At 45.7% G+C, this 144179-nt stretch overlaps 1 protein-coding gene across 2 annotated transcripts; it reads right to left on the bottom strand.

Annotated features, from left to right (window-relative positions):
• Positions 1-33773: 33773 nt before the first annotated feature.
• On the bottom strand, positions 33774-109397 carry LOC135900993 (uncharacterized oxidoreductase TM_0325-like). 2 transcript variants are annotated; one of them, XM_065430619.1, is made up of 7 exons: positions 109148-109397; positions 76342-76481; positions 67962-68100; positions 67546-67586; positions 62923-62992; positions 44503-44539; positions 33774-34645 (listed from the first exon to the last, which is right to left on the bottom strand). In XM_065430619.1, exons 1-7 carry the CDS (start codon positions 109182-109184, stop codon positions 34561-34563), a joined length of 549 nt encoding a protein of 182 aa, XP_065286691.1. In that variant the 5' UTR covers positions 109185-109397; the 3' UTR covers positions 33774-34560. The 2 variants fall into 2 exon arrangements, with proteins under 2 accessions (XP_065286691.1, XP_065286690.1); XM_065430618.1 differs by having other exon boundaries at positions 44523-44539.
• Between the last annotated feature and the right edge of the window lie 34782 nt (positions 109398-144179).

Here is a 144179-nt window from a genome sequence, read left to right as displayed (position 1 = left end):
GGCATGATCAGCAAGGCTCTCGGTACATCGCAACGGCCAGCTATATTACAGGTCCTTGCCAGGCATGAGGCTGCATTCGACTTCACGCATGGAGATGCACCCCTTCACTTACCGTCGTCCCGCGCTCGTTGCAGAATATATACCGGCTCAGCACACCCCATCCTCCAGAAGCGCTATCGAGTGTCATCCTCCGAGCGCAAGGTTATTCCAGAGGAAGTGAAGGAGATGATGAACAAAGGTGTCGTTCAAGAGTCGTCTAGTCGATGGGCAGCCCCAGTTTTCCTGGTCCGAAAAAAAGGTGGCTTCTGGATATTATGCGTGGATTACCGACATCTAAACGCAGTGACGAAAAAGGATGTCTATCCACTACAGCGAATCGATGACGTCATTGATTGCTTACACGTTGCTTCTTACTTCTCAACAGTTTATTTCCGATCGGGGTATTGGCAAATACCTATGGACTCTGCCGGCAAGGAAAAGACCGCTTTCGTGACTTCAGATGGCCTATTCGAATTTAATCTTATGCCTTTTGGCCTTTGCAATGCTCCTTCCGCCTTCGAAACCTCGATGATGTTGTAATCTTTGGCCGCACGTTTCAAGCACATAACGAACGCCTCAGCCTTGTTCTCGACTGCATCGAGAAATCTGGACGGGTTCAAAAATAAAGAAATGTCGCTTTGGCGAACGTCAAACACTGGCCCTGGGACACTTAGTCGACAAGGATGGCGTCAGACCCGATCCTCGTAAGATTGAAGCGGTGAGCTCCTTCAAGTCACCGCAGTAAGCACGAGCACTTCGCTCATTCATGGGCCTATTTTCGTATTTTCGTCGTTTTGTTCCCCGGTTTGCCGAAATCGTTTACACGTTGACAAGTATTTTGCGACAAAATGCACCCTTCAATTGCACACCAGAGTGTGACGAATCATTCTCTCAACTGAAGTCCATACTAACGTCAGCACCCCTCTTGCGTCTCTTCGATCCATCTTGCCCGACTAAAGTTCACACTGATGCTAGTCGAATGGGAATAAGAGCGGTGCTTCTACAACGTCGCATTGGCGCAGGACATGTCGCTTATGCCAGTCGTTGCCTGAGTAAATCTGAAACCAATTATACGGTTACGGAACAGGAATGCCTGGCAGCTGCTTTCGCCATACAGAAGTTTCGGTGTTATCTTCACGGCAGACCATTCAACATTATCACCGAATATCATTCCTTATGCTGGCTGGTCGGTTTGCGGGATCCCTCTGTTCGCCTCGCACGTTGGGCGCTGCTCCTCCAGGAATACGACTTTGTGGTATCGTACAAGAGTCGCCGTCGTCACGCTGACGCAGACTGCCTTTCTCGGATTCCTCTTGCGACTACCGACTGCGATCATGAGAATTTTAACGACTGTCTCACTGCTGTTACTTCTACGTTCCCTGACGCGGCAGACTCGGCGAGAACAACGGAACGATGTTACCCTTGATTTGCTTTTTGTTGCCGCCTGTACTTTTCAAGGCAGCGGTCGCTTTACTGTCCGTTATAAATTGCTCTAGAAAAATAATTACTCCAGGCATGGAGCGCGTTTTCTGCTTGTTGTCCCCGAGAGTCTCCGCTCTGACGTTCTACGCGCCATGCATGACGATTTGACATCCGGCCATTTCGGCTTCGTACGAACGCTGCACCACACGCAGGAGCGCTTTTACTGGCCCAAGATGTACGAAACAACTAAGCGCTGTGTCTCTAGTTGGATAACGTGCCAACGTCACAAGCGACCGACCACCGCAGTCCTGGGTCCCCTTCAGGCATTGACACCGGCCAGTGCGCCGTTTGAGCAAGTAGGCATTGACCTTTTGGGTCCATTCCCGTTACCTAATAACAACCATTGGATAATTGTCTGCGTAGACCATCTTACATGGTATGCAGAAACTGCTGCCATACCATCTTCCAGCGCTGCTTGCGTGGCGGTCTTCCTGCTGCGTTCCGTGGTCCTTCGTTATGGCCCACCACGTGTCATCATCAGCAAACGTGCTCGCCAGTTCACTGCTGATGCCATTGAAGAGTTACTTCGTTTGTGCACTTCACAGTTCCATCATTCCACGCCGTATCATCAACAGACCAATGGCCTCGTTGAAAGGACAAACAATGCCGAACAACATGCTTGCCATGTACGTCTCCTCCAATAATAAGAACTGGGACGACGTGCTGCCCTTCATCACTTACGCATTGAACACAGCGAAACACGAAGCCACGAACTATAGCCCATTTTATCGCCTGTATGCAAGGTTACCGCGAAGCCCTCTCGACACTTTCTTACCCTTCGTTCTGCACAGTGACCACTCTGTATCGAAGACTTTGTGTCTCGCCGAACAAGCCCGTCGAATTGCTCGTCTTCGTACTCTGGCCTCGCAAAGTCGTTCGAAAGAGCGACACAACGACCATCACATACAAGTATCGTTGGAAAAAGGTGACTTGGTCCTTATTTGGACACTGCAACGCAAGCGTGGATTGTGTCAAAAGTTGTCACAATATTCAGGCCCATTTCTATTTGTGGACCGCCTGAGCGAACTCACGTCGTAGCTGGCTTCCTGTGCAATGGTCGGCGATCAAGCAGAACTCAGCTCACTCGTATTGCTCGCCTGAAGCCTTTCTACCCTGCTTGTCCATCCTGACTCGCCCCACGGGCTTCGTCTGCTTGCGGGGAAATGTAACGGATATGACAGGGACGGACAAGAAGAAAGAAGAGAAGACGCAGAAAACGAAGAGTTTGAGAGGCCGGGCTGCGGTACGATCACTCTACGATCATGGTCCGCATCCTGTAAGTAAACCCTTCCTGTTCCAACTCCTTCCAAATCCTGTTCGCAACTCTTCGTAACAATATATATATATATATATATATATATATATATATATATATATGTATATATATATATATATATATATATATATGTATATATATATATATATATATATATATATATATATATATATATATATATATATATATATATTTCTTTAATGTAGCGGCACGTTGTCCGTGATGTGTATAAAAATGTCAGATGTTGTGGTCTCTAATTACGGACCTTTCAGTAAATACCCCATGCAATCAATTGAAGCCGTTGTGGTTGTTTCCTGCGGAAAACGCCGAATTTACTCCTTTGCCCTGAGGAAATTGCGAACGAAGTCGTGATAAATTGTCACGAAAATTGAAGGGGGAGAGAGGCCGACGTTATAGTTAATTTTCTGCTGATGTAATATGTGTGTGGATAAATTCCCTAATAGGTGTTCGAAAGCGTTATATGCAGCCAAAGTGTGGCATAACGGCACGCTATCCTACTATAATTTTATCGCCATCTCCTGATGTGAAATTTACGTAACCGCCGATGCAAGCATTGGGTAGTGGTACACAATGATTGGGCGCTGACACGCCCAATCAAACGTCCTCCTAGTTTTGGAAAAAGGGCAGTTTTGTCTTCTTTCAAAGCGAATAGGATTGTCTAACTTGACAGGATTTCTTGCTGCTTATAGACATGTTCAATTTGGGACCCTCATCATACTAATATTTCTAACACTCTTGAATCTGTCCAAAACCGCGCAGCCCGATTTATCGTCCATGACTATTCTTAATATACTAGTGTCACAGCGCTAAAATCTAATGCGAATCCTCCTAGACTAGAAGCGAGACGTCAAGTGTCCAGGCTCATTCTATATCACAAGTTTTATCATGCGCCGATTGGTAACAGCGTCATATCGCCAGCTCACCGCCATTCATCCCGGACCAATCATTCAAAGTCAGTGTGCCCCCCGCATGCGCGCACATCATCCCATCTTCATTCGTTTTTTCCACGTACAGCGAGAAACCGGAATGATGTGCCTGAAGAAGCGGCGGATCACTCCAGTGCGACTGCGTTCAGGATTGCCATCGAACACATTTTTCTTTGAAGCAGCCCACCCTCATGTAAAACCCCTCTCCAGGGGCATTTTAGGAATAAATAAGTAAATAAATAAATAAGTAAGTAAATAAACAAATAAATAAATAAAATATAGAGGGCCAAAGTACCGCACTGAAAGCAGATAAGCGGGTGAGTAGGCTGGGAGCGGAGTGTAAAATTGGTGAACTTCCCCTTGTTGAGCTTGCACGTGGTGGATGGTCGTAAGTCGCGACGGCGTGCAAATGAGAATTAAAAAGGCTCATACAACAGATCTCAAGCTATGAAAAGGTGCCATAGCGATGCCATATGGGGGTGAAAATGGCTCAACAAATATATATACAGTGAAAGCTCGTTAATTCGAACTTCAATAATTCGAATTTATGGATAATTCGAACTGTACGATTTGGTCCGGCCAAGCTCCACAGAAGTCTAAGTATAAAAAAGTCCGTTAATTCGAACGCGAGAAGGTTCCCTCACGGATAATTCGAACTACGCTCGCCTGGCACACGGCCAGAGAAACGCGCCTACTGCCTACACACAAGGCTGTATTGCCTCCGAAACGGAGAGAACGGCGAGAGAAGGCAAAATCGGAAAAAAATCTAACCGACGCGGGGTCAGCCAGAAGGCAGCGGCGGCTGCCGCTTCTCCGTTCTACGTAACCTCCGAGACTTCTTGCCCGTTGCGAATCTCGGAGTCTTTGTAAATCTTGTACAGCTGCTAATGTGCGGAGATGGCACGGCAAGCTCCAAAACACAGCGAATCAAGTACGTCGCAGCTGCGCTTGCAATCAAGAGCCAACGAATCAGGGCCTTCGCCACCTTCACATGTTCAGCGTCTTTGTCTCGGCAGTCTTCATCGGTTGTGCACCTCTGTTTTCAGCTTAGGAGGTATCGGCCGTCGCGATTCATTGTGATGGTGTTAAGCCTCGGCTAACGTTCGTTTCGGTGGACATCGGTGGTGTGGCACAGTCGGACCCAGAGCTTCAACTTGAAGATGGCGTGTGCCACTTTCTGACACGCCAAATTTCTGACATGCCCTACTGCTTCCGAATCGCAGTGTACTGTTGCCCTCCTTCACTTTCGTTAGTTCGAACTTTCGTTAATTCGAACTGAAACGGCTTCCCCTTGAAGTTCGAATTAACGAGCTTTTACTGTATTGCCACGCAAAATTTCCTATAAACGAAAAAAAAATATTGTCACTCGAAACTCCGAATAGCCAATTCAAGAGTGACCAGCGGAGAGCAAATTTCCATTCCCTTTGGAATTGGAATAAAATGTTTCCTATAGCTTTACGCTATAGCGCCCTTTGTGACGTCGTGTATCAGACAGGCGAAACTGGCGTTGTCCGAAATGTTTGGCCAATTGTAGAAGAGTAATGGCAGAAATGAATAGAAGTTGCTTAGGACAGCTTTACGTTTACAGCACCTAAGGTTTCAAAAGAACCAGTCATATACCGGCAATGCTTTAAAAGATGCAATTTAATTACCGTGAACTGATGTTTTCCGCTCTGTTCACAAGATTCAGCTGCGCTCTAAATTGAACTGCACTTCTGCAAAGTCGCACAAGTATGGTGCATTTCTGAAATATGATACTACCGTTGCGCTCGCCATTATAGTTTGCGCTCTCTTCCGCTACCTTCTATCTTCGCCTTTCTGCCCTTCCCAGTGCGGTATATAGTGAACAGGATATTTAAACATGTTTAAAAAAAGCAGTTATGCATGATTTCTTCACAAGTTACGACTAGGTGTGGTGTTCACTCCACCACACCTGCACCTTGTTGGCCGTAAGGGCAGTCCGGACTGCCAGCAGTACAAGGTACTGAAAACAGCAGAACACATCTTGTGCTTTTGTCCGTGACTTGCTGTGCAAACACAGTAAGTGGTAAAGCATTTGGTCAAGTTTACCGATCAATCGTTGTTTGAAAAAGATTCCATTAGAACCTGGACCGAATTCTTGTCAGAGGGATGTTGTGAAAGCTCTAATGACGTTTTTCACGAGATCTGTCGATATATGAGGACTTGAAGCGACTTTGGTGTTCAGGTTGCCTCACCAACATTATCACCCTTATCATCAACATCGCTCTCTCCACTTATCCCTTTTTACTCCCGTCTTATTTCCCCCATGCTGTGTAGCAGGTCAGAACTTTGATTGAGGCGAACCTTCCAGCTTTTTTACCGAAATAAATGCCTATCTCTCCCAGCCTTTCCCTATATGCCCCGTTTCTCTTTCTTCAGCACAGTTTCATGTAAACAAATTTCAGGTAATGCAATTTTATCAGCAGATCATTTTGCGAGAACCAGTTGGCAACTCAGCTTGTTTGACAGGACATGTTCCACTTGAATACTATATGGACCCTGAAGATCCCTGCCAGAGCTCCGTTTTCTCCTGGATCACAGGGAATGAGAACTTTAGCTCCGGCATTGTGTGCTGAAGTGCACGTCAGCTCTTTCAGGGGCGCTAGACGCGCGGACGAAGCGGCGTCTACGACTGGACCTCATTACGTCGATTCAAGCATTTGCGAGGAGTCCCGCTCAAATGGAGCATCCTGCTCCTCCCCTACCGTTTTTCCCAGTGGGGCGACCGAGGGCAACGTATCCGTGCGACAATTTCGGCTCCACGCACGCGTGCTGTTTAGAAAGTTCCGCTTCTAAGAGGACAGCTGTGCGACACGTTTCTCTATGGTGGTCGCGTGTAGTGTGTTGCGAGAGGTAAGCGGCGCATGTATCGACGTACGCGCTGGAAAATTTGCTGAAATCACATGCAAATATGTGTACGGACTCCTGAAATTCTTATAACAAAGGCAGTGCGATTATAAATGCTGTAATTAAATATCACACTTTCGCGTGTATAACAGCGCTTGCCGCAGCGAAGTAGCCGCCGTGTTACTGTTGCTAGCAGCGCTGCGGGGCAGGTTTCATTTCAGCGGAATAATTGGTTATTATTCGTACGTACATGTGCTTAAAATAGCGAGGATGATTTCATGCAGCGACTCGCATTTCTTGTTAATGTCTCGTGTTCTCCTGCCCTCTTCTATGCGTTAGTGTCCCCGCTTGCTACTGTGTAGTACTTATTATTTTTGCACTTCAGTTTATTACTTCTTTCACGCAAGTTCTTATTTGCAATTTAAGGGAGCTATAGTAGTTGGAGGCGTATTACTTCCAAGCTCTACTGATGGGCCCTATTTAGCGCTTGCTACATACTTATTCGATATTCTAAACTATAACGTCTGAAGTATTTAGGGGAACAGAAAAAAAACTGCACAGAATGAAATGAGTGGCAAGAAAACTTATCATAGGACAAGACAAAATGCATGCAGTGAGAGATAAGTAGGATAGTGTAATCAACAATTTCGATGGTATAATAATAGCAGCAGAAAAATTCTGTGCTGATATGTATAGTGTCCAAAGAAGTGACGCAACATTGACTGGAAGTAGTGATGAACATTACACATCAAAGTGATTTGTTTTCGATTGATTTAGTACTTGCGGTTTTGGATCTTTATTATTTCACTAACATATCTATCGACTATTCTAGATTGAGAAATTTTAGCGAACTCCGTAGCACTCCCTCGTCCTCGAAAATTTCATTTTTTTTTATTTCATTCGTGTCAACACGAAAAAATACGTAATGATTCAGATAATTTCTTTTCTTATCTAAGCTGAAAATGCGTCCAAAGCGTGACACTTTCGCGCTCACTGAAATATAAATATCCAAGGATCTAATACATTCAATTTTACATGGTGGTGATGCAAAACACCTTTTATATCTACATAACTGCCGAGGTGGTAGTATTGCTGTGTTTGTTAAATATGTTTCACCTACTACACCTATTAGCGCCCAATGTTTCTGTGCTGAATCGTTGTCTTTATACATATCGGTTTATTTCTTTTCTGGTGCTCGGATTTGTTTTTCTGTACCTCTAAATCAGAGCGGATGCGAGTTTTTTGATGAACTTAATAATATTTCACTTCCTAGGGATTTGCAATAAATCACATTTTCCTTCGCACAGTGCAAACAGGAAGCGGCGGCATGGCGAAGTGCCCATGCCGCTGTTTCCGCGAAAGCTGCCGGCACGTCGCACTCGATCGCTGAATGACATGTGGCTGTCTAGACGGCTGTATTTTTTTTATTCAGAAGAACCTTACAGGCCATATGGCAGGGTATAAAGTAAGGGGGGCATATTAAACAGTAAATGTATAAAAAGTACAAATTTCGAACAGGAACAGTGCCATAAAAAGATCACCGTGTTACGCAATATTGTAGGCACAAGAAATACAAAGCAATATATGAAGGCACACAAACACTCGTTACTGTTAACAGAGCAAAGGAATACCGTTTGTGCGCAATGTTATGCTGACACACTTAGCTTTTCAGACACAGTTGTTGCTTTTTATTATACGCCAAACAGTCACGCCAAACAGTCAAAGTTACGGGCCTTCTTCATAATTCCCGGAATCGTGATCCGTACTTGTGGCTGTCTTGGCACCAGAAGGGTAACAGTAGTCTTGTAGCTGGGTAAAGCTCGACGGAAGGTAGCCTTGGTGTGTCACAAGTTTGGAAAATGTGGCTTGAGGTCTTTGTACTGGCAAAGTAGCGATATAGTGACTAGGTAATCTGTGCTTTAAGATTATCACTCGTTATATATGCTGGAAGCAAGTAGTCTCTATTAAGCATGAGTGTTGCATGAGTCGAGACCACATTGTGGTAGTCCAAGACATGTCCGTACAGCCTGCCTTGCAAAGTTTTGAGGGTACGAGTGTATGTTTTACATGTGTTCCCCAAAACCAGGCAAGTAGTACAGTAAAGAGACCAAAAACAGTGCTCTGTACAGCATGGACCGTACCGACGCGTCCAAAATTTTCCTAACAGGAACCTCACTATATGTACAATCGAGATTAGTCTCCGCTTCAGGTAGATGTAGCGGGGAGTTCCATGAAAGGTCCCGGTCAATAATCACACCTAAGAAGCGGTGATACTTCTTGTATTTGATACCCTGGCCATTGAGAGAAACAGCGCACGGTACGATGGGTTTGCGCGCAAACGCAATTATCGCGCATTTTTCGATGGACACACTAAGGCCTTGTTTGGGGTGATGCGAACAAGTTCTAGTGGCTACCCGCTGAATTCTTGCACGCACTTGAAGACGAGTCACCGTAGAAGGCCAACGACAAAAATCATCAACGTACATTGCTATTGGTACATTGGCATCAGCGTAGATTGGTGAATTCTCTTGGGTAATTTTTAAGCAAGGTCAACTACAGTTAGGCTAAAGAGAATAGGGTTCAATACCCCGTCCTCTGGGATGCCACCGTGGCAACAACAACACAATGACAAAGAGATGGATAGCTATGACTAGGACGCACTGTTCTTATTCAATACCGTGAAACTGATACAAAATTAATACAGAGGATACAAAACTGATAAATGGAACACTGTATACATATTGACATATACAAACCATGGTGGGACATGATCGCACCGCACGAGCACCCCGCACATGAACTCTTCTGCCACCACGTCAAGCAGTCCTATACGACAGACATATATGACACCCCTCCCTCCGTCTGGCATCCGGGGCCCATGGCTTCCCGGCCAGTGCCGTTACTGTACCACTGCAACTTGGTATTTTATTAAATGCATAACCTTTGTCAGTGCACCTAGACATTATATATTTGCCTAGTTTGTTGAAAGAAAGGTGATTTTCGATGAACAGTATAGTTTTTGCACTGCACTGCAAAATACACATAAGTAATCATTCCGACACTAGCTAAAGCACTTTGCTTGCAGCTCACGAGTGCACAAAGACTGAACTTTTGTCAATTATAGTCTATAGTCCCGACAGCCGTTATGCACCAGAGCGGACATACTGATGCCGTATGTTCGTACCGCCTCAGCAAGAGAACATAGCAAGAGACCAAGAGTTCCAACATTCATGACTTCTTCAACAAACTGTGTCATGAAGAGATGCATTGGTGGGTGAGTCCTTAAGAACCATAGCTCTGAGATGAGCACATTTTCCCAACGCATCAAAACTGCCGGCTCATTTATCATTACTTGAACTGATCAAACTGTGATCCTGCTGCAATGAAACACAGGTGCCCCATCACTGTTGAAGGTCAATGCGATGTCACTCCATGCCATGTTTACCTGCTTTCGTACACAACGGTACAGGCTTCCATCGGTGATGTCAGAAAAGGCGCCTGGCACTAGAGGGCCTGACGACAGCTTCCGTAAATTAGTGTGGAGAGCTCTGCCAACTTTTTAAGAGTTCAAGCAACTCCTGTTTCAAGTTAAACATCGAAAAGAAGTTCCCAGATCTCATTACCCTTGAAGCCTCTTTTCTGCACCACATGAATCACAGGTGACTCTGGACTTGTTTTTGGCATTGCAAGATAGTCCATGGTATTTACGGCAGGCTTGACTATATAAGTGAACGCTCAACGCTTCTTTATTGCTCTTCCACTGCTTTCGCAGGGAGTAGGTACTGCATGGCACAACTTTCTCCCCAAACAGGGCACTGATCAATTTTCGAATACCTCGAACTTGTGCCCATGACAGTCCTGCAGTGACAATGTATGTAAGCACAAGAAGGAAAGCTTGTGCTTTCGTTCTTTCCTGATAAGGTAGAGTTTCCTGTCTATGTTTTCCAAAATACTTAACAAAATAATCATCTCCTGGAGCTTCACTCCCACTACCTTCGGCATCATGCCCCTGTGCGCTTCCTTCGTCATTACTGTCCATTTCACCTGTTTCTTGAACAGGATCACTATACGAGCTCAACTCAAAAGCAAAATTGAGTTCACTGCCACTGAAGCTTGTTGCATCTTCATCACAAAGAACCTCTGTTTAACTTGTAGTTTGGTTAGTTTCCTCTTCTTACCCAGAAGTGGCAGTTGCACTCGTATTCGCACTAGCGCATATTCCTGCAAGGCTAGAGCTGTTTTGCCTTGAATCGTCACTGTGGTCTTAAGTACAAAATCCGCAACTGGCATCTATGGAAGGGCTGTGCAGGTTAGCTGGCGCGTTCTGAAACAAAATGGAGCAAATTAAAAGATTTAATAATGCCGCACAGACATCACTTGAAAGTTGAAACTCTAGTGTTCAATCTGGAAATGTTGCTTGCAATAAAGCTTTGAGGAATGTTGACGCCCAGTAGCCAAATTATGCAAGATAGAGCTTATGCACTGCGCCATCAATAATATGCGAAGTCGGCTGCCGCCGATCTTTTACATGCTTCTTTATATTCGATTCCGGAAACGGACGGCAATTAGGTGCGTATTCAAAAGAATGCCTTATGTCCTCAGGTCCAGGACGTCTCATGGTTAATGGTGAATACCTTCTACACCTTCAGCGTACAGGCTCAGCGCTTTCCGACAACGTTAAACAAAATAAATCCTAGGAGTATGCGTGCAAAATCTAAGATCTGATTATGAGGTACGCCACAATCAGGGAGTAACGTGCCGTTAAACTTAGGCTCACGAGCATTTCTGCATTCCGCCTACAAAGAATTGTGGCCGCCATGTCCGGGATCCAACCTGGACCTCAGCAGTACAACGCCATTGCTCAGACGTAAACTAGTTCTAACGTCTGCGCATCAGCAATGGAGAAAATTCTTGCACGGGCGAAATTCGACTCCAGAGGGAATACTAGGAACAATGGCGAACCTTCAAGGAGAGATTCACGCTGTACCTCAAACCAACTAACAGAGCGGTAGCACCATCTGATCGGTAAGTAGGACTTCTATTGACCCTCGGTGGTTCTTCACGGCTTGATATCGACAATACTTTGGACTTCGGGGCGCCGATTGAGGAGCGACTAAATCCAGAATGTCTGCATATCCTCCTCGACGCGTACTTCTTACTGAAGCACAAGAAGCTGTACTCGTGATACGTCTTCCGAACTCGCACGCAGCAGCTTCAGAACAGTCTTGGTGTTTAAAGTGCGCTACTATGGATTAAAAACGAAAGGTAAAAAAATATCCGTGATTAGATCTTTTGTGGCATCTGTAACGAAAAGGCCAGTGAAGAGATCGTCAAGTTAGGAGATCCGACCTCAGAGGATGTTGAAATCGTGGGTCGAGCACACGTGGCAACGAAAATTCAAATGAAAGCCTTTAAAGAGGGCACACCATCAAGCAGCGAGGCCATGCACGCAGTGAAGAAATTCGCCCATCGCACCAATACCAACTGAAAAAGCGCAAATGGAAAACCACAAAAATGTAACGTGGCAAAATGCAGGTATTTTGGTGGTAGCATCGAGCGCCAGAGAGAAGCATACCCAGCTCGTAAACAAACATGCAGCAAGTGCAAGGAACGAAATCGCTTCGCTGCAATTGGCAAAATCAGCAAGGTAATCAGCACTACCTACCGCCTGGCGGTAGGTAGTGAGGGTGAACACATACTGGCAGTTCAAAGTCGCAAACTAAGCTCAGTGCAAACGTTTCTGGTAGTGAACAGAAAACAAGTAAAATTTCAAGTGGACAGCGGTGCGGTTGTTGACGTCATCCCAGCTGGACGCGTTAGGCTACAGCAAATGGAACCGTGCACCACACTTCGAGCATGGAATGGAAGCAAGGTTCACTGTTCAGGCGAGGCGCCACTACAAGTTACAACCGCAAACGGACAGGGAAATTCTGCAGAATTTGTAGTGGTTAACGATAACCTCACTCCACTGATCGAAAGAACGACAGCTGAGAAAATCAGGCTTATAACCGTGGACTGCAATCTTTTTCCTGGAATGGATGAAATTCCAGAAGAAAATTTCACTCCTCACATAGTGGAAAAACAACCAGATGTTTGTGGAGACACTCAAAGAACACTCCAAGGAAGAGTACAGCTGGTGACTACGCCAGATACGCTTCCGAAAGCGATAACAAGCTGCAGAGTGTCTGTCAGCATTACACCGCAAATAGAACAAATATTGGTCTATCCTGGAAAAAAGAGGTGTCATTCAAATGTAGCAGAGCCAACGCAGTGGGTGAGTAGATTGGTTGCTGCAACAAAGAAAAATTGTGAAATGCGAGTATGCACTGACCCACAAGCACTGAACGACGCTCTCGAACGAGAACGTCACAATTCGCCCATCCTTGATGATGTGCTACCCGATCTTTTCAAAGCAAAAATCTCAAAACTAGACTTGCGAGAAGGCTACTGGAAATGTTCTCTCGATTATGAGTCAAGCTTTATGACCACATTTCAAGCACCAAAAGGTCGTTATTGATGGCTCCGCCTGCCATTTCGACTTGCGGTAAGCAGCAAAACTTTCCAGAAACGACTACAAGTGGCACCTGAAGGACTCAGCGGAATTCTCTGCGTTGCTGATGACATTCCTGTCTGTGGAGTGGGCGAAAATGAAGAAGGTGCTGTCGAAGATCATGACAAGGAATAGAGAGTATACCGCTGAGATACCGACAAATTGGAATTTGTTTCAACAAAGAAAAAACCTAGCTTAGAGCGCCAATAACTGTCTTCCTAGGACACGTTCTGACAAAAGATGGACTAAAAGTGCATCCAGATAAAGTCATGGCAATTGAACAAATGCCAAAGCCAGTTGATGTCCAAGGAATACAACGTTCTGAGGAATGATCATCTACCTCTCCATGTGGTCGCCGGAAAGTTGCGTTTATTAGAGCCATTGAGAAATCTCACTCTCAAAGATATACCATGGCACTGGCGAAAACCGCAAGAAGCAGCATTTCAAAAGGGAAAAGACGCTGTGAGAAGAGCTCCAATTTTGGGCTACTTCGACACACGAAAACAGTTAGAAACTCAGTGTAATGCAAGTGATCTTGGACTCAAAGCATCTCTTCTTCAAGAAGGGCAGCCAACCTCCTTCGCCAGCAGAGCAATTACACTGACAGCAATCCTCTATGCACAAATTGAAGAGGAAACGTTGGCTATCGTCATTGCATCAAACAAGTTTCACCCGTACACATGCCGAAGAGAAACAACGATCATCATCAGCGATCACAAGCCACTGAAGGTGAACTTAGAGAAACGATTGGATCTAGTTCCACGACGATTACACGGCGTGATTCGGCAGACGCATAGATACAACATTATCATCGAGCGCAGACCAGTCAAAGAATCACTTTAGGCTGACATGATGTCCCGTGCGTTCCTACCCAGTGAAAGCAATGAACAAGAACTTGAAAACATCGTGTTACACTACTTTCCTTTAAGAAAAGAAACCCTGGAAAAGGTTCGGTCCACGGCTGAGAGAGATCAATCACTGCAAAGGCTGAATCAATAATATCCTGAGGTTGGCCAGAAGATAAGCGTCGAGTACCCAAAGTACGCGCATGTACTTCACATACAGAAATGAGCTTAAAGGTGAAGACAACCTCATTTTCAAAGGAGTACGCCTAATTGTCCCAATCTCTGTGCTAGGTGAGATCAATGCAACGCGTCATACATCACATCTTGAAATTTAGAGCTGTCTACGACGCGCTCCCAATAAGGAAAGGCGTCAGGCAGGGAGATACGATCTCTCTAATGCTATTCACAGCGAGTTTACAGGAGGTATTGAGAGACCTGGATTGGGAAGAATTGGGGATAAAAGTTAATGGAGAATACCTTAGTAACGTTAAGGTGTAACGTTAAGGAATAAGAAAAGAGCAGATTGGGTGAGGGAACAAACGCGAGTTAATGACATCTTAGTTGAAATCAAGAAAAAGAAATGGGCATGGGCAGGACATGTAATGAGGGGGGAAGATAACCCATGGTCATTAAGGGTTACGGACTGGATTCCAAGGGCAGGGAAGCGTAGCAGGGGGCGGCAGAAAGTTAGGTGGGCGGATCAGATTAGGAAGTTTGCAGGGACGACATGGCCACAATTAGTACATGATCGGGGTTGTTGGAGAAGTATGGGAGATGCCTTTGCCCTGCAGTGGGCGTAACCAGGCTGATGATGATGATGATGATGATGATGATGACCTTAGTAATATGGGATTCGGTGATGATATTGCCTTGCTTAGGAACTCAGGGCACCAATTGCAATGTATGCCCACTGACCTGCAGAGGCAAAGCAGAAGGGTGGGTCTAAAAATTAATCTGCAGAAAACTAAAGTAATTTGTAACAGTCTCGCAAGAAAACAGCAGTTTACAATAGGTAGCGAGGCACTGGCAGTGGTATAGGAATACATCTACTTAGGGCAGTTAGTGACGGCGGATCCGGATCATGAGACGGAAATAATCAGAAGAATAGGAATGGGCTGGGTTGCGTTTGGCAGGCATTCTCAGATCATGAACCGCAGGTTGCCATTATCCCTCAAGAGAAAAGTGTATAATCGTTGTGTCTTACCAGTACTCACCTACGGGGCAGAAACTGGAGCCTTACGAAAAGGGTTCTGCTTAAATTGAGGGCGACGCAATGAGCTATGGAAAGAAGAATGATGGGTGTAACGTTAAGGGATATGAAAAGAACGGATTGGGTGAGGGAACAAATGCGAGTTAATGACATCTTAGTTGAAATAAGGAAACAGAAATGGGCATGGGCAGGACATGTAATGAGGAGGGAAGATAACCGATTGTCATTAAGGGTTACGGACTGGATTCTAAGGGAAGGGACGCGTAACAGGGGGCGGCAGAAAGTTAGGTGGGCGGATGAGATCAAGAAGTTTGCAGGGACGACATATCCACAATTAGTACATGACCGGGGTTGTTGGAGAAATATGGGGGAGGCCTTTGCCCTGCAGTGGGCCCATCGCGGGGTGCGAAGTATGTGAAAAGCAACGAGAAACTTTCTCTCCTGATCCAGAACCAAATTACCTAGGCGAGCGAATCGGATGCGAATTTCTCGAATTTAAAGTAAGTAATTTCTTTGTCCCAGTGAAATACTACAGCAACTTTTGGGAAGTGAATGAACTGAAATCAATGACTTCCAGTCAAGTAACACTCAAACCAAATTCTCACTTTGCAAGACACAGAATGTCAAGAATTCTAATAAGCGACAACGAATCACAATTCACCAGAAAAGAATTCCACAGCTTTTCAAAAAGCTAGAACTTCGAACATAAAACGTCAAGCCCAGGATATTGGCGTTTCAATGGAATGGCTGAATCAGCCGTAATGATTGCAAAAATGCAGCTCAAGAAAGCAGTAGACAGCCACTCATACCCACAAATGGCGTGTCTAGATTGCAAAAACGTTCCGCTGCAAGACCTGAACGCTATTCTAGCGCATTTAATCATGGGTCTCCAAACTAGAGCGACTTTTCCAACACCGTCGGAGCTACTTCAGCCCAAAGTAGTCGGTATGAGCGAGAAAAGAAGGCGAAAAGGCAGAAAGCAGCGTTTTACTGCAATAGACAAGCCAAGAATTTGCCGAGACTAAGCAAACGTTAAATCTTCATAGTTCAACCATTGAAAGGCGGGACATTAGTCAATGGGACAATAACAAGAATTGACGAAAGATCTCATGAAGTTCAAGTTGGTGACAGCGTGCTGTGAAGGAACCAAGCATTTATCAGACCAAGACCCTCTGGGACTGCCGGTAAAATCCAACACGACCAGCCCGACGCAACAAAGCAATCAGAAGAGGACACCAGCGCGACATATCAGACGAACCGCACTCCCGTCAGACCTCGAAGAACCGCAAACCTTCCTAGGAGGCTCGAGGATTTCGTGGTCGGTTGAAGGGTCATCTCCAAAGAGGAAGCATGTAACATGAAGGCTTAAGAGAGGACCCTACCATCCCGTACGTTATCTGTTGAACACTGACCATGCGTCCCTTGAGAAACCACCGCCCCCATCATCGCGGCAGCCCTCCTTCGCTATGAACTCTGAGCAGACGAAGTATCATGTTGCGCCTGTCTCACCTGCTCCTCTCCTGCTCATCGGCCGCGCCGTATTTAAACACTGTACTTTCTGTACCTCGTTGTAACGACACGAATTGCCGTGTACCTCTTGCCTAATAAACGCAGTTAAATCCTCATAACAAAAGTCTAGTGCTCTGTCGTCCACTATACGAGATATAACGAAACAGGCTGTGCATCGACGGCGAACGCAAGCGCACCGGTTTCTTCATCTTGCCTCCACCGACAGCTCTCATCACGCTAAGCTGTGAGAATTAGATCTTGAGTAATATTAGGGAAGTTTCTATGTTCTTGAGAAGGACAAACATTTGCAAAGATAAACGTAATTACAACGGACAGAGAAGGGGAACTCACCGAGACGTGTGCGAGCGGCGAAGCAGCTCAAGAAAAGCAAAAAGCAGACGTTCGTCTCCTTTTTTGTCCATATTGGAACGCAGCTTCTAGGTATGCGTTCCTGCTTTGAGCCGCGGTGTAAGCGACCGAACAAGCACACCGAAGGATAAAGGAGCGAAACTGGAGTGCAGTGGGGCGTGAAAAACGATGGCAGCCAAGGAGCGTGAGGAGAAAAGCGGGGGAAGACGGTGCAGCGGAACCATGAGGCAGAATGTGAAGGAGGAAGGGGTGACGAAAGCGTGAGAAGGGAAGCGTAGTACCGCTCAAGACGATCTCTGCGGTGACGACCGCTACGAGATGGCGCCATAGTAGCACGCCGCGGTCTGTTCACCGATGGTATGCGGAGAGCGCGTCCACCGATGCCATATAATGAAACAAAGCGCTGTGTGCACTGAGCCCTGTCCGCAGTGGCTGTTGTGAATCGCGCCCACGCGCAACCCATGCGTTGCCTTTCGCGATCTTCCGATTAGCGAGGCAGTCGTGCCGCACCTCACTCCATTTGAAATGTACCGCACGAGAAAGACTGTCTGCGCCAGTAAATATGTCGCGAAATGAAAACACGTACAGATTTCGCATTAGCGAGTATCATAATCGTCGGAGAATTTTTTTTTATTTCAGAAAGAAAAGGTACAACCTGAGCTCAACCCAAAGGCGGTATGTTGTCTTGCGGCGTCTTGCTAGCGTTATGCTACAGGGAACGGAATGGGGAAGGAGAACTTATCCCGAAGGTGAATGTGCAATTTCACACAGCCTACCAATGCGCTAGCTTCTACGGGGAGACAACGGGACAAACTGAGACACACTCCCGCTCGTGACAAAGTCATTAATTCTAGTGGCTGAATGGAAGCGAGAACGCACACAAGCTCGACAAGCTCGTTTTATATGGGACATGACGTACAAGTGCAACTCGTGTCAAAAAAGTGTAATACAGTCAAACGCCCTGATGAAGAAGCGTTTCAGGTCTCCGAAATCCTTCATTATAGAGGCCACTTCGTTGTTAAGGTCACACAGCGCAGAGCTCACAATAACAGGGACACAGTTATTCCTTCGGTATGAATGTCATTCCGTTCTAGAGGCGTTCGTTGTAGAGGTGCTCGACTGCAGTTGGTTTGAACGATTTGAACATAGCGCTGCTGTGCCTGCGACGCCAGGGATTCCAAATTACCATCTACACGCAAATCACCGAATGAAAACCTGTCGCACTTCTGCCATTGGAGCCGAATAGTACACGCACATGGCTACATGTTATCGCTGATAACCACTGCAGTCACTCTGGCAATCTTTGTACTCTTCTCGCAGATACTTCGTCATTATATAATTAATGAGAAAATCAGAACAGTATTCGTGAAGCGCTTCGGTAGTAGCGAAAGCCTCTTATCTCAATATTTCCCATTCAAAGCCCTTAAAGCGCAAAAATGCAATAACGACGCTCCTGTGACGGATCACTGGTAAAAAAAAAACTACGCACGGAATACCTCCATGCGGAAGTGACTTCAGACCCTGAGGTGCTGCCAACCATGCCGCCGCACGTGGGTTTGATTAAAATAACCGAAAGGTGCCTGCGATCGACGTCACTCTACAAGAAACGAAGGTCTACAAGTCACAGTAGGTCGAAGCGCCTCCCTGAATGTCTCATTTATTACCGCCCTCGTTGAAATCATTGAATGCAAGTTACTTCCCATGCTCCAGTGAACACTTTCTGATGTCGTTATGGTTTGAGTTGCTCTGTTGACAGACGGATTGCTTCTCACGCAGGTTCAACCTCATGTTCACGGTTTTTCTTTTGTTTGAGCGGGTGTAAAACAAGAGCTGGTGAAGCAAGAATGAAGCGTTCACTGCTGTCCGTGAGTTTTGGCTTTCTAATTGGCAAGTACTCCCTCATAGTGGAAAGCATATCACCTTTTGTGAAACACAAGCAGCCGCAAAACATTTGAGCATGGGGGGATCTTCCGTGCTTGCTGTGGGTTTGGACAACGGTATTAAAAAGTTGGGGCATAGGGCAATAAGTGCAGCTGCTAAACATGAGCCAGTTCATCCAAATTAGGTTTGGTTTACCATGTTAAGTTTAGACGAGCAGAAAATTGGGCGCATTGGTTCTGGTTTGGGACCAGAGGCAGCGCAAGGGCCCTAGGGCAGGTAAGACAAACACTTTGTTGTCATTGCCTTTTTTTGTTAATGCGGTAGCTTTAGTAGAGCTCCAAAGTGAGAAAAGTATATACATCGCCAGTGAGTTTTTTTTGTCTAATCCCTGGTGTTGCTCCCTACCATGAATCCATTTCCCAGTCTGGAAAGGAGCCATGCATGTTCTGGAAATTATTTAGGTGTATCCTGTCTTTCAGGCTTGCCCCAGGCACAGTCTTTTTCCAGAACAGAGTCTGCATTTGGACTTCATCACCTTTGGTAAATAATGCAGACCTGGTTGGGCGTAGTTTAGCTTTGTCGATGTGTTACACTTTGACCGACAACGGTAAATTGCGCTGGTCAACTTGATCGCAACACGAGCAATACCATCGGATAAGCAATGCAGCAACGGTGCAGCTCACTACAGCAGTGCGAGCACGTAGGCACCACCAATGGCTTACACGCTCGCTGAATGAACCGGAAATGACGCACATGCAAGTTATGTATATTTCTAAGCCTATTCTATAGCCCTATCATACAGCTAAAGCAGGATTCGCAGCGATAAAATATCATTTAGGCACGTTAACATCAACAATACAAGAAAAAATACAACTAAGGCAGTCTACGTATTCGAGAAGCACTCTTTCACCGCGACTAAAACATTTTTATTGGCAATGATTGATTAATAAAATAAAATCAATTCCGGCGTTGTATTGGGCATAGAAAAATGTACATGAGTGTGAACTGTTGGCTGTTGCGAAAGTGTGCTGTTGCGTTGTTTTGCGACTGGGACTTTTTATTCTGTGTGCTAACATATGCAGGTAGTGCAGCTATTTACAGCATCTTTCTTTCTTGCGTAATCTAACATTCTTTGTCTAGGAACTCAGCAAAGAAATTTCAAAGTGGCACTAGTGTTTTTGTTTTTGTTGTGCAAGCCTGTGTAGTGAGAACATTCTGTTGAAAAAAGAAAAAAATTCCAATACAGCTACTACTGTTACATTAGGCCCACAGACGCTCCAAGTTTATCAGTATAACAATAAGATGTTTTTTTGTAATTTACTATGCAGGTACAAACCTGCATGCAAGGGAGAAGGCGTGTGAAAATGAGGACGCAGACCATATACCCTCTACAGTTACAGAAGCAAACACCGCTGGCCAAAAGGCCATGAATATTGACACGTGTACTTATCTTTATCGGGCAACCACGTTTCGCCGCTTAACAACTGTAATCGCAGAGCGAGGGACGCGCCTGCATGTATCCGACGTTTCTGGAAAGTTATCGACGCTTCTATCCGCGTGTCTGTTGTCGCCGAACCTTGTGTTATCAGATTTCATCGCGTGACACGAATGGTGTAGAACTTTGTGGAAGACACGCGTGTCCCATCAGTTAATCTGGAACATTCGACAACTGATCTATAAAAGCCGACGCGCTTGATCCGCTGATCAGTTTTCCGACGATCGCCGACCGTGTTCGCCGCTATCGTTGTGCTATAAGTGTAGCCTGTTTTTGTGGGCACAGGTTCGCCCAATAAAAGCTAGTTTTGTATTCCACCGTATTGCTTCTTTCTTCACCGTCACTACCACGTGACATCTGGTGGAGGTGCTTTTCGTCCATGTACAGGACGCCCGCGACAAGCCGTGATCCCAGCACAGACCGCCAACAGAACACCAACGTAGTCCCGGACCACCGAGCAAGCCGCCGTCTTCAACAGCTACCCCCGGAGCACGGACTTCTACCTGAGAAGACCAAGAAGATTGTGGCCAAGGCAACCGCAATGGCAGCCCCAGCGTCCCCCATCGTGCTGCAGCAGCCCAGGGAACCTCCGACGTTCCGCGGATCAACATTCGAGGACCCGGAAACCTGGCTCGAAACGTATGAGAGGGTCGCTAAGTTTAACAGTTGGGACAGCGACGACAAGCTGCGGCATGTCTATTTCTCATTGGAAGACGCCGCCAGGACGTGGTTCGAGAATCGGGAAGCCACCTTAACGACGTGGGACCTTTTCCGAAGCGGCTTCTTGCACAGGTTTACAAGCGTCATGCGAAAAGAGCGAGCCCAAGCTCTACTAGAAACCAGAGTGCAGCTGCCAAACGAGACGATCGCAATCTTCACGGAGGAGATGGCCCGTATTTTCCGGCACGCCAACCCGGAAATGTCGGAGGAGAAAAAAGTTCGCTTCCTGATGCGCGGCGTCAAGCAAGACCTTTTCGCCGGACTTATTCGTAACCCACCGAAGACTGTGGCTGAGTTTTCTGCAGAGGCATCGACGATCGAGAAAACTCTGGAGATGCGCAGCCGGCAATATAACCGCCAGGGGCACACGCCGCAGTATGCCATCCAAGGACTAGGTTCGGACGACCTTCAAGAGAGCATCAGGGCCATTGTGCGCGAAGAACTGCGCAAGGTCCTGCCTTCGTCGCAGCCTCAAGTAGCTTCGATCGCTGACATCGTGAAAGATGAGGTTCAGCGATCGCTTGGGGTTCCTGAGGTGCAACCTCAATTACTGCAGCCCCAGCCAGAAGCGATGACCTACGCCGCCGTCGCACGCCGTCAAGGTCCCCCTCCGCGACCACGCCAGGGCCCAGCAACGCTGCAATTCCGTCGTCCACCGCCGCCGCCGCCAGCACGCCCACCCGTCGCCCAGCGCACCTACGCGAGGAAGACGGACATTTGGCGCGCCCCCGACAACCGCCCACTCTGCTACCACTGCGGCGAAGCCGGGCACGTGTACCGCCGATGCCCATACCGCGACCTGGGATTGCGAGGCTTCGCCGTGAACGCACAGCGCCCGAGGGAAGGTGAACGCCCTCGTGACATCGCCGATTACCTCGCCGCTACTCAGTGGAGCCCTCGACGACCGTCCCGTTCGCCGTCACCAGGCCGCTACCTGTCGCCGCAGCACCGACCATACACCGGCCAAGCCCGGGGCCGCTCTGCGAGCCCATATCCGGAAAACTAAAAGCAGCAACCGATGGAGGTGCGGTTGCTGTTCGTCGAACTGACGAAGATCCTCCGCCGCCGACGAAGACGACGAAGAAACCATCTCGACGACCTAATGACGACACGCCGCCGTCCCGACGAAGTCAGGAAGCCAAGACTACACCGACGAAAGACGACTTGACGAAGCGACGTTCCAGCTTCAGTTCAACACGACGCAGCCGTGATCCGACGCCACGACCTAACTGCAACGCCAGACAAAGAACCACCGGCCTTGACGTGCTTCTCGACGGCCACGCAGTCACTGCCTTAGTCGACACAGGGGCCGATTACTCCGTAATGAGTGGACACATCGCCGCCCAGTTGAAGAAGGTTAAGACTGCATGGGAGGGCCCCCAAATTCGGACCGCTGGAGGGCACCTCATTACGCCGACTGGAATCTGCACGGCAAGAATTACCATTCATGACCCGACTTACCCTGCCACCTTCGTTATCCTGCAACAGTGTTCACGAGACGTCATTCTCGGCATGGACTTCCTGAACCAACACGGCGCCATCATCGACCTGTAGTCGCAGTCAATAACGCTGTCGGAAGATCAAGCGATACCATCGGAGCGCCCTTGTAGCCACCACGCCTTGAGTGTGCTCGAAGATCAAGTGAGCATCCCGCCTCGCTCCAGCATCGTTATTTCGGTCGGCACCGAAACACCCGCTGACGTAGAAGGCGTCATCGAAGGCGACCAACGTCTACTACTCGACCGTGAAATTTGCGTCGCAAGAGGGATCGCTCGACTGCACGGAGGAAACACGAGAGTGTTGCTCACAAACTTCAGCCAGGAGTTCAAGCACATCAACAAGGGCACGACGATCGCATTCATCGAGGAAATACAGGAAACCAGCGATGCCTTTGTCCTCTCGGATTCTGTTGCATCTACCCCGACGACCGTAGTTCCCGAGCCAGACTTCAACATAAATCCAAGTCTCCCCGCGATTAAGCAGCAACAGCTCAGAAGTCTGCTTCGACGATACAAAGACTGCTTTTCGACGTCATCAAGGATTCGACAAACACCAGTCGGAAAGCATCGCATAATCACCGAAGAGAGCGCTCGACCACTACGCCAGAGCCCTTACCCAGTTTCGACGCGAGAACGCGAAGCTATAAGACGACAAGTCGACGAAATGCTGCGCGACGACATCATCCAGCCGTCGAAAAGCCCGTGGGCGTCTCCAGTTGTTTTAGTGAAGAAAAAGGACGGAACCCTACGTTTCTGCGTCGATTATCGTCGACTGAACAAAATCACGAAGAAAGACGTATACCCCCTCCCACGGATAGACGACGCATTACATCGGCTCTGCAATTTAGCACGGTTTTAGCTGGCAGACCTGTCTTGTTTACTTGGATGACGTCGTCGTCTTCGCCGGAAATTTCGACGATCACCTTAAGCGGCTTGCGACAGTATTAGAGGCCATCAAGTCATCAGGGCTCACCCTGAAGCCGCAAAAGTGTCGCTTCGCTTACGATGAGCTTCTATTCCTAGGCCATGTCATCAGCAAATCTGGAGTACGCCCCGACCCACAGAAGACAGCTGCCATCGCAAAGTTCCCGCAGCCAATTGACAAGAAGGCAGTGCGCAGATTCCTTGGCATGTGTGCCTACTATAGGCGCTTTGTCAAGGACTTTTCGCGCATCGCGGAGCCGCTAACACATCTAACGAAATCTGATGTCGAGTTCAATTGGGAGACGCCGCAGGCCGACGCATTTCAAGAACTCAAGCGACGCATGCAGTCGCCGCCGGTACTTGCACACTTCGACGAGGACGCCGATACTGAAATCCACACTGACGCCAGTAGCCTAGGCCTCGGTGCCGTCCTAGTCCAGAGGAAAGCAGGACTTGAACGGGTGATATCGTATGCTAGCCGGTCGCTGTCAAAAGCGGAAAGCAATTATTCTACGACTGAAAAGGAATGCCTCGCCATCATTTGGGCTACAGCTAAATTCCGCCCTTACCTCTATGGCAGGCCATTCAAAGTCGTCAGCGACCACCACGCGTTGTGTTGGTTAGCTAACTTAAAGGACCCTTCAGGACGGCTGGCGCGGTGGAGCCTCAGACTACAAGAATATGACGTAACGCTAATATACAAGTCCGGAAGAAAACACTCTGACGCCGACTGCTTATCACGCGCCCCAATCGATCCCCCGCCGCAAGACGACGTGGACGACGACGCCTTCCTTGGGATAATAAGCGCGGAAGACTTCACTAAACAGCAACGAGCAGACCCGGAGCTAAAAGGCCTCGTCGACTATTTGAAAGGGAACACCGAAGTTGTCCCTAGGGCATTTAAGCGCGTGTTGTCTTCGTTCACGCTACGAAACAACCTGCTCGTGAAGAAGAACTTCTCACCACTCCACGCCAGCTACCTTCTTGTGGTGCCGTCAGCGCTCCGTCCAGAAATACTGCACGCCCTACACGACGATCCAACCGCTGGGCACCTCGGATTCTCCCGGACGCTGTCGAGGATACAGGAAAAGTATTACTGGCCGCGTCTGACCGCCGACGTCGCCCGTTACGTCAAGACATGCAGAGACTGTCAACGACGCAAGACACCACCGACAAGGCCAGCAGGATTACTACAGCCGATCGAACCTCCTCGTCGACCATTCCAGCAGATTGGGATGGATTTGTTGGGGCCGTTTCCGATGTCAACATCCAGGAATAAGTGGATCATCGTGGCGACGGACTATCTCACCCGCTTTGCTGAAACGAAAGCTGACAATATGTAACTAGAGAACGCCTAAATCCCACGCTGCCGTTATTTCATATTGTCACGTAGTGGTGACGTTAAGAACACAGTAGGAATACAGTGAACGACAAAACTAAATTCGAGTGGGCGAACCTGTGCCCACAAAACAAGCTACACTCATAGCACAACGATAGCGGCGAACATGGTCGGCGATCGTCGAAAATCTGATCAGCGGGTCAAGCGCGTCGACTTTTATACAGGAGTCGTCGAATGCTCCAGAGTAATCGCTAGGACCCGCATGCCTTCAACAAAGTTCTACGCCATTCGCGTCGCACATACAGTCAATCAGATTACACAAGGTTCGGTGACAGACAGCGGATAGAACCATCAATAACATTCTACAAACTTCCGTTATATGTGGACGCGTCCAGCGCTGAGCGATGACATCTCGTGGACAGTAAAAGCGCTCGCCGGCAAAAGATAAACCAGTTCACGTGTCGATTCCCCCTTCTCAAAAAGCATCGTCAAGATACTGCAAACATAACAGGAAAGTGAAACACAAAAGGACACTTGTTAAAGAAAGTAACGACAAAGAAATAAAGTCCAAAGTTAATTAGCGCTGGTGAAATGGTTTAAGACACACGACATGAACTACTTCAGGTCGTGAGCAGCGCCGCTCTGAATGCGAAATGCCGTCTGGCACGACCTTATAGTCCAGTTGGCCAACACGTCGGATGACCTTGGCAAAATGTCGAGGAGAGTGAAATGCATTGTTCACTCTGTCACCAAGCAGAGAGTGAAATGTGCTTTTCACTCCTCCCCTTCAGAGAAAGAGTAGAATGCCCGTTCTACTTTTGCGGCAATAGAAAACCAAACGTAGCGTAATCTTCTGCTTCAACTGTAGGTAGCTGGCCCCGAACATGGCAATGTATCATTCAAGCAGTACAAAGTAACACTACGAACACGTGGTTCTGTGGTTATAGTTCGATATAAAACGACATAAGATTTCTTGGCATTTCTTTCATTTACTAATTTCATCTTTTAGGACATGTAGGATACTAGCAACTGGCATGTTTACAACGTACAGTGTTCTTTTTTTAAGTCCAAACAATAGTTTTACTGGGGCAAAAATGTGCTTTCGTTTAGGCCAGGAAGTGAACATATTATCTTTCTTATATTTGGTGTCTAATAAATTTTCTTCTCTGTCTGTGTGTGTCTCGTGTATTTTTTATTTCAGCAAGTAGCTCTCGAAGGCGTTTTGCTGGCCTGGGAAGCACTTCCGATAAAGTGCGGCGACGGGTTCATTCGCCATTGGACCACGTGTGTGCGTGACTTGGTCAATTCAGCGGTGACCCTGTGCCGTCGATTGGGTCACGTGTGGCGAGCACGCGGCGAGATGCTTCGTGGCAGGACGCCGTGCCCATGCAGTTGCAGACGGAATACCGATGGCCAAATTGTCGGACGCCGGCGTTCGCTCCGAGCAGGCGCAACGACTACTCGAGTGACAGCTAACGGACGGCCGAGTTCCCTTGAGCCATGATCGCCGACGTCCGATATTTCGGCCTGCGGTGTTCCGTATGGTGCTGTGTAAGCGCGTGACCCGCGCCACCAAGTATTTCGCTACGAGCTTGCCGCACCTATCTAAAATGCCTTTAATTCCTTCACAAAACTCGCATTGTACCTCCCAGTCAACTGGGGGTGAAGTGGTTATATTACGGCACTCCCGTTGTATGCTTAAATAATGCCTACCTCAATGGGAGTTTTATTGTACGCCCTATCAATGGCCAGCAAAAGCACGTACAAAAGGGAATGCGGTTGAGGACATGCGAAAAACGACCATCTGGGTGTTTCTCTGTTTGCAGTGTAGTAGCAGGATTTTGCGTAGCAAGGGTGTTGAAGACAATTGTGTTTACGCCTTTAATAATGTGGCGTATTCGGTCACCGTAGAACATGGTGGTGTTTATACGCTTGCATAATGTAGGCACATTCTAAGTTTATGAGGTGTATAATTCCCCAAGAAACTGGACGCGCTCATCGAGCTTCTTCGCGGCCTGAGCGTGAACAGCGGGAGCGCCGAAAACCTGCCGACGCTATCACGCTAACGTCGCCCAGTTAGGAAGATCTGGCTCATGGTTCCAAATGCAGGTTTTCACGAAATCTGACAGGTGGAACGGAATGTTTCGCCAGTTCTCTTAACTGTACTGCTTTTAATGTCCTTTACGGGGTCTTAGTTTTGGAGCCAGTTGTCGGCATCATCCCCTCGTAGGCCAGCAAAAACTCGTGGGTTGCGCTGGCGGCTGTTGATGCTCAAGACGGATAGCGAAAGCTGCAGTGGCGCGCTGGCATCGGATGTGTCTGGATTCACTGGAACGACCATGGCCGGTGGTGTTATGCCGTGACCGAGCGGTGCTCTAGTGAGAACTTGCGAGAGGACTTGGGGATCGAAAAGCATTTTCCACCACCTATAAGCAGCTGCTTTATTAACGTGACAGCGTTAAGCGGCTCACAACCCCGACGGCGTGGAAAACGCAGCATGCGGTATGGCCGGTCATGTAAGCTCGCCTCGCGCAGACACGCGCTGGCGCGACTGGTCGCGCGTTCGTCGTTGTCTTCTTCCACAGCTATCTCCAATGTGGCTCATCATTCGAAAAAGGCAAATTAAGATAGGGTTAATGCAGGCACTGCAACCCGCCACCTTCTGGCCTTAAGGCGAATGTAGTTAAGGCATAGGTAATTAAGGTAGCGTCAATTTAAGGCACTCGAATCTGCGACCTTTGGAGGGAGAAGACAAGTAATGAGAAGTAACAACGCATTCGACTGACAATGTCAAGTGATTTATTAAATGTCTGTCTCAGCGCGCAGGCTTTCGCCTTCACACGCTTTGCCGTGTCCTCAAGGGAATGTCAATTTCGCCAGCCGAGCTCGTGCGGCCACACGAAGAGGAAGCTGGGCAGCCGATGATGATATATACTGATGGAGAAGGTGTACAATGGATGCTGATATGCAGAAATGATGAAGCTGAAAGTCAGGCATGTGTTGCGCTTACATAATTATTATTATTATAACGTGAAGGAGCGGCAGATGTGGGTGTGTACGCTGTCATGATAGCGCACCTTTATGTGAGTACTTATGTTGGCTGTAGAGTCTCAAAGTAGGGTATGTTGTGGCTGAACTTATTTAAAGTTTAGTCCTAATAAAAAAATTGAGTTTATTACACAGCACATCTATTGTGACGCCGAACTTCTCTGAATTATTGCCGTAGGGCAACGTACGCCACGGTATTTTTTCAGGAGTGAAAGCTCTCTACCTTATATTGCTTTCTTAATTTTTTAACAATGCTGTGCATCTGGTCTTTATCAGTGTTAGTCTCGCTACCTGAGCTCGGCAGGAAGCTAGCAATTTATTTGAAGCAATGGATGAAATATATATTTCTTTCTTGAATAACGTCATGCTCTGAGATGCACGGGCTCGGAAAAAAGAAAAACCCAGAGAGTTTTGGAAAAGCCCACTTGCTCTCGCTTTGCCCCAGCGCATGAAAGCGAAAAACAAGAGCAAACCAAAGGGTCGGAATTTACCGAATAACATGGAGTGCATGTCACTTAAGCGAAAAGTAGATTAATATCACTTTTTGATTATAAGACTTCAGACGACATATTATTTTATCCAGTTTGTGTAACATTTTGGCTAGTGGTGAACTGCTTTCTGAAGCTTCTGTGAACATGTGGGCGAAATATTACTCCACTGCATGCAGTAGTGAATTTTTGATCTACTGTTTGATTTTTTTGACGCTTTCCTCTCTGCCTTCTGTCTAACCACTATCTCCGAACCCCAGTGTAGTGTAGCGAACCGGAGACTAACATCTAGGTAACCTACCTGCCTCTCCTCTTTATCTCTCTCTCTTTATCTCTCTATCTCTGATCTACTCTCAAACAACAGCGAAACGTCGCTTTCTTTCGCTTGCGCAGTGCCACCATGCGGCGTCATTGAAAGCAGGTCGCCAACCGACGACATTTTCTAGTATTGTAACCACGAGAGCATATTATATGATGTATAATATTGAATTAGAGTGAAACGCATATATGTTTGCCATCTGAAAAAGGCAGGAAGGTAATTTCGCGTTTCCACTGCGCGTAACTGCGTCTGCTGCGCGTGGCATCCGCGATGGTAGCGGCACACTAAGTGGCGTAGTGTAGAGACGAGCTCTGACGTCTCCGCAGCACTCAACATTTGGCTGGGGCTTTGTCCTCTCGGTTTCTCCACTGTGAAGCTCCTAGCGCGCTTGCGGGGAGGAAATATGAAGGAAAGCTGGGTATCCATACGATAACTTGACTTCCAGTTGAAGGACTGGAAAATTTTTTTGCGGCATGACATTCGCGAAAAGACGTCCTTTAATGGTTGGGCCATTATTTGATCTGATAGATGAGTGTTTCAAGCTGCTTAAAAGTAGCGAATGCTGAATTTAAAAGAAGTCGCTTAAGTACATTAGAATGATCAGTGGAGTATCTTGAAGTGGCATGAGGTTATAACTGCATATTTTCTCCTTTTGAGTTTGAGAAAACCTAATAATATATAAAGATATGCAACTAACACATTTTTTTTTCAGTTTATTACCTTAAAGGTCCCCCGTAGGGGCATGATATAAGGGGTGGGTTTTTATAAGATAGCAAAACATCGTCATAAATAATTATTTAACAAAATGGTCGGTTACAAGTTGTGTGAACGAAGATGGACAAGTCGTATTAGCGATGCTGGCGGGAAGGCCATTCCAGTCTGTGGCGGTACGGAAGGAAAAGGAGGCTGCGAAGGTGGTTGTCCGTGCACGTGGGCGTGCCACTTGAAGTGGATGGCTGGTGCGATGAGATATGCGTGCTGCTGCTGTTATGTAAGGCTCTTGATTAAGGGAAGAAAAGAAGAACTTGTGGTACAGGGAAAGACTGGAAATGCGACGTCGACGTGGAAGTATTGACAAGCCCGATTCTGATTTCAGTGATGAAACGCTGACGTCGTATGAATATGAGGTATGAATGAATCTAACAGCACGATTTTGAACTGATTCTAATGCGTCGGTGAGATATGCTTGATGCGGGTTCCAGATAGCTGACGCGTATTCCAGTTTCGGCCTGACAAGTGACTTATATGCTAGTAATTTTAAATCTGATGGGACCTGCCGTAGGTTGCGTTTTAGAAAACCTAAGGTTTTGTTAGCTGCAGAGATAATGCTAGTGACATGTGCGCGCCAAGACAAATCGTGAGACAGGGTTACACCTAGATATTTATAGGATTGTACTGATTCTAATGGTGTGGTATTTATTTCATATGGGAAGAAGGAAGGGTTGCGACGGCGGGAGAAGGACATGAATTTGCATTTCTTGGCGTTAAGGGTCATCAGCGAATTGCTGCACCATTCTAAAACACTGTTAAGATCATTTTGGAGTGTAGTATGGTCAGATGAGTTATAGATAGAGCGGTAGATGACGCAGTCGTCTGCAAACATGCGTATATTACTGGAGACACACTGAGGTAAATCATTAATATATATTAAAAATAACAGGGGACCAAGAACAGATCCTTGGGGCACGCCAGAGGTTACTGGGAGGGGACTTGATAGGTTACCGTCTATAAAAACCATTTGTGTGCGATTAGACAAAAATTCATTTATCCAAATTAGAACGTTACGGTCCAAGTTCAACAGCTGAAGTTTTAGTAGCAAACGTTGGTGGGATACTTTATCAAATGCCTTTGCAAAATCTAAAAAGATTGCGTCAGTTTGTACACTGATGTCAAGGTTAGTATGCAAGTCATGAACGAAAATAGCTAATTGAGTTTCGCAAGAGAAACCTTTGCGAAAACCATGTTGTGAAGGGTGAAAAAAGTTATTACTGTCCAAGAAGGCAATGATTTGAGAGTAGATGACATGTTCCATGATTTTGCACGGCACGCTTGTTAGTGAGATGGGTCGATAATTTAATGGGGAATTCCTGTTAACGGTTTTGTAGACTGGAATGACCCTTCCCACTTTCCAATCACCCGGCATGTTTCCTGAAGAGAGTGACTGTGAGAACAGTAAGGATAAGTATGATGCAGCCATGTGTCTTGCGTTTCTTAGAAGTTTAGAGTTAATTTCATCAATGCCAAATGACGATGATAGCTTAGTCTTCTGGATTATGGACGAAATTCCGTCAGCAGAAAATGTGATGCATGGCATGTGACCTTCAATGTTGTACAAAGGTAAAGAAATGTTTGTTTCGATTTCTTTCTTAAATACTGTTGCAAATGCGGAATTAAAAGTGTCAGGGCATTCAGTATCGGTAATTGTCTCGTGTGAGTCATTTGTGAGCGTAATAGTGTGAACAGGATGAGGATTTATTACTTGCCAAAATTGTCTTGGGTTAGTCCGCAGTAAATTAGGGAGTGTAGTGCCATAAAAGGAACGCTTTGCGCTGCGGATTGCAATTATTATTATTATTCGCTTTCAGCTTTGTAGTACATTTCCCATCGATGCGAGTTCCCGTTATTTGTAGCCACTCGGTAAAGACGTTTCTTTTTGTTTTCTAGTTTTTTTAAGGCGTTAGTAAACCAAAGTTTTTGATTATTGGGGCGAATGTGAACTTTAGGAATATATTTGTTAGCCAAATCTGTTAGCTTATCCTTAAACATCGACCAGTTATGGAATATTGGCCGATTGCGATACGTGGCTTCAAACGTGGGGAAGAAGGTCTCAAGTTCGCGGTTAATTGCATCATAGTCACCCTTTTCGTAAAGCCTTATAGTTTTCTTATGTGTCTTATTTGGTGTTACAGGAAAAGAGAAAGTAGCATGAATGACTTTATGGTCACTAATTCCTCGAAGGTGTGTAATTGATGAGAGGGTACTGGGATCATTAGTCAGGATGAGGTCCAGAATGGTTGCGGATTCTAGTGTAACACGCGTTGGCTCCGAAACTAATTGTGTTAGATTAAAGTTCAAACAAATGTCAATGAAATTCCTTTTCTCTGGGGGACCTACTATTGAAGAATATGTTAGGTTGCTCCAGTCTATGTTTGGGAAATTAAAGTCCCCGAGAAGTAAGATGGAGGCATTAGGGTAGGTGGTCGTTAGTTGTATTAAATTGTTGTTGAGCTCCCCACAGAATTCAGGAGTGGCATGTGGAGGCCTGTAGCAAACCCCCAGCAACACTGTAAGTGGTGATGTGCGACATAGTAGCCATAGTATTTCGAGTTTTGATGCGATGTTAATAAATGAACACAAAAGTTGCCGGTGAACTGCTACAAGAGCGCCACCGCCCCTTGTGCCTACGCGGTCAGTTCGATAAACATGGAAGTCGGGTAGCTCGGCCAAAACTTCGGTATCACTGACGTCATTGTGTAGCCAGGTTTCTGTTAGAATGAGCGAGTTGCTGCCTGTTGGTGATACGATGTTAGATATAAGCTCGCGCTTCGGGAGATAACTACGTGCGTTAGTAAAGACTGCGGAAAACGAAAGATCGTTTCTAGGTGCAAGTTCTGGTTGATTCTTTTTTGTAGAGGACGGGATGATTGCTACAGAATTTCTTTTACAGAGTTAGATGATTCATCAAAAACATATCGTTTAGGACCAATGTACAAAGTTTTATAGCGTAGAGAGTATGCAAGTGATTTAGATTTGGCGCAATGCAAAAGGGCCTCCCGTGCTTTCTGAGTCAGGCGAGAGAAATCTTCACCTACACTATAATTAGTTCCTTTCAGCATTCGGCCTTTGGCAGAAGGGCGTCTTTCGTTTTCCAATGTGCGAATTTTACTATTATTGGACGATTTCGATCTTTGGTGTGTTTTCCTAAGCGATGTGCCCGTTCTATATCTGTGGGGTTGATGTCGGTTTGTCAATGATCACGGCAGATCTGGATTATTAATTCTTCAGACTTAGTAAATGTTTCATTTGTAGTGGGGTCAGTAATTCCGTGGAAGATCAGGTTATTGCGGCGAGATCTGTTTTCGGCGTCGTCGAAACGGGCCTCTAATGCTGTGACTAGGCGAGTTGTTTCAGTTGATGTTGTCTGCAGTATTTTTATGTCTTGGCGTAGAGGCATGAGTGCCTGATAATGGGCCTCTAAGTCGGTCATGCGCTTATTCAGGTCACTGATTGTTTTGTCTGTGGTGGTCAGCTGCAGTTTCAGGCCCTTTAGCTCCTGCACAAGTGTTGTTTGGCCTGCGGTTAGTTTCTGCAATTCAGCCAGTACAGTGTCAAGGCTGGCAGGACCAGGGTTAGTCTCGACGTCACCAGATATGATTAGTAGCAGACGGATGACATAAATGCACTCCGTGGCAAACGCGACGCAGCACCGTGGGCTCGGGAGCTATACCAGAAGATAATTGCTTGATTTTTTAGCAAAGAGTGCATATGTTTGACTAACCTGCATGGCGAAAGCAAAGCGGTTAGCGAACTGCACCAAGGTACAGTCACCGGGCCCACAGAGCTGCGTCGACGGTGGTTGTTGCTTTATAGCTGGTAAGGCTGTCGATGGCGATGAATCTTTCCAAGTTCGCTCCAGGACTGGTAGGTGGCATTCAAACGGTGAGGCAGATGGAGATGGCGATATGTGGGAACCAGGCAAAGGATTGCACGTGGCCGCTCCGTCTTCGTGACAAGGGGAAGCCTGCACTGACGACGCACTCGAGGATGCGCATGCCAGAACAGGAAGCAGCAGGTTGTATTGTACATTGGAAGCAGCAGGTTGTTGTACATTGGAAGTTTCGTGGCTTCGCCCTGTACGCTTGGATTCCCTTATTTTCCGCAGGGCGCCTATTCGCCCTATGCAGTTTTATTTTTGCCGTTACATTGCCGTTCACATGCCCAAGAAACCGTACATCTTCATTGAGATGGATTTTTCAGTGAGTTTTATTCAACTTTTTCAGCAGACTTTTTGGAGCCGACATCCTGCACAACATGTAGTGGCGACAAAGAATGTGAAAAAAGAAACCGTGTACTGAAATGTGTACGTTTTGTCATGTCTAGGAGTGCGCGGCTTGTTGGCTAGCTTCTTTCACATTGCCACTTGTTCAAGAATTTACTAGAGCGCATTCATCACAATAACATGCGACCACGATGGGAGTCAAGCTGTAGGGACACAAGGTATTTTTGCAAAAGAAGCGCCAAGAAAGGAAAGCAAGAACTTCGTCCAATATTTTTAGCCACAGTAATCAAGGAGACGCACGGCAGACTGCAGATAACGTTATTTTGCCCTTAGGTGTTAAGTGCTTAACGAAGGCAGCACGTTCGACGTGCGTCCTCCATAATGAAACCTGCACCTTGTAAGCAATTCGCGTTAGCATGCGTAACTTTTCGTCCAATATTTACTGCATTGCAGAGCCGTGTATGCATCCTGTTTAGCCTCACAAAGCTCAGCAAAACCAAAATTGTTTCTCTGAAGAGCTCGAGTCGCCAAACATTAATTGATTTACAAGACAGTGGAGTTATTTATATAAAATATAGCGTGTACATAGATCTTGCAGTGTACCTTGTCAGCATGAAAAGGTTATGTCATTGGCGTGTGGCGCAGTCTAGTGCGTATCCGACGATTGAGCGGGACCCGAGACGCTGGACAGAACGATTAAGCCCCCATCGACGGGCATAATGGTCCCCGTGACAAACGCGGCATCATCGGATGCTAGGAAGGCGATGCAGTCGGCAACTTCGTCCGGTGTGCCCACTCGTCCCAGTGCAAGCATAGGACCGACGAATTTGTCCAGGAGCTGCACGAACAAAAAGGTCAGAGAACAAACAGCAAGGTAATGTTGACATTTACTGGAAATATTATCCAGCAAATGAGGCGAGCCTTACAGGCAATGCATGCATTAAACACAAAACAGAAGAAACAGAGCGCAGGTAAGTCCGTTCTGCAAGCTCTACAAATATCTCTCCCCTGCTATTCCTAGAACCTACGCTATATTCTCCCACTGACTTGTTTCCAGCCTGTTTCTTGCCTACCTTGGCATTGATGTCACCCATCAGTATAGTGCATTTTGTTTCGACTTTAACCATCGCCGATTCCACGTCTTCATAGACGCTTTCGACTTCGTGGTCATTATGACTGGATGTAGGGGCGTAGATCTGTACGACCTTCAATTTGTACCTCTTATTAAGTTTCACAAGACCTGCCACTACCTCGTTAATGCTGTAGAAATCCCGTATGTTACCAGCTATATCCTTACTAATCGGGAATCCGACTCCAAGTTCTCGTTCTTCCGCTAAGCCCCGGTAGCACAGGACGTGCCTGATTTTTAGCACTTTATATGCTTGTTTATATGCCCTAACCTCACTGACTCTTGTTACATCCAGTTTACTGCCTGCTAATTCCTCCAATAGCACTGCTAGACTCATCTCACTAGATAACGTTCTAGTGTTAAACGTTGCCAGGTTCAGATTGCAATGGTGGCCTGCAAAATTTCGCACTTACGGATTAGCTCGCCTGCAAAAGCACAAGCGACCCGCAACCTAATGATTCCGCCGCATGGCTGGCGAACGTATCCCCCAAGGTCACTCCATCATATTCATTTGATTCATATGGCAGCAGGATGGCGCACGCCAAAATGGCTACGAGGAACTATCGCCAAAGTAAAGGCGATCGTTTATTTTTTTGTGGTCGAGGGGATTCGCTGCAAAGCGTCACCAATAAAAGAAAGGTAAATAAAAGCTAGCAACACTGCATCATGCAAGAACTGCAGCAGTGTCATTGAAAACTTGTCCTAAGGAAAAATACAACCCCAAAGTCGTAGTTTCTGAGTTCCACTTCCACTACGTATCTCATGTTGAACCACAACACATCAGACATCAAGCCCCAAGGGCCATGAACTGCGCAAAATCAGCGAGGCAATAACATACGTCTAGACAATGTACACATGCCCGTATGTGCAGCTCAACGCTATTCAACATATTAAGCTCCAAGCTCTGCTACGTAATAGTCAGCGAAGTGGGAGCACCCTCCTGCTCTCCTACTATGTACACCCTTGCAATGTTTTAACAATATCCCGCGAGCGTTGACCACACGGCGTGTCTGCTGCTTTGCAGCGGCGAGGGACGGTGGGATTGGCAACTTTATATGCGGTCGTGCAAGGCGAATGCTTGTTCGAATGCATTCTGCGGCGTTATTCGCTTTAGGGGTGCACCTCACCGCTACAAGGCCATTGACGCGCCGCTGCTCGCATACAGAGCTCGCTTTACAGAGTAACTTCGGCTCGCAGCTTAAAATCCGTGACGAAACATCCTCGAACAGCCCGGACACGGTCCTCACCGCGTGCCTCGCTTGGAACCACCGCTTTCGTTATAGTAGCCGGTATTGCGAATTGTAATTCCCGTGTCCCGGACCATTGACCTCGAGAAGGGTCTGGGAACAGCACCAAGAGCGGCACACTTCTTCAACCAAGGCCACGCCGTATACTATCGTGGATGGAGTTCACATACCAGCGGAGGCCACCGCACGAGTAGTCGGAGCTCTGTAAACATTTCGGAGGGATTACAATGCGGTCTGGTCTGTCACATACGCCGGAACAGGGGCTCTCGCAGAAGCCATTTCCTTAGTTGAACCCTTCACTCGCATAATAATCATGAAATCCAGTGGTGACAGGGCGTTTTGTGGCTTCGCACTTAACGTACTCCTTGACCATGCACATACCCCTATGAAGACGTACATGCTGTCCCATGCGCAACTCGCGAGTGCTACAGGAATGGGTCCCTGCACCTCACGGGATAAAGGATGTCGAAACCTCTTCGAAACCTCTTAACCAAGCAGCGTGATCAGATGGCCAGCGAACTGTTCCCCAAGAGCAATTTGAGGAGAACACCGCCAACAAGTGCGCGCCGAGCTCAGAGACTTCCGTAAATCTCTGACTTCTTCATTGTCCATCTCCTTAGTTCTCGTGCGCATGTGGCGCTCTTATTAGTCAGACGCTGATACAAACATTCTCATGCCATGTTATCCTCCATAGCATCAAATCCACATGAGGTCACGCACATGTAACGCCTGTTGGCAGTATTTTAGCGCTCCATACACTTAGTGGGGCTGCCTCAGTTGCTTTCAACTCCTTATCTGTTCGCCCGGCAGCACCCATTACTTCTCCCTACCGCGTGGGAGAGTTTGGGCCCCTTCTCCTCAGCGTCTAAGCCGACGCTATGAACCCTCCTCGTGGCAAGTATTCGTCGCCATGTTCAGGGCCCATCACCTGACCATACCGCGAGAGGAAGCGCTAACCTCCATCACAACGGAAGACCCGGACTACACTTACTCATAATAACTGTTTTCTCTCATTCTCTCTCAAAATGTATAGCGCGAGCACAGATTACAAAGATATGCCGCCGATGCTTGGATAATGTCAAAGAACGGAGTGTGACTGACGTCACTAGCAAACTAGCAAGCTCGCATCTCTTTTGCCACTCTCCATCAAGTGGGATTTTCAACTATTTTTTGTGTTGCTCTGTGGTGTACTAGCTGCCGCATGGACGCTGTGAAGGCTCACTTTCGATTTGCTCTGGCGTTTAGTAGTAAAGGATGGGCTACCTTTTGAGGGGAGGTATTTACTTTTGTTTGTGAGAATGTTTACCAGCCTAACCAAGTGATACGTGGGTACTGTAAACAGCAGCACGAGCAGAGGCGGACGACAAAATAGGTAGGAGAACACACGAGCGCAAGCTCTACTAAAAGTTTGCTTTTGATGACAAAGGTATTAAACACACTGGTCAACTTGGCAAAGGTAAAAATACGTGCATGCGTGGCAGAAACAGCCGCGTGCGACAAGAAAAAAATATGAAGCCATGTCATGTAGAATAAACGTGCGTGAAAAACGATAACTATCGGTCAAATCTATTGAAAAAGCGAAAGATTTGTCCGATAAGTGATACTACCCAACGGGAAATACTCTTTTGAGAACAACTTTTTCCCACTAAGGGCAACAGATAACTTGGTTATGCAATTGTTTCGTTTGTGATCAATAAATATTGCTTCTGGAACTCCTCTGGTGTTGCGGTATAGAGCAGAAAGAACGATTGTTTCATCACAAAGACCAGAACACAAGAGGACTTGTGGAAGCATTATTTAGTGATCACGAAGAAACATTCATAAGCAAGATTTTTGTGACCCTTAGTGGGAAGGAGTTGCTGCAGTACTTCTCCTTAATATCACTTACGCGAGAAACCTTTGAGTTTTCATGTTTCTGTTAGTTTATAACGCACATGTTTATTCTACAGGACGTATTTCGGTCCTCTTTTGTTGTGCCGGGCTATGTATGCTGCGCATCCATGGCTTTTTCTTTGTGAAGTTGACCAGTGTGTTTAAAATCTTCGTCTTCACGAATGAACGTCTACTTGAGTCAGCGTTCATGTGTGTTCCTACCTTAATTCACCCTTCTCGTCTCTGTTTGGGTGGTTGTGAAATATAAACGTACACCGAATTGGCGAAGTGTCCATAGAATTGATACATGAAGTTATTTGCGCTGTTAATTCAGGAAGAACGCTATAGGGTCTTATATTCTCTTTGTTTTTGACACTGAGTACATTTTTCCAGTTCAATTTCAAGGATTCCCCTGAGGAAGCCAATAAGAGTGATGGTAACTTCCTTTGTGTGTAAGATTTATCAATTTCATCCATTCAAGGCATGACATGGCATATGCCTGATTGTAGGTTGCAAGCATTCGTAGTAAGATCTACTTTTCGGTTCTCATGACACTTCTTTGTACTGCGCTGCATTCTCCAGGCACATGAACATTTTTATGCTCTAAGTGCATACGTTCTTTTTCCATATGTTGGAGCGAAAATTGTAAACTTAAATATGCATATATATCATTTTCCTTGTAATCTTTTTCAACATGGGTGCTGTAGCTCCCTCTGTCTTTCAGTTACTGCTTTGTCCCAATTTTTATGCAACCTTTATGTATTTTATGCAGCAACATTCTGGTGCTATTTTAATAACATTTTATCTGCGAAATTGAGGTAATTGGTGTTTCGTATATACATTTACTGGCGTTTTTCACTGTCTCAGCAATGTGGCTGTCGAGTCATTGGAACCTTTTCTCATACTTTGACTATTTCTGGGGTGCTTGATACTGAAAGTGCAGGTGACCATTTATTGGCAGTTTGGAATTGTGTTAGCCATGTGTTACTACCAATTTTCTGTGCTAAAGAATTATTTTTTCTGTTATCGTTCACGGTATTAGCCTTTCCTTATCTCTTTATTGACTGAGGTAGCACTTAGTTGCTGGGTATAGGAAAAAAGGCCCCAAAAAGTGCTTTAATTAGGTTTGTGCAAGTCCAGAAAGATTACCTGAAAATGAGCTTACTAAATTGAGGAAATGGCACTAACGAACTCTTCTATACCCCAAATTAACATAATCAAATTGTGTACTGTTTGTTTTTGACTTGTGCCAGGGAGATAAGCTGCTTTCATTACACAAAAGCTTTACCAGTTTATTTCTGCAGAAAGCGATCCTGGCTTGTCAGAAACACGATTCAGGTGTTCATCATGCCCGACAACATTCTAAATGATGTCTCGTCAAATAATAGCTAAGTTGAGTGATGTTATTTTATAAAATAATTGGGCAACATGAAAATATATATATTTCGAAGACAAAGCTCAGGCAAGTCTACTTTGGTACTTCATTAAATTTTAATCGTGGGGAAAGACGTGTGCTAAAGGTTGTATATATTTACGTGAAGTCATTTGTTTCGATTTGGTTATTTTGCCTTCTCACAGTCAGCCATAGCTCTTCCTGTGATGTGTTAGTGTGCGCAACAATAATGTAACAGATTCAGATGTCTTTTGTGTATTCACATGCAAGCAGCTCCAAGTGTTGATGTGTTCAAAGTTGGTTGTTACAAAGGTATGCTTAAGCCCTGCCTTTTGAGTCGCTTTGCATTCTAGTCATAAACTTAAGTCGAAAGTGAAGAGCACAATGATCGTTTTGATTGGATTCATATGTATATGTTTTTTCAGATGTATTTACACTGCTAGAGTGCTGTAGGTACTAGCCTATGTCTCCAGGTTCGATGTAGTGGTGCCTTATGTACGGTAATAATGTTTCACGTGCACGCATCTTTAGTGTAAATAAAGGTACTTCAAGTTGATCAGTCTCTCCTTTGAATTTTTTTGTGTTTGGGAAAGTTACGAGCAGGCACAAGGCATGCAAGTGTGAACAGCGAAGCAATTTCAATATATGAATAAAAATACACTAGCCCAACGAAACGTCAATCATATTTCAATGGTGACTTCTGAAATCTCAATGGTATCTCAACTGTGCCACAATATGCTTTTCAATGCTGTGGCAATAATAACTCAACAGCCGCTCAACAGAACTACCACAACGTTAGTTCAACGCAGAATCAATGGTAACTCATTAACCATTCAACAAAACGAACACAACGGGGTGTTTAAGCACAATTGACTTTCAATGGTAACTTAACAATTATTCAACATTCAGGTACCCAATGGTGTTTCAATTCGATTTTAGTGGCCAATATTCAAGAGTGCTCAACACTCAAACCAACAATTCTCCATCATACTCTCAATAATTCCTCAATAAAAACTCAACATTGACCAACAATTTTTCAATTCCTTCTCAATAATTTTTTTTGTACGCGACTGTTCGGTAACGCTTCATTTGGGCCTAGTTACTACATACTTCTGAACTAAACGTAACAGCGCAAACATCTAAGACGAGCCACTAAAGAAAGCCAGGACACACACTGCTACTGACTAACAAATTATGTTTTCCTTTCGTCGTCGATGCATATATATACCTAGGCCACATAATCGTGCAGGCGCAGAGAATACATTACTGACATCTGCCAACTTATCGTATACGTAAACGTAGGAAAACAGATTCTGATTGGTGCAGGGACAACGATGTGTCACTAACGCAATTATTTCCTTGTATTTTTATGTGATAGGCCTCTAAGGCAAGCCGCGCATGTTCATTCTTGCTTTTTCCAAGAATTATGGTCCGATCAAGTCGCACCTCGCAATTGCTGCAAGAGTTTATATGCGCAACTAGGTGCGCTTCTTTATCTACATTTTCGTTTACTTTTTGCGCATGTTCCCTGAGTCGCTCATCGAGGCAACGCACTGTCTGGCCAACGTAGGTCTTACCACATGAGAGTGCAATGCCATAAACCACGCCCACAGCGCACGACACGTATGAGGCATCATGCCGAATTTGGCATCCTCCTCTGTTCTCTCCGCAGGTGCGGGAACATAGCTTTGAAAGCTTGTTTGGCGCAGAAATTGCCAAAGGAACGCCATGTCTGCAAGCAACTTTCTTGAGTTGATGGGTCACCTTATCTATATAAGGGACCACCGCAGGCCTTCGCGTTTCACGTTCGGCGGCCGGCCTTTTTGTGGTTTTACTTCTCTGGATCAGAGCTTCAGCCACTGCAGTCAAAAGCGACATAGGGAACCTAGCTGCCAAAAGTCAACCTCGTGCGAAAAAGGAACTGTTGTCCTTCAGGTCTGCGCACTCGAAGATTGTGAAAAGAGGTATTGCATCGTCATGTATAGAATTAGCACTTAAGAGTTCGTGTGTGCACAAGATGCAAGAAAGTTTTGACAATCAGATCAGCCGACGATCGACAGCGTGGCCACCGTCGTAATAAAGCTAAATAGGATATGTTAACTAAATGTATTACCAGCCCACACTCCGACCTACAGTCATGAAATGAAGAAATAGAGCAGTTTTTTATGTGTTGCATAAACAGTGAGGTATACTGAATAACCCAATCCACTGTATGCATTGCTGACTTTAACGTGAAAGTTGCAAGAAATTCGGCTGAGAACACGTGATCGGCAACTAGGCTCCAGAAATAGTAGGGGAGAGATACTGTCAAATTCAGGGGAACGGAATTGACTTCGAATAATGAATACCGACTTCGGGAAGCGCCGTAAAAGAAATTGGAGCCGCACAAGAATTAATATAGAAACAAAACAGGGTGCAGGTTTCATACACTGCCCGTACCAGCCTAGTACAGCTTGTAGAAGTGTAAGGTATAGCAAACGGCAGTGATCACAGGTTAGAGCAAGGGAGATATCACATGAAAGAAAGAGCAAAAGAAGTAAAAAACAGATAAAGCTAGACGCTGTCAGGGTAATAGAAGATGAATTCATGCTTGTGCTCGCAAAAATATGTAGCTCTGGAACAGTCACATGAAAATAACGCTTATGTATTTTGTGAAACTCTAAGTAGGTCGATTTGAGATGAAGAAATTGAAGTTCGAACTAAGGCACCAGATAAGCCCTCCCAAAGTAACAAACGACCTAATGAAGAAATGATAGCGCATGAACGTGTCTAGCTGAAGAGATCGCAGAATTTGCTGAAGGGCCAAAGCTGATAAACAAGCAGAAACTAAGTGATACTCGAAACTACAAGGGTACGAATGATTAAGGAAGCAGTAAAAAATGGACACAGCGTGCATCCGTGAGAAGACAACGTGCTATCGGGCAGGGCAAGGTGTTCTTAGCGGGAGATCAGCAGAGTGATGCCATCAGCAATTTCGATAGCTTAATAAAGGCAGTGGAAGTTTTCTATACTGAAGTGTACAGTACTTGAAACAGCTGCCTAGTATTCCTTGGAAGTGGTGACGAACTGGACAGAGGGGATCTTTGTGCAACTAGCGAGGAATTTAGAAGGACTTTTCGACACATGTCAGGCCAGGATAACATTGAATAACAGTTGATTTATTCAAATATGGACATAATATTACTCTTCAAAAGCTTGCGGCCCTTCGTGCGCAAGGCCTGGTAACATCAGATGTACCGGAGAGCCTGAAGACTTTCAACATTATACTAATCCATAAGAAGGGAGGCGTTAAAGAATTGAGGAAGTGTAGTCACGATAGCTTGTTCTCAGTGTTGTAGAAAATATTCAATAAGGCAATTCCCAAGATTATCAAAGTAACACTTGACCAATCAACCAAGAGAGCATGCCGTCTTCAAAAAGAGGTATTCTACGCTGACTCCCCTCCATCAAAAATCAGGTAAATTGGCAATCTGGGCAGCTCAAGCAACCTCTAAAAAAGATTTTCATAGGTTATGAAAAAGGTGTTTGGTCCAGTAGGGATAGCACCAGTCAAACACGTATTGCGTAATCAAGGAGTACAGGAAGGATACATGGATATCTTCCTAAATAGCTGCTGATTTCACTGCCACCATAAACCTCCACAAGGCGAGTAGGAAAATACATATCAAGAAAGGGGTCAGCCGGGAAGACTCAATTTGCCCTATGCTTTTCACTGCATAGTTAGAATAAATAATGAGGCTATTAGATTTGCGCATAGACGCCGGCTATCCAACGGATACACGGCGAACATACTTCAGTTGGTTGGAGACGAGTTTTAAGAAATTACTGTCGACCCTAACGAAGAATATGTAAGAGTAACGTCGAAGAATAATGAGCAGAACACAAAGGTAATCTTCGAAAGCCTGGCGAGCAAAAAATAATTAATTGACGCTCACTCCCTAGAGTATCTGCAGGAGCACATTCATTCAGGTGAAGTGCTCACAGAAGACCGTGATCACAAGGTTCCTCAGAAAGGCTGGCCAACGTTTTGGTAGCAGGACCAATCTTATTAACAAATGGGGAGAAACTGAGACGTTAATAAGGAAGCTTTCCACTAAAGATGTAAGGTGTAATTGAAAGAGATAAGAATAGAGAGGTTTCGATCATACACGAAATTGAGTCAAACGATAGGCTGATATTAGGAGAAAAAAATGAAGCGGGGTAAGTCATGTGAATCGTGGGGCGAACAAGCGGTGGAAAATTGGAAATACAGAATGGGTCGCAAGAGCAGGGACCGTGCAGTTGAAGACGACAGAAGGTTTTGAGGTGTGCGGAAATTAGAAAATGTGCAAGGCGCACTTTGGATTAGTTACCGCAACACAGGGTTATTTGGATATCGCTGGAAGAGACCTTCATTCTGCCGCTGATATAAAAATGGGCTGATGATAATGAGGATGAAGATATTCCTATTTATTTCCTTCATTTTCTTAGTTTTTAATATTTATCCTACCCTATCCTGGGCCACTGGACATACACCTATTGCTGGCCAGTCAGCTAGGATGATTTTGTTTTATTCTTACATAATAGGTTACCGCATGTATATGGCATACGCCTTTCATCATCATTGTTACCACCACGAGCATCACTGATAGCATTTAACATCGTTGCGTCGGCGTTTAATACGGTGCGTAGCCTAATCTGGTGTTTAAATTTAGGCGTTGCTTGTAAGCAGTGCACAGCAGAAACATAAACATAGCAGGACATTAAAGTCCTGTTCAGTGCAGCACCATATTCTTTCTTCGGTGGCGTACAAAAAATGATTCGTGCCATTGTCACTATTGTATCTCCTTCATCGTCGTCGTCGCGTTGCTGTTGTCATCGCTCACACGCTCGTGTCACACCAGGATCACAATGCAGGATCACAAGCTACCTGCCAATTGCTTCGTATAAGATCAATTTCCACAGTGCAGTACGATCAGCAAAGCTTTTATAATAATTGTGTTAGTCATTGTCTGTAGGGAAACCTTGAAACAGGAAAGAGTGGATTGCGCAAATCCAGCGCATAATGCTCTTACGGGATTGAGTTGACACGTACACCATACGGAGCGTTCTCTGAAATGAAATAAGTAAAAACAGTGACAGAACTAAAATCACAATGAATTCTTTTTATACAAAAAACTCGATATAACGAAACCTGTTTTAGGAAGGTCAAGATCTAGCGAAGAAATTTCCATTCCCGGGCAAGTAATCACAAGGTTGAACGTTGTCATCAACCGGAATTAACGAAACTAGCCTGCATTATACCCGATTTAGCTAATATTTTCCAGAAATAAATCTGCAATAAAAACAGATTTCTGTCTCATTTTGACGCCGACGGGTTTTTCTTCGCGCATGCGCTCTAACGCTATCGCATTTAAATATCTAGACACCCTAGTCACGGCTCTAGCTTTACTTTGACGAGGCTGCATGCCCCACCCACGCAGGAAACAACGTACTCAGCAGTCGCTAGCACTCTTAGGTACCAGATGGCGCTAGGGGTGGTGGTAGTTGGGCCACCCTCGAGGTCTTTTTACACGCGCAGGCATGGGTTAGAGGCAAATACGACGCTGCGATACCTTTTTGATGTCGCTACCTTACAGTTTTAGATTTCGAAGGGCCAAAAAATCCCTTAGTTGATTTGCCGAACTGCCCGATTTAATGAAATAATTGAATTGTGTTCATTACTTCGTTCAATCGAGTTTCAACTGCGCAAATACAATCTCACGCACAAGACCTAAATGAAGAGCGATGCATTTTCAGGAGGAGCTCCGCAAGTTAAAACTGCGGGAGGGCCTCTTATCAGAATTTGATGAAGGGAATATTTAATTAGCACAGGTATCAACTGAGATCACAAAATTGTACGAGCGGTTAAAAAGCACATAGGCAAACACATCAACTATAACAGTTATTTCACGAGGTTGATATTTGCACTTATCAAAGCAATCAAAGCACGTACGTTTTCGAGGACGACCTAGATTACAGTCGACGATAATGTGTGTAGCATTCGAGCAATGCATTGACGCACCGCATTCCTGAAGTCACGTTTATTTGACATGTGTAGTGGTCACTACGAGACATTCGTTCCTTTGGCTATATGCGTCATTCTCCGATATTGCCCAACTTGGCTGTTGCACTTGCCGGGTCCAAGAAATGGAGTGTAACAGTGACGGCATGAAATCAATGGTACGTCAATTCCTAAATGATGGCAATGGTATAACGATCACAGCCGGACGATGACTTGACGTCGATGAGATGACGACTAGTACACGCCGACGATGGCGTGACGATAATACTATGAGGGCAACTGCATGATGAAGCTGGAAAAACGACGATAGCACGATCACGACGGCATGACGACGACCGGTACGGCAACGGAATGGTGATAGCAACTGTCTGATCACGATGGTACGAAAATGACGGCACGATCAGGATTAAGCGACATCATGTTCACGAAAGAATGACGAACAAAAAATGATGTCGATGGATCGACGAAGGCGCTATGACGATGCCGGCATCACGACAATGATATGACAACGACTTTGCGATGATAATAGCTGATGACTGCGTGATGCGAGTAACGTGATGAAGTTGAAATAACGAGGGTCGCATGACCGCGATGGCATTCGACGATTTATGATGACTGCATGGAGACGACTGTATGAAGGCAATGGCATGACAACAGTATGGTGCAGCGATGACTGTGTGACGACACTTTGCGGGATGGTGGCGGCAGGATGAGAGTCGGATAGCAAAGTTAAAATGACGACAATGGCATGGCCATGATGGCGCTACGATGGTGACGTGAGAAAGAATGCATGACTCCTGCATCACGAAGATGGCGTGAGGATGGTGGCATGGAGAGAGTCGGCTTATAAAGCTGGAATGACGGCGATACAACGACCACGACGGAATTGCGACCACGAGGATGTACCTAGGGGCCCAAGCTATTGCACAACTTGCACTACTTGGTCGAAGTGTAAAGCGTGACGACGACGGCATAAAAAGGACCTGACCACCAAGATGGAATAACGACGACTGAACAGCCAGGACGGGCATCGCCACGGTGCAGGGGCGTAGCCAGGGGGGGGGGGGGGGGGCTTATGGGGCTTCAGCACACCCCCCCCCGAAATTTTTTTTGCTGTCCATGCACCGCCGACCAAAGCGACCCCCGGCGCCGGAAATCACTCTGGATTTTGTCTAGAATGTCTCCTAGACGCTCGAAAAGACATTTAACCGCGAGGATTGCCAACTCGGGCTGGATTTCGTGGCAACGCCCATACACCGGGAGTCACATAACTCCAAGTAGTCCCATCCGAGCACAAAGTTTCAAGGGCGCTTTGATGGTAAGCGGGCTCGCCGCGGCATCTCACTGAGGCCACGGAGTCTATGGAGCGCATGGATATTAATTGCGAAACTTTATGGGTATAAATCTCATAAGCTCTTGATGTGAAAGGTGCATTGACATTTCCAAAGTTGTGCTTTAGATTTTCAATTGCGGAACTTTGTGGGTTTAATGTTGTTATAAACATTTGACGCCAAAGGTCTATTGACTTTTCTAAAGTCTTACATCGGAACACACAACGAGACAAGCCAAATCAACGCACTAGCAGACGAGTTGACAAAGCAGGCAGCGAGGTCCAATGAGACGAAGCATTGGGGTGGTTCATTTGTGCCGTCATGTCACATAAAAAATATCAACACTTTTCTTAACCTACGCCAGAACAACCATGTCAAGACACTAAAGCCAGCCAAAGTAACTACGTTCTTATTTATTTTTCTACTTTGACTTTTATTCGCGAGGACACATTGAGCCTCTTCAATTTTTTTTTGTTCTCGCTACCCTACCCGCGGGCTGCCAGAGCCAGCCAGAGCGCATACGTTTTTCTCGTATGGCCCCGACCACCATGCGGTGCACTTCGGTGCGCGTTCGGTTTGCTCTGGCCGAGTGGATTTTCACCGGACAGGGTTTTTGACGCTTTCTGGCTAGCAGACGAGAAAAAAAAACAATGGTCGCTCGCCGCCATCACTGTGGGGACTCGAAGGATTGCACCGCATTCCTCGAGCAGAACCTTTCCGGAAAGTCTTGTTTCGCCGCTGTAGGATACTGAGCAGTATGCGTATGGACCAAGTGGACCAAGCGTCTCATGTGTTCTTCGGTATTCCTTGCGTTGCCCCATTAGGTGCCCGAAGTAAACATTAGATTCTGGCCAACATACTTTCCTATGCGTTTTTTTTTTTCATTTCGGTGCCTGCGCCTCACAGAAAAAATATATTGTTGCGGCGCAGCGAAATGTCGCATGGTGAAAGTTCGATTTTGATACTTCTTTTGCGGAAAGTAATGCGCGACGGGACGCTACAGTTGCCGGATACGTTTATTATATTATTGCGAAAGCAATTATATGGACACTCCAAGCGCATTCCTGCCTTCGCCCTCATGTTTCGTATAAAGTCCAAGGGTGATAACATCGTGACCACGCGCTGCATGCTGTATGTGCGAGTGAAAGCGTAGGAGGGGAGGTGGAATGGGTGAGCCGACGATGGTGGCTCAGTCGTGTGTGCGCAAATGAGAAAAGCGGGGAACAAGCGCGCCGCCTTCCGTCGCGCGCAATGCATCGGGGGGAGTGGATGGAATGGGGGCGGAATCTAGGATTCTGTGAATCTATGATTGTGCAACATGTTTATTTGCCTTGTTTGACGCATTATATACAGTTACTTCTTACATACATAGACTCATTGGAGACTTATACGTATACTTAAATATCTTGTTGCGAGGTTTTGTGTATACATGCAGTGAACTTTGTTTTCAGTGACACTATTTTGTCATTTGACTTGCCCTCATATATCTTGCAGAACTCCTGCTTTCTATATGTGCTCTCTGTCGCGACTATAACTTCGGTGCAATTACTCACGATACACGACAAGGGACAGCAACTCCTGCGTAATACATTGGAAGAAACGACAGCGTCATTGAGATTTTTCACTGGCCATTGCATATATACAAGAATGTAAGCACGGTTCTTGAATGACAAAGTTTCATTAACATATTTGTTCTCAACTTGTTCAGTTCATTGCCTTTTAATGTTTCATATCAGCGGCATGCACTGCTTTCCTGGTTTCGAGCTGATATAGTTCTAAAGTACGTGTGATATTTTCTTTACTTAATAAATGGACAAAACACATGGAAGCATTGACGTCAGTTATGTTGGGCACAATTTTTGGCACATACGAGTATGAAAAAATACATATTTTACTTGTATTTACAGAGCGTAGCTTTCAAGAATTCGTTTGCAGCATCTTTGGCGATGACAATGCAGTTATAATTCATGTATTTGATCCCTCGATAAATTGTTTAGGTGGAAGCTTTAGCTCGGGCCCAATCCGACGCGGCCTATTCAAATACTTGTAAAACACAGAAACGCTTTTCTGAGGTAATCCTGCTAATCGCTTTTATTGAAATTGGTTGCATTTGAGAGAGCAAGTTAAATCCTAGTGTCTGTTGGAAACAGAACTTCGATTTAGGGCCTGAATTTTGTTTAAAACATTTTGGAAAATTCGAAAGTTTGAAAAAATAGAAGCATGAAGTTTACAAACTAATAGCTATGCATGAAGAACCGATATTGTGGCTCTGTAAACGGCATTTATTACAACAGTCAAAGCGGACAAGTTTGCTGTGTAAATTTGTACCTTACATGAATCGGTTACGTCGTGTACAAGGGTTCTGCAAAAGCCGTATTTCCACAATACTAACTTTTTTTGAGATTCATGGGTAACATATCTATTTTGTCCGTTGTAGATGTACTATTAGATGCAATTCACAGAATTGTGGTATTATTTTTCATTGTTGAGTCACGGAGTTTTAAACTTGATAGTTTCGTTGTCTGAAAATTTTCAATTTTGGCCAATTTTTAATAAACAATTGACCGCCTAAATGAACAATTCGAAGCCAGTAGTCACTACAATTAAACTTTTTCTTTGAAATGCAACAAACCTCCTCAAATTTGGTGAAGTGGTTGCAGGGAAAAACGAATTCCCCTTCTACATGCACTTAAATAGGAGCACCCGAGGTAAACCTGCCTCTTAAGGAGGAGGCTGAGCTGTAACATGCAGCTATATATATATATATATATATATATATATATATATATATATATATATATATATATATATATATATATATATATATATATATATATATAGGGCCAGTGGCACTGCCACGGTGGTGTCACAACGAATGCACGACAACGATGGCGTGACACCGACGGCACGACGGGAGCCGGATGGCACAACTGCAGTGACGACGAAGGAAACACGACGAACGCATCCCGACCATGAGCACTAAGGTATTGGTCAAAAGTCGCAGACAACTTTGGCAACAGTGCCGGCTTGAGAGGGTATGTATTGTAGTGGACAGTACTTTATAGAGCCCCCTTGGTGGAAGAAGAAGAGGCTGGACTAGTGCATAGGCATATAGGTTCCACGATGGTAGCTGGGGCATCAAGGTAGCCACGTGATAAATAGGCTGCCATTCCTTGTGGGCATTCTGTTGCTACAAGTTGGTGACCCGGGCGTGGCACCACATCACAACTGTATACGTATACCAAGTTCCTTCTCTACGCCATGGAACCGGCCGCCCAACAACGACGTCTCGAAGAAAACCGAACGTCTTCGGTCGCAACGCTCAAACCTCCCAATTTCTGGCCCTCGGAATGTGAACTCTCCTTCGGCCACATTTGAAGCGAAGTTTTGCCGTCACCAAGTCAGATCTCAGGCTGCCAAGTACGACAATCTCATGAGTGCGCCTAAGCCGACCGCTCCAGCTTCGGTCCGCGACATTTTGCTAGATACTACACCCATGATCAGTACAACACCATTAAGTGGCAGGTACTACGGCGCAACACTGACTCTGAGTCGCGACGGATTCAACAGCTCTTCTCATCGGACGAACTTGGTCACAGAAAACCAACTGAGCTGCTTCGCAGCATGACACAACTTGGAGCAACAGAAGGCCCACAGAGATTTGCACTTTATTTATCAGGTAACGGCGTTGATTTCGCGGCTACCATTGTCGAGCTTATACGCCTGATGGCCCTAGTTCAGACTCTTCTGCCACCGAGGGGGCTCTATGAGTACTGTACACTTCAATATATATATATATATATATATATATATATATATACGTCATTTTTTATTATTGTTATTATTTATAATATTACCTACATATTGTTACCTATTACCTATGTATGTCTATATATATATATACATATATATATATATATATATATATATATATATATATATATATATATATATATATATATATATATATATATATACATGCAGAGATAGACAAGCTGAAAGCTTCTGATGTAGGTAAATAATGCTAATTGCAAAAAAAAACAACTTTGTGATGAGCTGTCTGAGCAAACAAGAACGCAGCTTTACAAGTTTAGGTACCCTAGCGTGAGCCTCTCCTCAATACATTTTTATCGGCAAGGAGCAACGGTGCCTCGAACGAGCCCGCCGCGCCGCTATCCTCCTCGCAATGGTACGTGCTGATCGCCGTTTCTCCCGGCGGAAGCTTGGAATCGTAACGTGGTGATTTCGAATTTGTTTGGTTCGAGTGTGTTCCGTCTGTGATGGCTGCGATGTCAGGTGACTCATGGTCAACAGACTACCCCTGGCTATATTTACCCGGAAAAATAACTTTACACGCGATTGCAAAGTGCCCCTCTAGCCCTGGAGACTCTGTGAACTCCAGCGCTGCGGTTGCAGGCAAGCGTCGGCTCTATATTGCCAGCATGAATAGAAAGGACTGAACTCCATCAGCTTCGTCCCGTTTATATACAGAGGGTTTCGTTTCCATGAGGTGCACGACGAGGGGATCGGCACCTATGGTGAACTTGGGATATGAATGAAAGGTGGGTATTAGAGTCGGCGAGCTTGTGCGAATGAATGAGGCCATCTATTTCTTCATTGGTGCACATTAAACTTATTCTGGCGAAATGTGTTTCAACATTATTATGATTAGCAACAAACATTCTGGTGGAAGTAGACCGAGGACGTATTATGACAACAACAGGTACCGACAAACCACATGAAAATTTCTTAATTTTTGTTCGGCAAGCACGCCCTGTGTCCCGATCGCCTCCAGTACGCATGGGCTCTCCTGTGCTTACGAATCTTTCCGGCAAGCTGTCTGGCCAACGCCGTGCCTCCAGCGCTGGATTACTTCCGAAAATATAGTTGCTGTTGCGGAGAGTAGTTCATATTTAGGCTCTGTCGAGCCGGTGAGGTGCTCTTGCACAAGCACCACTCGAGAACTAAGATTGCGCATATTCTTTCAACGCGTCGCATGCATCTCGTTGATTGTGGCGTATGAGCGATCACTATCGTCAGGTAATTTTATCAAGTACTCCAAGCTAATTGTCCTTTCGTTCCAGTTAGACAGTGCTTAGGAAATTCTACCGCGAAAATTGTAAATGCTAGCAAAACCAACTTCCTCGGAGCTTCGCTAGTTACCTGGATTACCTGGATAGGTACCAGGTAATTTGGTAATTTGGTCGCATTTATTATTCGACCAAATTACTTTTGCCTAATAAATTAAATAAAGAAACGATAAATTATTGGAAATGAAAGTCAATGAAAAAACAACTTGCCGCAGGTAAGAACTGAACCCACAACCTTCGCATTTCGCGAAGGTTGTGGGTTGTGCTTATTCCACAACCTTCACGTTCTCGTGACGCCCGCGGCAGGAAGGACGTTCCACGTTCAATGCCAAGGTCTGTGAGTGGTGGCGTTGGGTAACGCTCCCAGGTTTCTACTAGGAAACATAAATACCCAAGAAAATGGATGAGCAAACGACGCCGCGGTAGCTCAATTGGTAGAGCATCGTACGCGAAATGGAAAGTTGTGGGTTCGGTCCTCACCTGCGGCAAGTTGCTTTTCATGCACTTTCATGTCCATTTATTTACCGCTTCTTTATTTAATTTATTAGGCAAAAGTAATTTCCCCTATGTTGTCCTTGTTGTCAGTTTTTGTTGGCTGCTTTTGGGTGGATTATGCTGGTGTGACATACCGTATGACATACGGAGACACCTCCAATTCTTGTCAAGCGAGGATTGCCCTGATAGAGCTGAAGGCAGGACATAGACTAAGAACACATTGCACATATGTTAATTATCGGCAATGTCCAGACTTCCCTCACCTACTATTTCGACCATGGGCTGAGTTCCTGCACAGACTCTAGGCCGATCGCTGTTCAATATTGCAGTTAGATTCAGGTTATGTGCTTGGTACCGGCAATATAAAGTATTACCAATCGCAACAACTTGTTTGCACCTCTCAAGAAAACGCGAAGATTTGCCAATCGTCGTCACCAGCACGTTCACTGTGCGCTCTCCAGCGCGATTCCACCTATCAGCAAGGTGCAGGACGATAGACAGCGCTGTGATCGCAACATCACGGCGCCCTCGATAAAACGATCAAAAGGGGACTCCTAACCAAGGTTGATGATTTTTCAATCAACCAGCCTAGACTCCATCCCATTCGCTCTGTAGCTTTGTAAACTATAACTCCGTCTAATGCAGTGCTATACCGTTATCGTTCGAAAACGAGCTCGGCAGTTTCTGCAATAGACCGGCACCGTACGCGTCGCGTAAGTGCAGATGCGGCCACGAAGCTGTTATGAACCAGATGTGCACCGCCGATAGGAAAGGATGACAGACAAATGTATGTTAACTGCATTGATTTAAAGCGTAAATAAGTTCGAGTGCTTCCTGAAGTTCAGGAAGTACAGACGAACCGAAGGCACCTATCATGCGTTAGATACAACGCCGGTGTGTTTCTAAAGTCAGTATTCATTGTTAATGTCTCATATGTAAAGAGATTGGCCGATATGAGTGATGTCAATTTAGTTTACCCGCATACACAAATATAGCATTCGGCTGCGGCACGTTCTTGATAAGGTGTCCGATTTCTCGCTTGAGCTGTTCTGGAGTATAGCGATTATCGCATTTAACTTTTGCTTTCGACATCCTCGGAGACAAAATGCACAAGGCGTCAAATGGCAACAGCGCAACGGCCAGTTTATGCCGACTACAAGGACTAAATCACTAATCATCAAAGCTGTTCTTCAGCCGAGATGGCATTCAAATGATGGTGGTGCGCGACGTCCTGATAATTTTTTGCTTAAAGCTATACAGGTACCTAAATCTGCAACACGAACATGTACAGTTCTGCATGCCTTGCAGCATGCAGGAAAATAACGTTAAATTATGGGCTTTTAGCTGCTAAAACCAGTTTCTGATTATGAGGCACGCCGTAGTGGAGGACTCTGGAAATTTCTACCACCTGGGGTTCATTAACGTGCACCTAAATCTAAGTACACGGGTGGTTTCGCATTTCGCTCCCATCGAAATGCGGCCGCCATGGCCGAGATTCATGCAGGAAAATAAATCCCGCCAGTTGGGTTGATGTCCTGAGTCACCGAACGACACTGACACAGTTGGTCGACGTCATATTCGAAAATTCTGCATCAGCAAGCGAGAATAATTTTCTCTGGGCCGGACCGGCTGATTGAGGAAGTAGAGCACTTTCCTTGATTGAATTCGTGCAGTTTGGTTAAACTACTCCTGGCAGGAACGTGGACGAGCCCGCAATGGATTTACATTGCTGTTCGCAGAAGAGAAAAGCAGACCTGGCGACACGAAAAGTCCTTCGTGCTCGGAACATTTATAAAATCCTTGCCTTAGTGTTCGCACGTAGTCTACGAGAGAACTCGTGCCAGTACTGCTCCCTACGACCTCTAAACACTGACGAATATATCCCATGCCTAATATTATATCGTTAGTGACCAGCGCAGTAAATTTAATTAGGCGTGCGTCCGGATATAACTGAGCCAAGGTTACCTGAAGATAATTGAACAAGAGGAGACATTAAATGGGGGCTACGGCTCGCCGCCGACTTCCCGATTGATAGCGTTTCCGAAAAATGAGAAAATCGCTTTTTGAATAAAGCAGTATCAGATTCACTCGTTGTTTAATATTTGAAAACGCACGGTTTAGCAGGAAACACGAAGTATTGGTTGCGAGAACAAATGATTAGACCTCTATAAGAAGTAAGGTTATTAGGTTTATCGGCCGTACACACAGCTGTAAACATCTCACTCGGTGACGGCAGACAGTGGCGTAGCCAGAAAGTTCAATCGGGGGAGGAGGGGGTGGGAATGGGAAGGAGGGGGCTCAGATTGATACTCGGCCTCCTCCCTATTGAATTTGTCGAGGTATGAAATACTTGAACTGCATTACCACTGCCAAAGATGCTGAAAACGAATTCTTGAACGCTATGCACTATCAACACAAGTAAAATGTGTATTTATTTATGCAAAAATATACTCGTATGTCCAGAAAATTGCGCCCGAAATAACTGATATCAATGGTACCATATTTTTGTCTATTTGAAAAGTACAGAAAATATCACACGAACTGAAAAATTATATCAGCTTGAAACCAGGAAAGCAGTGCATGCTGCTGATATGAAAAACGTGAAGGCCATGAAATGAAGAACATGAAGACAAATATTTTGATGAACGTTAGACATTCAAGAACTTTGCTTGCATGCTCACGCATATGCAATGGCCAGTGAAAACTCTCAATGACGCTTTCCTTTGATCCAATGTATTGCGCAGGAGAACCTGTCACCGGTCGCGTATTGTGGGTAACTGTACTGAAATTATAGCTTCTACAGAGTGAATGTATAAAAAGCAGAAGTTCTGCGGCATTTAGGAATGCGAGGCAAATGAATGTGAGCCAATGGGAATGTATGACTAGCGGGGCACTTTATTTAAAAGTAGCCTCCATGAGCATTTAGACATTTGTTTCACTTACTAACGAGCTGCGTCATTCCCCTCTTAAAAAGCTCCTTGGGTTGCTGCTTCAAATGTCTACAACTGACTCTTTCACGTCGTCGACAGGCACAAATTCAGGTTCCCTTGAGCTGTTTTTTCAATTGCCCCAAAATGTAGAAGCCCCGAGGTTACAAGTCTGTGCTGTATGGCGGATGTTGCAGCGTTTCCCAGTTGAACTTTGCCAGTTTTGTGTTAACCACATCAGCAAAGTGGGGACGGGCAGTGTCGTGGAGCAAGATATCCCCATTCGTCAATTTCCCACGTCGCTTGTTCTTGATTTTGACACGCAGCCGATCCGGCATTTCACAATACCAGAAACAATTCATAGTCTGTCAAGGTTTAGCAAATTCGATCAGTAATAGCCCCTGATGATCGAAAAAAAAAAGAAGCCAACAACACTCTTCCGGCGGAAATGACGGTCTTCGCTTTCTTTGGGGGTGGTGAATTCGAATGTTTTCACTGTAATCTGTTTCAGACTCGTAGTGGTGGCACCATGATTCGTCCTCGGTCACGTTGCAGACAAGATGTCATCACAGTCATTGTGATACAGGATGAGAAGAGTCAATGCAGCGCCGAACCTCTCCGTCTTCTGGCGGTGGTTCAAAACGTTCGGAATCCATTGCGCACACAAGAGCCGATAACAGAGATGTTCATGAATTATGGTGTCAAACGAACCATGAGTGATGTTCACATGCTCTGCCAGTTTTTCGGTGCTCATGCTTCGTTCTTATCTAATGAGCTCATCAACCTTTGCAATCGTGTTGGGGGTGGTTGCACGGTTGGTTTCGTCCGGTGTTGGATCATCTTTGCAACTTTCAAGTCCTTTTTTCAACCGTTTGATGCAATGCTTCACAGTGGCCAATTAAATGCAATGTTCAGCCTAAAAGCCTATACGTATACGGCTACTAATTTCTTTCTCAGAAATACCTTCAACTGTCAACAACATCACGACACCACTCCGTTCAACTTTTCGAGTGTCGATCATGTCACTTAAGCAGGTTAAACCCAGTGTATGAGAGCAATAAAGGAAATATATCCTCCCACCTGCGTGTCACTTTTGTAAGTCAGAGATGCCTGTGTGCTATGCGCATGCATCGTAGATAATCAACCGAATAATTAGTGAACGCGGTGTGTTGGCATACTTTGATTTGACTCGCCTTCGTACATTAGAAATGCGAAGGTATTATGGAATATACAGATGCGAAGGTACAGCTTGATAAAAGGCAAAAGACTGTCACTGGAAACAAAGTTCACTGCACATATACACAAAACCTAGCAACAAAAGCATTGAATATACGTACAAGTCTCTAATAGCTCTAGGTTTCTAAGAAAAAATCACTATATATTGTGACGTGTGGAAAGACACAGCCGAAAGAGACTATCTACACGCTATTTACACTGGAGCCAGGCAGCCAGGCTGACACGCACTCGTGCCAAAGGCACAGACCAACTTCATCGTCGTTCTCGCGGCGGCTCATCTCTTGAGCATCGCTCGATGATATCGTAATACTACCCCCCCCCCCCCCCCCCCCGCGGCGGCAAAAGCACCGTCACGGTGCTGTTAAATATCCAAGGTGCATGGAGAGTTGTAGGGCTTGAGTAGGGCAACGTGGACAATGTCACTGGTTGTCACAGCGGAGGGCGTATTGGGCGTGGCTAGAACGATTTCATAGGTGACATCGGTCACTTTGCGGAGCACGCGATAAGGGCCTGTGTAACAGGAAAAGACCGACTTTACGTGATGGTGACCAAAGCAACACGAGGGCGCCGGGCACAATATGGACATCACGGTGACGGAGGTCGTAGTGTTGTTTCTGCTTGTCTTGCGACACTTGTAGACGAGCGCGCGCAAGTTGGCGAGCGTGGTCAGCATGGGCGATTGCATCACGGGCATAATCGCTAGTTGAAGCTGTGGCGGACGGAAGCACATTGTCCAGTGGCAGCGTCGGTTCGCGGCCATACAAGAGGTAAAACGGGGAATAGCCAGCAGTTTCGAGACGGGAAGAGTTGTACGCAAAGGGAATGTAAGGTAGAGCCAGGTCCCAGTCACGGTGGTCGTCTGAAACGTATTTCTACAGCATGTCTTTAAGGGTGCGGTTCAAATGCTCAGTGAGGCCGTTCCTTAGGTGGTGGTAGGAAGTGGTAAATTTATGCTGTATTGAGCAGGCACGCATGATGTCGTCGATGACTTTGGCAAAAAACGTATGGCCGCGGTCTGTAAGCAACTGACGCGGAGAACCATGGATCAAAATGATATCATGTAGGAGGAAGTCCGCAACATTAGTTGCGCAACTGGTCGGAAGAGCACGGGTTACGGCGTAGCAGGTCGCGTAGTCCGCCGCAACTGCTACTCACTTGTTTCCTGATGTGGATTCCGGAAATGGGCCGAGAAGGTCCAAGCCAACACGATGGAAGGGCTCGGCAGGGATGTCGAGCGGCTGCCGGTAACCAGCGGGGAGCTGGGAAGGCTTCTTGCGTCGTTGGCAAAGTTCACAAGCGGCAACGTAACGTCGTACGGAACTGGCAAAGCCCGATCAGAAAAAAACGGCGACGTACACGGTCATAGGTTCGAGATACGCCGAGTTGTCCTGCCGTTGGTGCGTCGTGGAGCTCTTCTTGAACGGTGGAGCGCAGGTGTTTAAATATAACAAGTAGGAATCGTCAACAGCAATCTGCCAGTATCCCGAACGATGATCAATAGACGAGAAATAGCTGGAACCGTGCAGGCAGTCAAGAACGTCGTCTATAAGCGGGATCTGGTAGACGTCCTTCTTATTAATGTTGTTCAGGTGACGGTAGTCTACACAGAAGCGCCACGTGCCGTCCTTCTTAACCAACAGCACAGGTGACGCCCGGGAACTCGATGAAGGCTCAATGATGTTTTTATCAAGCATTTTGTTCACTTCATCTTGAATTACTCGGCGTTCCGACGCAGAACCTCGATACAGTCGTCGGTGAATAGCTGCAGCATCGCCAGTAAGCATCCTATGCTTGACCGCGAGCGTCTGGCCTAAAGGGCGATCATCAAAGTCGAAAATATCGCGGTAGGACGATAATACTTCGCAAAGGTCTTGAGCCTGCGTAGAGGACAGGTACATGGCAACCATTTTCTTTATGTTGGGATTGACGCCCGAGGCTGGCGCGAGGGGCATGGTAAGCTCGCGAGAGCCATCGGTTGATAACACTGCCACGTATTGGTCGCCGAGACAATCAATGGTGGCAAGGCAAATACCTTGCGGCAGAATTTTCTATGCCAATCCAAAGTTACAGACAGGCATGTGAGTACGATTCGCAGTAATAGTAAGCATGCTGTGAGGCACGGTGACGTCATACAGTATAGGAATGTCGGGCAGAGGACTGACGAGGTACTCGCCATAGGGAACTGGTGGGAAAGACAACACTTCAATGTAGGTAGGCTATGGAATTTGGTGGCAGGCGAAGAAAGTCGGTGGGGCGTAAGCGGCAGTGGGGTGCGTCAGAAGGTTCTGCGAGCATCGGCAACTGAAGGTGAAGGGTACTGGAAGAGCAGTCAATAAGAGCAGAATGTGCGGAAAGCAAATCGAGGCCGATAATGAGGTCGTGGGGGCAATCAGCAATTACGGTGAAGAGGACAGGAGTGTGGCGGCCGGCGATGCTGACACGTGCCGTACACATGCCGATGATAGGCAGAGTACCGCCATCTGCAACGCGGACGACGCGTGTCGACGCTTGGGTGAGGAGCTTGCTCAGTCGTCGTCGGAAGACAGCACTCATAATACAAAGATGCGCTCCTGTATGAATGAGTGCTGTGACAGTATAGCCGTCAACGTCAACGACAAGGTTTCGGTTAATATGTAACGTGAACAGAGGATTTGAAGGCACGGTTGACAACGCAGCTTCACCTCCAGAAGCTGCAGTGCCTAGTTTTCCGGCTGGTTCCGAAGGGGGGGGGGGTGGGAGGGGGGCGATAGGCGGCGAAGAGAAGCGGCAGGGTTTGGGCGAACGAGACTGATGGCGTCGAGGTGAGGGCGAGCGGCTGTAGCGAAGGTTCGGAGGAGGGGCATAAGCGGCAGTGGGTTCATGGCGTGTGGCATAGGGTACAGAAGGCCGAAAGGCGCGGGAATAAATGGAGGCTTAAGTCCGAGGAGGCGGTGGCCATTGGTTGCGGCAGTAACGGGTGACGTGGCCGATGCGGCAGCAGTGGAAGAAGATCGGCCTGTCATCAGCGGTACGCCGTTCGGACGGGTTCCGGCGAGTTGTGGCAGAAAAGGGCTGCCGAGGACGAGGAGGGCAGCTAGCTAACTGAGGAACGCTGGGTCGGGACGTGGAACACACGGTGTTCAGACCCATGTTTTCGAATTCCTGTCTGACGACGGCCTGAATCATCGCAATGGTAGTTGCTAGCGGATCGGGAGGCATCATGGAGAAGGCTGGCGGACAATACGGGTGACGTCGTCACAGGTGGTGGTCTGACACGGTCCACCCTCACATGTCGACGTATAGCAGTGTTGGGTAGGCGCGCAATGTGGTGCGAGATACGGCGGCTCTTAGCTTGTTCAAGGCGACAGCATTCTTTTATAATGGCGTCGATAGTCGAGACGTTGCCGAAATCAAGCAAATTGAAAGCGTCGTCGGCGTTGCCTTTTAGCACATTTGCCACTTTATCTGCTTCGGACATATTATCGTCAGCTTTGCGGCATATAGCCAAGACGTCGGGGATGTCGGAAACGTACGGCTCTGTAGATGGCTGAACACGAGGCGCAAGAGCCTTTCTCGCGGCAACCTTGCGCCCAATGGGGTCGCCGAACAGTTCCCGTATCTTTTCTTTGAAACTGTCCCAACTGGCTATCTCTTCATCATGAGTTTGGTGCCACACGCGTGGTATGCCGCGAGATAAAAGATGACATTGGCGAGCATAATCGTTGGGTCCCACCTGTTATTAGCACTGACGTGTTCATAGAGCTTGATCCAGTCGTCGACATCCTGTCCCTCCTGCCAGAGAACACAACCGCGACGACTGGAACAGTCGGACAAGCCAAAGCCGTTGCAGAGGCGGACTCGTCATCGGTAGGCATGGTGACAAGCTCAGTGTGCCCACCACTTCGGAGTTCCGTGGTGAGGACGGGGATTGTTGAACTCCACCAGAATATTACGTGTGGAAAGACATAGACGAAAGAGGCTATTTACACGCTATTTACACTGGAGCCAGGCAGCCAGGCGGACACTCGCTCGTGCCAAGGGCACCGTCCAACTTCATCGTCGTTCTCGCGGCGGCTCGTCTCTTGAGCATCGCTCGATGATATCGTAATAATATACTGCGTCAAACAAGGAAAGTAAACATGCTGCGAAATCCCAGAGTCACTGATCACAGAACCTTACCGCCCCCACCCCGTCCCTCCGCTCACACTGATAATCGCGCGCGACGGAAGGCGGCGCGCTTCTTCCCCGCTTTTCTCCCCTGCGCACTAAAGACTGAGCCACCATCATCGGCTCACCCATGCCACCCCCTCCCCCCCACCTACGCTTTCACTCGCACATGCAGCGTGACGCGTGCGTTCAAGGTGTTATCGCCTTTGGACTTGATAAAGAACATAAGGGAGATGGCGATGGCAGGAATGCGCCCGGAGTGTCCACATAATTGCTATCGCAATAGTATAATATGAACATCCGGCAACTGAAGTGTCACGTGGTCCATTACTTACAGCAAAAGAAGAAGCAGTAAGGAAATCGAATTCGAATGTATTTACTTCTTTTGTTGATAAGTGGCGCCCAAACAAAAGAAAAGAAGAAAACGTGAAGGAAAGCACGTTGACCACTGACGAATGCCTACTTTAGGCACCTAGCGATGGAATACCAAAGAATACGTGAGACGCTTCGTCCACAGAGAACCATACGCATACTGCTCGGTATCCTACATTGGCGAGACAAGATTTTCCAGAGAGGTTGCGCCCAAACGAACGCGTTGCAATCCGTCAAGTCCCCACAGTGAATAGCGGCGAGCGACTATTATTCCTTTTACTCGTCTGCTAGCCAGAAAGCCAGTTCAAAACTCTGCCAGGCGAAAATACCCTCGGCCAGAATAAAACGATCGCGCTCCGATGTGCGCAGCGCGGTGGTCCGGGCAACGCGAGAAAAACGCATGCGCTGTGGCTGGCTTTGGCAGCCCGCGGGTAGCGAGAACAAAAGAATCGAAGAGGCTCAATGTGTCCTCGCGAATGAAAGCCAAAGTAGAAAAATAAATAAGAACGTAGCTACCTTTGCTGGCTTTAGTGTCTTCACATGGATGATTCGGCGCAGGTGAAAAAAAAAAATGTTCGCGTTCTTTTCTGTGCACAAATGAACCACCACAACGCTTCGTCTCATCGGACCTCGCTGCGTGCTTTGTGAACTTGTCTGATAGTATGTTGGGTTGGCTTGTCTCGTTATATGGTCTGATGTACGACTTTAGAAAAGTGAAGACACATTTGGAGTCATATGTTTATTGGCGCATCAAAGCCTCAATTTCCGGAATTCAAAATGTAAAGCACCACTTTCGAACTGTCAATTCACCTTTCGCAACAGATGTTTATGGGAAACGTATGCCCAAAAAGTTTCGAAATTGAAATGCATGCGCTCCTCAGATTCCGCGTCATCCCCGAGATGCCGCTGTGATCAACGCGCCATCGAAACGCCCTTGAAACTTTGTGCTTGGAAAGGGCTCCTTGCGTCATGTGACTCCCGGTGCATGGGTGTTGCCACGAAATCCAGCCAGAGTTCGCAATGATGGCACCGAAATGTCCTTTCGAGCGTAAAAAAAGACAGTCTACGCAATGATTTCTGGCGACGGGGGCTGTTTTGGCCGGCGGTGCATGACAGCACGAAAATATTTTGCAGGGGGGCTGCAGCCCCATAAGGCCCCCCTTCCTTGCTACGCCCCTGACCGCAGACACTCGCTGTCAGATTTCGGGCATGATGAAGAGCGGCAGCAGCTCTGAGCCGACTTTGCGTTTGTGCTGCCTCTTGTTGCAGTGCGAACTAGGCACGCAAGAGTACAGTGCACACGAAGCCATTAGCTTCTCGGGCAGGCTAGGCGATCGCCTCCACCGCAGCTTACCGACAAGGTAACTACCTGAAGGTAATGCCTTCAATGAACGTAATTACCTTCAAGGCGGGCACAGCCGCGTCATGCAGCCTGCGACCGGAGCACAAACGGGGACACGTGCTACCCAGCCCCCTAAATAATCGTTCTATAAATCTACAGTAAACACATTGAGTACACTAAGATATGGTAAGTACAAGAGGCCTAGATTGTGTGCATTTATTTTGAATTCTACAACATGTAGAAGATAACATACAGAGACTGACATTGATGACGCACGTCACGGCGTGGACTCGCACCATCAGAATGTTCTTCTCCTCTGACAGGCTGACGCGGCCCGCAGCCTTCGCTAGGCAGTATGCAGAATGTGAGACGGAGTATAGAAATAGTCCCTCGTGGATACTCAACATGTGACCACTACTTTGCTGAATTTTTGCCCTCTCGCTCACTACACGTCATCGGGTGTGTTTGTCACTACACCTATAGCGCACTCACCTAGTGCAGCACATCGCGTCAGGTGGTCCAGGGCTACTTTGGCGACACTGTAAGGCACGTTGAGGGGAACCTGCCAGCAGAAGTGAGAGACGTGTCGTTTGCTCAAAGACATGATGATGATCATTAGCTGCAGCCGCCGTAGTAGTAATTGTTTTACTTGGTGGAATAGTAGAAACAACAGCTGTGCTATTATCTTGACTATTAAAAAAAGACTGTAAAAAAGTCACAGCTACGTCGACTCATCTTTTTCAGTCGCTGACCACCTTTTTATCAAAGAAAGTCACCAAACCGAGGTCAGCGATCACTTATGATATAGAGGACTTTGTTGCTTGAAGTCAGCGGCAGGTACGTATGTTTCTCCGTATCTACGCAATGCAATCGTAGACTGCACGCTATAGAGAAAAAATTACTTATACTGATGAAGATATATCACCTGCTTTCTGATAAATCGTCCTTTAAAACGTTATCGCTAAACTCATGGCGATGACGCCCCCAGTAAATGTCTACATAAACGACGTGTATCGCACTTTGAACGAGTTTGCTAAAGGAACGAAAAAGCACAGAACCGCATGGCCGCTGATTGCATTGCCGGCATCTCAACTTCCGAATCTATGCAGCATTCTTAGCGGCAATGCCATCCCCCTCCCTAACGCCCATATCTCACCTACACAGATATACACATTCCAGCTTTACGTACAACCCTGTAGCGCCAACCCGAAGACCCGAACCCATATCGCAGTGGCAAAAACGCAAGTAGACACCGCTCAGCATATATGTATGGCGCTACGGCCGAGAACACCTATTACTAACAACGTTTCCACCGCGTCCACCATTCGCGCCTCTGCCGAACAATGGTGGGTATTTGGGGGAAAAAAGAGGAGAAGGGGAGAGAGGGAAGCCTGGCTTGAGAGCGCGAAGAATTGGTGCTATACGAGTAGTGCATGCCATGTTGCTTAAAGGTAGCGCGAATGACAGAAAGAAAGCATAGACGCACTTCACAGTGCTGCAAACGCCGCCTCTGGATCCTTCCTGTCTCTCGCGCTGTTTTTACCGCGTTCGTCATGAACCAGCCAGCCCAATTCAGCACACGCTTGCAGTGCATATGGTGTAAGTTTCACATTTTACCCTCGTGACGTAGGTCAGACATCGCCAGGGGCCACAGCACTTTCAACAAGCACTGCACTCTACTACACGCATTTGGCCTGTTATGTTTTTTTTTCGCATTACTTTCATAATCTGTGCACCAGACGGGATCGTGCCTCACTGTGTACATGTATTAAATAATGTAAACTAGCCTTTTGTTGCCTAACTCCACGGTAGTTATCGTGTTTTTTTTTAAATATATTTCCAACAGTCCATATTCAACGGTCGTTTTTTCTGGAGTACTAGTATGCAATGCAATTCGGAAATATTGCTTTCTGAAGCTTTTATTTATTCTAGATTTCCGTCCTTACTGATTATGGATCGCCAAAACGAAACGCGGGAACCAGCGAGTGCAGGAATAGGTGCGTCGAATCGCCGCCACACCTTGCACACTCTAGGGTTAACACTGGTTAAGATGACCGCCTTTATGTGTGCAGCTTATGTAGCTGTGAACCCTTAAACTTGATTCATATTCGTGCAAAATGAATTGGTTTCTCTCTCACCTTTGCAGGGAGTGCGTGTCTTCGCACTGTGACAAAACGCGCGCGTGCGCCATCTGTACGAGTCGATAACACTGCACAGTGTGTCACCATATGCCACAGGATAAAGTTTATTGTGCTGAATCGGTTCGTGAACTGGTTCAGGATGGTGAACGGCTTGGTGAAACATGATAAATTTTATTTGTTCGAGTCAGAACTGGGCCTTCATTTACAAAAGTCTCTTACACTAAAATTGATCGTAAAAAAATACTCAAGCGAATCCTAATGCTGAACATATTATTAGCGAAGATGGCTAGCCAATGGCGTAAATCATTTACGAACGAGAAGCTTTTTAATTTCGTCGCCTGAACCGCAAGTAAATCAGACCATATTGAAAGCGAATGAAAAATGTGTTTCTTTTTTGGGTTTGACATGACAATTATTTTGTTTGTCATGATGATTTTTATAGTATTGCACATACTCAAGACGGCGATTTTTTCAAGAAGCAGGTGGTGCATATCGTAATAGCGCCAAACTAGTTATTTTAGAATATCGCTGCCTGCTGATGATAGGGAATTGCATGCTATGGTAAATCCCACAATGGGTCGTTGGCCAAGAAGCGCGTCTGCGTGTTCATTATGATAAGAATTTTCAACAACGGCACATGCCGGTAACGAGCAATCGGCCGAGAAGGGGGCGACATATGTGTATAAAAAGCAAGAATTCAATAATAACTACAAGCCAATGTAAAATGTAGGTGTGCGATAGTACATGCACTCGACAGTTTCTTTTGTGCCAGAGACGCACAAATAAACAGGGCAAATTCACAGCATTTCATTATCGGCTTCAGTGAAATTTCACTTCACATAGATTTGAACATGTGCGTTGGATTTACATTGTTTGGTCCATGTTTTTGCACAGCGCTGTGCAGCGCTCTGCTTATACTTACAGAATCAATCAACTAGCCCAAAACTAAAATTTTCTTGCAACTTAATAGGGTTCATTCTCAGGCGCTCCAAGTAGCTAAGAGGATGGGCAATGGCTCGCGATTGACCTTGATTTAAGCAGGTATGCGTACGATTTACTGGAAACCTAAAACGCAGCTGCTGGACGGATGCGTGATTGACTAGATGGATGGTCGATAAACTGCCCACAACTGTAAAAGAACTGGCAAAGATTTAGTCGTATTCTACGGGTGGGACTGCTGCCACCCGTAAAAGAGATCAATTAAAGAGAGACATTACCAGACTTATCGAAAGTAAAGTGCCAACTTTCAGGCAGTGCGTTAGCTTCGCTAATCAACGCTTTAAATAATTCACTTGGAAAGTTAGTGGAAAAAAAACTTGCCGTTGTGAGTGCGAAAATTAGTAAGTTTAAAGCCACAACAGTCCTCTTACTAAAAAAAATGAGGAAATAAACATGAGCTTACTGCTCCAAAACAATATAATACAAGGAATAATTTAGAAATGAAGGGAATTCTTCCTACCGCCTACGAAAAATGGCGCTAGAAGAACTAGCCCTTTAGTTAGGATTCTGAACAGGCTAGAACCTGATTTACCCAATGAAACAGAGAGCCACTGTTTCGAACATTTACGTGAAAGAATCAGACTCAGACTTCGCGCGTGCCATATCTTTTCAAAGAATATTTCAACACATAATATGAGCATTCATAATGTGATTGTGAGGTTGCTTGGTTTTGGCGAACTGTGAGAAATAATGTTTTGCAGTCCGCTAAATAGCAACGACTGAATACGACAGTCTTATGTTTTCATGAAGATGCTATAACGATCTACATGATTCACCACCTCTGTCTGTCAACAAAGATGTTGCTAACAGGAGTTTTAAAGATGAAGCCACAAAAGTGCCGAAGTGCACTTGAACACGCAGTAGAAATATTGAGAAGCGAGGGCGCATAATTCACGTATGCTTCACGTCACGTATGCTCAAGGTCTCGCTATAGTTTATTTTTGTTTACCTACAATTCACTGCTGCATTACTTGTAACAGCATCCACTTTTACTGAGGTCGACAGCCTATGGCTACAAACGGATAACTTCTCAGTGATGCAACAAGACTTCGCTGCATTAAGGATTGACACGACGGGTAAGCGTCGTAGCCATCGACTTGCACGATGAACTGGACTATCCAGAGGCACAGCGTTGGTGTTCCGGCCGCTCGGCGGAGCTTGATGCGCAGATTACGTCCTTAGCCAGTACTTCCGGCAATCTTGTCCCGTAGTCAGATGGAAGAAATTCTGAATTTTTTTAATGGTGTTCTCATCTGGGTGATGACGCGTGGGCCCTCGGAAAGCAAAGCGTAGCACTGTTTCGTTTTGGTATATTATGCACTGCCTCACGATACCAGATGGCAATATCGTTTTCGCAGCTGACCGGCGCGTCTTGGTTGCGTGCCGTATTGGACAGGAAGCTAGTCACGCTTATCAATCCAAATGTGTTGCACGTCCTCTTTTGCGTTTCTAATAATGGCTTCATCGTTTAAATAATGGATTGATTCTCACGCTGATTTATGTATTTATTTACTTAATAGACGAGCAGCATGCAGCAACCGCTCAGACTGAAAGAGATGATTGCATGCATTTATTTAATAATTGTACTGTTTGGTATCATCGCTTGGGATGCTCCAAAATACATTATATAAGAAATGAGAGGTTGCGCTCCAAATGTCTCACCAAATAAGCATCTGAAGGCGTCTTTTGTGTCATCACTGCGTAGTTCGTTATGTGTGTGGTAGCCCTGTTACTACTTGAAGTTAAAAATGCTCGACTGAGAATCCTGAAAGCTCTAGAAGTTCGCAAAGCCCGCTTATCACGCTCAGCACCTTCTACTGCCGCCCAAGACTTCCGTCCGCTTCAAAGACGGTGGAATAAGCCATCGCCATAGGTGGCAATGTTGCTTAAAGCTGTAGTAGCGTGGTAGAGAGGGTACAAGGTGCATAAAGGTTGACCAACGCAGTGGTGTGATGATATTTGATTTTTCACTCACCGGTACCAGCGATGAAATGCTAGAAATGTTGACGATGCTACCTGAAATATATTTGAAAAAATACACCAATCACTGACAACTTAAACGACAATGCGAGTGTTTGATGCGGTACATCATTACTTTTATTGTTCATCATGGTCCGTCTACAACAAGAAACACGATTGTGGCCAAATGATAGATTACCGCGCCTCATTCGCACCAGCTTTGGTGATGCGAATAAAAGCATTGCATTTGCAGCCGTAGAGAGCATGTATTGCAGCATTACCTATCAATAGAATATATAAACATAATAGCTCGATAAAATAAATAGCTAACACTATAATTCAAACTGTCGTGCCTAGGACATGGCCTTGCGCACAGGGAAGGAACAAGGTCGCACAGCGATAGCGCGCGGTGGAATACAATTTGAATTGCACCTTTAGCTTGACGCAAGTAGGGCACAGCGTTTTTGATCATGCAGAGAGGACCGAGGAAGTTCGTCTGCCACGATCGGTTGAAGTCTTCCACTGAGGCACTTTCAATTGATCCTCGTGCAGGAATTGCCGCATTGTTAACCTGTAACAGAAAGAACTCAGCAAAATGGAAACGCTATCACGTCAGTGTCGCTATGTCTTATTGTCCCTTTAAAATTACACCCGTGAATGTATAAGATCTCGATTCCAAGTGATCGTCCTGCCATCTGAATCTTAAAAAAATATTGGCTTAACGACCAAATATTGTAAGACGTACTTCGACAAATACCGTCCACACGTTCACTAAAGTAAAATATTCAGAGCGACAATCTCGGTGACATGGTGCTCAAGCCTAAATATCGAAACAAATAGCTATGTTCTGTAATCTTGCTGTGCAGCTTTCCAATTCATCATTATTGTCAGAGGAACTTTCTTTGTTGCTATACATTCAGGTTAACAAGGTAGTAACGTAGCCTTTGCTGCCTTTTTTTTTTCAAAACTAACACGTTCCTAATTTCTTTACCCATACGCATAGGCTCTGGACACCATCCACGTATGGTGGCGGGGCACCTGTCAGAACCTTTGCGGCGAGAGGCATAATCGAGGAGGTCATTTGCCTTTAGTGACTGACCTTAGTGTCACAACTTCACACAACGCGGACATTGCGCAGCGTAGTCGGCACTCAGATTATAGTGGGAGACAACAATCAAGTGACCATCCAAAACGCATGCTTTTGGTATCTGACGCCCTTACCTCGTAGGTGAAAGGCCACTTGCAAGGAATAGACATGAACACTGCTAAAAAATATCACTTCAGAAATCAGCAATGTACAGAAAGTTCAGCGAAAGGGGAAATTTTCTTCCAGCCGACAGTGTGTACCAGATAGTTGCGAAAAAAAGTATAGTTATAGCAGTTTCGGTCACGTGTGATGCGTGTGATAAACAGTGGTTGAACAAGAAATTGTCCTTCAGGTAATGGTCTGACAAGCAGGCTTGGTTTTGTCAGGAGAAAGGCACTTGTCGAAACTTCCCCTCCAGGACATAATTTCTTGGACCACCGTCGATCATTTGAAGAATGCATCTTCCTGTGAAAGCCAGCCTGTCTTGGACCACGGGCTGGTAACTATGTCTCCGAGTGATGCATACCGAATATTCGTCACGGGCCAAACAGCCATTTCTGATAAACATAACAGGATGTAAAGTTAATAATGTAGTCCGGCTATGAGCACTTCACTGCTCTCGAAACCGAAAGGAAAAAAGTAAATAAGTTGGAGCGTGCAGTGATGCGTCAACCATTCACTCAACCTTCTTAGGTTTCATCTCGTGTCCACCGTCGCTTAAAAGTTCGCGTTGTTACGTTTCGCCTACGACACGCGGTAAAGCCGGCGCGGATGCAACGTACGCCGGAGCTTCGTTCAAAGCGGCGAACATTTTGGCCCGTTCGGAGCGGCCGCGACGCATCCCCGCCGAGCGCGTCCCGGCATGTTCAGTGCCACGTGTCTTTGTGTGTGCGTGTGTGTGTGTGTGCCCACGCTTGTCATAGCGCGGCAGCCGGGGAGAGGAGCTCCCCAAGTGTGAAGCGAGGAGGTCTGACCGGCGCCGGCCCGGCTGATGCGTCACTACACTCGTCTCTACATGTCTCAGTCCGTCCGTGCCTCGCTGTCACGTGGTGTCACGAAGGGAGCCAAATAGCTGAGCGCTGTCGTAATAGTGTGACTCCGACAAGTACCACAATATAAATGACGTGGCGCATTATAGAAAGACCAACTCCGGAAGCTTATGCACAAAATCTTTAGTAACATGTACATGTCTAATCTGTTCACGAGAAATAGAAAAAGCGACGTGCCTCAGGCTGGAGCCAATGTATTCGCGAGGCGACCCGTATCATAACCCGACTTGTCGAACCGTTGACTCGAGTCATTAGACATGCATTTTGCAACCACCGTTAGTCGCTTGTACCCTGTCCATGTTTAATGTGAATTTCTGTGTAATATGGTGGTATAGATTTTAGTAACTTGCTCAAAAAGACAGATGATTACACATTTATTTAGCTAGAGTATCTCACGGAACTCCTCCTCCGCACTACACAAAGTTGCGTGCTAAGAACAAGGAGCACTTGGACGATGCAACACCACGAAATTTTATAGAGCGTTCGGATTTTTGGTCAGCATGTGGCCATGTGCTTAGAGCCAAACGTGAATTATGATCTAAATTTTATATTCTTCACGGTTCAATGCTGCCTTTTCTGGCCTCACAATATTCATGGGCAGGAGTAAATCAAACAAAGAAGTGGCTCACAGGGAGATAAGAGATTTCAAGTATTTCAGCACTGGTAGATCAAAGAATGTAACTAAAGTTGTTATTTCGACAAGAAACCGTGTCTTCGGGTTGGCAACGGTTTACTTTCTTCAAAGGGAAAGCAGTGGTTGGTCTTGTAAAAGCATTTTCCTTGCCGAAGCGTTCGCTCTCGGGATAGCCTTTGTTGAACCACTGTTGATAATTGAGAGGACTAAAACTTTCTCACTGTGTGAGTTGTCGTGGAAAAATCGGTTATATAAAAGGTGCACAGTTTATAATCCTTTAGTTTGTAAATTTCGCAAGTCAACTAAATATATGAACTTTCACTGTGGCAGAAATTTAGCGTTGTAGCCTCTTAATTGGTGCCAAATTTTAGAAGAGTTATATGTTAGTACGGATAGGTCACTCAAGTAAATGAAACGTTCTGATGTCGCACATTTGTCATGAAAAACTAGTTCTACAAATGTTAGCGTATGGTTCATAATGGGTATAGCCAATTGCGCCACAAAAGAATACTGTATTATTTTGCTTCTAATCAATCGCCATAGGCAACAGGCGTCTGCACGTATTCTGGTCAATACAACATTTCCTAATTATTACCAAAAGAACACTTTTTACGCAGTGGTGACAGACGAGCCGGTATGTCTATAATAAGGTTACTTTTGACACAGCATTTACAGCTGAGTTTACGCAGGGAAGGAGTCGGCTTTTCCTGTTTTATTTTTGGGCTTTCACATTCTAATTCAACACAGGTGTCATAACTAGAGTTATGCGTTTCCTCTTTAAATCGAAACAAAAACAAAACAAACAGAAAAACAAGTAATTTTCTTGACGACTGGGTTTGATCTGAAAAAAACACCTGTTTGTCCACCATGACAGACGGAAAAAAAGAAGGAAAATCAGACACCCATTTTTTTCAGGGAGAAAGCAGCACCGGCCCAAAAACTGTTGAAATACGAAGTTCTTAAGGAGCCTTATATTAAACCAATGCACCGAGAAATTAGGGTACTTGTCAGAAAAATTTGCAAGAGCAACAAAAACCTGAAAATGGGAAGGAAACGAAACTTTCCTAGTGGTTAGATCAAGAAGTTTACAGATCTTTATGAAGCGTTGAACGAAGGAACACTCATTTGAAAGTTTTGTCGAGTGTTCTGGAATTTAAGAATAGCAAAGGCGCTTTATGAATGGAAGATCATCTGCAATGTCAACAGCACGTACAAGTGAAAAAAACCTCGCCTGGAAACAGGTTGGTGATGTTTTGATTTTCAGATAATTATTATTTGCATATGAGTGCGGTGGTATATGTGACTCAAAGGTCCCAGGTTGTGGCCTTGCAAGGTGCACGCAAGTTTCTTGAGGTAATTCGAAACCAATTCAGGAGTCCATTTCGCGTACGGTCGCTTGCGTGAAGCTTTTTCACCCCGCCTATACACAGCTGCATCCAGTGTTACATCTAGATTTCTAACTTCGGCTTTGTATTTTTTGTAACTCGCAGTAGCAAAGTTCATTTCAGGAATGCATCGATTATGCACGGTTTCGTGGAAGGAAACAGAAGATATTCTACGCACATTCTGCCGTGCCCTCAGCCATGTTGGCAATCACCTGCACCAAGCAAACGGATCTGTTTGCACCAAGCCAATAGATCTGTAGTCTATTTCGCATTAATTGTCCGCTACACGCACAATGCCGAACAGGGATCATCTGTGCCAAAAATAATTGCACAAGATCTACGAAAAGGGCGTTGACGCTATCGAAGCAGTTGTCAAAGTCGTCATCAACGTTGGTGAAACGTTTCAGCTCCGCGCTTGTCCAGCAGTCGGAATACTGGCAGAGTTCCACGACGATGATCTTGCAGGCTGAATGGCATTGATTGCAAGAATTTCATCAGTATAACGTCATATCCATGGGCATGCTGCTGCTACGAGAAGCTCTACAATAAATTGGAAAGGCTTTAGTCATCGTATCAGTGCTTTTCTTCCATTCTGCCTCCTACATACCCCTCTTACAGTTCTTCCTCCCGCTGTCGGATAAAACTATTTGACGCTGACTCGAAGCACTGGGAATATGGAACTCAGTTTCTCCTGGTTTTCAATGACCCCAATGATGTAATTTTCTGGAAGTGGCTGGATATGTGCCAGTAGACGTGTACCCATTTTCAATGAACGTATTTGACGCCAACTTGGGTAACTAAGTATGTGCCACGGGGAATACGCGTCTCTGAAATAACAAAAAAGATCCCTCAAATTTCTGCTATGCCGAACGTAATCGAAACCACATCTCAAGAGCTCCTGAAGGACAGCTACCCAATCCTTTGGGAAGATGCGCCACAAACGCACTGGGTATAGGCCGCGTTTCAATGAACGTCTTTCAAGCCCACACTTTATCGAGCTTAGCCACGAACGCACTGCGTATGTGGCTCTAGTGAATGAACCTCTCGCCAGCATGGATCAATGTGAACACGTGAGAGAGTGGGCAGCCAAGAAGGGAACAATTGTCAGATTTTGAGGGCACCCGTGGGCAGCGCTTCTCGAATGCGACGCTGAACGCGGAATTCTCAACAGAAGCACTACATGGTGCAGAGTGTTCAGAAAAAAAGCACGAAAGAGGAACCCGCGCACCATGCATTTCAGAGCCTAGAAGCAGTCTCCGGTGCAGCAACACTAGATGGCACCGAGCGTTCTTTGTAAAGTGGGAAAGAGGTGTCCCGCTGCAGTATAGGCATCACACATAACTCGTTTAGACGGTGGCGACTCATCGTATGGTTATATATTGATGCACTGCCGAACGCATAGCCATCGACAGTCAACATGAGATGGGTTCTGTCGATATTTTTCGTTTATCAAGCCAGTGTAAAAGCGGCCCAGCGTTTCCGAATTGTTGATAGATTGCTACAGTAATAGCTGCGTGATTTTGTGGTTTCTTATGCAACGACTCTGCTCATATAAAGGTAAAGCGTTTATGTTTGGCCAATTCGTGATAAGGCATAAGATGTGCAAGTAGTGTTATTATTAAGGTCTGTTCGATTCATAGAAATGCATTTGCACGTTCTACACCTATTTACGGGGCGCTGCACCTCTGCGACAGAATTAATCCATGGCATTTCGTTTCTTCATGGGAGACCAAAGAAATTCTGATACTCACTCGCAAATTCTTGCGTGTACAAAAGCACGCATATGCGCCGCCATGAATTGAGGGATATTACGGCCCTGCCGCGTCACTCGATGCCGCGTGAGGCAGCGCCACTAATAAGCGTGAATTTTGCTCCAACTTCGTAACACGCTTTGCATAAAGCGCAAACGGATATGTGATACTAAGAGGACGATGTTTAACAATAAGTGTGCGGCAGTCTACAACAGCTGACTTAGGGGCAGTATTCTCATATACTACACCTCCGGAACCAAGGTTTTATGGCTAATTTTCGGCCTTTTTTGCGCTAATATACAATCAAAATCCATGCTTATACCGTGAACTGCATGCTCTATCATATCACTATAAACTCTGGTCTCTTCATTTGCCCCAACATGTCATGAGGCATCCTAGACACTTGTCGGTCCCTTTAAGGCCAATTGATCCATTGTGCTGTCAATAATTCAGTACAGCGGTGTATCAAGTAGGATTTCGTTTTTGTGCTTTACTCAGTCATTGGCACGATCAATCTGTGTTGAGCTTCACTGCTGATGTTCCGGGTCTTCTATACTTGCCAGACGATCATTACTGCAGCAATACGGTGGGATGCCAGCCCACTTGCTCTGCCACTATTACTAGAGTCGCAGACTGTTGGAAGCGATCTTGTTGAGCAAATGAAGTGTGCGATCGAATAATTTGGGTTCAGTGTTCAGATACTCTGAGGAATACTCGGTACAGACTTCGTACATTAATCGTAAGTTCTAGGCACAGCCTCGAAGTTGCTTAGCGCACCATGAGTACATATTGAAGCTGGTGCCTTGGCACGGACTACATGCCGTACCTCATGGATGATTGCATAAAAAATGAAATCTGCATGGTGCACACTATCAAACCTATCAAATCCCGCTGCGCACTCACACTGCTCGCTTTATCAGTTCCCAGCGCCAATGTGGAATGCGCATTTATGCCAAGAGTTATTATTCGAAAGGAGCGTGCTAGCATCACTAACACGAACCTTGTTGAGTGTACCTTTAAATACTACAACTAGTTCTAACGCGCGTGGTACCATCGTGCTTGTATTGATCTACCATCACTGTGAATATTTCATCTTAATAAAGTTACTTTCGGCACTCTGGATACGTCTTTCTGTAGTTGGTGTATCTGTTTAAAACGTACTACATTTCAGAAGACAAAATTTAATCTCCCTATTTAGGTTACTTGGAAATAACAATATAACGCAGATAAGCACCTCATTCTTCAGCAATACACTCAACGCCGAAATACATTCACTGACTTCGGTCAAAAAGAAAACACCAAAAACAAGGAACTCTGTGATGAACACCATAGTGAAGCGCGCCGAACAAGTTTTGACCGAGTGAGATTCTTTAATGGTAATCTAACGCCGAGCACAAAGGAGTTATTTAGTTGCCCCCATAGCAACGTGGCTTTTTGGGCCGATAGAGGACCTGCGACCTCATGCAGGAACACCTGGCCATGCAGCGAGAGAGTCCAGTCATGATCACAAGTAGAGCTGCAGGTCGTGCGCTTCTTATTATGAATAGGTAATTACTTTATCAGTCATACTAACTTCACATTTCTCCAAGTGCCGTTAACATTCTTTTTCATGTCTGTGCAATGTGCTGCAAAGAAGAAGTAAAAATTCCTCCTAAACATTGCGCTACTTCATGCGCCGTTTCGTCATCCTGACGAAAAGAAAAATACGTTTTCCAAGCTTTGGTCCCTTTCTAGAAGAACATTGAAAATATGACTATGTGGGAGAGCTAATCGCAAGTGAAAGATTGAAGAACACGCCGACTGACTCCACAGTAGGCGATGATTCTGTTATGAATACAAAAGGCGCCGCAAAAGTTAATTAAAGGCCATTCTATTTGTTTCGAGTGAATGTCCGTAAAGCGAACTAAGTCATATGATACTTTGTCATGAGCCTATGCTATGTACAGTGCGCGCGAATATCGGCCACCAGGGCCCTCCACAGACAGCCACCGACGTCTAATGGTAGTGGCTGGGCCCGAGATTAGGTGCGCCGGCCGCGCATGCCCAGACAATTCTTATCTCGAGCCCAGCAGCTACGTTTAGGCCACGCTGGCTGGCTACGGGGCGGCCCGCTAGCCGGCATTCCCGCGCTCTACACAAGAGTGGCGCGGACTGTACATTGCAGAGCAATGGTCTTGCCCAACGACCTACAGACATCCCGGTCTCGGGTTTACCGACAGAATTCCATGCCCGGAAATTTCCTTGGCTCACGATATCGCCTTTATTTAGCCGTACTTAGACATCTTTCTCCCCCTCCAATGCCCCTATGGCAATCGGTCTAGGTTAAGTATTATGCTCTTGTGATTCTTCAAGAGACTAACTTTTCATTGCAAAAATGTATTTTTGTCGTGCTAGTGGAGGTTACTTCGGTTTCTTACGATTAGTAAGTTTATACCGATTTTGCCTCTATAGGCCCTCAGTCATGTCGTGCAAGGTACATCCTGTATTGTTCAACAAAACAATATCACCATCAAACTACATATTTTGTGACGTCACGCTAAATATTGCACTTCATCTTTCCTAAACTAGCACCTTCAGTGTCCTTTGCAATCACGAAGCAAAAAAAAAAACTATAAGAAAACTTCTTGACGTCCTTGTTACCTGCTATTTCTTCGGTTTCCTTGTTTAAGCATTTTTGTACGTATAGTGCATCTATAGAAGAATTGTGATATGCTTCAACAAGGAACCCTCATCGTTACTCTTTAAATTACAGAGGTTCTGTTTTGTTGAGTTTAAGCCTTCAATCACAGTGGCGTTACTATCAGCCAATGTTGAAGTTGGTGTGGATGCGATCTGGTCAGTTTTTCAAGTGCCGGTTTCGTGAGCTGCGTGAATAAAGGTTCAGATCGGCACCACCGGCCACTTGCCTTGTCCCGTGGAAGCCCCAGTGCGCAGCAAGCCTCGGCCACTCTCTCCAGATTCGCGGTGTTCCGCGCATTGAGGGAGAGCCAGCAGCCAAGCGAAGCAAAATGCTTTGCCGTGCTTTCGCCAATGCCCGCCGAGGCGCCTGTCGCTCGCAAAGAAAGAGCACAATGCGAGAAAAGTTACTCTAACAAAACATCAATAAGATAAGGCTACACAAACAAGCTGTAGCGGAAACTAAAGTAACGCAACACCTTTTGTATGAGTGTCTTTAATAGCTGATTGTGTTCTTAAAATTATGCAACGCAACTTGCCTTATATGACCGTAAAAATATGTAGCCTTTAGAGCACGTTCAAAGACTTCGGCATCTAGGCAAAATATTAGTAGGCGTACATCATGAAGAGCGCGAGCTGCGGCAGAAGCCCTAAAAGCCTGTAGTGATTTGGAAATCTCCCATTTTCCCCCTTTGCTTTGTCGCGTGCGTACGTGCACACGTGACTTATGTCGTTAAGCTAGTCTTGGGGACCAACACGGTTTCTCTGCGATGACGCGTGTACAAAATGAACACGTTTGGTATTTGTTACCGCACATGCGGAAAGAAATTGTCTGGAGCTACCGTGAACCTTTATAAAGCATAAACAGCAACCGCTCTCAAAAAGCCATTTCAGTATTTGTATCTGTCCCTTGTTTGCAATAATAGCAACGGCTGAAAGCCAAACTTTCAAGCTTGCAACCGATGGCGCTTAGATAAGGACTGTATTGAGAGTAGCACGTGAGATCCTGAGGCCTACCGAATGCATTATTTCGAAACGCGTGAACAACGAAAGAAGATGAAGATTAAATGTGACAATAATGATTACGTACTTGTTAAAACGATGAAGTCCACAATTGGCGCTCACCCGCGTGCTTCTACCATGTTGCCGCGCATCCGGTTCAACGTATGGGCTTTCGGGGGAACGTGCCATGTTTTGAGCATAGGGCTCACTGATGGTGATATTACTTCTGCCTAAATAGTTGCGGATTTTACGGCCATGCTGTGATTTATATTTGCATAATGCTCAGCGGTGCCGCGCCTATCTTGACCAAGTCGCTACGATGCTGTTTCAGCGGTGTATGTAAGCGCAGGGCTGTTCACTATCAGCTCGAAAGTATTAGGGCACGCTTGCCACCTCGGGAACACGCGCGTTGAGAAAATCTGTTTTAAGGGAGAGCTAATCCCCGCTGCTACAGAGCTCGACCACATTCGACAAGCAGTAGGCCGATTGGTTCAAAAGCCGATTCAATGCAGTCAGTGCCTGAAGAATGGACACTTCTGAGTACGAACTTAGTGGTGTGCGCGTCGAGTAATTTGAACTGACGAGAGCTCGCACTGCTCGAGCTACTGTGCAAAAAAAAAAACTTCTTTTTCAAGTGTTTGAAGGTGTCATCCTGGTGCAATGATAGCGATAGTCTGATAAAATGTGTTTAAGACACAAACATCAAAGGAGGTAAAACAAAAGTCGCAGTTTCGCTCGAAAGGCGGAGCATTGATTGCGAAAGCAAGCTATTAGTTATACGAAACAAGGTTAGTAGTTTCATCAGCTTTATAACCTGTTTTGAGCAATCCCCTTACTAACTAAATTATGTCAAACAAACACTGTGTCATGCGCGCCCAGGCAAAAACGAACACCTCTCACTCGATGACCGCAGACACTCCCTGCCACAATGCAGGCGTGATGAAGGGTGGCAGCAGCGGCGAGAGAAGTTGCCTTCGTGCTGCCTCTCGCGGAAACGCGAACTAGGCGCGCCAGAAGCCAGCGTACACAAAGCGACAGATACCTCTGGTCACCCAGCCTTCGAGCTTGGTTGCCTCCAAGATAATGAACACGCGGTCGCGCGTTCATTATGCAGCCACAGCCACAGTAGAAGGGTACATGCGCACTAACGTAATTTTCTTCCTTTCCACCCTCTCCCCCGCCCGCGTACACGTCTCTCCGCTCCGCGCAACCCTCGGGCACGCGAGAAGACGCCTCTGCGTCAAGCCGCCGTCCTTGTCGGCTGACGATCACACGTTTTCCCTCCTGCGCACACCGTGCGGTGCGCGGCTGTGATCGTATCGCACTTGGACCTAATACGAAAGCACGAGGACTCAGAGAACGACGGCGCAGATTGGGTTGGAGTGTCCATATCTTTGCTATCGCAAGAATAAGGGGAAGGTTATGTTTAATGCGTGGCCTAACCCGCATCCACAAATATACGCGGATTTGGCCGCGGCACGTTCTTGATAAGGTGTGCCATTTGTCGGTTGAGCTGTTCTGGAGTATTGCGATCATGGCATTTCTCTTTTGTTCACCATCCTAGGGCACAAAACGCGCATGGCGTCCAATCCAAACAAGCCAACCGGCACTTTATGCCCACTACGTGGACTAAATCACTAATTATGAAACTGTTCTTCAGCCACGATGGCATTCAAAGGATCGTGGTGCGCGGCGTCCTGATAATTTATTGCTTAAAGCTATACAGGTACCTCAATCTTCAGCACGAACAAGTACAATTCTGCATGCCTTGAAACATGCAGGATAATAAATCCCGACAATTGGGTTGATGTCCCGAGTGACGGAATGACACTGTCACAGTTGGTCGACCTCGCATTCGAGTATTTAGCATCAGCAAGCGAGCATAATTATTTGTGGGCCTGACCGACCGATTGAGGAAGTCGAGGACTTTCCTTGATCACATTCGTGCAGTTGATTTCAACTATGCCTGGCAGGAACGCGGACGAGCCCGGAATCAATTTACGTAGACAAACATTGCTCTTCGCAGAAGAAAAAAGCAGACCTGGTGAGACGAAAAGTCCTTCGTGCTCGGAACATTTATAAAACCCTTGCCTTAGTATTCGCAGGTAGTCTACAAGAGAACTCGCCCCAGTACTGCTCTCTACGATCTCTAAGCACTGAAGAATATTGCCAATGCATAATATTATGTCGTGAGTGACCAGCACAATAAGTTAAATTAGGCGTGCGTCCGCATATAACTCCGCGAATGTTACCTCAAAATAACTGAACAAGAAGGGACATCAAACGGGGGCTACGACTCGCCTCTGGTTCCTCGATTATAGTGCTTCCTTAAAATGTGAAAACCGCTTTTTGAATAAAACAGTATAAGACTCACTTGTTGTTTAATTTTTGAGACAGAACCGTTTCGCCGGAAAAGCGAAGTATTGATTGCGATAACAAATTATTAGACCGCTATACGAAGCAAGGTTATTAAGTTTATTGGCCCTACGAACAGCTGTAAACATCTCACTCGGTGACCGCCGACAGTGGCGTAGCCAGAAATTTGGTTTGGAAGGGGCTCACGTTCAAGCTCGTCCTCCTCCTCGTTGAATTTGTCGAGGGATCAAATACATGAGTAACTGCATTACTATTGCCATAGATGCTGAAAACGAATTCTTGAACGCTGCGCACTATCAAGACAAGTAAAATATGTATTTCTCTATACAAGAATACACTCGCATGTCCCGAAAATTGCGCCCGAAATAACTGATATCAATGGCTCCAAGTTTTTGTCTATTTAAAGAGTACAGCAAACATCACACGAACTGACGAAATATATCAGTTCGAAACCAGTACAGCAGTGTGCATGTTGTTGATATGAATAATGGCCATAAAATGAGCAAGTTCAAGACAAATATTTTGATGAAACTTTGACATTCAAGAACTCTGCCTACATTTTTGCACATATGCAATGACCAGTGAAGACTCTCAATGACGCTTCCCTTTATTCCAATGTATTGCGCAGGAGAAGCTCTCACCGATCGTGTATTGTGAGCAATTGCACGGAAATTATAGTTTCAACAGAGAGAATACATTAAACGCAGAAGTTCTGCAACGTATACGAGGGCGAGGCATAATTAAACTGAGCCAATGCGAATATATAGCTAGCGGGGTACTTTATTTAAAAGTAGTCTCCATGAACAATTAGACGTTTGTCCCACTGACTAACGATACGCGTGATTCCAGTCTCATCAAATTCCTTGGGTTGCTGCTTCTAAAATCTGTACCTGACTCTTTCACATCATCGCCCAAAACGAATTCAGGTTCCCGTGAACTATTTCTTCAATTGCCTAAAAAGAAGTCCCAAGGCGACAAGTTGGGGCTGTATGGCGTATGTTGTAGTGTTTCCCACTTGAACTTTGCCAGTTTTGTGTTAACCACATCCGCGAGGTGGGGATGGGCATTGTCGTGGAGCAAGATGACCCCATTCGTCAATTTTCCACGTCGCTTGTTCTTGATTGTGGCACGCAGCCGATTCGGCGTTTCACAATACCGGCAACGATTGACAACCTGTGCAGGTTTAACAATTCGATCAGTAATGGCCCCTGACGATTGAAAAAAGAAGTCGGCAACACCTTTCAGCATTGCCATTTGTTGGGCGTGTTGGTAAACTGAAAGCATATTTCGTGCCAGCAAACAAGGACAGTAGGGAGATGACATCACAATGCGCTAACTTCAACAAATTCGTATTCAGGAAATACACTTATATAACCCATGCACAGTGGCGCCACCTCATCCAAATCTTAACCGTCCAAGAAAGCCGTCTCCTTATCTAACAAGTCGACCGAAGGGGCACTAACACACGTATAACTATTCCACCAGATAGCCAGATAGGAATCAGTGCATGTTTCGGTCGTAGAAGGGCTGCTAAAAAGGTGCAGGTCAGATAGCACAATTCTGGACGCGGCAAATCAATGGACGGAACACAGAAGGAAGGTAGCGGTAGTGCGCTACCTGCATAGAACGTCACATAATCTTAAGAAAATGGCTAGCCGGGTGGACACACAAGTGATTTTTTTCAGCGCCGCGACAACTGGCAAAAATAAGTCGAATAACGGACCCGTACCGTAAGCCAGCTGCCGGATGCTCTGCGAATCATGGAAAAGCACCTGTGGGTTGCGTAGAAGCTGTTGTATATGAGCTTCCGCTGTCCTGTGGGAAAAAAATATATCGGACAGACAGGGAGATGTCTTAAAAACCGGTTACGGTAACATAGCCTAAACGTGAAAAATAAGCAATACGGTCGTCTGTCAACTCACTGTCAGGAACGCGGCTGTGCGCAGGTGCATAGATCCTGCCACTGTTCTTGCAAAGCACAAAGATAAAAACGTGCGAGAGATTATTGAGGCTCAGGCTATCTGGCGGAATATTGATACGTGTGTTAGCGCCCCTTCGGTCGACTTGTTAGTTAAGGAGACGGCTTTATTGGATGGTTAAGATTTGGATGAGGTGGCGCCACTATGCATGGGTTATATAAGTGTATTTCCTGAAAATAAAATTGTTGAAGTTAGCGCACTGTGGTGTCGTCTCCCTCCCGTCCTTGTTTGCTGGCGCTAAATATGCTTTCAGTTTACCAACACGCCCAACAAATGGCAATGACGAAATTTATTTCTAGTACATCGGGCTCTCTTCTGTGTTCATCCTTAAATCCATGTTCAGTGGCCCCCCTCCTCATCTACGCCAGTTGCCAAGCTCGGTCACTTTCCTTCTGCATTGGCTGCAAGCATTTGCCCAATGAAATCCTGCGGTTGTTTGGTGGCCTTGCTCCTTCCGTTGGTCATGGCATCAGAGTCCTAAAGATAATGAGAAGTGAGTGGCGAAGGCAAGCACGGGTGGTGCTTGCCTTCGGTCGTCAAGGCGTCTGCGTGGTATAGGCACGTTAAACTGGACTGTTGTTCTTCAAATCACAGCGCCCTATAGCACGACAAGTGTGCCTACGAGCTAGCTAAAATTTAGCTTTTCGCCCTGGCAGAACTAGATGCGCCACCGAGGTCAAACTTAAGAAAAATAAGTGGAACACTACTGCACATTTATGATACAGCTTTTATTATGGTAGCCTTTGCGATGCATATTATAAAATGTTTATCGAATTTGCTTATGTTTATAAAATGTTTATCGAACTGTCGTGTCACATTGGGAGCTATCGAGGGTTTTGCGACGCCGCATGACATACAGGCGAAGTGGGGGTTGCCCAACAACGTTTTCACCAATCTTGCAGGGCTTATTGCAGAATTGGAATAGAAAATTTTGGAATAGCTTTAAGTAATAGCGCTCTTAGAGACGCCGCGTGTCAGACAGGTAAAGTTGGCGTTGTCCGAAATATTGGCCCACACGTGGAAGCCTAATGACAGAAGTGAATAGAAGCTGCTTTCGATAGCTTTACGTATACAGCACCTGAGGTTTCAAACGAACCAGTCATATACCGGACACGCTTGAAAGGATGGGTTTTAATTTCAGTGAACTGAAGTTCTTCCATCTGTTCCAAAGACTCGGCTGCGCTCTAAATTCCGCTGTACTTCTGCAAAGTCCCACTACTATGGTGTATTTCTGAAATATGCTACCATTGCGCACGCCATTATAGACTTGCGCTCTCTTGCGTTGTCGTCTATCTTCCTCTTTTCGCCCTACCCAGTGCGGTATAGTGAACCGGATATTTCAACATGGTTAGCAATGAAGTTATGCAAGCTTTCTTCACAGGTTAGGAGTAGGTGTGGTGTTCGCTCGTCCCCAACTACGCCTTGTTGGCCGTGCAGACATCCGGACTGCCAGCAGTACGAGGTACTCTGAACAGCAGAACACGTCTTGTGCACTTATCCATACCTTGCTGTACAAAGAAAGTCACGGGTAAAACATTTGGTCGAGTTTACCGATCAACCTTTGTCTGAAAAAGTTTTATTGGAATCATGACCGGGTTCTTGTCAGTGTGATGTGAAACTTCACATCACAGTGAAACTTCTTCTGAAGTTTTGCTGTCACTGCTGCCACAGTGTACCACAGTGTGTCTCTATAGTGTTTATCCGGTTGTGTTAAGGTTTGCAAGTGTGCCTAGTTAACTGTAGAAATGGCTTCTAGCAAGACTGACGCTCTGTCGGATATTGCTAAGGCCTTGGTTGAAAAGGCGCCAGCTAGTATTAAAGAAGTATCAAAGGTGCTCGTTGAGATGTCCTCTAAATTTGTTGACGCAATGGGTGACCTAAAAAAGGAGATGAACAAGATTGATGAGACGAATAACTCAGTGAAAGCTGAGCTCACTTCCATCAGACAATCAATCGGGTACATGAACGAAAACTTTGAAGATTACCGCAAAGAAATGAAAAGTCTTCGACTTGAGCTTACCGAAGTGAAAAACCAGGGCCTGGAATGCAAGAAAGAGAACCTAAGACTAAACAAAGAGCTTCAGGAAACGAAAAAGCAGCTTATTGAGTTAAAGCAGTACAGCAGGCGTAATAACCTGGAATTAAGAGGTATACCAAAGGCTGACAATGAAGACGTCCTCGGAACAATCGGAAAAGTCGCATCTTCCTTGTCCGTCCAGCTTTCTGATGGTGACATTGACGTAGCTCACCGCGTCCCATCGAAGAACAATACGCCTCCAAACGTAGTTGTGAAGTTCACATCCAGATCAGTTCGTGACAAACTGTTGAAGGCAGCCAAAAAGAAGCGACTGAATACAGCCATGCTGGGTTTTCAGAATAGCGATCCAGTGTACGTAAACGAACACTTGTGCCCCGAAAACAAGATCTTGCTGGGAAAAGCCATTCAACAAAAACGAGAGAAAGGATGGAAATTTGCATGGGTTTCTGAGGGGAAAATACTAATGCAGAAATCTGAGAACTCCAAAGTAGTGCATCTAACACGTGAAGAAGACTTAGCAGAAATAGTTTAAGTACTTTTATAACTTGCACACCCTTTTCGTTAACAATGGCTTATTCAATCAAAGAGATTGACAATCTTTGTAGAGCAAAATCTACATCAGTTTTTCATTGCAATATCCGTAGTATTAATAAAAACGTAGACTTGCTTTCTGCTTTCCTGTCGCTACATGAACATTCGTTCAGCGTAATTGCAACAACTGAGACGTGGCTGCGGAAAAGTGAAACAATCAGGCTTCCAGGTTACAGAACAGAATCAAACGCGCGCGACTCACGTTCACGCGGGGGCGGCGTTGCATTGTTTGTAAAAGATAATATATCGTATAGTAAAGTTCCAGCGGCCACATATAGTTGCAATGACATTGAATCCCTTTTCATTCGGCTAGAGTGTGACGTCATCATTGGTGTAGTTTATCGGCCACCGAGTGGTAACCTCGCAGGATTCCTCGATAAGCTGGAAACAATTTTCTGCGCTGTGTCAAAGCAGCGAAATGAACCAGTGATTACAGTAGGCGACATGAACATAAACACGTATGACATGCACAACCACGACTACAGCTATTTGTTGCAATCTTACAACTATCGTAATTTAATTACGTCGCCGACGCGTATAACTAAAGCATCTTCGTCTTTAATTGACCACGCATTAACAAATCTAGACAAAGGGGTTACCGGAGGCGTTTACCAAGAGCCAATCTCTGATCATCTACCTATCTTTGCCGCTTTAGATCATCCAACTAGTACCAAAGAAATAAGAAACAGCATTGGAATGAAAATAGATTGCAAGCTATTACGAGAAGAAATCCTTCGCATTAATTTCAGTGACATCTTGCACGAGGATATCGACATTGAAATAAATAACCTAATTGCATATCTTAATATCGCCGTAGATAGGAGTAATCGCAAGGTCTCGAAGGGTCGACATGGTACGCCCATGTGCCCTTGGATGACAAAGCACATACTTGAAACACTTAAGGCCAAAGAATACTGGCATGACAAATGGCGCCATAATAAAGATAACATATACTACTTAAAGCAATTCAAAGAACAGCGGAATAAATCTGTCGCTATGATTCGATCGCGCAAAAGGGCCTATTATGCTCACCTAATTACACAGACCGCTGGTAACACAAAAAAGCTGTGGGAAATCATAAACGAAATCACAGGAAAACAACGCAAGCTAACTGTGCTTCCCGAAACCACTGATAATGACGTTGTAGAGAATTTTAACACATACTTCGCATGTATCGGTCCATCCCTGGCTGAAAAGTTTAGTGAATCAGAAAATATATCTATCTTCCAGAGTCCCGTAACTAACACTTTCGTTATGTATACCATTGAACTTGAAGACGTGATGGCAACAGTCAATAAGATGTCAGTCTCTAAAGCCTCCGGACTAGATGGTATTGCTATTCGAATGATAAAAGAGAATATAGATATGTTAGGGCCAGTATTATGCCACTTGTTTAACCACTCCGTGAACTGTTCTAGATATCCGTCTCAGCTGAAGATAGCTAAGGTTGTCCCTATCTTCAAAGAGGGAGACCGAAATGACCCTTGCAATTACAGGCCGATATCCGTGCTCAGTACCATTAATACTATATTTGAAAAAATTCTAACGCATCGGTTCCACAAATTTATTGATAAGTACAAGGTTATGTGCCCACAGCAACATGGCTTTCCTCCGAATCATTCAACCTCGTCAGCAGTGTTAACGCTAACTCAAATGATTAATGAAGCTTTGCAAAATAATATACTTGTATGTGTCATATTCCTGGACCTAAAAAAAGCATTCGATACAGTTGATCACAACATACTCTTACATAAACTACAACATTATGGCTTCCGCGGTCGCTCATTAGATCTTCTTACTGATTACCTTCGTGAAAGAGTACAAGTAGTAAGAATGAACAATATTGCATCATCGCCTAAGCATATGCGCACTGGAGTCCCTCAAGGATCCGTCCTTGGACCTCTTTTATTTTCATTATACATTAACGACTTCCCACTTATTTTTGGTACAAGTGAAACCCTTATGTACGCCGACGACACTTGTATTGTAGTAACAGCCGATAACACTTGTGATCTTGAAACTAAAGCAAACGAAGAGTTGAAAAAAGCAAGTGAATGGTTCTCAATGAACAAACTTACGATTAACGTCAGTAAAACCAAGTATGTGGTATTTCGAACGCGTAACAATACCTTTCCTGCTAAATCATTAAATTTAGAAATAAACGATTTTCCATTAGACGAAGTCAACTCATTTCAATATCTTGGCGTGATTTTCGACAGCAATCTGCACTGGCAGGAACAAATAAGCGCAGTTTGTAAAAAGCTCGCATCAGGATGCTATGCGCTCTCACAAGCACGGCATAGTCTCGATACTAACACACTGCGTATTTTATATTTTGCACTCATCCATAGCCATATCGCATATTGTAATGAATCATGGGGTACGACATACAAAACTTATCTTGAACCTGTACGCAAACTACAAAAGCGCGCCCTGAGAATAATTACCCATTCAAGTTTCGATAAACCAAGTCTGATTTTATTTAATAGAATGAATGTGTTGCCGTATGACAAGATACACGAATTAAAAATTGCCACGTGTGTCTTCAACATTGTTAAACACAACCTCCCTTTTCATGTTTCTATATTTTACTCATCTAATCGTGCGACCAGAAATCAAACGTGCGGTAATTTTAATCTTCCTCCAACTAAAAATATTTACGGACAACGTTTGCTACAGTTTTCAGGGTCAAAAATTTGGAATAAACTACCAGCAGAAATAAAACAAGCAAATAATTTTTCATTGGAACTTAAGAAATACTTGCTTAGCCTCAATAATGCTTTTCAATGGTACCAATCATGATGTCCTTTCTTTTCTTTAGTAACTCGCTGACACCTGCAGTGTTTCGATTTTGTCTAGATTAATATTGTGTGTTCATAATAATGCAGAAGCTTGCCTGCAATTCTCCTAACTAGTGTATTGTATTTACTTAGAAATGTTTAATAGTATAAGATGCTTCTCACTGCTTCGCATTTCATTGTGTACGCCCGTGCAACTTAATGATATGCGACAAATATGTGTATGCACGTGATGTATTTTAATTGCTTTGTACTTGCAATTGTTGTTCATTTTTTATTGGACCCGACACTAGCCTGTGGCTATGAGTCCAACCAGTTCTGGTATTTCTGTGTGTTCTATGTCAGCAAAATAAAGAATTGAAAAGAATTGAAAAGCTCGAATCAAGTTTTTGCAAGAAAGCTGTCGATATTTGAGGCCTTGAAGCGACATTGGTGCTCATTTCGACTCACGAACATAGTCACTCTCATCATGAACATCGCTCTCACTATCACTCCCTTTTTACTCCCGTCACATTTCGCCAATGCTGAGTAGCAAGTCAGAACTTCGACTCAGGCCAGCCTCTCAGCTTTTCTACTAAAACAAACGCTGCTCTCTCCCAGCCTTTCGCTATATGCCCCTGTTTATCTTTCTTCAGCATGGTATCAAGTAAACAAACATCTAGTAATGGAATTCCACTAGGAAATCATTCGCGAGAACCACTTTGCATGTCAGCCTGTTTGACTGGAAAAGTTCAACTTGAATGCTGGATGAACCCTGAAGATCTTTGCCAGAGCTCCATTTTCTCCGAGATCGCAGGGAATGAGAACTATTAATTTGTCAAGGCGGCGTTACCACAGGACAGGTTACGAGGCCAGTCTTTTTCCTTCTGCAGATATATCAAATCCCAAGTTTACTTTCCGTTCGAATAGAGAACCTACATAAAAGGCCCTTGCGGCTGGCGGTGCGTAACTTACCTGTACACAGTTGACAAAGCGCTCAAACTACAAAATTTTGCAACGCAGGAATGAAAAATATTACGTAGGCGCTATGGACGCAGCTAAAGATAACGAGTGAATGGCGCGTGAACTATGCAAAATGTATCGCGGTTTCACGCATTACTGTGGTGAAAGCGACGCCATAACAAATGACATATATCTGTAGATGACACTGTTCACGATAATATTAACCGAACGCACTGTTCTGAAAATTATTTAATTAAGTTTAGTGAAGTAATGCCTAATTGTGCTTGTAAACCACTTTGCGCACAAAACATTGTGAGACGGATATGCGGTATTGATTGGTGGGACATCATTATGTCAGTCTCCGATTATAAAGAGTACGGATAATGGAAACTTGTCTGTTTCTACAGGATGAATTAACGGCTGTAGCGCTTATAAACGTCTATGTTAATATCTTGCTGAGGATAATCACTGATCTTCATATTCTTCATACAATTGTTGAATTTAATGCCTTCTTGAGACTTTCACAAAGCGCACATGAAGTGTCCATCTTGAGGAAGACGCGTAAAGTGAACGTTCGCGATCCATTACTTGCTGCCTAAATATTGTATGTTTCATACCTACAAAACTTTTCAGCACGTTCATGACTCGACGTGTAGTGTTAAGAAATAAACCGAGCTTCCTACACTGCTACCCAGAGTAAAACCTGGCGCCGCCGTCTATGCAAGTTTCCAAAAGGGCATTGTAAAGCCTTGAGAATGCCAATATTTGAGTACCTGAGACTGTCTCGATTGTGGCTTGGCCTAATAAATAATTATGGCTGGACATTTGTGTACTGGGAAGAGCCGGTGTAACGTCAGCATAGCACAATAATGCGAGAGCCGTGGTCGCTGTTTTAGATGACGCCACCAAACAGTCACGACGACTGGTGGGCCTAGCGCGCGCCATTTGGCCAAAGCTTTCTGCATTTCCAAACCAAAACGCACTGCAGACGCAATTAGAGCTATCATATTTACCAATAAATGAATAAAACAAAGTAATTGCATAAAACACTCACACCGACTAAACTTGCAAGTTTCCAGGCATAATTCAATTTTCTGAGAGTTTGCTTAGTGTTTTAATTGCGGAAGAAAAGCTAATGCTCCTCTGCCTTTATACGCACAACCACACACAATTTCCACGGTTTTCAACGAGTTCCCATCCGGGCGAAATGCGAAAACACCCGTGTACTTAGCTTTAGGTGCACGTTAAAGAACCCCAGGTGGTCGAAATTTCCGGAGTCCCCCACTACGGCGTGCCTCATAATCAGAAAGTGGTTTTGGCACGTAAAACCCCATAATTTAAAAAAAAAACGAGTTCCCATCCCATGTGATGCAACCATTTTTCTTGCGTAACAGCAAAAGCCTGCGACATATAATAAATAAAGCACATAACGTGCCCACGTGCTTACTGCAATTGCATTGACGCATTGCTCTCAAGCTTTTCTTTATGAGTGAACAGTGCGTTTGCCCTTACGTGCAGCTGCTTCAGAAGTGACCCGGCAGTGGCGCCGACACTGGGTGCCCAATTTACACCAGCGATGCGGTTCCATCGCGGTGGTTCATTATAGCGAGATGCAGAGAAGATAAGCAAACATCAAGATAAAATCACTGTTGGTTCATAAGTGGCGCGTAGGAGAGCACTGCAGTTGCGTCGCGTGAGGTTTTACGTCAGTGCTGCTTTAAATTGCGCTGGTTATCTTCACGACCACAATGAAGCGTTTGCGTAACAAGTAGGACGTTAGAAGCTGTTCAACTGAACGTTTTTTTTTTTTGCAGCACTTCATAGCTTTACCGTGACATGCATTGCGCTAAGCTTATTACTTCCGACATTCCCTGATAAATCTTTCACTAATTGTGCGATTACGCAGACTGGAAGATATAATGCGACTTGCAGCATACAATAGCCGCAACCAACACTTGGCCGCTTACTCCCAGAGCGCTTATGCCCATTTTTAAAACACTGGGTAAAAACAGCTGGGAATTCCTGTATAAAACAAGACTGTGATTTTTCAGCTGCGATTCAGGCGGCTCAAGTTGCCTAAGTAATGTGTGCAGCGCGCTGCAGTAAACCTTCGCCCGTGTCACCATTCGACGGCGGCCTATCGACGTGGATGGGCGCGGTAAAGAAATAGATAAGACTCTGCCCCCGAAGTATGACAAACACTACGGAATAACTGTGGAGCAGTTACCCGATTTCAAAAGCTCGTTACATGCAGAGGTACATGGTACAACAAATGCATATTTTGCTTGTTGCAGCAGAATGTAATATGCATATTTATCACATATATTGCTCTGTATTTATTCGTATTTCTTCACTCTGATACGGTGAAAATATTCGCATGAACGCGATGCTTTCTTTGAGAATTTTTCGGAAGCGTACGTGCTCGGTGCTGCTGCAGGTTTGTTACATAGCTCACGCACAGAGCAGCACTCATTCAAAGAATCGGCTTATGCACATAGCCGGCTATGCTATCTGCATAATGTCCCCGTGATGGGCTCTGTTGTCTATGGAATAAGGCAATGAAACCGGAAGTGAGGCATAAGAATCCAAGTAGCAGCAAGTACACCCCTTCAAGTGCGTAATTATTTTAAATAAAGTGAACCATTATATTCCAAACTACCAGGAGCGTTTGCCCGTTTGCTTGGTCAAGTACTCGTCCAGTAAAATTGGCCTATGCTGGAGACGGTGTAATGGCGAATTGGACCGATTCCTCAGAAACTGTTATAAGTTGGCCGATCGATGAGACAGTCTAATCCATGGCTGTGTGGGTCACGTGGCTCGCGTGGTCTAGCATTGTTCCCACGGGTGGCGTGCAAATTGCTATGCTACAAAACGGGGTGCAGATCGTCAACCGTCCAATCATATTGAATTAACCCTTTAACGCAGGCTTTCCTTCACAAAATTTGCAGAATGGGTGGGGATCTGCATAATTTTATGCTAATTTTGTTATTCGTGACGCTTTCGTTTCCACGAGCGCTATAACGTAAAACTATTTCAAACTTTTTTATTCCAAATCTGCAATCAAACCACCCCGAGTGGTCAAAAACTTTTTTGGACCACCCCACTTCACCTGTCTGTCAAGGGACATCACGAAAACCGCGTTAGCTCCCCATCTTACATGACGTGTGCACACTGATTATGCATGCTTTGACCGAACAAAAGAAAAATAGTTATCGACGCTCTTCAGTCAATTCGATAAGACAAGCCTCTCAGTGTAGGCAATGATATTCGTTTTCCAAGCAAACAAAAGTAACCTCCAATGAACAAGGAGAGCGTTTAATTGGTTTGTTGAGACCACCCTGCGGGTCACCGCCGGATGCTTTCGTAAGCTGTTTGGCAAATTTGATGACAGCAGATTAGAATAAACACAAATTAATATAGGTTTACGCTATAGGACCCCGGATGTGAGGTTGTCATCGTTATTATTCTCCATTACCTTTGGCTAAGTTTGCGAAATATCAGGTGCTGGGACCAGGGGCGTAGCCAGGGAGGGGGGGGGAGGGAGGGTCTTATGGGGCTTCGCCCCCCCCCCCGAAAGTTTTTCGTGCTGTCATGCGCCGCCGACGAAAACAACTCCCGGCGCCGGAAATCGTGCTCGATTTTGCCTAGAATGTCCTTAATTCACGCTCGAAAAGACATTTTAGCGCGAACATTGCGAAATCGGGCTGGATTTCGAGGAAACGCCCATGCATTGGAAGTCACATATCGTAAAGGAGCCCCACCGAGCACAAAATTTCAAGGGCGTTTTGATGGTGAGCGGGCTCGTCTCGGCATCTCGTGGAGGCCGCAGAATCTACGGAGCGCTTGGAGTTCAATTCTGAAACTTTGTGGGTATAAAGTTCTCATAACATTTTGATGCGAAAGAACCATTGACATTTCCAAAGTCGTGCTTTAAATTTTCAATTCCGGAACTTTGTGGGTTTAATGCTGTTGTAAACATTTGACGCCAAAGGTGCATCGACTTTTCTAAAGTCGTACGTCGGGCCATACAGCGAGACAAGCCAAATTAACATACTATCAGACAAGTTGACAAAGCACGCAGCGAGGTCCGATGAGACAAAGCGTTGTGGTGGTTCATTTGTGCCGTCAGGTCACAGAAAAGAATACGAACATTTTTTTTTCACCTGCGCCAAAGCATCCATGTCAAGACCCTAAAGCCACCATTGTAACTAAGTTCTTATTTATTTTTATACCTAGACTTTTATTTGCGAGGATACATTGAGCCTCTTTCTCTCTTTTTTTTTCTCGCAAGCCGCGGGCTGCTGGTCCAGCCAGAGCGCATGCGTTTTTCTCGTGCTGCATCGACAACCGCGCGGCGCACTTGGATGCGCGTTCGTTTTTCTCTGGCCGACTGCATTTTCGCCTGGCAGAGTTTTGGACACTTTCTGGCTAGCAGACGAGAAAAAGAAACAATGCATTATCGCTCGCCGCCAGCACTGCGGGGACTCAACGGATTGCAACGCGTTCGCTTGAGCGCAACTTCTCCGGAAAATTTTGTCTCGCCGGTGTAGGATACCGAGCAGTGTGCGTATGGTTTTCTGTGGACCGAGCGTCACACGTTTTCTTCGATATTCCTTCGGTAGCCACACTAGGTGCCAGAAATAGGCATTCGATTGTAGCCAACATGCTTTTCTTTGCGTTATTCTATTTCGCCACCCCCCGCCCCACAAAAGAAAGAAAGACATTGTTGCGGCGCAGCGAATTGCCGCATGGTGAAAGTTCGATTTTGTTACTTCTTTGCGGAAAATAATGGGCCACGGGACGCTTCGATTGCGGGATACTACTATATTATTGCGATAGCAGCTATATGAAGATTCCAGGCGCATTGCTGCCGTCGCCCTCATGTTCCGCATAAATAAAGGCCAAGGGCGATAACATCGTGACCGCGCGCGGCATGCTCTATGTGCGAGTTAAAGCGTGGGGGGGGGGGAAGGGGGAAGGCCTGAGCCGACGTGGTGGCTCAGTCTTGTGTGCGCAAGGGAGAAAAGTGGGGAGGAAGCGCACCGCCTTCCGTCGCACGCGATACATTTTGGGAGAGGAGGGAGGGGGGATGCTGTGATCTGTGAATCTGTGGTTGCGCAACCTGTTTATTTGCCTTGTTAGACGCATTATATATAGTGACTTTTTCTTAGGTACTCAGAGTTATTGGAGACTTATACGTATATTTGAACATCTTATTGCGAGGTTTTGTGTATATGCGCAGTGAACTTTGTTTCCAGTGACAATGTTTTTGCCCTGTATCAAGCTGTATCTTCACATTTGTATATTCCATTGTATCTTCGCATTTCTAATGTACGAAGGCGAGTCAAATGAAAGTGAGACAACCCGCCCAGCGCAATAATGGTTCGGTTCATTATTTTCTAGGCATGCGCGTAGCACATACGCATCTCATTTACAAGTGACATGCAGAGGTGAGGTTAAATGTTCTTTAATGCTCTCATACACTTGCTTGAACATGGTTGCGTGACATAATGGATACTCCAAAAGTTGGACAGCTTGGTGTCGTGAGGTTTTTGACAAATGACGATGTTTCCCAAAAAGAAATTATTCGCCGTATGGCTGCCGTATGCGTTGAACATTACGTTTCATTGGCCACTGTGAAGCGTTGTAGCAAACTGTTCAAAGAAGGACACGAAAGTTACAAATACGATCCATGGTCGGGCCAAAGCCATACGTGCAATCAGCCCCAACACAATTGAAAAGGCAGTGCTTGCTTAGTGGCTATGGTGTTGGGCTGCTAAGCACGAGGTCGCGGGATCGAATCCCGGTCACGGCGGCTGCATTTCGATGGAGGCGAAATGCGAAAACACCCGTGTACTTAGATTTAAGTGCTCGTCAAAGAACCCCAGACGAGGGTGACGACTTTTTGTCTGCAAATGTGGCCGGGGATGACTCATGGTGCCGCTACGGCACTACGGCACTACGACACTACGGCAAAGCTTACAGTGGAAACATTTGAATTCACCACTCTCAAGGAAAACAGAGGCCGTCATTTCTGCCGGAAAAGTGTTGACTTCTTTTTAGATCGTGAGGAGTCATTATTGATCGAATTTTCCAAACCTGGAGAGACTCTAAATCGTTTCAGATATTGTGAAAGGCCGGATCGGCCGCGTGTCGCAATCAAGAACAAACGACGTGGAAAATTGAGCATTGGGAACATCTTGCTTCACGATATTGCCCGTTCCCACCTCGCTGATGTGGTTAATACAAAAGTGGCAAAGTTCAAGTGGGAAACGCTGCAACATCCCTCATGTAGCCCAGACCTGTTGCATTGCGTTTTCTACATTTGGTAAAACATGAAAAAAACTGCTCAAGGGAACCAGATTCGTGTCGGAAGATGACGCGTAGTCATTTACAGATTTTTGAGGCACCAACTCAATGAGTTTTATGGAGATGGGAATTACGCCACTCGTTAGTAGGACGAGTGTCTAAATACTCATGGTGACTACTTTTAAATACGGTACCCCGTTTGTCATATATTTGCATTGGCCCACTTTCATTGGGCTCGCCCTCGTATATTTTGCAGAACTCCTGCTTTTTATTTGTGCTCTCTGTTGAGACTATAATTCCGGAGCAATTATCGCAATACACAACCGGTGACAGCTGCTCCTGCGCAATACATTCTAACAAAGGAAAGCATCTCCCGGTCGTTGCATATGTACCGAAATGTTAACAAGATTGTTGAATGACATATATATATATATATATATATATATATATATATATATATATATATATATATATATATATATATATATATATATATATATATATATATATATATATATATATTGTTACGCATGAAGAAAATGAAGACCAGTGAACGTGCTGGCGGTCCCGAGTGGAGGAAGGAAGAGGAGGACGACGCTCAGTTGATAAACCAGCTGACCGCTCTTGCGCTCACCTTCGCGACTTAAAGTAAACGGTCCCCTTCATCCGTAAGGGTTACAAACGGTCTCCTTCGCGCGCAACAAAGTGGTGGAGGTGCTGGGTACCGCTCACAACAACGGAACCATCACTGCCGCAGCTTCGTCGAAGCCGTCGACTTGCCGGCCTCCCGCCATCAGCCGTGACCATCTTCGACATGCCGGAAGAAGGAGCCACTCCGAGGGCAGCGCCTAGCAGTCCACTGCCATACTACCGAGTTCCACCCACCTTCGGAGGCAAAGCGGGGGAAGATGCCGACAAGTGGCTCGTCCACTACAAACGAGTGAGCAAATCCAACGGGTGGGATGCAACCGCTCAGCTCACCAATGTGGTGTTCTCCCTGACCGATACCGCCCTCGTGTGGTATGAGAACCACGAGGGCGCGCTTACGACGTGGGAACATTTTGTTGACCAGCTAAAGGCGTGTTTTGGGGACTCAGTCGCCAAAAAGAAGCATGCGGAGCAGACACTGTCTCAACGGGCGCAGCTACCAGGTGAGACATGCACAACATACATCGAAGAAGTGTTAAAGCTGTGGAAGGTGGTCAATGCTCGCATGTCGGAAGAAGATAAAGTTGGACATTTGCTGAAAGGAGTGGCTGAGGATGTCTACAATTTTCTAATTGGAAAGGAGAGCCTCAGTTCTGTGTCCGACGTCATTCGGCACTGCAGAACTTTTGAAACGCTCAAGATGCGTCGGATTGCGCCAAAGTTTGGTCGGTTGGCAAACGTTACGACGGTTGCCAGTGTGGACACGAGTCCTTGCCTCGACCTTCCTTCGACCATCCGACAGATTGTCCGCGAGGAACTTTCCCGCCGCGAAGGGTTGTTGCATTCAACTGTTGACCACCATGGCATGTACACGTCGCGAGAGGCTATGACGGCGCCACATTCGGCCCCTTGGCAACCGGTGGTTACCGCAGCGGCCGTGGAGTACAGCGCAGCCCCACAGCCGAGGATGACAACACGCCCGCCGACTCCGCGCTATGACCAACGCACTCAGCGCACGCCTTCTCGACGCCCGATGTATCCTCGTGACACACGCCACGAACCAACCCACTACACGCGGGAAAATGATAATATCCGCTTCATCGACGAACGACCAAGGTTTCGACCTCTCCCGGTGTGTTATTCCTGTGGCGTCCCGGGTCATATATCGCGGTTTTGCAACCAGCGTATGACCACGTGGTATGGCCAGCCGTCAGAGCTTTCTCGGCCCTCCGAACGGCCACACGGTGCCCCTTGGCCAGCACACGTATCATCTGGCGACGAGCATTGGCCGAGCAGCTCCCGGAATCGCTCCCCAGCATCTGACAGAACTTTGACACCCCCACCGCAACGTCGTGCTCCCCGTTCTCCCTCACCGCTGCGTCGCACCGCGTCCCCTTCGTCACCGGAAAACTAGCTAGCGCGGCCGATGGAGGTGAGGTCGCTGGAGACGTGCTACTGACAGAAATACCTCCTGTGTTGATGCTGAAAAACAAAGTGCGCGTGCTTGTAGATAATGTCCCTGTGATGGCTCTGGTGGACACAGGCGCAACAATTTCGGTCATGAGTGTTTCTTTTAAACACGTGTTAGGGCGAAAGGTTTTGTTTAAATGGGACGAAGATTCAAAGTTCTGTGGAGTGAGTGGTGAGCCGTTGCGACCTATTGGTGTGTGTAGTGCTGACGTATTTTTGGGAGGCCATGTTATTACGGCAGAGTTTGTAATTATTCCTCGGTCGACTCGTGATGTTATTCTCGGCATGGACTTCTTGCGGGAGTGTGGTGCTACTGTCGACTGCCGCACAGGAAAAGTATTCTTAAGTGGTAGGATTCCATCAGGACTCCTGGAGAACCCTGTAGATCGCGAAACTACACTGTGTGTTTGTGGTGATACGGTCATACCTGCATCATCTACCGTTTGCGTTCCCGTTGTCTGTTGCGGCGCCGATTCCGACTGCTTCGAAGCTACCGTAGAACCGATGCACTTTAACTGTATGAAGAAGAATGTGTTGGTGCCACATTGTGTGGTGTCGATCAAAGGCGGACGCACTGGCTTATGGACCGTAAACTGTTCTAAGGAGCCCGTTATACTATCAGATGGCATGAAATTAGCCTTCGCCAGGGAACACGCGTCCTTATCAGTGGCTGAACTTACAGATGTGCCCGAAGAACCAGATGGCCACAGTTCGGAAACGGCCCTTTTGTCGATGGTAAATAAATCGCTCAGCACGAGTGAACGCCGAACGTTAGTGGGTGTGCTTTCGAAGCACGTTTCGGTATTCGACTTTACGCAGAAGGACAGTAAACCTGCAATCCCTGCGTCTCGAACGCGCCATACCATCAACACGGGTTCGGCAAATCCGATTAGACAAAAGCCATATCGTGTTTCACCATCAGAGCGCCAGATTATCAACGAACAAGTGCACGAAATGATGAAAAAGGGAGTCGTACAAGAGTCAGCAAGTCCGTGGGCAGCTCCAGTGATTCTTGTACGACTGCCTTTTTCATCATTTCGTGCACTTGTTCGTTGATAATCTGGCGCTCTGATGGTGAAACACGATATGGCTTTTGTCTAATCGGATTTGCCGAACCCGTGTTGATGGTATGGCGCGTTCGAGACGCAGGGATTGCAGGTTTACTGTCCTTCTGCGCAAAGTCGAATACCGAAACGTGCTTCGAAAGCACACCCACTAACGTTCGGCGTTCACTCGTGCTGAGCGATTTATTTACCATCGACAAAAGGGCCGTTTCCGAACTGTGGCCATCTGGTTCTTCGGGCACATCTGTAAGTTCAGCCACTGATAAGGACGCGTGTTCCCTGGCGAAGGCTAATTTCATGCCATCTGATAGTATAACGGGCTCCTTAGAACAGTTTACGGTCCATAAGCCAGTGCGTCCGCCTTTGATCGACACCACAGAATGTGGCACCAACACATTCTTCTTCATACAGTTAAAGTGCATCGGTTCTACGGTAGCTTCGAAGCAGTCGGAATCGGCGCCGCAACAGACAACGGGAACGCAAACGGTAGATGATGCAGGTATGACCGTATCACCACAAACACACAGTGTAGTTTCGCGATCTACAGGGTTCTCCAGGAGTCCTGATGGAATCCTACCACTTAAGAATACTTTTCCTGTGCGGCAGTCGACAGTAGCACCACACTCCCGCAAGAAGTCCATGCCGAGAATAACATCATGAGTCGACCGAGGAATAATTACAAACTCTGTCGTAATAACATGGCCTCCCAAAAATACGTCAGCACTACACACACCAATAGGTCGCAACGGCTCACCACTCACTCCACAGAACTTTGAATCTTCGTCCCATTTAAACAAAACCTTTCGCCCTAACACGTGTTTAAAAGAGACACTCATGACCGAAATTGTTGCGCCTGTGTCCACCAGAGCCATCACAGGGACATTATCTACAAGCACGCGCACTTTGTTTTTCAGCATCAACACAGGAGGTATTTCTGTCAGTAGCACGTCTCCAGCGACCTCACCTCCATTAGCGAAACGACGATAAATTAACACCGCTCTTCACAGCTACGACCGCCTCGACGACAGCAAACCATGTCTGTGTACGTGATGGACTCCTCTATAAGAAGAACTTTTCCAGCACTGGCGCACGTTTTCTCCTAGTGGTGCCGGAGAGCCTTCGCACAGCGATTCTGAGTGCTATGCACGACGACCCTACGTCTGGCCATCTAGGTTCGGCGAGGACGCTCTACCGGATTCAGGAACGCTTTTATTGGCCTGGAATGCGACAATCTGTTGAGACGTATGTGGCCAGCTGCATGCAGTGTCAGCGCCACAAACGGCCATCTACTGCTCCAGCAGGTCTTCTGCAGCCGATCCCGCCTCCAAGCACGCCTTTCCAACAAGTGGGCATTGACTTCGTAGGCCCATTTCCAAAATCAGCCAAGGGAAACCGTTGGATAGTTGTTTGCGTCGACTACCTCACACGCTACTGCGAGACGGCGGCCGTGCCCTCCGCAACTGCCACTGACGTTTCAACATTCCTGCTGCAATATGTGATCCCGCGACATGGTCCGCCTCGCGTGATCATCAGCGACCGTGGACGACAATTCACAGCAGACGTCGTAGAGGAGCTGCTTCGTTTGTGTGATTCCCACTTGCGTCACTCGACACCATACCATCCACAAACGAATGGGCTAACGGAGCGCACCAACCGAACAATTGTGAACATGCTATCCATGTACGTTTCATCCGACCACAAGAACTGGGATGACGTACTGCCTTTTATCACGTACGCGTTCAACACCGCCAAGCACGAGACCACCGGCTATAGCCCTTTCTTCCTGCTGTACCCACGGCCACCCCGGTACACAATCGACACTGTTTTCCCCTTCTGCAGTCACGAAAATCCCACTGTCGCCGAGACTCTCTGCCTCGCCGAAGAAGCTCGTCGTATTGCTCGTTTGCGCACTTTGGCATCGCAGGACAGATCAAAAGCACGCTACGACATTCGCCACCGCCCGGTAACCTATCGCCCTGGTGATTTAGTCTGGCTGTGGACTCCAGTACGGAAACGCGGGTTATGCCAAAAGCTTTTGGCCACCTACGATGGACCGTTTGTGATTATTAACAGACTCACGGAAGTCACGTATAGCATAGCCCGCCTCACGGCGAGTGGTAGAAGAGCTGCCAAGACACAAGTGGTCCATGTCGCCCGCTTGAAATTGTTCACGTCAAGACACATGGATTGACTCGCCCGGCGGGCTTCGTCTGCGACGAGAGGAATGTTACGCATGAAGAAAATGAAGACCAGTGAACGTGCTGGGGGTCCCGAGTGGAGGAAGGAAGAGGAGGACGACGCTCCGTTGATAAACCAGCTGACCGCTCTTGCGCTCACCTTCGCGACTTAAAGTAAACGGTCCCCTTCATCCGTAAGGGTTACAAACGGTCTCCTTCGCGCGCAACAATATATATATATATATATATATATATATATATATATATATGTTTGATCGATCCCTGGACTAATTCTATAAGGAGGAGGCCGAGCTGCAAAGTGAGCCCCCCACGAACGAAATTTCTGGCTACGCCACTGGCTAGGACAGCTAATTCTCGGAATCTTCGCGCATGCGGCAGGCGGCATGCGCTTCCGAAGAACCACGAATACGTACCCTTGTTTTGGTAGCTTGTCACCCACTGCTATCGCTGTATATTACTAAGAGATGTTTGCAAAAGGGTGGTTGTGATCCGAAAAGGTTGCGCATAATTAAAAATTGCTCTAGTACAACCGTCACCGGGGACCTGCTCGCTTGGCGCCAGACTGCTCAGACTGAACAGGTGTCGCAGAAATCGCGTTTGCTTCCATTGGCTCTGCTAACGGCGAGAATAGGCATAGTGGACTTTGCCGCTCGAGTCCTGCTCCTGACGCAGACCAAAACAGCTTTTTGGTACATTTTGCAGCAATCGCTGAAAGGTTGGCGATGTCGGAATCCATCAACGAGCTAGTGGAATCTGTTAAACTTGTCTGCAGAAATTGTTGCGACTACAATGAAATAGAACGGATGCAGGCCAAGGTTGAGGAGTACCGGTTGACGACTGAGTTTTTTTTTCCCCAAAAAGTATGACTTGCTCTCGGTCGATTTGGTGACACCTCAATATACTGCCGCAGCGTTGCCTTCCAGTGTTTCGTGTCTTGAGAAACAGATGTCGTCTCAAGCCTCTGCCATGTACGGCTGTCATGCTATTCAATCGTAAATAAATAGTACAGCCTATCCCTAATTCTAGAGCCGCGCAGTTTTCGTACAAATCCGGATGAAAATCTTGTCACTTTTACGTCTTATTTGGCCACCAAAGATGAAATCACTTCCCATCAGCACACTTAGGTATTGGCAGTGTACCCTTCGCCTGTGAGAGGAGGGAAAGCACCCACAAGTCTTCAAATTTGTCTCGTCTTCCAGTCGCGATTCCTGGCTGCCCGATCAAGGTAGGCAGTGAGTTCTGATCCAAAATGCTGGGGCTGCAGCTGTGCTCGCTGGGAATATCAGTGGACACAACAAGGAACTGTGCGATTCAAAGACGGGTTAAGAGAAGACACAAAGGGACACACACAACGCTAACTTCCAACACTGTTTATGGTCGAAAACCAGGTCGTACTTATACACTCAGACAACATGAGTCACAGCCACGTGAACAAATTAACAATCAGAGCGATACATTATGTGATATGTTAAGCCATGCGCAAATATTTCAGTTCTTTTTCAGAGAGAGCCAATGATGGTTTGCTGATACATGAATTCCCTAGGGCATCAAACTGCTCGGCTTCTATTATAAGTCTAGTGAGTTCGCACTTGTCTCTACCGGTAATGATTGTTGATTCGAAGAGAGCGAAGCACTTATGTTGCTTACAATGAAGGGAGAGAAACCCATCTGATACAAGTTTGTCGACTTTATTTGTGTGTTAGCGCAGTCTATCATTAATGCATCTGCCCGACTGTCCGACGTAGTACTTTCCACACGATAAGGGTACACGATATATAATTGAAGTCTTACATTCTCTGAACTTCTTCCTGCGTTTGCCTTGGCAGTTAGGGGCACTTTCTTTCTTTTCTGGTCTTGTTTTCCTGCACAGGCTGATTAGTTTGTTGGGTGCTGAAAAATCCACATCAGTGTTACCTCGGCGGGCAATTTTCTTTAGGTTGTGCGACAACCGGTGGATATAAGGTATCACTGTTGGTCTTTTTTTCCCTCGGTTACTATCTCTTTCCGCTCGTTCAGCCGTCCCTGATTGCTGCACTTGCCGAAGTATTCCCTCTGCAACTGATGTCAGTACGTGACTGGGATAACCTGCTTCATGTAGCCGCATGGCCTGTTGTGTGAAGGCTTCGTCAGTGCAATGATGGCATGATTTAGTAAGTGCGTTAGTGAAACACATTTTCGCAATTCCTCTTTTTACCAGTTTAGAATGGGCTGAATGATATGACAACAACGGTTTATTTGTCTTGGGTCTGTAAAACCAGTAAGTTAGATAATCACCGAAGGTAAATTTAACATCCAGAAATTTGATCTTTTGTTCTATAGGCAATTCGAACGTAACTTCTAGTCGACAAAGGCACTCGCGTATAATATTACTAATAGCTGAACACTCTGTGTCAAAGTTGTCTGGCTGAACATTGACAAACACCAAAAAATCATCAACAAATCGAAATATTTTAACAACTTTTGTATCATTGATGCGTGAGCACAGGTCTCTGTCTAGCTTGGCTAAGTACAGGTTGCTTAAAACAGGCGCTAAGCAGGATCCTATACAGACCCCTTGTTTTTGAAGGTACGCAATGTCATTTCTTTGCAACCCTCGTAAGGAACTGTGGTCAGCCACGCGATCATTGCCCATGAAAGAACAAAAAGCCTTCAGTTCTTGTGTGTCAAACGCGGTCGTATACGTATTCGCAAGGGAATGGTTTATCCAAGTATTTGCGTTACACATCCAAGTGATTTCTTTACGATTGATTGAGTACTTGCTGTTTTACATCTTGAATATCTAAATTACATGTCTATCGACCATTCCAACTTCAGAGACTTTGCTGAACTCCGTAGTATTGTCTTGTCATCGAAAATTGCAATTTGTTTTATTTAATTCATGCCAATATACAAGAATACGCATGGATTGGGACACTTTTTTTACCTACTTGAATAAACGTGGAAAACGTTCCTCTTTGAAGCTAATTGACATATATATATGCCGACAGAAAAGGTGTTTTGGATGGTCCGCATGTAAAACTGGATGCATTAAGCTCTCTGAGTATATATATATATATATATATCTATATCTATATACAGTGAAAGCTCGTTAATTCGAACTTCAATAATTCGAATTTATGGATAATTCGAACTGTACGATTTGGTCCGGCCAAGCTCCACAGAAGTCTATGTATAAAAAAAGTCCGTTAATTCGAACGCGAGAAGGTTCCCTCACGGATAATTCGAACTACGCTCGCCTGGCACACGGCCAGAGAAACGCGCCTACTGCCTACACACAAGGCTGTATTGCCTCCTAAACGGAGAGAACGGCGAGAGAACGCAAAATCGGAAAAAAATCTAACCGACGCGGGGTCAGTCAGAAGGCAGCGGCGGCTGCCGCCTCTCCGTTCTACGTAACCTCCGAGACTTCTTGCCCGTTGCGAATCTCGGAGGCTTTGCAAATCTTGTACAGCTGCTAATGTTGTGCGGAGATGGCATGGCAAGCGCCAAAACACAGCGAATCAAATACGTCGCAGCTGCGCTTGCAATCAAGAACCAACGAATCGGGGCCTTCGCCACCTTCACATGTTCGGCGTCTTTGTCTCGGCAGTCTTCATTTATTTATTTATTTATTTATTTATTTATTTATTTATTTATTTAAAATGCCTTACAGGCCCATTTAAGGGCATTGGGTAAGGGGGGACACAAAGTAAGTGTATCAACAGGAGTAAATAATATAAACATCAATACAGGCTATCACAAGATAAGTAAAGCAGTGCAGGAGTAGAGAATATAAATATCTATACATGCATTCACAAGATAAGTAAAGCGAAGTTCAATAAATGTTTGTCTAGGCTAAGCTTTAGAGAGCGTAAACATAGTAATATACTCATGCTCACAAAAATATAAAAATACGAGTGTAAAAAACAGCGAAGGAAAGCAGGTCAATAACATCCTTATACAATGTTTCTACACGAAATTCAGCAATTCTTCGCGAAAAGCGTCACGATCTCTTATGCTCACAATGTTATCAGGAAGGCTGTTCCATACGGTTATGACACGTGGCAGTGCTGATGCGTTAAATGACAGTGTATTACCGAATATGCGCATGAAACTATGGCTATTGTTAAGGCGACGTGACGTGCGCGCTGGTACTTCAAGCGGCAACACATGAACTCGATTACCATGGACGTATCTATGGAAAAGGTAAAGAAGACTTATCGTGCGACGTGTTTCAAGTGGCTGGAGCGAAATATCTGCTTTGATCTTGGTCACGCTGCAAGTTCTGTCGTAGTTACTTGTGATTAAGCGCGATGCCCTGTTCTGAATTTTTTCTAGCATATCAACTAAATAATTTTGATGTGGTGACCATACTGATGACGCAAATTCTAACTGTGGGCGAACAAAAGTCTGATATGCTAATTTACGAACTGTAGCAGGGGATTTACGCAAGTTCCGTCGAAGATAACCCAGAGTTTTCGAAGCTTTTGCGCAGATAGCCGTTATATGTGTACTCCAGGAAAGATGAGTTGTGAGTTCAATGCCAAGGTACTTGTAGGACAATGTCGGAGGTACGGCGGTGTTATTTAGAACGTAGGAAAAGTGAGAGTTTGAATGTTTACGCGAGAAGGACATAACTTTACATTTGTCTGAGTTCAGGGTCATCTGCCACGTACTGCACCAGAAACTGACAAGGTTAAGGTCGTTCTGCAATGCTAAATGGTCATCAGATGTTTTTATTGTACGGTATAAAATGCAATCGTCGGCGAAAAGCCTTATCTGCGATGATATGTTTTGTGGAAGGTCATTAATGAAAATTAAGAAAAGAAGAGGACCAAGGACACTGCCTTGCGGTACGCCAGATGTAACGTCAGAAGTAAGCGATGAGTGGTTATTAACAACAGTGAACTGTTGCCGCAAGGAGAGAAAGTTTCGGAGCCAAGATAAAGTTAATGAATCCAGCCGGAGCGCAGATATTTTTGAGATGAGGCGACAATGAGCGACACGATCAAATGCTTTGGAAAAATCTAAGAATACACAGTCAGTCTGCTGTTTGTTATTCATGCTGGAATGTAATTCTGTTGTAAATTCAAGCAACTGAGTTTCACAAGATAAGCCTTTTCTGAATCCATGCTGGTTAAAATAAAAAAAGTTATTTGATTCTAAATGGCGGTAGATATGCGATGCTATGATATGTTCCAGTAGTTTACAGCAGATGCATGTTAATGAGATGGGACGGTAATTTCGCGGAGAGTACTTGTTATCCCCCTTGAATACAGGGATAACCTTTGCGATTTTCCAGTCCAGGGGTAGTTCGCCATTTGCTAAGGATTTCCTAAAAATATGACACAAAATTTGGCTTGAAATTGTAACGGTATTTTTTAGCATTTTGGAGTTGATATTGTCTATACCGGAAGATGTGGATAATTTCAGATTATTTATTAAAGACGAAATGCCATCTGCTGTAATATCTATTGGTTCCATAAAAGGATATTCAAAGTCGGGAACTATGGGAACAGTGGAACAGTCTTCCTGTTTAAAAACAGATGTGAAAAGATTGTTAAACGCTACCGGACAATCAGCGTCAGACAGAGGGCTTTCAGCATCATCATGTAGCACAATATTGCGGACAGTGTTAGCTGGTGATATGACTTGCCAGAATTTTCTGGGATTGTTGATTAAAAGAGATGGCAGGTCACGTGAGAAATATTTGTCTTTGGCTGCGCATAGCTCTTTGCAGTAAAATGTTAGAAAATCACTGTATGTTGCCCAAGATGAGGCTTGATTGTCTCTTCTGGTCGCCCGATACAGACGCTTCTTCTTGTTTCTTAGTGTTCGAAGGTGCTTTGTAAACCAAGGATTAGATCTGTCATTCGCTATAACGATTTTTGGCACGTAAGTTTCTACAAGATCTGTTAATTTTTTCTTAAAAAGTTCCCAGCTGTCGTTTACCGATCTTGAATTAAAGAATGGCAGAAACACTTCACTAAGAAAGATAGCCAATTCAGCATTAATATTTTTATAGTCGGCCCTATTGTAATCTCTAATACTTTTAGTCTGGACTTGATAGAAAGTTTGATGATCGGATTTGTACCTCTGTTTTCAGCCTAGGAGGTATCGGCCGTCGCGATTCATTGTGATGGTGTTAGGCCTCGGCTAATGTTCGTTTCGGTGGACATCGGTGGTGTGGCACAGTCGGACCCAGAGCTTCGACTTAAAGATGGCGCGTGCCCGCGGCACACGCCATCACTTATTGACACGCCAAGTTTCTGACATTCCCTACTGCTTCCAAATCGCAGTGTACTGTTCCTCTCCTTCACTTTCGTTAGTTCGAACTTTCGTTAATTCGAACTGAAGCGGCTTCCCCTTGCGGTTCGAATTAACGAGCTTTTACTGTATATATATATATATATATATATATATATATATATATATATATATATATATATATATATATATATATATATATATATATATATATATATATATATGTATATATATCCAGAGAGCTAATGCATCCAGTTTTACATGCGGACTATCCAAAACACCTTTTCTGTCGGCATAACATCCGAGGTGGTGGTATGGCTATGTTAGTTGAATATGTTTGGCCTAGTACCGTTATTAGCATCAAATATTTTTGTGCTGAATGCCTGTCTTTATACCTGTAGGGTGGTTTTTCTGCTACTCTGATACCTCTTTTCTGATACCTCTAAATCAGACCGCATGCGAGCTTATTGATCAACATAATCATACTTAAATTTCTTCAGTAACTGTTTGCATTACTGTAGATACGAACATAGGCTTTAAAAAAACAGAAGCATAATGTTGTAGACTACTTCATCGCTCGTGTGGATTTGGAATATTAGCACCTGTATGGTCTCCTATAACACGTGCGGAACTCCTGTGTGCTTCTATATATCATCCTACCCAGATAATGTCAATGTGTACACAGAACAAATTCATGTACTTGCCTTACGTAGTGGGCATTTGTCCGAGCATATTTTTTTGCAGCTGTCTTTTTTTATTACCGGCTTTCAACTTTAAATTATTAATAACGCAGGTTCAGTTAACGGACAAGCGGATGTTTGTCGAGTCACCAAAAAAAAAACCTTTTGGAATCACCTATTGCATCCTGTGGCAGAAAGCGCGGTTTATGATTCTGGAGTGCGCCTATAACGTAAAACTATTTCAAACGTTTCTATTCCAATTCTGCAATCAGTTCTCAGCGATGGGTCAAAATGTTTTTTGCAGCACCCCCACTTCACCTGTCTGTCAAGCAGGCGTCACGAAAACCGCGATAGCTCCCCATATTATATGACGTCTACACAATGATTACGCATACTTCGACCGAACAAAAGAAAAATGGCTACTTCTCATTCGAAACCTTTCTGCCATTAGCCCTCTGCTATTGGTCAAAAGTTTTCAAGCTTCAGCCACTTCAGCTGGCTTTCAGGCGACGTCACAAAACCACTAAAACTCACCACGTCAAATTGACGTGTACGTGTTAAACATGCATTATTATGCCGAAAAAAACTGAATTTCCTTCGGAACATCCCCAGGCAGCCCTGATCTAAAAGGAACGGATGGCTTCATCCAATCGCTGAGGCACTGGTTACTCACACCAGCCGGATAGCATGGGTTTATTGGCCTATAATAAGACCGTTTACTTGGCCGTGTAACGTTTTCGTGGATATGTGGCTCGATTACGACATCGTTCTGCCAATTCTTCTTTGCTGATCACCCGTTTTAGCGTCATTCTTCAGCTTCCGTTGCATACCGTCGCGATTTTCGACCAGCCACCGCAAACAAAAGGACAGCGGACCAACCAAAGATGCCGGCACCACCCTTTCAACCGGTTATGGATTTTCAATACAGTGGCTCGGCCCCGTCGAATCTATTTCCACTTGAGCGTGCTCCTCAACGCTTGTCAGCCAATTAGATAAGACAAGCCTCTCAGTGTAGGCGATGTTATTCGTCTTTCAAGCAAAGAAAAGTGACCTCCAATGAAGGAGGAGAGCGTTTGAACTGTCTGTTTAGACCACCCTGCGGGTCACCGCCCCGATGTTTTCGTCGGCTGTTACGCAGATTTGATGAAAGCAGATTTTAATAAAAACATATCAATATAGGTTTACGCTATAGGGCCCCAGATGCGAGGTTGTCATCGTTATTATTCTCCATTACCATTGTCTAAGTTTCCGAAATAACATGTGCTGGGACAGCTAATTCTCGGAATGTTCGCGCATGCGGCATGTTATGACCAGCAGGTACATATCGCAAGCACAAGCTTGCTTTGCCGCTTCAAAGAAACTATGGGCGCTATAATGTAAAGCCATAAGAAAAGTTTCTATTCTAATTCTGCCATCAGCTCTCCGCGATTGGTCAAAAGCTTTTTTCAACCACCCCCACTTCGCGCGCCATTCATGCAACGTCACGAAAAGCGCGATGGCTCCTCATCTTATATGACGCGTACAAACTGAATATGTATCATTTGACCGGACAAAAGAAACAGTTATTTCTGATTCCACGCCTTTGCGCCATTAGACCTTGGCTATCGGTGAAAAGTTTTCGGGCTTCGCCCACTACACATGGCTGTCATGCGAAGTCACAAAACCACGAGAACTGACATCGTCCAAGTGATGTGTAGACGTTAAAGATACTTTAATATGCCGAAAAAAAACTTTTTTTTCTGAATAGCCGCAGGATGACCCGTTCCGAAGGGAATAAAAGATGGCTGCTGCCGAAAGCACAGGTATAGGCTACTCGCACCTGCCATAAAGCATGGGTGTATTTGCGTACAATAAAAATTTTTGCGTGGCATCGTAACGTTTTCCAGCACTTACCGCTCGTTTACGACCTTGCTGTGCCAGGTCTACCACGATTTTCGACAAGCCAGCTCAAGCTAAGAAAGTGCAAGCGGACCAGTCCCAGACGTCGGCAACAAGCCTCTCCATCCGGTTATCGACTTTCAGTGCACGCGATCGGCTCCATCGAATGCCTCTCCACCTGAGCGTGCCCCTCGCTTCTTGTCAGCCAATCAGATAAGAGAATCCGCTAGCTGTAGGCAGTGTTATTCGTTTTTGAAGCAAACAAAAGTGACCTCATGGGAACGTGCAGAACGTTTGTTAGGTCTGTTCAGGAAACGCTGCGGGTGACCGCTGGATGCTCGTGTCGGTGATTACGCCAATTTCACGCAGAGAGATTCGAGTAAAAACACATTGGAATAGTTTTGCGTTATAGGGCCCTATATTTGAATAGGCGCACTTTTTCCACCGAGTCCACGTGCTGTTTTTTGTATGCCTGTTTAAACCTGGCTACTAAATAATGGAAGTACTTAATTTAAATTGCTTTACAAGTCAACTACCAGCATGTCACAGCTTGATACATTTCCATGATGAATTAAGAAATTACGATTATCTATCGCATTACCCTCCTTTTAAATGCTCCTCTCAATGAAATATGGACTTGGTAGACATGAATACACAAACGCGTTATTAATGATGTGACTGGTTTTACATGAGCTATTGCGCCGTGTTGCCTGGTGTATTTGTTGTCGTATGCCTTTTTCGAAATCTTATCTGGCGCGCTACTGTGGTTATAGTAATCAATTACATGTTGCGTGCAAGTCATTGTCAAAATACGTACCAGTTATGAGGGCCACTTTTCCTCTTAGGTCGGGCATTGTGTGCTACAGTACACGTCAGCTCTTGGAGTGGCGCTAGATGTGTGGACAAAGCGACGCGTACGACTGGACCTCGCGACGCGTACGACTGGACCTCGCGACGTCGATTCAAGAGTTTGCGAGGAGTCTCTCTTTTATAGGGCATCGTGCGGCACCCCAACCCTTTTCCCCAGTGCGGCGACTGAGGGCAACGAATCCAGGCGGCAATAGCGGCTCCACGCACACATGCTGTTCCGAAGGTTACGCTTTTCAGAGCACAGCTGTGCGGCACTTTTCTTTATGGGGTTCGCGTGTTGTGTGTTGCAAGAGGTAAGCGGCGCATGTATCGACCTACGAAGTGGAATGTTTGCTGAAATCAAAGGCAAATTTGAGTAGAGACTCCTGAAATTCTTATAAGAAGGGCAGTGTGATTATAAATGCTGTAATTAAACATTAGCCTTTCGCATATATATGAGCGCTTGCCGCAGCGAAGTAGCCGCAGTGTCGCTGTGGCTAGCAACGCTGAGGGACAGGTTTCATTTCTGCGGAATAATTGTTTGTTATTCGTACGAACGCGTGCTTAATATAGCTAGGATGATTTCATGCAGCGGCTCGCGTTTCTTGTTAATCTCTCGTGTTCTCTTCCTCTTTTTCATTCTTTAGTGTTTCGGCTTGCTACAGTGCAGTATTTATTAATCTTGCATTTTAAATTATCACTTATTTCAGGGAAGCTCTTATATTCAGTTTAGGTTAAATAGACTGGCCGGAGGCGTACTAATTCCAAGCTCTTTTGTTGGGCCCCTTTAGCTCTTCCTACCTACTTATTCGATATTTGAAGTTATAATGAAGGAAACGTTAAATGGAGCAGAAAAAACTTGCCGCCGCATGAAATCAGGGAAAAGATAACTGATCGTAGGACAAGAAAAGATGCATGCAAGGAGAGATAAGTAAGATAGTGTAATCAGCAATTTCGATGGTATAGTAAAAGCAGCAGTATAATTTTCTGCTGTCCTGTACAGTGTCCAAAGCAGCCATGGAACTATCACTGGTAGTAATGAACAGGGCACAGAGACACCTTCTGTAACTAACACTGAAGATAGAAGGGCCTTGCCAGACATGTCCAGGGGAAAGCAGTAGGACTAGATAAAGTGATTGTCGATTTAATCAAAGATATCTTTCGTTGAATGGGTTTGAGGTTCCGAGGAACCACGAATACATACCCTTGTTTTAGTATCTTGTCACCCACTCCTATCGCTGTATTTTACTAAGAGATGTTTTCAAAAGGGTGGTTGTGATCCGCAAAGGTTGCGCATGATGCAAAATTGCTCTAGTGCAACCGTTGCCGGGTATCTGCTCGCTTTGGGCCAGACTACTCAGACTGATCAGGTGTCGCAGAAACCGCGTTTGATTCCATTGGCTCTGCTAACGGTGAGAATAGGCATAGTCGACTTTGCCGCTCATGTCCTCCTTTTCAAGAAGACCAAAACAGCTATTTAGTACATTTTGCTGCAATCGCTGAAGGGTTGGCGATGTCGGAATTCATCAACGAGCGAGTGGACTCTGCTCCACTCGTCGTTGGTACGGTTGCAGAGATTGTTGCTCCTGCAATGAAATAGAACCGATGAAGGCCAGTGTTGAGGAGTACCGGTTGACGACTGAGTTTTTTCCCCCCAAAAGTATGACTTTCTATTGGTCGATTTGGTGACACCTCAATATGCCGCTGGACCGTTGTCTTCCAGGGTTGCGTCCCTTGACATACAGGTGTCGTCTCAAGCCTCTGCCATGTACGGCTTTCATGCGGTTTAAACATAACTAAACAGTACATCCGATCCTTATATCTAGAGCCACGCGGCTTTCCTACAAATACGCATGAAAATCTTGTCGCTTTTACGTCTTATTTGGCCACCAAAGATGAAATCACATCCCATGAGCACACTCAGGACTTGGAAGTGCACCGGTCGCCTGCGAGCGGAGGGAAAGCACCCAGAAGTCCTCAAATTTGTCTCGCCTTCCAGTCGCGATTCCTGGCTGCCCGATAGAAGTAGCCAGTCAGTTCTTATTCATAATGCTGGGGTTGCAGCTCTGTTCGCTGGTAATATCAGTGGACACAAAAAGGAACTGTGGTCAGCCAGCGCGACCATTGCCGAAGAAAAAACACAAAGCCTTCAGTTCTTTAGGGTCAAACTCAGTCGTATACTTATTCGCAATTGACTGGCTTATCCAGCCATTCCCATTGCACATCTAAGTGATTCGTTTACGGTTGCTTGAGTACTTGTGGTTTTACATCTTGAATCTTTAATTTGCATGTGTATAGACGACTCCAACGTGAGAGACATAGTTCAACTCCGTAGTAGTGTCTCGTCATCGAAAATTGCGATTTTTTTATTTCATTCATGTCATTATACAGGAATACGCAAGGATTGGGATGAACTTTTTCCTTCGCTGAATAAGCGTGGAAAAAGGTCACTTTTTCGAGCTCATTCAAATATACATATATGTATACACACACACGTATATATATATATATATATGTGTATATATATATATATATATATATATATATATATATATATATATATATATATATATTCGTTGATGATATATAATTCTTATATAACATCAATATAATTCTTCGTTGATGATAATCCGTTCAATCGTCGTTCTTCAGCTTCCGTTGCATGCCGCCGCGATTTTCCACTAGCCACCGCAAGCTATGGGGACGCGGACCAATCGCAGACACCGGCATCACCCTTTCATCCGGTTATCAAGTTTCAATGCAGTGGCTCGGCCTCGTCGAATCCGTCTCCACTTGAGCGTGCTCCTCACCGCTTGTCAGCCAATTAGATAAGGCAAGCCTTTCATTGTAGGCAATGTTATTCGTTTTTCAAGCAAAGAAAAGTGACCTCCAATGAAAGTGGAGAGCGTTTGATTGGTCTGTTTAGACCACCCGGCGGGTTACCGCCCGATGCTTTGGTCGGCGGCTACGCAAATTTGATGGCAGGAGATTGAAATATAAACATATTAAAATAGGTTTACGCTGTAGGGCCCCAGATGCGAGGTAGTCGTCGTTATTATTCCGCATTACGTTTGGCTATGTTTCCGAAATATCAGGTGCTGGCACAGCTAATTCTCGGAATGTTCGCGCATGCGGCATGTTACGACCAGCAGGTATATATCGCAAGCACAAGCTTGCTTTGCCGCTTCAAAGAAACTATGGGCGCTATAATGTAAAGCCATAAGAAAAGTTTCTATTCTAATTCTGCCATCAGCTCTTCGCGATTGGTCAAAAGCTTTTTTCCACCACCCCCACTTCGCGCGCCAGTCATGCAACCTCACGAGAAGTGCGATGGCTCCTCATCTTATATGACGCGTACAGACTGAATATGCATCATTTTACCGGACAAAAGAAACAGTTATTTCTGATTCCACGCCTTTTCGCCATTAGAGCTTGGCTATCGGTGAAAAGCTTTCGGGCTTGGCCCACTGCACTTGGCTGTCACGCGAAGTCACAAAACCACGAAAACTGACATCGTCGAAGTGATGTGTAGACGTTATAGATACTTTAATATCCCGAATGAAAACTTTTTTCTCTGAATAGCCGCAGGATGCCCCGTTCCGAAAGGAATAAAAGATGGCTGCTGCCGAAAGCACAGGTATAGGCTACTCGCACCTGCCATAGAGCATGGGTGTATTTGCGTACAATAAAAATTTTTGCGTGGCATCGTAACGTTTTCTAGCACTTACCGCTCGTTTACGACCTCGCTGTGCCAGGTCTACCACGATATTCGACAAGCCAGCTCAAGCTAAGAAAGTGCCAGCGGACCAGTCGCAGACGTCGTTATTTCTGATTTCTGAGTTATTTCTGATTCCACACAGTTATTTCTGATTCCACGCCTTTTCGCTATTAGCCCTTGGCTATCGGTCAAAAGTTTTCGTGTTTCCCCCCTTTCACAGCCCTGTCACTCGGTGTCACAAAACCACGAACTCTGACTGCCTCGAATTGACGTGTACACGTTAAAAATGCTTCAATATGCCGAAAAAATCCATTTTTTTTTCTGAATAGCAGCAGGCTGCCCCGTTCTGAAAGGAATAGAAGATGGCTGCTGCTGAAAGCTCAAGCAAGGGCTTCTCGCAGCTGCCGGAGAGCATGGGTTTATTGGCGTACAATAAAAGTTTTTGCTTGGCCATGTAACGTTCTCGAGCACTTTCCGCTCGTTTATGAGATCGCTGTGCCAGCTCTTGTTTGTTGAGGACCCGTTCTGGCGGCATTTTTAACCTTTCGTTGCACCCCGCCGCGATTTTTGACCAGCCACCGCAAGCTAAAGATGGGAAAGTGAACTAATCACACACATTGGCAGCACCTTCTTAATCCGGTTATCCACCTTCAGTGCGTGGGCTGGGCCCCATCGAAACCCTCGACACTTGAACGCACTCGTCGCGTGTTGCCAGCCAACTATATAAATAAACTGCTCAAGCTAGGCAATGCTATTCGTTTTGAAAGCAAACAAATGTGACCTCCTATAAACGAGCAGAGCGTTTCATTGGGCTTTTCAGGCAACTGTACGAATTACCGCGGGATGCGTGCGTCAGCGGTAACGTATATATGACGTCATGAGATTACAATAAAAACATATTTTAACGGTTTTGCGTTATTGGTCCCCAGTATTGAAAAAACATATCGCAAATATTACATTGCTCTAAATTTTCATTATTCACCTCTTGGGTTGTTCTCCCTTTATTTGCCCCTGATCTGCTCAGCCAAGACAGTCACAGGTACATTTGCTCAAGCTTACTGACCAAACTTTTAAATAGTTCTACTGCGACCTCGGCCGAATTCTTGTCGCCATGATGTTGCAATTGTTCCACTAAAATTCTTGCACGAGAGCTGTCGATATTTCAGACCTTGAAGCGAATTTGCTGCTGATGTTCACTGACCAACATATTCGCTCTTATCATCAACAATGGTTCCCTCTCTTTACTACCATCTTCCTTCGGCCATGCTCAGCAGCAGGTTATAACTTTGATTCAGGCCAGCCTCTCAGCTTTTCTACTAAAACAAATGCTTCTCTCTCCCAGCCTTTCCCTATATGCCCCTCTTTCTGTTTCTTCAGCATGGTATCATGTACACAAATTTTGGGTAACGCTATTCTAGCAGCACATCATTTGCGAGAACCAGTCGGCATCTGAACTTGTTTGACAGGAAACGTTCAACTTTGCCCCCTTCCCTTTAAAGAGGGATAAATAAAATTTTTCATCAACTTGAATGCTAGATAGACCCTGAAGATCCCTGCCAGAGCTCCGTTTTCTTCGGGATCCCAGGCAATGAGAAATGTTAATTTGTCGAGGCGGCTTTATGTCAGGACAGATTTGGGGGTCAGAGTCCGAAGTATATATCCGTTGCAATAGAGAACCTACATAAAAGGCCCTTGCGACTGGCGGGGCCATACTTAGGTATGCACAGTTGACAAAGCGCTCAAACTACAATATTTTGCAACGCAGGAATAAAAAATATTACGTAGTCGCTATGCACGCAGCTAAATACAATGCGTGAATGGCACGAAAACTATACAAAATATATCGCGGTTTCACGCATTATTGTGGTGAACGCGACTCCATAACAAATTACATATATCTATAGATGACACTGTTCACGATAATAGTAACAGAACGCACTGTTCTAAAAATTATGGAGGTATGTTTGGTGAAGTAATGCCTAATTGTGCTCATAAACCACTTTGCGCGCAAAATAATTGTGAGACGGATGCGCGGTAATGATTGGTGGGACTTCATATGTCAATCTCTGATTATATAGAGTATGGATAAGGGAAAGTTGTTTGCTTCTACAGGATGAATTAACAGTTGTAATGTTTATAAACGTTTATGTGAATAGCTAGCCGAGGATATTCACTGATCCTCACGTCCTTCATACCACTGTTGAATTTAATGACTTCTTGAGACTTTGCCAAAGCGCACACGAAGTGCCGATCTTGCAAAAAACGCGGGAAATGAACGTTTGCGAGCCATTAGTTGCTGCCTAAATATTGTATATTTGCTACACTTCAGCATGTTCATGACTTGCCATAGAGTGTTAAAATATTAACAAAGTTTCTTACACTACTACCTAGAGTAAAATCTGGCGGCACCGTCTATGCGAGTTTCCCGAAACCTTCAGAATGCCATGATTTGAGTACCCGAGACTGTCTTCATTGTGACTTGGCCTAATACATATTAATGGCTGCACAATGGTTTACTGGGATGGGCTGGTGTATCGTCACCATAGCAAAATAATGCGACAACCGTGGTCGCTTTTGAGATGATGCCACCAAACAGTCACGGCGAACGACCGGTGGACATAGCGCGCGTCGTTCGAATATGTTCTGCAAAGCTTTCTGCATTTCATAACAAAAACGCACTGCAGACACAATTACAGTTGTTATAGTTACCAGCAAATAAATAAAACAAACCCTTAGGATAAAATACTCAGACTGTCGAAGCTTGCGAATGCCCAGGCATACATCAGTTTCCTGAGCGTTTGCATATTGTTTCAGTTGCGGAAGAAAAGCAAATGCTCCTCTGTCTTTATACGCACAAGTACACACAATTTCCACGGTTCTCAACAAGTTTATATGTTGATGCAACCCTTGTGATGCAACCCTTGTGATGGCAACCCTTGTGATGAACCCTTGTGATGCAAACATTTGTCTTGCTTAAAGAAAGCCTGCGACATATTTTAAATAAAGCACGTAACGTACCCGCGTGCTTCCTGCGATTACATTGATGCATTGCTCTCAAACCTCTCTTTATGAGTGAACAGTGCGTTTCCCCTTACGTGCAGCTGTTTCATAAGTGACTCGGCAGTGGCGCCGACACTGGCTGCGGAATTCACGCCAGCGATGTGGTTCCGTCGCGATGGTTCGTTATAGCGAGAAGCAGACAGGATAAGTAAATATCAAGATAAAATCGCTGTTGGTTCATATGTGGCACGTTGGAGAGCGCTGCAGTTGCGTCGCACGAGGTTGTACGTCAGTGCTGCTTTAAATTTCGTGGGTTATCTTCACGACTACGATAAAGCGATTGCGTAACAAGTAGGAAGTTAGAAGCTGTTCAACTAAACGTTTTTTTTTTTTTGCAGCGCTTCATAGCTTTACCGTTACATGCATTGCACTAAGCTTATTACTTCCGACATTGGCTAATGAATGTTTCACTAATTGTGAGATTATGCAGACAGAAAGAGCTAATGCGACTTGCAGCATACAATAGCCGCAACCGGCACTTGTCCGCTCCCTCCCAGAGCGCTTAGGCAAATTTTGAAAGCTCTGGGCACAGTTCGCTGGGAACTCCTGTGTAAAAGTAGACTGATTTTTCAGCTGCAATTGAGGTGGCTCAACTTGCACGAGTACGGTGTGCAGTGCGCTCCAGGAACCCTTCGTCCGTGTCGCCATTTGACGGCGGCCTATCGACGCTGGATGGGCGCGGTAAAGAAATAGATAAGACTCTGCCCCCGAAGTACGACCAACGCCTCGGAATAGCTGGGGAGCAGTTACCCGATTTCAAAAGCTCGTTACGTGCAGCGCAACATGATACAACAAATTCTTATATTTTTTATTGCAGCAGCAAATATTATGCGTAGTTATCGCATTTATTGCGCTCTATGTATTCGTATTTATTGACCCTGATAGGGTGAAAATGTTCTCATTAAAGCGATGCTTCCTTTGAGAAATTTTTCGGAAGCGTACGCGCTGGGATCTGCGGCTGCCTTGTTACATAGCTCACACACAAGGCAGCACTCATTCAAAGAATCGTCTTATGTAAATAGCCGGATATGCTACCCGCCTGATGCCTCCGTGACGGGCTCTGTTGTCTATGGAATAAGGCAATCAAACCGGAAGTGGGACTTAAGAATTCCAGTGGCAGCAAATCCACCCTTTCAAGTGCGTAATTATTTTTAATAAGCTGAAACGTTATATTTGTTACTCCCGGGAGCGTTCGCCCATTTGCTTCATCAAGTACTCGTCTAGGAAAATTTGCCTATGCTGGAGACGGTGTATTGGCAAACTGGACCGATTCCTCAGAAACTATTAGAAGAAGTTGGCCGATCCCTGAGACGGTCTAATCCATCGCCGTGTGGGTCACGTGGTCTAGTCCTGCTGCCATGGGCGGCGCCTAATTGCTATGCTGCAAAACGGGGTGCAGAACGTCAACCGTCCGATCATATTTAATTAACCCTTTCATGGAGGCTTCCCTTCACAAAATTTGCAGAATGGGTGGGGCATCTGCATAATTGTATGCTAATATTGTTATTGGTGACGCTTAATTGTAACGCTGTAATTAAACATTAACCTTACGCGTATATAGAGCGCTTGCAGCAGCGAAGTAGCCGTCGTGTCGCTGTGGCTAGCAAGGCTGCGGGGCAGGTTTCATTTCAGCGGAATAATTGTTTGTTATTCGTACGAACGTGTGCTTAAAACAGCGGGCATGATTTCATGCAGGAAATCGTGTTTCTTGTTAATGTCTCGTGTTCTCTTCCCCTCTTTCATGCGTTAGTGCTCCGGCTTCTTACTGGGTAGTATTTATTATTTTTGTATTTTAAATTATTATTTCTTTCAAGGAAACTCCTATATTCAGTTTAGTTTTAACTGACCGGAGGCGTATTATTTCCCAGCTCTTTTGTTGGGCCCCATTTAGCTCTAGCTACCTACTTATTCGATTTTCGAAATTATATTGACGGGAAGATTTAGGGGAGCAGAAAAACATTGCTGCAGCATGAAATGAGGGACAAGAAAACTTATCGTAGGAAAAGACAAGATGCATGCTAGTAGGGATACAGAGGGTAGTGTAATCAGCAATTTCGATGATACAGTAAAAGCAGCAGAAAAATTCTATACTGTCCTGTACAGTGTCCAAAACAGCCATGGAACTATCACTGGTAGTGATGAACAGGGTACAGAGATTCCTTGTATACCTACCACTGAAGTTAGAAGGGCCTTGCCAGACATGTCCGGGGGAAAGCAGCACGAGTAGATAAAGTGATTGCCGATTTATTCAAATATCTGTTTCGTTGAATGTGTTTGAGCTTCCGAAGCACCACGAATACGTACCCTTGTTTTAGTAGCTTGTCACCCACTGATATCACTGTATTTTACTAAGAGGTGTTTGGAAAAGGCTGGTTGTGATCCGCTAAGGTTGCGCATGATGAAAAATTGCTCTAGTGCAACCGTTACCGTGTATCTGCTCGCTTGGGGCCAGACTGCTCAGACTGATCAGGTGTCGCAGAAACCGCGTTTGCTTCCATTGGCTCTGCTAACGACGAGAATAGGCATAGTGGACTTTGTCGCTCGTGTCCTGCTTCTCAAGCAGACCAAAACAGCTTTTTCGTACATTTTGCTGCAATCGCTGAAGGGTTGGCGATGTCGGAATTCATCAACGAGCGAGTGGAATCTGTTCCACTCGTCGTTGGTACGGTTGCAGAGATTGTTGCTCCTGTAATGAAACAGAACCGATGAAGGCCAGGTTGAGGAGTACCGGTTGACGACTGAGTTATTTTCGCCAAAAAGTATGACTTTCTGTTGGTCGATTTGGTGACACCTTAATATACCGCTGCAGCGTTGTCTTCCAGGGTTGCGTCCCTTGACATACAGGTATCGTCTCAAGCCTCTGCCATGTACGGCTTTCATGTGATTTAAACGTAACTAAACAGTACAGCCAATCCTTAATTCTTGAGCCGCTCGTCGTTCCTACAAATCCGGATGAAAATGTCGCTTTTACGTCTTATTTGGCCACCAAAGATGAAATTAGTTCCCATGAGCACACTCAAGTCGTGGCAATGCACCGTTCGCCTGTGTGCGGACGGAAAGCACCCACAAGTCCTCAAATTTGTCTCGTCTTCCAGTCGCGAATCCTGGCTGCCCGATAGCAGTAGGCGCTGACTTCTGATTCAAAATCGTGGGGTTGGAGCTGTGTTTGCTGGGAATGTCAGTCGACACAAAAAGGCACTGTGGTCAGCCACGCGATCGTTGCCCAAGAAAAAACAAAAAGCCTTCAGTTCTAGTGGGTCAGCCGTGGTCGTATACTTATTGGCAAAGGAATGGTTTATCCAGCTATTCGCATTGCACATCTAAGTGATTTGTTTACGATTGATTGAGTACTTGCGGTTTTTCATCTTGAATATTTAAATGACATGTCTATCGACCATTCCAACTTGAGAGACTTTGTTGAACTCCGTAGTAGTGTCTCGTCATCGAAAATTGAATTTTTTTTATTTCATTCATGTGAATATACAAGAATACGCAAGGATTAGGACAATTTATTTTACTTAGCTGAATGAGTGTGGAAAACGTCACTCTTTCGAGCTCACTGAAATATATATACATATACCCAAGGAACTAACGCATCCCGTTTTACATGGGGGCTATGCATAACCCCTTTACTCTCGTCATAACTGCCGAGGTGGTGGTATGGCAAAGTTACTTAAGTAGGTTTGGGTTCGTATAAAAATTAGTGCCCAATATTTCTGTGCTGAATGGCTGTCTTCATACATATGGGGTTCTTGTTTTTCTCTTCCTCTTTATAGTCTTTCTATACTTCTAAATCAGAGCCCATGCGAGTTTATTGATACATCTAATCATACTTAAATTCCTTCAATAACTGCTTGCATTAGTGTAAATATAATATAAGAATATAACATAACATATAACATAAGAATATAATATAACATATAACATAAGAATATAATATAACGAATATAAGCTTTCGAAAAAGAAACAGAAGACTAATGTTGTACACTACTTCGACGTTCCTGTGGATCAGAGAATATTAGCACCTGTATGATCTCCTATTACACGTGTGGAACGTCCCTGTGCTGCTATATATCATCCTGCCCAGATAGTGCAATGTGCACACAGAACAAATTCATGCACTTGCCTTTGTCATCGGACATTCGCCTGAGCATTTTTTGCAGCTGTCTTTTTTATTACCGGCTTTCAACTTTAAAATATGAATAACGCACGTTGAGTTCAAGGACAAGCGGATGTGTGTCGAGTCACTAAAAAAATACCTGTTGGAATCACTTCTTGTATCCTGTGCCAGAAAGCGCGATTTATGATTCTGGAGTGCACATTAACGTAAAACGATTTCAAACGTTTCTATTCCAACTCTGCAATCAGTTTTCAGCGATTGGTCACAAACTTTTTTGCACCACCCGCACTTCATCTGTCTGTCAAGCAGGCGTCACGAAAACCGCGACAGCTCCCAATATAATATGACGTGTACGCACTGATTACGCATGCTTTGACCAAAAAAAAAAATTGTAATTTCTCATTCGAAACCTTTCTACCACTAGTCCTCGGCAATTGGTCAAAAGTTTTCAAGCTTCAGCCACTTCCGCTGGTTTTTACGCGACGTCACAAAGCCCCAAAAACTAACCGCCTCAAAGCGACGTGTACGCGTTAAAGATTCATTCATAGGCCCAACAAAACTGAATTTCCTTCTGAATATCCCCAGTCTGCCCTGATCCAAAAGGAAAGGATGGCTACATCCAATCGCCGAGGCACTGTTTACTCGCACCTGCCGGATAGGATGCGTTTATTGGCGTACAATAAAAGTTTTTGCGTGGCTATGTTCGACCACTTTCCACTCGTTTACGAACTCGCTGTACCAGCTCTTGTTTGTTGAGGACCCGTTTCGGCGTCATTCTTGACGTTCCGTTGCATGCCGCCGCGATTTTTGACAAGCCACCTCAAGCTAAAGAAGTACAATCGGACCAGTCGCAGGCGGCGTCACAAGCCTCTCATTCCGCTTATCGGCTGGAGAGGCTTGTGGGCGCGATACGGAACGTGATAAAGCAGTTATTAAATGTAACTAAAGGTGTTCTTGTAAAATAATGTCGTTGGCTTGTAGCATAGCTGTCGATGTAAGTGGTGATATATGATCTATCTATTGACACTGATGTGAGGCTCCCGCTCCGAGGGATGGCGCGCGCAAAGGCATTACGAAGGCATTAACAGGCAGACTTCGTAATGGGCATTACAAGCCCATTACGAAGTCTGGTCGAACTGACTCCTGTTCACAAACTTGAAGCTGTGGACTTCAAGGACTGCCACCTGAGCACGAGCCTCTACCCACTGGAGTCTGAAGGATGAGTACATCGGTTCCATCTTCTTCCTCAACCCCACCGACCGAGATAGTCCTTCACCAGCGGCGAATCCCCACGTCCTTCCATGGGGACACCTTCGAAGATGTTGAGGACTGGCTCGATCCCTTTGAGCGTGCCGCAGAATTCAACGGCTGGAGTCCAGAGCGCAAGGTGCGCAACGCCTGCTTTGCCCTGGAGGACTATGCATGGACATGGTTTGAGAAACGTGAGACGGCCCTATCGACGTGGGACGAATTCCGATTGCAGCTAATCAGCACATACGTCAGTCTCGATCGCAAGGAGCGAGCTGAATCTGCAATTCAGAAGAGACTACAGAGGCCGAATGAAAGCGTCGCATTGTTTGTCGAAGAAATGTGCCGACTTTTCCGACGTGCCTATCCGACCATGCAGGAGGAAAAGAAGCTCAGAAACTTGATGCGCCGTTTCAAGCAAGAGTTATTCAGTGGCCTAATACGCAACCCACCAAAGACCATTGCAGAGTTTCGCGAAAGCTATATCAATTGAAAAGGTACTGCAGCAGCGACCAATGCAGTAGAGCCATGACGTATCGACCCTATCGCGTGACCTTCTCGCTATACCCTTGGAATATGCCGACGCCTTGCGGGAGCTCATTAGGCTTGTCGTTCGAGAAGAGCTCCAAAAGCTTCAGGTGGCTCCGGCATTGGTACAGCGACTCGCTCTGGCTGCAGTCGTTGGGGAGGAAGCCAGACACGCAGTCCAAGTCCCAGAACGAAGCGCGACACCACAGCACGAGGTACGGCAGCCACAGCCTCGCATGTCGTATGCGGAAGCTGCGCGAAGTTCGTTGTCCCAGATTTTTCTCGATGTGTGCGACGTCCCGAACTTTCATGGTGTGTGCGCCGTTGAACAAGCAACTGGAGACTTCAGGTCTCGCCGCACGCAATGCATGGCCGAAACACGACCACCCCGTAATAGCGACGTATGGCGCACTGTAGACCGGAGGCCCCTGTGTTTTCATTGCGGTGAAGCCGATCACCTCTACAGGGCGTGTCCTTACCGCCGAGCTGGGCTCCTTGGATCTTCACTGAATGCGCCATGCCCGTGCAATGGTGAACGCCCCCTTCAGATTCAAGCCTACGCCAGGACCTCGTTTGCTCCACGATTCCATGACCCCAGGTCACCGTCACCCGCCCGAAACAGGCCTTCTAGCCCACTCTTCACGCCAAGCGCAACAAGGTGTGGCTCACCTGGCCCTGCCTCCCGGGAAAACTGAGTCCAGCGACCTGTGGAGGTGAGGTCGCTGATGTTTCGAACGCTGAAGATCCTCCACTACGACGACCGCGATATAACGCAATTGAGACGCACGCAAAGCAGTGTAGTTCGGTGTCAGTATGTTGCGACGTACCAGTTACCATAGATGACCACGGAGTCATGGAGTTAATCGAAACGGTGTGAGCACATCTGTTATGAGCTAGAATCTTACGCGTATACTGAACAAGGTTTGTACGCAGTGGACCGGAACTCAGATTCGTAGTGCAGGAGGGCACGTCATAAATCCAATGGGCCGGTGTAGGGCACGAGTCAACATTCGGGGCTTTACGTACATCGGCGACTTCGTCATTCTTCCTGAATGTTCAAAGGACCTTATACTCGGCATGCATTTCCTTCAGGCGAACTGTGCCATCATCGACTTCCAATAGTCTAGAGTCAGCTTCGCTACTACGCAAGCCATAGCAAACAGCAATGACAACGACAGTGACATCGCGCTTCGCCTAGCTGACGATCACGTCACGTTACCACGCAAGAGCAGCGTGCTTATCCTTGTCCGATGCGACATGGAGGACGACGCCGAAGGTATTATTGAGGTAAACATCCCCCTGCTTCTTGAGCGCCACATTTGCCTAGCTAGAGGGCTTTTTCAGGTGCGAAATAAATCGAAATAAATGCTCACTCGTTTTGCTAACAGTCTTTAGTAACGAGTATCGGCATGTACCGCGAAGAATGACAATCGCATTTCTGCGCAAAATCATTGATGTTACTGGCATTGCCAGATTGGAAGTTGCATAGTCTCAGAAATCTGAGTTACCCAGCCTAAAAGAACAGACTCACGTTAACGCTGCCCTACCACACCATCTACTGAGTGTCGGGAATGAATTTGCGGACTGTTTTTCAACGTCGTACAAAGTACGGCGCACGTCCATCACAAAGCACCGCATTATTACGGATGAGCCCGCACGGCCTCTTCGTTAGCATCCTTATAGAGGGTCTCCAATGGAAAGGGAAGCGATCAAGCATCAGGTGAAAGATGCTCCAAGTCGACATGATCCAGCCGTCCACAAGCTCGTGGGCCTACCCAGTAGTTTTAGTCAGAAAGAAAGACAACACACTACGCTTCTGTGTAGATTACAGAAAGTCAAACCCTGTCACGAAGGGCGATGTTTATTCATTGTCGCGCATCGACGACGCGTTGGTTTGTGTACAACATGACAAGTTTTTTTCTTCGTTCGATCTTAAATCAGGGTATTGGCAAATCGAAGTTGATGAACAGGATCGTGAAAAAACAGCGTTGGTGACACCTGGCAGGCTTTATGAGTTCAAAGTTCTCCCCTTCGGTCTCTGTTCCGCACCTGAGACCTTTCAGCTGATGATGGATACTGTGCTTGCTGAACTCAAATCGCAAACCTGCCTCGTATACTTGGACGACGTCGTCATGTTCTCGAGTACGTTTGACGAACATCTCGCACGACTTGAGAGTGTCCTCCCTGCGATTCGTACTGCCGGCCTTACCATCAAGCCTGGAAAATGCTACTTCGGGTTCCAAGAGCTCAAATTTCTTGGCCATGTCGTTCTTCCTACAGGCGTCGGAATAGACCCCGACAAGTTAGCTGCCGTCTCCCAGTTTTCACCACTCACAGACAAGAAGGCTCTGAAAAGCTTCCTTGGTTTGTGTGCACATTAAAAACGCTTGGTCGAGGGATTCTTCAGAATTGCTCAGCCTCTGACACGGCTTACACGCGACGAAGTGCCTTTCATTTGGGTGGACGAGCAGCACCAGTCGTTGAATGAATTATGCAAGCGTTTGCAAGTGGCCCCAATATTTGCTCATATTGACCAAGACGCTGATACTGAAATTCATACTGACGCCGGCATAGCGGGTCTCGGCAAAGTTCTTGTGCAGTGGCAAGCTTGTGCGGAACGCACTATTGCTTATGCAAGCCGCAGCCTCACCAAGGCTCAGAAAAACTACTCAACCACTGAAAAACATGCTTAGCGGCTCTGTGGGCAATTACTTAATTCCGATCCTGCTTGTAGGTAGACCCTTTAAGGTCTACCTACAAGCAGCCTCAAAGATGATTCAGGTATACTAGTTCGTTGGAGCCTGCGCTTATAAGAATAGGACATTACAGTTGTCTGCCGATCTGGAAGGAAGCACAGCGACGCCGTTTGTCACGCGCACCACTCCCTACGACGTCATCGGACCCTGAGCCTGACTTGCCATTTGTCGGCGTTATCGACGCCATAAAGATGGCGTAGTACCAGTGCGCTGACCCTGAGCTGATGCCGCTGATCGAGCACCTTTAAGGAGTTGAAGTTTTTTACCCCGATCCCTTGTGCGCGGCTTATCACCATACTATTTGCACAACAATGCGCTTTACAGGCAAAACTGCAGAATCGGTCCAAATACGTACCTCCTTCTAATGCCGTCAGCGCTGGGCGAAGACATTTTGCAAGCCTGCCATGATGAGCCATGCGCGGGACACCTGGGATTCGCTAAGACATTAGCAAGGAGACTACAGAGGTAATACCAGCCTCGGTATTTTTGTTCCCTGCAATGGTACGTGAAGACCTGCCGCGATTGTCAGCGCCGCAAGAAACCACCAGTTTAACTGGCTGGCTTTCTCCACCCTGTGGAGACTCCTGAAGCACCGTCCGACAAGTAGGAATGTATCTACTTGGGCCATTCCCAATGACCTCTTCTCGCAACAGATGGACAGTCGTCGTTACCGAGTACTTCACCCGGTAGGCCGAAACCAAAGCTATTCCGCAAACAAACTCGTATGAAGTGGCCAGGTCCTTTGTATGGGATATCGTCCTACGACATGGTGCACCGTCTGTTCTCATCACCGACTGCGGTACAGCCTTTGCAGCCGAAATTATGCAGGACGTTCTCCAGATGACACATAGCTCTCAGCGCAAGAGGAACTGCGTATCACCCTCAAACCAATGGATTAACTGAACGTCTGAACCGAACGCTGGCTGATAGGCTCTCCATGTATGTCGACGTAGAGCACAAGACGTGGGACGAGATTTTACCCAGTGTGACCTTCACGTATGGTAAAAAACCACTTTCGTGTTCTTTGTAAATATTTAACGTTAATAATGTTACGAAGTACAAGTTAAAGTTTTTTTTTTCGAAAACGCGGACGGTTCTGTCGAGATAAAAAATAGCGCATCTCAAAGGCAGTGGTATTGCACGTTAAAGGTGCAGATACTACTACAGCAGCTGTAATGATGTCATGCTCGGTTTTAGTTCAGAAATGCATTGCCTTCGAGATACCGTTTGTTACTTTGTTGCTGCGCTCACTTGAGCGGCTGCTAAAAGCGAAAGAAAAGGAAGCATAGTTGCATTGCGATAACGATATATTAAGAGAAACGCACATTTAATGCAAAGAGCTTGTGGGTACTCGAACCTATGTGCTTTTTGCCTTACTCTCGCTGAGCACTAAATATTTAAATTTAGCTTGCATGGCACTGTTATTTGAGTTTTTTTTGAAAAACATGTACTCATTGTTGCCCTGGGGCAGTTACGTTAGCGCTTATTTGAAAAGCTGAGCGCATTTGCACGAACATCGCGATGATAGAAACCACCTTTATCAACATGTCTGAATTACTACAGTTTCAGAAGGAGCCCGCTTCCTCACGCTCCCTAAGCCAGGTACGTCACCTAAAGCCAAATTAGGCGGGTGGTGTCGAGCCTATAAAACATTCGTTCCAGCTTGTGAGAACAAGAAACCAGAACACAAGAGGCAAAGACAGCACACATGATTGCGCTGAGCCCTGTTGTAGTAATTGTAATGGTGGTCACCCAGCATGTTCCCGATCATGCGCAGTCTGGAAGAAAAAGAAATAATTACAATAAAGGTAAAAGAAAACATAACTTTCAGAGAAGCAAGGCAACGCATCTCACAAACATTTGCACAGACCGCATCTTTCGCCGAAGTGGTACGTCGGGGGGCAGTACCACAACGGCACTTGGCGGACGCCAGCACCACGCGTACCGAGCGTGCGGCAACGCCACCCGCCCCCACGGTGGGAGCAGCGAAGGCTGCCCTACCTCTCCCGAATTCGTCCACAGTTGAGGCCTCCGCTAGTGCTGGCACCAGTCATCCCAGCTCCGAGGTCAAGACTAGCCCACCAACCACCAGGGTGGTGGGCTCCAAGGCCTTGTCTTCCGAGACAAGGCTTTCACGGAAAACACACCGCTCGCAAGAGCGGCTGTCCAGTGCCTCTCAAGAGGCCATGGACACAACACCGAGTCACAAGGCGCAGTTGACGCCTAAGGAGCGGCGCGATTTTGCCGATCGTTCCAAAAAAGACAAAACTCCAATTACAGCGCCCCAAAGGGGCAACATAAGCTAAGCCAAGTTCATTCTCTTTGACACATAGCACAACATTTATTTTAATATGGATACACTGATTATTCAGTGGAATATCAGAGGCCTGCTTTGCAACCTCGATGATATCCAAGAACTCCTTAATCAACTAACTCCTAAAGTGCTGTGTGTCCAAGAGACTCATTTGAAATCTAAACACAAACACTTCCGACGTCAGTACGTTATTTTTCGGAAGGATCGCGATGATGCCCTCACATCATCCGGCGGCGTAGCCATCATAGCTGACAAATCTATAGCCTGTCAACACTTACAGCTACAAACACCCCTTGAGGCAGTGGCCATTCGAGCTGTACTGTTAAATAAGCTGATAACCATCTGCTCCCTATATATACCGCCGCATTTTCAGCTCCACAAACAAGAATTCCAAACACTAATAGATCAGTTGCCTGAACAATATCTTGTGCTTGGAGATTTAAATGCGCACAGCAACCTATGGGGCGACTCCCGCTACGACGCGAGAGGTCGCTTGATTGAACAGTTCCTTTTTTCTTCAGCTGCATGTCTTTTGAATGGGAAGGAGCCCACGTATTATAACATGGCAAACAAAACATACTCCTCAATAGATCTTAGCATAGCATCTCCTACTCTTCTACCTTACTTTCAATGTAAAGTTATTAAAAACCCATACGGGAGTGATCATTTCCCTGTAGTTCTAAGCACACCTATGGCTAATGAATGCCTTGCACAATTACCTCGCTGGAGAACTGACTCGGCAGAATGGGAAACGTTCAAAAAGCTTGCTTGCTTATCCTGGGACGACATGTGTGCTTTAAGCATAGACGTTGCGGCTGAATATTTTACGGCTTTTCTCCTTGACACCTCCTCCAAATGTATCCCTGTAACAAGTGGATTGTCCACAAAACGCCGCCTTCCATGGTGGAACGATGAGTGTCGAAAAGCGTGAAAGAAGCAAAACAAGGCATGGGGTTTACTTCGGGATTCTCCGACAGCAGAAAATCTAGTCAATTTCAAGCAGGTCAAATCCCAGGATCCAAGAACGCGGAGACAAGCTAGAAGAGAGAGTTGGAGAAAGTATATATCAGGCATTAACTCCTACACTGACGAAACAAAGGTTTGGAATAGAGTTAATAGAATAAAGGGTCGACAGTCTTACTCTCTGCCTTTCGTGAATACTCAAGGCGACAGCACGGAAGATCAGGCGAACTTTCTTGGCGCACATTTCGAACAGATATCCAGCTCGTCGCACTACTCTGAAACATTCCAAAGGTACAAAAGGCAAATAGGAGGGCAACCATTAGAACGGAAAAGCACAAAATACGAGTGCATACAATAGACCCTTTTGCATGGCAGAGCTTCAGGCAGCCCTAAACAGGTGCAACCAATCTGCCCCCGGATCTGACCCCAATCCTATATGAAATGCTTAAACACCTGCCGCCTGAAACACAAAAACCCTTCTTTGTCTCTACAATTCTATATAGTCGTCCGGCCGCATTCCCTCTGCTTGGAAAGAGGCCATCATAATTCCTATTTTGAAACAGGGTAAGGACCCTTCTTTGGCAAATAGTTATAGGCCTATAGCATTGACGAGCTGCTTATGCAAAGTTTTTGAAAAGATGGTAAACAGTCGCATGGTACATTATCTAGAAATTAACAAGAAATTAGATCCATATCAATGTCGCTTTAGAGAAGGCAGATCAACGACAGATCAGCTTGTACGCATGGAAATGTATATCAGGGAAGCGTTTGTCCACAAACAGCTTGTGTTGTCCGTGTTTCTTGATATGGAGAAGGCGTATGATACCACGTGGCGCTTCGGGATCCTTCGGGATCTTTCTGCAATGGGCATTCGCGGCAACCTGCTGAGAATAATTGAAAGCTATCTCTCTAACAGGACATTTCGTGTTAGAGTTGGCAACGTGCAATCTCGACCATTCATACAGGAGACAGGCGTACCGCAGGGTGGAGTACTGAGCTGTACGTTATTTATTGTTAAAATGAATTCCCTGCACACCGTATTACCTCGCACACTCTTCTATTCCGTCTATGTGGACGACGTACAGATAGGGTTCAGGTCATGCAATCTTAGCGTTTGCGAGAGGCAGCTACAACTTGGCTTCAATAGATTCTCAAGGCGGGCGGACGAGAATGGTTTCAAATTGAACCCCCAAAAGAGCACATGTGTCCTGTTTTCTAACAAGACAAGTGTCATACCACAACCCGATATTAATCTTAATGGAGAAAGACTGTTAGCCCTGAACACAAATTCTTAGGTGTTATCCTGGACACAAAGCTTAACGTCGTTCCCCACTTAAAATATGAAAGAGAAATGCCTCAAGACCATGAACCTCCTCAAGCTGCTCTCTCTAACAACCTGGGGCAGTGACAGGAAGTGTCTGCTGAGCCTGTATAAGAGTCCCGTACAATCACGCCTCGATTACAGAGCAGTGGTGTACCACTCCGCAACTGAGAATGCGCTAAAGATTCTCGACCCAGTCCACAACCTCGGTATACGACTGGCAACAGGCGCCTTTAGAACTAGCCCCGTTGAAAGTTTGTACGTCGGGGCCAAGGAATGGTCCTTACATCTACGCAGAACATTCTTAAGTTTTTCGTACTACACTAAGGTAAAATCAGACACCGAGCATCCGTGTCATTCCATTGTTAGCGACCTGTCCGCCGCCAGACTTTACAGTAACCGCCCACGTATTAGAACTCATTTGAGCCTACGTTTGGAAGCAATGGCAGAAGAAACAAACATCCATCTCCCAGAAAATATCTTAATGCCTCCCACTCGCCTTCCACCGCATTGGGAAAGGCAGACCATGGAGTGCGATATCTCTTTTGTTGCAATAACGAAACATGCACCTGAGGCACGTATACTATCACACTTCCTCGAACTCCAAGCGAAGTACTGCTGTGCCGAGTATTATACAGATGCTTCTAAATCATCTGCTGGTGTCGCGTAGGCAGCTCTTGGACCAGTTTTTTCCACCTCCGGTACTCTAAATCCTAACACAAGTATTTTTACGGCTGAAGCGTACGCAGTACTCTCAGCCGTAACGCACATCAGAAAAACAAATCTGAATAAGGCCATCATTTTCACAGATTCATTAAGCGTAATAAGGGCCTTAATGAGTTTTCGAAAACATAAGAACCCTATTTTTAATGAACTCTACACACAACTATGCCTAGCATTAATGTACAACCAGAACATCATCCTATGTTGGGTACCTGGCCATAGGGGCATAAAAGGCAATGTAGCTGCTGACGAAAGTGCAACGTCAGTCACCTTTAATGAAACGGATATGAATAAACCTATATCAGCAAAAGCACTTAAGCCCTTCTTACGCAACAAACTGAGGAAGTACTGGCAGGACCAATGGGATAATGCAGTATTGAATAAGCTACACGTTATCAAGCCAAAATTAGGGAACTGGATAACTGAAAGAACAAGAAGACATAAGGAAGTGCTTCTGTGTAGATCAAGAATAGGACATACGTACGCCACTCACTCCTACCTTTTGACGGGAAGCGAACCTGCGGCATGTAGCAAATGTGGCAACAGGCTTACAGTTGTTCATGTTCTTATCCAATGCACTGAAATAGAGGCAGAAAGAAAAAAGCACTTTCCCTCTGCTTATATCCAACACATACCGTTACATCCAGCATTTTTTCTTAGCAATGAACCCCTTTTTACTTTTCAATCACTATTGAACTTTTTATTTGAAACTGACACCCTAAATGTGATTTGGCCAGGCTACTTGTAGCGCGGCCTCCACCTGGAGGTCGTAGCTGCAATGAAAACATTTTCTAGAGCACCTGCCTCACAGCCCTTGCTTTCAAGGCTTTCCTGAGGCACTAGTGCTACAGATTTTACATAATTTACTGACCATCCCCATCTTGTGAAACATCTATTGTCATCGCAGGAACGATCAATCACAGTCATTTTTATATTATGTATATACTTGTATTTTGCGCACTTTAGAGCAAATAAATTGTAAGCCCTTTTACACCCACATCGCACCACATGCATATACTGCGCTTTTTAGCGAATATTTTAGGCCACTATATAGCCGTGTTTCATTACTCCCCGACTAACACCCATATATCATTCAGAAGTACAGATCATCGACTTAGCGCTCTTTGGTCACATCTGGCCCTTGCGCTAAAGAACCCTACTAATCAATCAAACGTTCGCGGTGGTTATATTTGCGAACAGAGTGGTCGTATCGTGGAAGCATCAAGCGCGTGGTTTCGTTTTAAGGGAACAAACAAGGTAGGCACAATTTCTGAAAAAAAAAGGATTTCTTTATTTTTGCGTAAATAAAATCTCTATTCTTTCCTTAACATGGCCCAGTGTTTCATTTGCACGCACGCGAAATATTTACCTCAATATAAACATTTTTCGAGACCTAGGCAGCATCCAGCCATGCTCCCTTTGACACATGCTCGGGATCTGTGCCTCTCCTCAACTGAAAAAAAAAAAATTTTTTTCAACGCCAATTTGTTGTCACGTTTAGCGGAATCGCTGTCACTCATCCTGCAACAGTAAAAACCTAACTAGCATATTTCACTTAGCCAAACGAATCCTAAGATGCAGCTGGATTACTCGCAACGCGCGGCGTTTTGCTCGTGCTTCGGCGCGTTTCCGTGGACGATTCAATTTGTTTATACTTTGCTGCTGGTTATTTAGCGCTAATGCAATGACGAAGCCAAAGAAGTGCTTTAAAAAACGTCTTTTCCATGGAAACTGGCATAAGTCGATCTCCAATGACCCCAATTCTCCGCAACACAATCCAGGAGTGGGCGCCGCGAGCACCACGTGCGCGTCTGAATCGAATCTTTCGCAGTCGGTGGAACGCTTGAAGAACCTAAAGGCCTCAACTTCTCCAGAAATGTCTCCATGGAAAAATTGAGAACGCGGATGAGGCGTTCAACAACGTTTTATGGGAGCGCACTCCGAAGAATGCCTTTCTTGGACTCAAGACGCTGAAAATAGCGACAATGGATGCTGTGCTAACTTTCAATGATGGCAGCATTGCTCGAGCAGACATTTTGAGGTCATTCGGAGTTTCTCCAGGACGGTTCACAGTCCAGTGGCTGCGCGAAGCTGACCTGCGGCGCCTGTACTTTGCAGAGAAGGCTACACGACTGGTCACTAAGGAGGCCCGGAAAACAAGGCAGCTAGCACAGAAAAGAAGTGTTGATGATGGAGGGGACTACCAGGCTTTTGGCTATTGAAAAAGTGCGTCAGAATTTGTTTCTATAGTCCTATATTGCAATAAAGCTATTTCTTCCACTTCAATGCCCAATTATCTCAAAACACCAAATTTGGCTGCATTTGACCCTTTTTTATCAGAAACTACAAGCGCTAGGGAGGTAATATTTTCCAGATATTGAGCAAACATTACAGACAGCCTATTGAACTGGGACTATAAATATTATTGTAGGGGATTTTTATTCACAGGCTATTTACTCCAGATTTTGGCTCTAAAATTTGGTGGGTCCAGTAAAAAAAAGAAAGAAAATTGATCTTTGAAAAAAATAATCCTAGTGTAGTAACACTACCTAACATTGCTGATTACAATGCCACCGAGGTTACTGTTCTAACCCCAGCAGATCATGAGAAAAAGGGTCACGAACATAGCCTAAAATGCATGGCCAGAATAGGACCTACACTGTCCCCTTAATTAAATACCAATAACAATATCTCAGCCCATTTGTGCCTCGAAGATAGGATAACAGCCACCAAGCGAATCTTTTTGAAGCCATGCTCGCTTTCCCCACTGCTCTCGCTGAACAGAAGGGGTTCAAGGAGGCCAGAGGTGCCTAAATAGACCACTGGGCAGATATCTTCTATAGATATCTTTACATTCTAATGAAAAATGCTCCATCGTTTCTATAGCTCTACCGCTGCAAGCACATGTTTCTTCTTCCTTGCGGCACCTCGCTTTTAAGTGCGTGTCCTAAGGCACCATGACGTCACTTCAAAAAGTAAATAGCTTCCCTTTGAGTTAGCACAAACCCATCAAATTATCCAAGCCTCTGTGACTTTCGCTCGATGTTCTTTATATAGCCCTGTTGCTCACCATACTGGTCGCATGCATGGTGGTTAGGTTCCCAGTTCTTTTCCTGCGTTCTGTATCGACCTTCTTCCTGTAGAAACGTCTGGACACGCTCCTGCCCTATTTGTTTTCTTGCATATTTCTTAGCCGTTAATAAACAATTTTGCTCTTAACCTCCTCACTTCAAAACTTGTTCAGTCCATATCAGCCTGCGCAGCTTCATTTGTAGTGTTCTCGTGAGCGTCCAGTGTGAGTAGTCCCACTGACACTCGGTTGCCATCGAGCCTTTATTGCACCTCTGACTTCAAGCAAACAGCCGCAGTTCCTTATGTAAGCCCTTGAACAATTACACTTTCCCGCATGCACCGGAGCTCCTCCTACTTGTTTTATCCCCATTGCGCTTTGTGGTTCATTATGGCCGCATTTCTCTTGCTCGTTGTTGTAATTGTTCTTTTTCTCTGTGTTTCCATATATCTATTGCCTTCGTTTATACATATACCAAGGTATTTATATTCCTTTACCCGAGGTAGTTGCTGGCCCCGCATTGACGCTGTCTGTTCGCTGTTTTCATTGAATGCCATAACGCCCGATTTTTGAACGCTAAATTTCAGACCTAAGTTCTCTCCTTCCTGTCCACAGATATTAGCCATACGTTGCATGCCACTTTTTTTTGTTAGCGAGCATCACAATGTTTGCCACATAAAACAAGCCTGGAAGCTGGTACTCTACTATTGTACCTGCCTGTTTGTATTATGTATTAAACCTGATGTAGTTTTCCTCTAGTGGCCTTTCCATCCTTACCATCTACACCATAAACAACAACGGGCATTAAGAGCACTCCTAGATCAATACGTTCTTCATATATACTTGCTCGTCATCCCTTCCCATACTGTGCAAAGCGTATTTTCTAGGTAAGTATCTCTTAAAAAGGTGTATACAGTCATTGCCTATGCCTTCCCCTTCCAGTACATCTCACATTATGTTGCGGCTTACGTTGTCATAGGCTCCGGCGATGTATAAAAAAAGCCACATATTGCGGTCACTTTTCTTCTCTAGCTATTTTAATACGCTGAGTAAGAACAAATGAGTTATCATCTAGACGCCTACCGATTCTGAAGCCAGTCTAAAGTTCTCCCAATATGCCATTATTCTCTGCCCATGCCTGCAGCTTTAGTTTAATCACCTGCATTGCTAATCTGTACATTGCGGATTTAATGGTCGACGGTAGATAGAGTATACTGAATTTTGCCCCCGTTAGATTCACATAATAAACGCATTCCACTTTGTTGCCAACTGTCTGGTACTCGTCTATATTTTTGGGTTTTTTCTACTGCTAGCCAGCAGAGTTTCCTTATTTCTTTCTCCCAATTCATTGTTAAGCCTAACGGGAACCTCGTCTAACCCCGTGGCTGTGACCTTTGTATTTTCTGTTTGGCTTCCCTCCAGTTGAAATTTGTCAGCACGATCTGCTTTTACATCTCGTTGTCTTTCATGATCTTTTCTTCCTCAAATAACTCCTAGCCATTCCCTTGGAAATATTCAGCTGTCATTTTTCTGATATAATTTAATACCACCTCCCCTTTCAGTTTGTTTCCATCTTCATCTAGGGTATATTGTTTTATTGGTCCAGACTTGCGGCCTGATAAGTTTATGTGGTTCCGGAATATTCTACTTGTGCCGTTTTTTTTCCTATTGTATTTCTGACATAGAACGTTCGCTTTCACCTATTATTTTCCCTTGAAGCAGTGCTTGAACCATAGATTTTTTCTCGCGGTATACCCCTATGAAAATGGCCATTGCCTTTATGTTTCCTTTGTGTTTCCTTCTTGTGTCCTATGTGACCTTTATGTTTCCTTGTCCTTTGTGTGACCTCCAGGATGTGAACTTTGTGTGTACTACGTGTTTACTCATCCTAACGTATACCTCGAGGATGTTACCTTTATTATGCCTCTAGGATGTGTCCTTTATGTTTACGTCAGGATGTTAACTGGATGTGCACTATGTGTTACCTGAGTGTACACTTGAGTGCACATGTAGGTAACATAGAGTGCACATAACAACTGTCTTTACATATAATATAGGCAGATCTATCTGTACTGTGTGACAGGCATTGATACACTCAGCAGAGTCATTGTGAGTACTAAATCTTGACTTATGCTTTCATTTGGTCCAAGAAAACAACCCTTATAATAATTCTTGTAGGATGTGTCCTTTGTGTTTACGGCAGGATGTTACCTAGGTGTGCACTTCAGTACACACGTAGGTAACATAGTTCATTATATGCTGCGCATTCTATGTAACCTACATGTGCACTTGAATGCTCGTGTAAGTCACAGAATGTGTGCAGTGAGCATATTTTGCAACTAGTACAGTTCGATCTACCTGTACTGTGTGTACAGCCACTAGCAGATTCAGGGAAGAGGCACTAGCTGCTTGCTCACCTCACACTAGAGGCATGCCGACCGGTACTAAATGTGGCTGTATTGCGCGGAAAATTGAGCATGCCATGAAATAGGATAGTGTATGGTGGCGCCATGCATTATCTCCATATATAAAATATTTATTACTTTTTAAACCTGCTATTCTCCAGTAGCAAGTCAGATGCGAAAATCTAAAGTATTTAACCCAATATACAAGAATTTCATGAAAGTTTTGTGCCCGCTAGATCAAATACGTACATTTGATTGAATGTTTAGGACGGTTCTCACAGTAGGCGTCTTTCATGTTCATCATAGACTGATTATTTTTAGTCGCTATGTATGGCTTAAGCGCCGAGCATTTTTAGGTTTAAGCGATGGCGTTCTGCAATGTGCTCTCTGTAGCCGCCCCGGCTGACGTGCACGGTAAAGGACTTTGCGCATGCAGCTCGTGCGGCGAGCATTTTCAGTCGCTGTTGATGGCTTAAGCGTGGGCGTTCTGTGGCCGCCCCCAATGTCATGATGCCTGCTCTGTTTCGCTTGCAGTTCGTGAAATAATCTACTTAATTTATATATCTAGCTTATGCTAAAGTGTAGACATCAGGGCTTTTGTCATTGCAGATGATTGCAAGTTTGTGGTGTGCTTGCTGGCACAAGAGAACGACTTATTTTGCTGCTAGCACAGTGGAATGCGACCTTTACCACACAGGCACTAGCACATCTGGCAGTGAGAGCACTGTGGCTTCTGCAGTTTATAAAATTCTTTGCCTTGTACCTACTTCATGACATCACCTTTTGCAGTACAAGTGAGCAGTATGGCATCTATAGTTGCAATTAATGTTATCACAGAAATATGAGCACTATGCCATGTTTAGTATAAGTGCTCCAAATACACTAAACATTAACAATGGCAAGGCCCTTTACCTTTGCTCTGTGCTTCTAACAGAATGTAAATAAGTTCATGTCGTCCCTTGCAAACTTATATATAGTGCAGCATAATACTTGGAAAAGTGTTTCCCACATGCTATAGCTTAATCCGCAGAGCTGTCTTAACGCAAGACAGTAATTGACTTACTGATGACACAAAACCAGATTCTTGGCAGAATGTGCTTCACATCTCTCACATTCTGTAGCATCACTGTTTTGAGAAAGAGTTCACAAAATTGCATGCCACTTTTAAACATTTACTTTACGTTACAGTTCAATGGCACATAAACTAAGGATAAACCGAGGTCAGTAGGGATACACATGCAACACCAGAACCAATGATGCATCAACATTAAAAAATTGACAAACAAACAGAAGTTTATTTTGTTTGGCAACATAGAAAATCTGAACAAACAGCAACATGCTACATATATATAGTGCAACTGAATAGTTTATTCATTTGATACACAAATGATGGTTTGACAACATAGGCATAATGTAATCAACCCCAAGAACATGCAAGTGCACAATTACTTGTTACAAATAATCACAGAACATGAAACATCTGTAAATGTTCACTAAATACAAATAAATTATATGCTTTGAGATCACAACAATGCAGCATGTAAAATAGATTTAAACCAAATTTTACTTTTGGAATAAAGAACTGGGGATACATCTGGGTGAAAAGCTGTCACACCAGCTTGACGAAAAACCCAGGTCCATTACACAGCAGTGACATTCACAAATACATAACAGTTTTGCAAGCTTACAAGGCGCAGAACAAACCAAACTGATGTTATTTCTTGCCGCAACATTTTTCAGTCTATGAGAAATGCCATGTACATACGGCATGACCACCAACTTCTTTTTTATTTTGTCTCGCTCTTCGCGATCCTCCCTGTTTTACTTTTTCAAACGCTTGTACACAGATTCAGCCACTGCAGTGATCAAAGTCTTTGGATAGCCTGCCGCTAACAGTCTCATTTCTTGGTGGGCGGCACTGTCTTGCATTAGATGCGTACAACTCTTTTCCACCGCATTCGACAAGCACAAAGAGGCTATGCCACGCTTGACCAGTTTCGAGTGAGCATATTGGTACGGTAGCAACGTCTTTTTAGCTCTTGGACTATAAGCCCAGCAAATGTGACCTTGAGGGTCAAGGGTTACAGTCAAATCTAAAAACTTGATGGAATTTTCTTGTGGTGCATCGTGGGTGAAACTAAGATGCCGAGAGCAATGCTGAAAGACTGATAAAATACTGGAAATTATATCAGGGAGACAATCACTTCGTCTGATATTTAAGAGAACCAGGAAATCGTCGTTATACCTGAACACCCGGGCAACACCGTAATCGGTAATGGCGTCTGACAAAGACTTGTCGAATTTCGCTAAGAAAATACCGCACAGTACCGGCGCAACACTTGACCCTATACAGATACCATTCTTCTGTAAAAACATCTTGCCATCGAATTTAACAAAAGTTGCCTACAAGTAAAAAAGGTAACAGTTCCATAAAACTCTCAGTCGAGAGGCCACAACTACCTTGAAAAGAAGTCTCTCCTTGGCATTCGATAGCTTCCCGCACTGCCACAAAAAGTTCTTCATGCGGAATAGAATAATAGAGCTCTTCAATGTCCACAGAAAATGCCGTGTTCGTAGTTAGCACTCCCGATCTCAAAGCGTCGATCACTACCCTTGAACTGTCAATGCCGAATGGGTCCTCAGTGGCAAGGGCATTCAAGGAACGTTGCAAGAACATTCCAACAGGCTTCTACCATGACCCTTCGTCTGTCACTATGGTTCTAATAGGGTAGTCAGGCTTGTGCGTTTTTACAGTGAAAAATGCGGAAAGTACATCACCCAGAAGAAGGCTCATGGCAGAAGCCTGTTGGAAGGTTCTTGCAACGTTCCTTGAATGCCCTTGCCACTGAGGACCCATTCGGCATTGGCAGTTCAAGGGTAGTGATCGACGCTTTGAGATCGGGAGTGCTAACAGCGAACACGGCATTTTCTGTGGACATTGAAGAGCTGTATTATTCTATTCCGCATGAAGAACTTGTGTGGCAGTGCGGGAAGCTATCGAATGCCAAGGAGAGACTTCTTTTCAAGGTAGTTGTGGCCTCTCGACTGACAGTTTTATGGAACTGTTACTTTTTAGAGCGCAGCTCTTTGGCGTCCGTTCCTGGGTTTCGCGTCGTCGTCGGCGTTGTCGTCGGCCTCGTAACCAGCTCCGCCCCCCTTTCATCCCCCCAGCGCTAGCAGCGACCGACTGATACCGCTGGATGCCGCTGACGCCGCTAGAGAGTCAAGATAACGTGACTGCATACAACACCGTCGCCGCCATGCAGAAAGAGGAGGAAAGGGTACCCCCCCCCCCCCTGTTCTTGTGTGGCAGATAGGGTGCTCTTCAGTTGCCGACGCGCCGGTTATTTCGCGTAGGCCCCGGCACGTCGACGAATACGTGACCACCTTCCCACGGCTAGACCTGGTTCTTAGCGCTGCGGAAGCGAGGGTATCATATTGTTTGTGTCGGCATCGGCGGCGTTGTCCCTGAAACCAACTCCGCAGCTGGGGTTGACTCACTATCGGCGTCAGCGGCATCAGTCAGTCGCTGCTATCTCTTCCCTCCTCCCTTTATCGTGTTGTCCGCTTGCTGCTCGCGCTTCTGCCCCCATCGTTTGCCGCTGGGTGTACACGCCGCCCCCCTCCCCCCTCTTCCTGCGAGTCTCCGGTTGTCAAAGCGCCGGCTCGAACTTAATTCCTTTCTTCGCTCCTCCTCCAATGCAACCCCTGTGCGGTGGCAATCAGAGAGCCAGATCGGTGGCGGCGGATCTGTATATGTGCACCGCCCGAGCCGAAATTGCCGCTGCCGTTCGCCCTGTGCGGTGGCAATCAGAGAGCCACATCGATGGCGGCGGATCTGTATATGTGCCCCGCCCGAGCCGAAAGTGCCGCTGCCGTTCGCCACTGCGAAATTATCTGCCAGTTCTTTCTGAGCCATGAGCGAGACGACCGATGGAAGTCCTGCGTCTGCTGCTGCTGCTGCTGCTGCTGCTGCTGCTAAACGAGCTGCCAGAGCAGAGGCCCAGCGCCGTCGCCGTCAGAATCCAGAGGTGCGTGCCGCCGAAGCAGAAGCTTACCGTCGCCGCCGTCGAGATGATCCAGGAGTACGCGTCGCCGAAGCAGAGGCTAAGCGCCGCCGCCGAGAAGACCTAAAGCCCCTCAATTTTCCAAAAGTAGCGCCATTCTTAGATCTTTCCGCCACCCCGCTCACCCAGGCGCTTCCTCCTCCACTCCTCCTGTCGCCCCAGCCTCCTCCGCTCCCCCATTGGCCAATCTGTGTCACGTGAAAGCGGGCCCCGCGCTTTTGTATATTTTTTTCTTTCCGGCGCAGAGCAGGCGCCGCGCTTTTGTATATCTTTTCTTTCCAGCGCGCTGCGACCACCAATCTTGGGCCTGCGACCCCCATTCTTGGGCCTGCGCGACGATGTACGGCAGGCGGTTTGAAGGAGCGCGGTAGTTTTATACAATGTGTTAGGGCCGAGTGCTTAATTGCGATGCCGTGCTGCTGCGCCTACGGTTGCCACAACAGACCCAGTGACGGCAAAAAGCTTTTTGTTTTACCATCCGCCGGGCGCAACGCAAAACGAAGAAAAGTGTGGATTCACAAGATCGGGCGGGCTGACTTCGAGCAAGTGGCAAAGAACGCGCGGCTTTGTGAAGTGACACGGCTCCTCCAACCTCTTCTTTTGACGCCCGTGTCAAAACGGGCCCGTGTCCAGTGCATTGCGGGTGCGTTAAAGAACCCCAGCTGCAAAAAAAATTAATCCAGAGCCCCCATTATGGCGTGCCTTATGAGATCGTGGTGTTGGGATGTAAAACCCAAGAATCAACTTTTCTTCTGTCTTGTGTGCCTTGACTGTTCCAGTTAACGCAACACTGCTTCCTTGTGAAAACTTACAACGCAAAAGAATACAGACGCACGTAGTATACAGAGATAAAATTAGCACTTCAACAAAAGTGTTGCTGGTGCCAATGAGGGAGGGGGATAATTATTTTCTGAACCTCTTTCCAGTTGTCCCATCAAGTTCCTTCTTTCTTTTCTATCAAATTCTAACCATTTGCACTGTAATAAATAAATAACGATTTCATATGCTGGTACGTTGTTAAATTTATCTATACCGCCTATGTGTGAAAACGTTGCTCATGGCCACCACAACCTGTGCATGAGCTACGTACATCTGTAAGAGGCGCGGAACAGAAACGGCCCTGCTGCCAGGCATTTCTGACCGCAGACAGTCGGAATCTCTCACGCGCCGGCCGAACAAAAGCATCCTGCAGGTACGTAAATTAACCTACGAAACCACGTGCACATACTTTCGCGCTGTCAAAACCTGAAACTCTGGTAATTACTCGCGTGTCTGAGCACACCGCGTGCTTGTGTCGTGTTTCAGCAACACGAACTTTCAACGTGCGTGCGCTTTGCGCCTTAAATACGCCTTGAATAATGGTGCTTTTCTCTATTTCTTCCGCAAATCCGACACGACATTCTTAAGGCCAGTTACCGACTGACAAAGCAAGATCTAGATTGAAAAAACTGCTCCGCAGGACTCGAACGAACTTTTCCGCGGATTTCCTCCCGTAGCGTGTTAGCCGTCGTCTGCTACGGCAGGCCCACCACCAGCGGCGCCACCGTCGAGGCCGCGCCGAGCGGAGGAGGAGGGAAGTGAATGGCGCTACTTTGGGAGATTGAGGGGTTTTAAGAAGACCCTGCCGTTCGCGCCGCCGAAGCGGAGGCTCATCGCCGCCGTCGAGAGCAACCAGCAGTAAGCGAGGCTGAAGCAGAAGCTCATCGCCGCCGCCGAAGCGGAGGCTCATCGCCGCCGTCGAGAGCAACCAGCAGTAAGCGAGGCTGAAGCAGAAGCTCATCGCCGCCGCCGAGAAGACCCTGCCGTTCGCACCGCCGAAGCGGAGGCTCATCGCCACCGTCGAGAGCAACCAGCAGTAAGCGAGGCTGAAGCAGAAGCTCATCGCCGTCGCAGAGAAGACTCTACCGTTCGCGCGGCCGAGGCCGAGGCCAAACGCAAACAAAGGCTCGCAAACAGTCAGGGTGCAACAAATGCTTTCCGGCGACAGTTTACAGACAATCCGTTTGGAAGTTTGTGTTCAGTGTGTGATCGGCTCTGGTTCCAAAATGACGTGAAACCGCTTCCGAAAATGAAATTCTGTGATAGCGCATAGATGTGTTGCTCGATTTCTTTGCCTCAATCTATCGAAAAGGTGAAACAGCTTATTTGCTGCGCTCAAATTTCGCATTAGGAAGTAATGTAATCGTCGGTAATTTTTTTTACTTGTCGGCAACTTTTGTTAAATTCGATGGCAAGATGTTTTTACAGAAGAATGGCATCTGTATAGGGTCAAGTGTTGCGCCGGTACTGTGCGGTATTTTCTTAGCGAAATTCGACAAGTCTTTGTCAGACGCCATTACCGATTACCGTGTTGCCCGGGTGTTCAGGTATGTCGACGATTTCCTGGTTCTTTTAAATATCAGAAGAAGTGATTGTCTCCCTGATATCATTTGCAGTATTTTATCAGTTTTTCAGCCTTGCTCTCGGCATCTTGGTTTCACCCACGAGGCACCACAAGAAAATTCCATCAAGTTTTTAGATTTGACTCTAACCTTTCACCCTCAAGGTCATATTTGCTGGGCTTATAGTCCAAGAACTAAAAAGACGTCACTCGAAACTGGTGAAGCGTGGCATAGCCTCTTTGTGCTTGTCGAAGACGGTGGAAAAGGGTTGTACGCATCTAATGCAAGACAGTGCCGCCCAGCAAGAAAGGAGACTGTTAGCGGCAGGCTAACCAAAGACTTTGATCACTGCAGTGGCTGAATCTGTGTACAAGCGTTTGAAAAACAAAAACGGGGGATCGCGAAGTGCGAGACAAAATAAAAAAGAACTTGGTGGTCATGCCGTATGTACATGGCATTTCTCATAGACTGAAAAAGGTTGCGGCAAGAAACAACGTCAGTTTGGTTTGTTCTGCGCCTTGTAAGCTTGCAAAACTTTGCAGTAGGGTCTCGCAGCACAGTTCGCGAAAGAGTACGTGCAATACCAAACATCTTGTGAAGCACCGCACGTGCCGCACATGTGTAGTGTACAGTATCCCTTTGACATGTGGTAGAGATTATGTAGGACAAACCGGTCGCTGTGTCAATGATCGCATGCGTGAGCATGCAAATCTAATACGCACAGGCACAGGAGGTAATCTTCCGCTGCATTGTAAGGAGTGCGGTTGTGATCCTATCTTCAATGACGTTTCAATCTTGGCGAAGGCTAAGACTCACCAGGAAAGAGAACTGATTGAAGCCTATCGCATCTATAAACTTGTCCCCGAGAAGTGTGTAAGTGCGCCATCTGTGTTCCTCACCAAGGAAGAGCTTTTATTTCTTGATAACTGTAGACGTGTATAGATAAAGTGTTTACCGTGTTTTTGTTTGGTTGTGCCTGCGCATGTTCAGTACGGACTTGGGGGACGTCGTTTTCATGAATAAAGTTCAGGTGTTAGTCCAGCCACCTTCCTGTCTCTTTGTCTATGTCTGCCTCTCGATTTTTTTATTTATTTATTTACAGATACTGCAGGCCCTTCTCGGGCCCATGCAGGAGTGGATACTAAGAATACAAACAGGAGAAGTAAATTTAAACTAATTACTTGACATAATTGCAAAGATATGATACATACAGAAGTGAAAAAAAAAACAAAAAAAAATTACCGACGATTACGTTACTTCCTAATGCGAAATTTGAGCGCAGCAAAATAGCCACCGCATAGGGCGAACGGCAGCGGCAATTTCGGCTCGGGCGGTGCACATATACAGATCCGCCGCCACCGATCTGGCTCTCTGATTGCCACCGCACAGGGGTTGCATTGGAGGAGGAGCGAAGAAAGGAATTAAGTTCGAGCCGGCGCTTTGACAACCGGAGACTCGCAGGAAGAGAGGGGAGGGGGGCGGCGTGTACACCCAGCGGCAAACGATGGGGGCAGAAGCGCGAGCAGCAAGCGGACAACACGATAAAGGGAGGAGGGAAGAGATAGCAGCGACTGACTGATGCCGCTGACGCCGATAGTGAGTCAACCCCAGCTGCGGAGTTGGTTTCAGGGACAACGCCGCCGATGCCGACACAAACAATATGATACCCTCGCTTCCGCAGCGCTAAGAACCAGGTCTAGCCGTGGGAAGGTGGTCACGTATTCGTCGACGTGCCGGGGCCTACGTGAAATAACCGGCGCGTCGGCAACTGAAGAGCACCCTATCCGTCACACAAGAACAGGGGGGAGGGGGGACCCTTTCCTCCTCTTTCTGCATGGCGGCGACGGTGTTCTATGCAGTCACGTTATCTTGACTCTCTAGCGGCGTCAGCGGCATCCAGCGGTATCAGTCGGTCGCTGCTAGCGCTGGGGGGATGAAAGGGGGGCGGAGCTGGTTACGAGGCCGACGACAACGCCGACGACGACGCGAAACCCAAGAACGGACGCCAAAGAGCTGCGCTCTAAAACATGGCTATACACTGGACATAGATGACAAATGAATACGCGGACAAGGCAATATTATCAACTCAGTGTGTACACCACTTGGACTCGAATTTCAACAAAAGTTGACATTACTAATAGATTCAACAAATGATTCCAGCGAAGCGGAGTTCACTGCTTCCTCAGATAACGTATTCCAATAATAAATTGCGCGAGGAAATAAAGAGAACTTGTGAACATTGATGTGACTGACTGGCTGTCTAATAGTTTTACTGTGGTTCGTTCGCTCTGATCGCTTGAAAGGATCCTGAAGATATCGTTCCCGT

This window comes from Dermacentor albipictus, chromosome 2, assembly GCF_038994185.2.
Source record: "Dermacentor albipictus isolate Rhodes 1998 colony chromosome 2, USDA_Dalb.pri_finalv2, whole genome shotgun sequence".
NCBI classification, from domain to species: Eukaryota; Metazoa; Arthropoda; class Arachnida; order Ixodida; family Ixodidae; genus Dermacentor; species Dermacentor albipictus.
Note: the sequence above shows the minus strand (reverse complement) of the source record. Positions and strands in the feature narration are given on the sequence as shown.

Excerpts from the sequence above, each read along its gene's own strand:
- LOC135900993 (XM_065430618.1), bottom strand. The coding sequence starts at position 109,184 with ATGCCCGACCTAAGAGGAAAAGTGGCCCTCATAACTG. Across the intron at positions 68,101-76,341 it reads TGGGGCTTCCACGGGACAAG|GTTAACAATGCGGCAATTCC; the intron begins GCAAGTGGCCGG and ends TTTCTGTTACAG. Across the intron at positions 67,587-67,961 it reads CTACTTGCGTCAAGCTAAAG|GTAGCATCGTCAACATTTCT; the intron begins GTGCAATTCAAA and ends AATATATTTCAG.